The 114,176-nt window shown below is 35.2% G+C and overlaps 9 protein-coding genes, 1 long non-coding RNA gene and 3 pseudogenes across 17 annotated transcripts; 6 read left to right on the forward strand and 7 right to left on the reverse strand.

The window, feature by feature from the left end:
• Positions 1–2,725: 2,725 nt before the first annotated feature.
• Positions 2,726–8,442, forward strand: LOC143603509 (ubiquitin carboxyl-terminal hydrolase 26-like; annotated as a pseudogene). The gene is made up of 14 exons (XR_013148073.1): positions 2,726–2,776; positions 2,990–3,104; positions 4,321–4,920; positions 5,027–5,282; positions 5,350–6,044; positions 6,138–6,246; positions 6,336–6,517; positions 6,580–6,864; positions 6,955–7,162; positions 7,253–7,324; positions 7,391–7,621; positions 7,699–7,962; positions 8,028–8,169; positions 8,256–8,442. The product of XR_013148073.1 is annotated as a ubiquitin carboxyl-terminal hydrolase 26-like (transcript).
• A 641-nt stretch (positions 8,443–9,083) lies between these two features.
• On the reverse strand, positions 9,084–14,019 carry LOC143603517 (protein arginine N-methyltransferase 1.5-like). 5 transcript variants are annotated; one of them, XM_077080319.1, is made up of 23 exons: positions 13,888–14,019; positions 12,927–13,044; positions 12,726–12,835; positions 12,550–12,639; positions 12,397–12,471; positions 12,217–12,308; positions 12,037–12,112; positions 11,858–11,944; positions 11,711–11,771; positions 11,512–11,603; positions 11,375–11,410; positions 11,229–11,297; positions 11,066–11,134; positions 10,892–10,945; positions 10,729–10,803; positions 10,539–10,631; positions 10,351–10,454; positions 10,216–10,264; positions 10,044–10,130; positions 9,831–9,936; positions 9,650–9,737; positions 9,439–9,532; positions 9,086–9,356 (listed from the first exon to the last, which is right to left on the reverse strand). In XM_077080319.1, exons 1-23 carry the CDS (start codon positions 14,017–14,019, stop codon positions 9,273–9,275), a joined length of 1,941 nt encoding a protein of 646 aa, XP_076936434.1. In that variant the 3' UTR covers positions 9,086–9,272. The 5 variants fall into 5 exon arrangements, with proteins under 5 accessions (XP_076936425.1, XP_076936419.1, XP_076936413.1 ...); XM_077080316.1 differs by having other exon boundaries at positions 11,687–11,771; XM_077080310.1 differs by having other exon boundaries at positions 9,084–9,356; positions 10,892–11,134.
• Positions 14,020–18,437: 4,418 nt separating this feature from the next.
• Positions 18,438–28,955, reverse strand: LOC143603544 (TATA-binding protein-associated factor BTAF1-like). Its single transcript, XM_077080326.1, has 26 exons — positions 28,769–28,955; positions 28,261–28,355; positions 27,937–28,154; positions 27,809–27,863; positions 27,646–27,727; positions 27,249–27,544; positions 26,450–27,168; positions 26,237–26,369; positions 26,040–26,108; positions 25,746–25,957; positions 25,421–25,652; positions 25,168–25,338; positions 24,654–25,079; positions 24,121–24,549; positions 23,917–24,036; positions 22,805–23,811; positions 20,611–21,100; positions 20,469–20,537; positions 20,292–20,396; positions 19,984–20,214; positions 19,630–19,893; positions 19,504–19,553; positions 19,253–19,362; positions 19,094–19,176; positions 18,802–19,011; positions 18,438–18,720 (listed from the first exon to the last, which is right to left on the reverse strand). Exons 1-26 carry the CDS (start codon positions 28,821–28,823, stop codon positions 18,553–18,555), a joined length of 6,099 nt encoding a protein of 2,032 aa, XP_076936441.1. The 5' UTR covers positions 28,824–28,955; the 3' UTR covers positions 18,438–18,552.
• Positions 28,956–30,699: 1,744 nt separating this feature from the next.
• LOC143603553 (ATP-dependent DNA helicase Q-like 2) lies at positions 30,700–35,381 on the reverse strand (annotated as a pseudogene). Its single transcript, XR_013148082.1, has 20 exons — positions 35,314–35,381; positions 34,463–34,683; positions 34,227–34,373; positions 33,934–34,149; positions 33,757–33,861; positions 33,545–33,649; positions 33,340–33,462; positions 33,148–33,236; positions 33,021–33,057; positions 32,905–32,938; positions 32,787–32,839; positions 32,640–32,717; positions 32,443–32,508; positions 32,279–32,345; positions 32,142–32,195; positions 31,940–32,047; positions 31,720–31,784; positions 31,486–31,564; positions 31,172–31,378; positions 30,700–31,074 (listed from the first exon to the last, which is right to left on the reverse strand). The product of XR_013148082.1 is annotated as an ATP-dependent DNA helicase Q-like 2 (transcript).
• Positions 35,382–35,974: 593 nt separating this feature from the next.
• Positions 35,975–39,756, reverse strand: LOC143602680 (trihelix transcription factor GT-3b-like). 2 transcript variants are annotated; one of them, XM_077079723.1, is made up of 3 exons: positions 39,433–39,756; positions 36,832–37,424; positions 35,975–36,673 (listed from the first exon to the last, which is right to left on the reverse strand). In XM_077079723.1, the coding sequence occupies exons 1-2, from the start codon at positions 39,715–39,717 to the stop codon at positions 36,846–36,848; spliced, it is 864 nt and encodes a 287-aa protein (XP_076935838.1). In that variant the 5' UTR covers positions 39,718–39,756; the 3' UTR covers positions 35,975–36,673; positions 36,832–36,845. The 2 variants fall into 2 exon arrangements, with proteins under 2 accessions (XP_076935838.1, XP_076935832.1); XM_077079717.1 differs by lacking the exon at positions 35,975–36,673 and having other exon boundaries at positions 36,684–37,424.
• A 1,474-nt stretch (positions 39,757–41,230) lies between these two features.
• Positions 41,231–43,443, reverse strand: LOC143602694 (uncharacterized). The gene is made up of 2 exons (XR_013147894.1): positions 43,283–43,443; positions 41,231–41,540 (listed from the first exon to the last, which is right to left on the reverse strand). It is a non-coding gene; the product is annotated as an uncharacterized LOC143602694 (long non-coding RNA).
• A 1,883-nt stretch (positions 43,444–45,326) lies between these two features.
• LOC143603564 (putative disease resistance RPP13-like protein 1) lies at positions 45,327–49,562 on the forward strand (annotated as a pseudogene).
• A 2,803-nt stretch (positions 49,563–52,365) lies between these two features.
• LOC143602702 (BURP domain protein RD22-like) lies at positions 52,366–53,481 on the forward strand. The gene is made up of 3 exons (XM_077079734.1): positions 52,366–52,404; positions 52,506–52,611; positions 52,697–53,481. Exons 1-3 carry the CDS (start codon positions 52,366–52,368, stop codon positions 53,479–53,481), a joined length of 930 nt encoding a protein of 309 aa, XP_076935849.1.
• A 3,209-nt stretch (positions 53,482–56,690) lies between these two features.
• LOC143603574 (LRR receptor-like serine/threonine-protein kinase FEI 1) lies at positions 56,691–61,216 on the forward strand. The gene is made up of 15 exons (XM_077080346.1): positions 56,691–56,832; positions 57,732–57,878; positions 57,989–58,139; positions 58,223–58,358; positions 58,457–58,528; positions 58,640–58,711; positions 58,833–58,904; positions 59,102–59,173; positions 59,262–59,333; positions 59,552–59,634; positions 59,721–59,882; positions 59,962–60,294; positions 60,371–60,616; positions 60,705–60,838; positions 60,918–61,216. Exons 3-15 carry the CDS (start codon positions 58,043–58,045, stop codon positions 61,134–61,136), a joined length of 1,770 nt encoding a protein of 589 aa, XP_076936461.1. The 5' UTR covers positions 56,691–56,832; positions 57,732–57,878; positions 57,989–58,042; the 3' UTR covers positions 61,137–61,216.
• A 12,098-nt stretch (positions 61,217–73,314) lies between these two features.
• Positions 73,315–76,095, reverse strand: LOC143602712 (gamma-glutamylcyclotransferase 2-1-like). The gene is made up of 9 exons (XM_077079735.1): positions 75,939–76,095; positions 75,196–75,324; positions 75,029–75,105; positions 74,873–74,929; positions 74,647–74,703; positions 74,515–74,555; positions 74,361–74,432; positions 74,195–74,274; positions 73,315–73,720 (listed from the first exon to the last, which is right to left on the reverse strand). Exons 2-9 carry the CDS (start codon positions 75,302–75,304, stop codon positions 73,533–73,535), a joined length of 681 nt encoding a protein of 226 aa, XP_076935850.1. The 5' UTR covers positions 75,305–75,324; positions 75,939–76,095; the 3' UTR covers positions 73,315–73,532.
• Positions 76,096–84,517: 8,422 nt separating this feature from the next.
• LOC143604334 (protein KAKU4-like) lies at positions 84,518–86,931 on the forward strand. Its single transcript, XM_077080851.1, has 8 exons — positions 84,518–84,880; positions 85,565–85,617; positions 85,741–85,817; positions 85,906–85,988; positions 86,082–86,143; positions 86,241–86,358; positions 86,510–86,532; positions 86,719–86,931. Exons 1-8 carry the CDS (start codon positions 84,622–84,624, stop codon positions 86,929–86,931), a joined length of 888 nt encoding a protein of 295 aa, XP_076936966.1. The 5' UTR covers positions 84,518–84,621.
• A 247-nt stretch (positions 86,932–87,178) lies between these two features.
• Positions 87,179–91,790, reverse strand: LOC143603584 (protein ACTIVITY OF BC1 COMPLEX KINASE 1, chloroplastic-like). The gene is made up of 14 exons (XM_077080350.1): positions 91,449–91,790; positions 90,535–90,741; positions 90,362–90,451; positions 90,125–90,271; positions 89,858–90,022; positions 89,619–89,759; positions 89,351–89,530; positions 89,058–89,253; positions 88,832–88,959; positions 88,639–88,710; positions 88,424–88,536; positions 88,155–88,302; positions 87,955–88,024; positions 87,179–87,804 (listed from the first exon to the last, which is right to left on the reverse strand). Exons 1-14 carry the CDS (start codon positions 91,770–91,772, stop codon positions 87,740–87,742), a joined length of 2,046 nt encoding a protein of 681 aa, XP_076936465.1. The 5' UTR covers positions 91,773–91,790; the 3' UTR covers positions 87,179–87,739.
• Positions 91,791–99,320: 7,530 nt separating this feature from the next.
• On the forward strand, positions 99,321–110,207 carry LOC143604345 (uncharacterized). Its single transcript, XM_077080858.1, has 17 exons — positions 99,321–99,460; positions 99,528–99,648; positions 100,879–101,329; positions 101,471–101,694; positions 102,037–105,047; positions 105,099–105,348; positions 105,472–105,765; positions 105,848–106,131; positions 106,229–106,494; positions 106,566–107,682; positions 107,737–107,951; positions 108,072–108,127; positions 108,269–108,755; positions 108,891–109,076; positions 109,156–109,814; positions 109,896–110,040; positions 110,126–110,207. Exons 2-15 carry the CDS (start codon positions 99,598–99,600, stop codon positions 109,734–109,736), a joined length of 7,473 nt encoding a protein of 2,490 aa, XP_076936973.1. The 5' UTR covers positions 99,321–99,460; positions 99,528–99,597; the 3' UTR covers positions 109,737–109,814; positions 109,896–110,040; positions 110,126–110,207.
• Positions 110,208–114,176: the final 3,969 nt, after the last annotated feature.

A 114,176-nucleotide genomic window follows, 5' to 3' on the forward strand; every position in this document is an offset into this window, starting at 1 on the left:
CGGTTAATAAAAAAACCGGTTTATTAACCGGTTCTAACCGGTTCACAAACCGGTCGTAACCGGTTTGACCGGTTATGGTTTTCATGCACAAAAACCGGTTATTAACCGGTCCGGTTATTAACCGAACCGGTTTTTTTCCAGGACGAAAAAAACCGGTCCGGTTAATAACCGAACCGGTTTTTTTAAAAAAACCGATTTGTGCACCTCTAGTTTACTCGGTATTCTTGTTCGATTCCAAAGTATTAATATTGATTTATACACCTTTATAACAAATATATACTTTAAACACCATAAAACAAAAATTATTACGAATTTATGATATACTATTATACTTAACTACTATTTATAATTTTTGGATACAAATTTATCCATACAAATCATAATAATTAATTTTTCTTATCTCCCTGTTCCTTTGTCGTTTGTTTTCACCCACTTTTTTTCTAAAAAAAAAATAGATAGAAAACTAAAAATAATGAATATTTTATTTCTCCTAACTGTAATACAAATAGTTATCTAACTTAATTATTATTACACTAGGTTATTGACCTGTGGGCGTCACAACATCCACATGCTTTTAGCATCAACTGATATATATGCATTATGCTTTTCTTGTTGTTATTTGTTTAAAATTAATTTTTATGTAACATTATACATGTGTTAAATAATGATTGATGGTGTCACGAAACTTTTTAAGTCGTTTGGAGTATTTAGCTAATTAGTTTGGTGGTTTAAATTGAAGATATGCACCTGGTGGGTTGGTTGTTGTGTTTGTTAATTGAGCAAATTACCAAAATAGCTCATTTCATGAGAGAGAAAACAACAAATAACACGTGAGCTTTGAAATTCTCAAAATAGCCCTTCAAATCTCACGTACACGTTTGTGAGATTCCCTGTGACTTTTGGTGGACGAATCAGATTCTGCCAAGTGTGTTCCACTCCCACCTACCACGATATTTTTCATCCCAAATCTGTCGGAAACGTAACTTTTGACACCAAATATAACCTGAAAAAAACCAACTGTAACGTGATGTTTCAAGCTGTTTTTATCGGCAACGTGAGTTTTCAAATAAGATGGATTTGAAAGGTTTTTGAAATTCATCTCTTTAGATGAATTTCAAATGAATTTTGTTTTTTTAAAAAAAACCATCTTCTTCTTCGTCTTCATCACCATCACCTTCATCATTATTCCGGTCACCGTCACCGCCACCGGAGCTTTAACCAAAGTCCTCAACCTCCTCAACTCTTCACCTTAATCATCTTCGTCACCTTCATCACCTTCATCATTATTCATCATCTTCATCTTCCACCTTCTCCTAGATTTTTTCGTGATTCCCGTTCTCTAGTTTCGATTCCGTCCCAAACTCATCCATTTACACATAAACAACAATACCCAACTCCAAAACTATCTCCAATTACCCAAAAAAATGTAGTCTACATTATTGGATGAGCCTTTGAAATTCGTACCAAATTAATGTTATACGTTAAAAGATGGGCCATAAATATGTTTAACGTTAAAATGTATCCGGATTATATGTTTTACGTTAAAGTTTTCCAAAAATATGTTGCATGTCAATTATTGGTGGGCCTGATAAAATAAGGACCAATTTTATGTTATACGTTAAAAGATGTCCCAAATATATGTTCAACGTTAAAATATATCCGGATTATATGTTTTACGTTAAAGTTTCCCCTAAATATGTTGCATGTCAATTATTGGCGGGTCCGATAAAATAAGAACCAAATTTATGTTATACGGATTGTATGTTGAAATTCATTTGAAATTCATCTAAGGAGATGAATTTCAAAAAACCTTTCAAATCCATCTTATTTGAAAACTCACGTTGCCGATAAAAATAGCTTGAAACATCACGTTACAGTTGTTTTTTTTCAGGTTATATTTGGTGTCAAAAGTTACGTTTCCGACAGATTTGGGATGAAAAATATCGTAGTAGGTGGGAGTGGAACACACTTGGCAGAATCTGATTCGTCCACCAAAAGTCACGGGGAATCTCACAAACTCACGTGTACGTGAGATTTGAAGGGCTATTTTGGGAATTTCAAATCTCACGTGCTATTTGTTGTTTTCTCTCTCATGAGCTATTTTGATAATTTTCTCTTGTTAATTTAATCTTTGCTTTTTGATCCTTTTTGGTTACATAATTTTTTATGGCTTTTTGGTGAAATATTTTTTTTATATAGATGTTTGGTCATTTTTCCTTATGGTACGTGTATTACACACATTTTATTTCACTTACTCCTCTATATCTAGGCTTAGGTTTTCATTATTTGCATGTGTTATTCGACAAGACAACATTGTCTACGAATTGCAGGTTTGGTTTCATTAATACTTTTGAAGAAGTTGTCATGCTTACTACGATGCCTTGTTCAGTTTATGTGTGTTATACACTTACGCCATGCTATTTTCTTAAGTTTAGGTTCGAGAGTTCACAACTTATTTATGTTATCTTTGTCCCTAAGTGTATTTTTGATTGTTGTTGTTGGTTTTGTGTTGCAGTTTCTTGGTTTTAAATACATGTTTTGGTACCGTAACAAACGTGACCGATATAATTAGAATTCGTATTTACGGCAACACTTCAGCCGCGCCGGATAAAAACGTAGTTATTATTGATATTTGTTTGCAATGCAATGAAATGAAATGAAATGAAGGGTGGGTAGAGTACTATTTGTATGACCCAAAATTTCATCTCATATTTATTTTTATTTTTAATCATCACAAATTTCTCATCAAATCAAATCCCTAATTCAATCTGCACAGGTAATAATAATAATATTATTAATAATAATCCTTCAATCATCTGCTCTCTATATCTTCAATTTCACATCAATTTCATCACACAACAACAACAACAACAAATCGTTTTTTTTTTTGAGAACTAAAACCCTAATTTGTTCGTTTGTATCTATTAGAGTTTCGTTTTCCGTTAAATTCAACTGCTTGTTGCAGTAAGTGAAGTTTTTACGTTTGCAGGTTTGGATTGGAGCAAAGTGATTGATGAGAAAATGAGTAATCGGCCGAGTACGCGTAACAAAAACAAGCGGCAACGATCGGATAATAATGCTGAACTTATTAATGATCTGTACAGGTGATTTCACTTTCATTCAATCTCTTTTCATGCTTGCAGTGTGCTAATTGTTTCATTATTCAACCGCATTTTGTGCATTTTGTGTTTGTTCTCAATCTGACTAACCTAGGGTTTGATTTTGGGGAAAAAAATGGTACAAAATGATTATTATTATTATTATTATTATTATTATTATTATTATGTTTACTATTATTTATTGTGATATGTAGTTAACAATCACTGTTTTCTGTTGGTCTATAGACACAAAGTATAAGCTTTAAGCTTTTGATGTATGTTATCTAAAGAATATTAAATTTTATATAAAGAGTTCAATGCAAAACTGAGATAAGTTATTCTTGAAATGTAACAAGAATGTGCTGTTTTAAGTATTACTATGAAGTTTGACGGTTATTCTTGTTTTATTAACATCAAGGTTTGATTATTGAAGTGCATTTTCTGCATTTTTTGTTTGTTCTCAATCTGAAAACCTAGGGTTTCTTTTGTGATTATTATTATAATTATTGTTATTATTATTGTGACATATAGTTAACAATCACTGTTTTCTGTTGGAGTGCTGGTATCTAGACACAAAATATTAACTTTAAACTTTTGATGTCTGTTATATATTATAATTTTGGGAATTCTAGACTAGATGGATTTTATCTAAAGATTATTATTAATATTTTTTTTGAAGACTTTAATGCAGAACTGAGATAACTTATTCTACAAATGTAACGACAATTTGCTATTTGAAGTATTACTATGAAGTTTGGTGGTTATTCTTCTTTTCTTAACAAAGAGATTTTCTTTGCATTAAAGTTTGCACAATTTTTTTTTTTTTTTTTTTTGGTGTGTAAACTGGCCTACTATTCTGGAAAGTACCACTCACTGAGTCACTGTTATATGTAAAATCAACACAGAACTTAATTGAAGTTTGATTGTGTTTTGGAAAGAGCATTCCTTTCCTTTTAAGCTTCATTTGATAATTATAGTTGTTAACAATATGTGAAGTTTAAACATTTGTTGTCGGTTTTATAATTTTGGACCCTAGTAGTTTGGGAATTGTAAGCTTAGATGGATTTTATTTCAAGTATATCGATTTTTATTTAAAGAGTTTAATGTAAAACTGAGATAACTTGTTTTACAAATTTAAGTACTGCATTTTGCTATCTAAAGTGTTACTATGAAGTTTGGTGGTTATCTGATTTGTTATATGGTAAAACTTTTTTTTTGGTAGGAAAATTCACTTGTCTGGTGCAGTGTCAAAGGACGAAATAAAGCAGCTATATATGTATGAGAAGCCGGTTTGTTTTCCAGGCTGTAGAGTGAACACGAAAGATAACCCTAACTGTTTTTGTGGGCTGATTCCACCACCAAATGGTAACCGAAAATCTGGATTATGGCCAAAGACTACTGAAATTGTTTCCTCATTGGGTGCCGATCCTTCTAAGGATACCCGTGATACGCTCGAGACGCCAGCTGGATTAACAAATCTTGGAGCCACATGTTATGCAAACAGCATACTTCAGTTTTTATACATGAATAAGTCTTTCAGAGAAGGTGTATTGTCTGTTGAGCCAGAGGCTTTGGAACAACAGCCTGTTTTGGATAAAATTGCTCGGCTTTTTGCACAGCTTCATGCCAGTAATATGGCTTTTGTTGATTCGGCTCCTTTTATTGAAGCACTGGCTTTAGATAATGGTATTCAGCAAGATAGTCATGAGTTTCTTACATTGCTTTTTTCATTGCTTGAACAATGTTTGAGTTGCTCAGAAGTTTCTAAGGCCAGATCTGTTATTCAAGATCTCTTTCGTGGAGGTGTGTCACATGTGACCAAGTAAGTTACTTATAAGTTATAATATGATTTGTATTATTATGGACTATCACTTGATAAGCTAATGTGAATGATGATTTCTCTCTTTGTTACTTGTTCGGTGACTTAGGTGTTCAAAATGTGGGAACCAATCTGAAGCCTCATCAAATGTTGAAGATTTTTATGGACTGGAACTAAATGTAAAGGGTTTAAAAGGTTTGGATGAAAGTTTAGATGATTATCTTTCTGTTGAAGAGCTTCAAGGAGATAATCAGTATTTCTGTAGTTCATGTGCAACTCGTGTAAATGCTACACGTAGTATCAAGCTGCAGTCATTGCCACCTGTCCTTATTTTCCAGCTCAAATGTTGTGTTTTCCTTTCTAATGTAAGTTCAAAAACACTTCTGATTTTCTTATGTCGATGCTTTATTTACACTCGTATAATCTTCACAGACTACAACGAAGAAGAAGATAAGTTCTGCATTTTCTTTTCCTGGACAAGTGAATATGGCAAGATGGTTATCTGAAAAAAGTGGATCTGAAATGATATATGATCTATCAGCAGTTTTAATTCACAAGGGTGCTGCTGTTAACAGTGGCCATTATGTAGCTCATATTAAAGATCAAGATAGAGGTTTATGGTGGGAATTTGATGATGAACTTGTTTCTGAATTGGGGCAACACCCTTTCGGTGGTGGTTCTTCTAATACACCTAGTAAACCTGCACAATCTGGTTCGGTAGAATCTAAAAGTGTTGTAAATGGAAACCATACAGATGCTTCATCTTCTGAAATTAATACAAATGTACAAACATTCTCTTCAACCGATGCATATATGCTGATGTATTCTCTTAGGAATCAAACCAATGGTGATAGAAAATCTCAAATGGGATCTGGTGAACTGAAAGTAAATGGTGGTGCTTATCTTCCACCTCATCTTTTGAAGGAAGTTAGTGAGTTGAATAAGTCATATGTTGAATCTTGTCAACAATACAATGCCAAGAAAGACGCCAAGCTGGCACTCATCACCGAGAGACGACAGGAGGTTAGATCAGTTATAACTGAAGCGCCTGTTCAGTCACCTGCAGAGTCATTTAGGTGGATGTCAGTAGATTGGCTTCGTCAATGGGCAGATAACATCATTCCTACGTGAGCTTCAAGTCTTACTTACATTTTCTTTCTCATTGGTTTTATGTTAAAATGCTATATTTTCTCATATGTGATGATTTTATATTTGTGCAGTGAAATTGACAACAAACCAATTCAGTGTGTGCACGGGAAAGTGCCGGTTTCAAAGATTACCTCTATGAAACGGCTATCAACCAAGGCTTGGAATACAATATATTCCAAGGTACCTTATTATATATGTATAATAACTATTTGCTAAATTAATTTGTTTTGATAACTGACTGTACTTTTTATGAAATTGTGTAAATGAAGCATGGAGGTGGTCCAGCGTTGGGTGAAGATGACTGCTGCATTGAGTGCCTAATGGAAACAGCACGTGTTACTGTAAGTGCAGATAGCTACAGAGACGGAAGGACATCAATGAGAGAACTTGCTGAGTAAGCACTTGCTGGGAAATGTCCTGGTGGACAGTTGTACTATGTTTCCAAGTCATGGTATGTTTTTAGTTATCTGTTGCATTCTTAGAGCTACCACTCAAGTTTACATTAAATTGTAGGTTGGGTCAATGGGTACGGAGACGAAACATTGACTTACCATGTGAAGCTGATACTGGACCAACAGCATCAATCAGGTGTCCACATGGTTCACTTATGCCTGAACAAGCTCCAGGAGCCAAGCGGGCCCTAGTACCAGAGAATTTATGGCTTTTTATATATAAATCAGCCAATGAAGTAAAACCGGATGATATGATTGGCTGTTCTGTTTTTCCTTCTGACTCTGATGTATGTCCTCAATGCTGTGTTGAACTCACTGAAGTGACTTCCATGGAAGATACCCTCAGGTGGTTTATACTTTAAATTAAACAATAAACATTCCGTTAAACAGTTAGTGAATCAGTTTGACTTCATTGACTTTATCTGTCAACATGTAGGGACTTTAAGCTAAAACAGCGCCAATCTCATGAAAAATTAGCTCTTGGAAAAACCTTACCGCTTTTTTCTAATAACAAATACTACTTGTTACCTACTTCTTGGCTTTCAAAATGGTGGTCCCATGTTACAGCAGCTGGCAAGAATGCATCTTTTACTGAAGAACCACAAAACCTGAATACTGTCATTGAATCACTGAAATGTGAACAGGTTTTTTTTCTTGCTCTTAATATACTTTAGTAAAATATTGTTTTATAGCTGTTTGTGGTTAATTTTCATAAATGTTATAATCTAAAACAGCATTCAAGACTTCTTCATAGACCTCCTTGTCTTGTAAGGAAACGTGGTGTAATCCTCCAAAAGGCTCCCACTGTTAGTTCATATTTTTTTTTATATATTTTTCATTTTGTAGCGATTAAATTAATGATTTTTTTACAGGTAGACGAGTTGACAATTATTACCGAAAACGACTGGATATTATTCTGCAAAGACTGGAACGGTAACGGGGAAAAGGGCATACTAGCTATAATTGATTTAAGCAATTCCGCTGAAGATAGTATGTTGGGGACGTCTGAAGATATGCCAATCACAGAGGAAAATGTTATCAATCTTGATGATGCGAATGGTGAGGCTGAGTCACAGGGGCCCACAGTTAAAACATATCCAGAGGTATATTTAGTTTCTGAGACGAATAAAGAGTGCTTTGTATGATAATTTTCTCATGTGGTGTTTGTAAGTTATTACAGGTTTGTGAAGATTGCATTGGTGAAAGAGAAAGCTGTGAATTAGTGAGGAAACTAAACTACGGTAACGAGGCTATATGCATTTGCTTTGTTCGCGGGAAAGAACCACCAAAATATATTCTCGAAGGATCTGGAAACATGGAGCCGACTAATCGACGAATCTCTAAACGTTCTAGAAGGACATCTTATGGAAACTCGGTTAACTTGAATGTTTCTGGAACTACAACTCTATATGAACTCAAGATGATGATTTGGCAATCTTTCGGGGTATGTTTTTTATTTGCCAAATTTCTTTCTCCGAAATTAGGGTTAACAGAGTTGAGTTTTTGCAGATTGTTAAGGAAAACCAGATACTACACAAAGGTACCAAGATTGTTTATGGGGAGTCTGCTACTCTTGCTGATGAGTGTATATTCCCAGGAGATGTGTTATGGGTGACTGATACAGAGATCCATGAGAACCGTGACATTGCAGGTAATACATAATATGATAGTAGTGCGAGTATATGTTTTATTCGCTTATACGTTTGATTTTTTACTCTTTTGTTTTTGTTTTTCCAGAGGAGCTTTCTGATACAAAAATGGAGGTGCAGCAATCAGAGGGAGGTTTTACGGGAACACTTTTAACATCAAATATAGGGACACAGGCTGTGTCTCAAGGATGCTACAACTAAGCAGGATCTTTTGAAATGTTATATGCTTCAAGTATTATTGTATATCGGAAGAGAAACCGACAAATTTTGGTAAATGTTTAGACCTAACATCGCTTTATTGGCTTATCCTAATGAGATTTGTCATAGAAGTTAACAAACTCTTGTTTGCTCATTTGTTTCAGAAGGATGTGAATTGAGCGTCGGTTGTTTGAAGATATTCACTATGCCTGTTTGTGCACATTATTAAAAGTTTGTAAAATACCGAGTTTGGAAAAAAACTGTCTTTTTGGTTATTTTGGTACCTGTAGTGATCCATGTAACTGGCTTTATTTTGCTACAGAGCACTGCATATGATATACCTATTAGTGGCTGTGCCGTGGCAGTGGCATTGATCGGTTTTTCATGATTTCTGCATTGTGGTGATGGGTAACTAGTCAAAACGAGTAATTGTTTCGTGCAGGTTAAAATCGTGGGTTCTCCTATTAAGGTAAGCAAGTCAAGCTTGGCTCGTAGAGTCGTAGAACTGCATTAGGCTGAGAGCTTGAACCTTGAGCTCTAGCTTTAGAGCTTTGCTGGTGTAGATTTTTTTAGGTGTAAAACTAATATTTATTATAGTGTTAGGCTTACACGCATTGTTAAGTTCAGTATAATAATGTTTAGGCTCGAGCTTGTTCAAACATGACTTACACCCATGACCCATGTACCCTTTTGGAAAGTACACCATAATAGGATAGCATTGGACCAAATTGAAAACAGTTGTAAGTTCATAAAATGTGTTGCCCATGTCTAACAAAATTTCTTCCTTAAATCCACAACACGACCCAATGGAAAGTCAACCAAAACAACATTTTGTCCGATTCACAAACATTTTCCGTGCCTAAACATTTTACAATCATGGCATCCTGCACTTTGGTCAACATTACCATTACAAGCCAACCCAATATGATCTTCCATTGGAATTGTGTATAGGAGATGCAGTTGGAGATGTCACACACCATTCATACCAAACCTATATCACCATCAAAAGAATTCCAGTCAAATTTACAAAGTGACAAAATTGGGTGGTCAGGTGACGGGTCAAATAAATTTACCTTGGTATTGCCACAACACCGCCAAATGTGAAAATCCAAGAGAGATCCCGCCTTCACATACATTGGTGACCTTAGCGGGAAGAATATTGGAAACCTGCATTGTTAGCGTAAAAGCAATTATAATACCATACGTAACATAACCCTGAATCTAAAGTAAAATTTTTAAAAACAGAGCAAGTGCTAAAAAAGGAGATCGTTTATGAAAGCATACCAGCTAAACATATTTGGAGTTGCGGTTGTTGGTTCGATACCGAGATGTACATCTTTGTAAAGTACTGAATCAAAATAGCCAGCAAATCCTATACACAGTTTTTGTTAATAGATTATAAACTCCATGATTATGATCTTAGGTAACAAAATGAACAAGATTGCATAAACAAAATTCACTATACCATGAACAATACATGATCCGGTCTCAACGGGGATATCAAACCTAAGCTTCTTGTACCGTTGATTACTTTTATTGGGTGAGTTGTTTGGATGGGTAAAAGTAAAGACCTAGCAAAAATAACAGATACAAGTCGTTATTGTTTACTGAATAAAGTATACACTTACAAGTTTAGCCAAATAATCAAATGCTATGTAAAGCATGAAAGAACACTCACAGCTTGAGATGGAGACAGTTTGGCCAAACGGTGCAGCTTTACAACATATGCAGTTTCAAAGTGTAAAAGATCTTTGTGCAATTTAATCTGCAAATTAAATCATAAAATAAATAACACATTGTATTATTACACAAAACATAAAATATCACAAAAAATTAGAAAAGCAACTTACATCATTGTACAATTTTGATGTAGTCACGGGCTGCATAAAACTTGTATACCTGACACAAAACAATCAATAGAACAAAATCTATTGAAATCCAAATATAACTGATAAAATTTGAGAAAACAATTAAAATGTACATACGATTGTGGAATTGAAATCCCATCTGGCTTCAGAAACCGTTGAGCTCCATCAAGACACTCAGGTGACAGCTCATTGTCACCAAAAGAGCCAAGTAACTCACTGACCTAAATTCATATGCACAAAAACTGTAATCCATATAATCAAATAACTGATAAAGAACACAACAGTTTTATTGGCAACGTGCATACCAAAATGTCGGCTTTCTCTGGAGCTTCCCAGCAACGCATGTCGCAAGATATTATGGTCACAGTATTTTCCCAGCCCTCTAACTTAACCAAGCTCTATTACAAAAAAAAAAATAATACAAGTTCAGAGGCAAGTCTAGTTAAGAAAGCTAAAATAGCACCCGAGGAAAGATAAAGATTGAACTAAACTTACATGAAGTGTAACAACTGCATTTGGATTCTTTTCTACAGCAAAAACTCTTATCTTACGCCCAGTTTCTTCAGCAGCCTATTCACAAGTGATCAAAGTGAGTCAAACACTTTGAACGGGTCAGCCATCAACCCATTCATAAGTAAACGGGTCTAAACAAGCATACCTGTAATGATGCTCTAATGAGGGGTCCCCTCCCAGCCCCTACAACCATCAAAACCTGCAAAACACAAATAGGGTTACATAATGCACAAGTCTCTAAATGATAAGCAACTGTAAGAAAAATTAAGAAACAAAATATGACTTCCTGATAATGGAGAAAATAGTTAAGTAAGCTTACAGCGGTTGTGGTAGACGCTTTCTCATCAGGAATCCTATCCACTAATGCTTTACTGACTGCCCTTTGGTACTGCCAATCACAAGTGTCCATTTATAAGCATTAACAAAGACCTCATAAATTAAAATAAGAAATAGACATGCAAAACCAAGAGATTATGTGATACCTGGATGTATTTGACACTGTCCTTTTCAAATGTTTCATAAGTTTGTGCTTCAAGATTGTCCATGAGAGGCTGCAATCAAAAGAATAGTGAATAACTGCCAATAAAAGTATAAAACCAGAACACCAAAGTTGCACAAAGAACTTTACTTGCAAGGGAGATTGTAGATAATCCCTGTAACCAAGCTGCAAGATTAAACAGGGGCCAACTTTAATATATATGTGATAAAAATAAAACTGGAATTTGTACAACTGTTTAATAAAGAATGATATGCTGAAAATCTCACCTCAAAACGTTCTTGTTCAGTAAGGGGTTCCATGTTCTGATATAAATAAGCAACATAGTCCAAATACGACCTTATTTCATGTCTTTGAGCTTCTAATTAAATAACATTAAACAAAACCTTCATTATAAATTATTGTTTTTCTAATATCTTGATGGCACTAGGAAAAGAAAGTTACGCTGGGCATTATTATTAGTTTGACCAGAACCAGATGGAGAGGTCCCAACAGGAAGGTTGTGCACCGCCTTTCCAGAAAGCACTATCTGAAAATTGTTGAAGAAAAACTAATTAACCATGGAGTGTTTGAAAAAAACGGAAAAACACCATTTAAAAGAAAAGAAAAATATACCTGTATTGAATGGTAAAAGAAACTGCTCAACAGTTTCTGATGACGCTTGGAGAGACAAGGGTAGCCCCGTGCATTTGTTAAGAAAGACTAAAACAGTTGAAAAAGTGTTACTTTAAAATACAAAAAATCAACTTGGATCAGAGAAAAAAGATAAATAAAAAATGTTTAGAAGTTTATACATCAGTATGAACAATGGCTGCCTTGAGAGGCTCTCCAAACCAACGCCCAAGTGAGTTTACTGAAGGTAGTGAAGACCTACCAAATCAACGTCCAAGAAAATATAGTTATTAAAGTTTAGCAATAATATATTGATGCATTTTAAGAAAACAAAAGACATATATGAAAGCTTGGATACTCACAGAACATCAAGAGCAACTGAAAGCTGACTGTGATGTTCACATAATGCACGAAAAGAATTCCATAGTTCCCAAGAATCAGTATGCTCCACTACCTATATAGTCATAAATAAACATATATAAATTAGAACATTATAAGATAAATCATATCGTCGAAAATTAAAAGGTCACCCAGACACCCACCATGCCATCAGAAGTTCCATTCACGGAATCACCATCATCTTCATCAGACTTCACTAGAGGAATCCTAAGCCACAACTTAAAAGCAGAAACAAAGAATAAAAAAAAAAAAAAAAAAAAGAGAGATAAATAATGTGTAAAGGCAGTGACATATACCTGCATATTATTAAGGTCTTGTAATATATCATTCACACATCTTGCATAATTAGCACAGGAATTCCCCTTAGGTGTTGGAAGAAGACACGCCTGAAGTAAAACCACATACTTATTTAAAAGCTGTTAAATTGTTCAACAACCTAATAATGCAAGCAAAACCATTGCATGTTTTAAACCTGCAGAGACAGATGAGAAGCCCAAGCTATTTCTTGCTTCAAAGCAATTTCGGAATCCTCCCGAAGAACATCATCTTCTGAATCCAAGTCAATCCATGAGCTAATCTTGCCTGATAAGATGTAATAATCATTGCTATCGCTCCTAAAAATTCTTGAAAACTAGGTTTTTGATAAAAAATAAACTATGAGATAAGGTTATACCAACAACATGACTACTCCATTGTGCTGGGCTTAAAACCAAGTCTGATCCAGTAAAAGGAGGCACACTTGACTCTCTGTTAGCCTTATTAACCAAACTAGACCTGTATCCAGGTTCCATCTGAAACACAATATCAGGACTTAAGTTATTGGATTAATACATAACCTAGATTCAGTACCAACCAGATTTTGCACATTTATTAACTCATATATAATCAGTACTCCACGTATGCATAGTACGATTTGGGTTGGTTTTGGGCTAAGACCAAGCCAAAAACCAAAACTTCGGGTTTCGAATTTTCGAAAACCGTTCTTTTGTTTTTGTTTTTTTATTGGTTTTGTCATTTCGGCTTGAAAATTTTGGATCAAAAATATTTTTTTGGCCCAAAATAATGAATTTGAGCGTAAATCACTTTGTTAACTAATTCACTATTATACATTTGGTATAAAATAATCAAGTTACATATTTATTAAACTCATACAAACTACTTAACTCAGTTAAGAATTAGTTTTGCCATTTGAGCTTGAAATTAAAATTAATGAATTTGCGTCTAAATCGTTTTGTTAACTAATAACTAATTGATCATTACACATTTGAGACCAAATATTCGAGTTACCTATTTATTAATCTCTTATAAATTACTTGAAACAAAAAAAAAATCTACAAAATTTGGTTCAGTTCGGTTTCCACAAAAACATAAACCAAGCTGTCGGTTTTTGTTTAGGCTCTGTTTTTTCGGTTTGTGCACACTAAAGACATAAAAACCAACATGCAACATCAATTGGCATGAAATTCAATCAATGCACCCACAAATTCCCAAATATCTCTCTAAACATCAACCCTAATTCACCTTCAATTTAATAATTTCCATAAAATCACAAATCATTTCACAATGAAGATACACAAGCAACAAAAGCAGAAAATTCAAAACAGATAGACGAATTAATTAATAAAGTAACTAACCAAAGGAGCTACAACGAAGTCAAATCCGCCATTGATGTTATAGGAAAGCACATGCGGCATGTCATCGTTGAACTCCGTCTCCAGTCCACAGTATCTGGAGTCACTCTTATCGCCATTATCTCCCAACGGCATTGTTAGTTAGTTAGGGTTTTAGCAAATGAGAAATGAAGAAGAAGAAGAAGAAGAAGAAGATTGATTGGCTAGGGTTTGTTTGTTTGTTATTAGTTTGGATGAATTACAAAATGAGCTTCTTTTATAACTACTTTCACCTTTTGGTCCTTATAAGTTTTCCTGTTTTTTTATGAAAGACGTGGAGGAGAGAGAAACAATGGAAGTTTATCGGTGTGAACCCAATGGTATGGTTTGAGTAAACAAAATTGTAAATATTCTTTAAATAACCACTTGATTATTTTGCTTAAAAGATATTTTTTTTCCTCATAAACTATTAACCAGGTGCATCAAGTGTTATACAATAAGAATTAATAATTACACTGATGGAATTTAGCGGGGGTAGTGGAGTGGTGTGATGAGTTTTTTTTTGTTTTTATTATTTTATATAATAAGTAGTAAAACAAGATTAGATTAGATTAAATAAAAAATAAAACAAGATTAAATAAATGTTACAAAGATAAATAAATTAAAAAAACCGACAAAAAAAAAACATACGGCCCTTCCCAACCCCGCCTGTCGCATATCTCGCGTTTGCATTGAAGTATGATCGATTTAAAGCGTTCGTTAAGATTTTCGTGCGGTTGTAGGAGGAATGTTAAATCGGCGTTTTTTTTGTTTTCATTCGGATGGTTGATATACGTCTCCTCACGTTTCATTTTTAAAGCATAAGCTTCTTTCTTTCGCTTCTTCGCCTCGGCCATTTCCGCCAACTTAGCCGACTTGTATTCGGCGAAGTCTTCGGACACCACTTCCTTTCCGAATCTTGATGATTCCCCACTTTTCTTGCGATGCGGCCGTGTGGGTGTGTCTTCGTCGGGATCATCTCCGGGTTCCTCGTTCAAGTTCATGTTGCATGACAAATCGTCGGTAGACGTTGTGTAGTTCCCCGACTCGGAAGTCTTTGATCTTTTTGAAGAAGATCCTTTCTTCCTTGGAGCCGTCGGTCGGTCCGTCCATGTCGACCATGGGAATCGGTTCCCACTTCGGGTGGTGTCTCGCAACCTCCCACGCTTCCAAGTGGGTAAAGATCTATATATGAAAACCTTGACATAATCGCGCAAAGAGTCCTTTATGATAGTCGCCTCGCTCGCTCCGCTTTGTGAAGTTCGGGACTACAAAATATTTAGAAAAATATATATATCAAATTGTAAAAATAAAGTAATAAATTATTAAAAAATAAACTAATAAATTAAAAAAAATAGTTGCCAATTGGATAAAGCAAGCATTAAATTTTGACATTTTTCGATTCATCCCCACTTGGAAGTCATTTGATCCATGTTTCGTTTTGTTGACCCGGGAAGTTTCTCGAAATGTGCGATAATACGTCTCCATAACATTTCTTTTTTTGTTAGTTTAAGTGTTTTTTTTATTCAGAGCAGTGTAAATAAGACTTGGTCAAGGCGACCTCCTTTGCGGGCACCCAAGGCTTCTTCGCGCCAGTGACATCCTCCTTCCCGGGTACATCTTCATCCACAGTGTCCACTTCATCACGAAAAGCACTTGCAAATTGATGTATAGCATCGTTATCGTCTAGGGGATCGACGGGCATTTAAGACGGTTGAGATTGAAACATTTGAAAAGTATTATTTGGATAATTTTGTGTAGAAAAAGGTGAAAAAGATTGCGATTAGTTTTGGGACGGTTAAAAAGATTGGTTTGATACGGTTGAAAAGATTGCGATTGGTTTTAGGACGATTGAAAAGATTAGGTTGGGGAGTGTTGAAAAGGTTGTGGATAATAAGGTTATTGTGGGGAAGGTTATTGTTGGAATGGTTGGGTTGTGTCGGGTTCATCTTGTAACTGAAATCTCGTCGGCTCGCCTAGATTTTGTCGAACCTTTGGTCAGGTTTGGGTTTTCTTTGTACTCGGGCCACGTTTCCTAGAACCATCCATTGGTGTTATGTTAAAATGTTGTTTGTAGTAGAAGTTTTGAGTTGGATTTGAGTTTGTTTAGAAGATAGATTTGAGTTATTTATATAGGTTAAATAATTTTTTTTATTAACACCCCCCCCCCTTCAACGGTCATAAACTCCCCCCCCCCCAACGGTCATTTTCTTGAAATCCACCACGTGATGGCCATCACGGGAACCCTCTCATCACGCGTGATGAGAGGGGCGTCGGCGGTGTTCTCGCAGCCATTACGCGTGATGGTTCCTTCATCACGGACCACCCCCAGTGGCCTTAAGATGGTCATTTTGTTTGGTTTGTGTGTGTGAGAGAGAGAGAGAGGGGCAATATCACGTAACACGTTTTTTTATAACTGAAATCTCGTCGGCTCGCCTAGATTTTGTCGAACCTTTGGTCAGGTTTGGGTTTTCTTTGTACTCGGGCCACGTTTCCTAGAACCATCCATTGGTGTTATGTTAAAATGTTGTTTGTAGTAGAAGTTTTGAGTTGGATTTGAGTTTGTTTAGAAGATAGACTTGAGTTATTTATATAGGTTAAATAATTTTTTTTATTAACCCCCCCCCCCTTCAACGTTTATAAACTCCCCCCCCCCCAACGGTCATTTTCTTGAAATCCACCACGTGATGGCCATCACGGGAACCCTCTCATCACGCGTGATGAGAGGGGCGTCGGCGGTGTTCTCGCAGCCATTACGCGTGATGGTTCCTTCATCACGGACCACCCCCAGTGGCCTTAAGATGGTCATTTTGTTTGGTTTGTGTGTGTGAGAGAGAGAGAGAGGGGCAATATCACGTAACACGTTTTTTTATAAGAGAGTTTGTTTTGTTATTTTGGAAGCTTTGAATAAAGATACATGTGTATAATAACTTTTGTTACCATACACGGGAGTATAACGTACCGTTGGTTGTCCTACAAACATATACCAACAAACCATGCACCTATATACGAGCGTATAACGTTTGTGGACTTTGAGTTAGTGGCTCAACCTGTTTAATTAGACATGTTACGTGTTAACGTGTTCAATTAAATATGTCAGATATATCGACCGAACATTACTATTTATTAAATCAGTTAGATATGAGAATAAAAAGAAAAAATATATATTTTTTAATGTCAACAAATCCCATCCAAAGCGTTATAGCAAGTAAAAAGCACATACTAAGTGACGTTTTATATTAGGAAGGAAATGTAAGTTTTTTATATCAAAAAAAGTTAGCTTTCTGTCGTAAATTATATATTAAGAAATGTAAGGGTTTTTTTTTTTCAAATGCCATCAAAATTTTGTATATAATATTAGCATCAACACTACGAGCCCCACTCTCGTAATTGTAATTATAGAGTTTGCCACTTTGTTGTAATTTGATAGGTGTTAATGTATTTTGTTATAATTACTAACTAGTTATATACTATATACTAGTTTTTATCCCCCGTATTACGGAAGTTGTTTTATATTATTTATTTTTAATATTTATTTTTTTATTGTATGAAAGTTAATAATATAATTATTGTTTGATGATAAATTGTTTCACAAATAAATGAGATGTTATAACATGGTTTAAAAGCTATTCGGGTTTGATTAGACCAAGACCCGTTTATTTTTTACTATAAAATCAGGTTTTTAATTATAAATTATATATATCTTTTTTTAAATAAATCATATATTAATTTTTAGTATATCCTATTTTGTAGGATTTTCACGTCAATAATTTGGTGAGAATAATGTTTAATTTAATACGATGTTATAACTCGTTTAATGTATCTCTGGGTTTAGTAAGACTCATACCCGTGAATTCAGGTCAAATGCATGAGAAGCCTCCATTTAAAAATAAAGCAAATCTGATGACTCCAAAAAAGGGGGAGCGACTACATCGTGACACGTAGGATTTTTATGTTTTCGTTTATATATACTATAGATATAATGCAAACCTCCTTGTACTTGTGGTTTGTTATAATTTGACTCACAAATTATATACCTTATAGATTATACAATGCACCTGTGCTTTTATTTCTGTCTCTCTTTGTTATAATTTGACTCACAAGTCATATATATAGTTTATACAACGCACCTCTGTTATCAATGAAAAGATTTGAGTTCTGTAAGTCAGTTTATACCATAAATCCTATAAAATTCATTGTGTGAAGTTGCAAGAATATTAAGCATCACATGTTCTTCCTGGCACAAAACTCAATCAGAGCTAAAGAAACAAAAAGTTCGTGCAACAAGGCCATAACGTATAATGGCAAATACATAAAACGTATCTAACAAGAATCCGCTACAAAACATAAACATCAGTTAGTTATAGGGGGTATTTTTGCCCTTACTCGTAACAGAAGTTGACTCTTACAATATCATCAGCATCTGTTCCCTTCCTTCAGTTACTCCCTATTCCTTACTCTATACCAAACAAAATGCTAAATAAACGGGCCAAGGGCAAAAAAAAGAAATTCAAAGAGTGAAACAACTACCGAAAACTTTGTCAAAATCACAAGCTCTAGCTCAAAAAATGTATACTGTACAAAGGCTGCTGTGCTTTCGACATGTTCCAAAAACAAGCTCACGTATTTTAAAATTTTCCCATTTACGCTTCAACCATTCAACTTGGCTAAAAACTGACTCAGATTATATTCTTCATTGTACTGTGATTGATCCCAAAGCTCCTCCAACCCACCAAGAACGGCTTTTAGCCCTTTACCGCCACCTGGCACCTTTGTTAATCCATCAGTGTTTTCAGAGCTCTTTGAAGTGGATGCACCCTGGAAAACCATATATCATTGTGATATGGGTAAAATAGTCATTTGACTAAAAAAATGACAAGAGTATGTTTAAGTTTTTACCATTTTAGTGTCTGCTGGAGTAAATAGATCAAGTAACTGATCTGTGTTCATTGTTTTGAGACTGGCATTTTCTGCATTAATGACTGCATTAGCAACTGAAACTTTGAATTTTTGGAGGCTCATCACTTTTTCTTCCAAAGTTCCTCTCATTATGAGACGATGGACATTAACGACTTTCCGTTGACCCAACCTGTGTGCTCTGTCCATTGCCTGGAGTACAAAATGAAAAGGGTAAAAAGGTAATTTCACAAGAAACCTCCATACCACATGAAAGTTAGAGCATCATATGTACCTGAAGGTCACGCATTGGATTCCAATCATGCTCCATGAAAACTAGTGTATCAGCTGAGGTTAAATTCAAGCCCAGACCACCAACTGCCAAACACACAAAATTAAATGATAAACAATCATAGTGTTTAAGCAATATAATTATACAAAGATCACAACTTACCATGTGTTGTCAGGAGCAAAACATCAATAGTGGGGTCTGAATTGAAAGATTTAACAATGTCAAACCGCTTTTCAGGTTCAACTGAACCATCCAGCCGCAAGTATGTAACACTGTTTGCATGGTTCACAAATTATTAGGGTTCAAAAACCAATAAACGCAAAATATTAGCATAAAAGTTAGAACCTAAAAGTTATTTTTACCAAAGTATACAGATTATCATTGAAATAATACAAAATTTTGTAAAGACTCACTTTTTCATATGGACACGAAACAAGTCTTTCTCTATAATGTCCAGCAAGGCCTACAAAGTATATTAAATTTGCATTATGTAGTTTTAAAAAAAAGCACAATAGACTTCTACAAAACTATAAGCATACCTTATGTTGTGCAAATATCAAAACCCTATGCTGCCCAACACTAACAGAACCATCAGAACCAGGGCCCTCAACACCTATCCCACACTCTTCCAAAATTTCCTGAAGAGCAACCAACTTTGGAGAGTGATGAAGTTTATGTAGTTCTGAACTGATGTCAGAATTTGCTGCAAAAATATCGGGCAAAAGCCGGGGAAGTGAATCTTGAATTTTACCACCGAGAACAAGCAAAGGATGACTGCAGAGTTTTAGTAAAAACTGAAGGGCCTGCAATATTAATGGTGATATTTTTGATCATCAGGAGTTTTATTTTCAGAAATTGGAGAAAATAAATAACAAACCCGCCCTTCAAGTTACCTGGAAAACATGAGAAGATGTTTTGGATGCATCTTTTCCTTCACCTTCACCTGATTCTACTTCATTTGATTGCACCATATTTGAAATTTCATTTTTCACATGTGAGCCAGAAAATTGTTCATAAAGTTTTAACTGAACCGGACCCAAGTCACAGTATCTATCTTGTATTATTTTCTCTGGTAAATCTGTCAAAACTTCATCTTTCGTGCGACGTAGAAGAAAAGGCATGACCTAAATAAAATAAATTGTAAGATACAGAAAGAACAAAAAGTTTAATTTACTCTGAAAACATGAAAGAAAAAGAAAACCTGTTTGTGCAGTGCTTCCATGGCAAGTATACCGGCTTCAGCATCCTTTGCTGAACATTTAGAATCACGAGCCGCAACTAGTGGTTTCCCATAAGTTGCTTGAAACTAAAATAAGGAATAAAAAGTAAGTTACCATAACATATTTAGAATACATTAATATTAATATTTAAGACAGACCTGTCTCTCAGTTCCAAGAAATCCAGGCATCAAAAAGTCAAACAGAGACCATAATTCCAAGACGTTATTCTGCATAACCAAGTCTACAGTTAAACACAACATTCAATTAATACTCAAAAACACTTGAAATAATAAAAAGAACCTGAATCGGAGTTCCACTTAGTATGAGCCGATGCTGGGCCTTCAACTGTTTTACAGCACCTGTGATTTTAGATTTTGCATTCTTAATGATATGCCCTTCATCCAAAATACAATAGTTCCAAAACATCTGTCTCAAATGCTCAATATCTTTACGAATCACATCATAAGATGTTACAATAACATTATATTTGGGAAACTGTGAGCGGAGTGTAACACGTTCTTGTGAAGAACCAACATATTGCAATGTGATTATAACAGATGCATCAATGAACTTTTCTATCTCATATGCCCAATGTCCAACTAGAGTTGATGGGCAAATAATTAGTGATGGAGGATTTTCAATTGTATTTGAAGCCTGGCGCTCTACAATGTCAGATGCCACAATTGCTGATGCTTGTAGGGTTTTACCAAGGCCCATATCATCACATAAAATTCCGTGAAGGTTAAACCGTTTTAAAAAGGCTAACCAGTTTATACCCTCCTGCTGGTACCTATACACAAAAAAGATTCATTTGGGTAGAAAAGATATTTATGTATATTCACGCTATAAATGCATGAAATGGGGTGAAGGCAAAAGACGTATTAGTTCAAAGAAAAATTAAAGAGATAAAATCAATTTAACAAAACATATGATGATTTAACCGTTAACAAAGTACAACCACCAAGAAAATATAAGGATTCTCACCAAAAACTCTAACAAGCTTAGGGGCTGTTTGGCAATATCGTACTGAACCATTAAGAAGCCTGACTGATTGCCATTAAGGCCTGACAGATTAAGAGGTAGCTTCTGAATCGGTCAGCATGTTTCCAAAACTTACCCATTAAGAGACTCCATGAACCATTAGGAGGTGTCTTTTAAGTGAGCCAAACACACTCTACCTTTGACCGATTCAGGGGTAGCCTCTTAAGGGAATCATAAGAGGCTACCAAACAGCCCCTTGGTTGCATTTGAATTGACTTGTATTTATGTGCACAAATTAGGAATGTGCATGAAACCGGAAAAAAAAAACAATTGAAGTAATATATAAAACAAATAAGAAATGGAGGAGCACAAAAGTTTAAGACCAAATGTGTAACAATCAATTAATCATCAACTAACAAAAAAAAGGCCCAAAATTTTCAAGCCCAAACGGTAAAATCGAATAAACAGAAAACCGAACCCAATGTAAAACTGAAAAAACCAAAACGTTCTCAAAAACCAAAAAACCAAGTTTTCGATTTTTGGTTTGATTTGAGACCAAAACCAACACATGCAACCCCTAAAACAAGTATTGGTGTGATATTAAAGGTGTTAAGGTGGCAAACACAACCAGTTATACTGGAATGGCCAATTTGGATTGGACTTTTGGTAACAGAACAAAACAGATAGCTAAAATGAAATGAGACTTATTGGGTTAAACAGGGTAAAAACTCAAAATCTTATATTGTCCTCATCATGTTATTTAAAAGAAAACATCTTCTCTCTTTAATAATATAACTAGGATTTAGGACCCCGCGCTTCGCGACGGGACCGTTAAATCGAACAAAAAAACATAACTAAAAACGTTAAACCATAATACAACAAATTATCTATGTAGAACAAAAAAAAAACCCGGCACGTTACAGCTGCGAACCCATACAAATTCGGTTAGTATCAGCAGTACCAACATATATTAGTAAGCCAATAAAAATATTTTAAAGGCGAGGTATCAAATATTGAAACACGGATATAAAACCGTGCGACGATGGGATATTTTAAATCGTAAAATTTTTTTTGGTTATTATAAAGACGAACTATATCAAATATGAAAGCAAAGTTTTAAGAAAATCGTTTAACCGGCAAATAAAACATGTAAAGTCCACACTTGTCCAAGTTTTGTGTTTAAAAATATAGTTTGTTAGATATTTTAGTTAGTTGAAGAAAAAAATAAAATAAAGAAAATAGAAACCATTATTTTTATTTATGAATTATGTTTAATGATTTAGTAGTTATAATAATTAATAAAATATTAAAATATTAGATAGTAAAATGAATAGTAGATTTGTGAAGGGGATAAAATCCTTTATTTAATACATATAATTTTTGTATTAATATTTACTATTCATAACAAATGGTCAGTCAGCACAACCTGTTGGCCAGCTTGCTCCCATTTTTGCTATATCTAAATGTATAAACAAATCAACATAACTGAAAAGGTGTAATTTTGAATCATTACCTTCTAAGGGTCGCTTTCAACTCAGTTGGGACCTTATAATCATCAATATGTGAATTATCAACAAGTTGCTCCAAGAACTCTGCATCATCACTACTTTTGGACAGACTTTCAGTTAAACCAGGAGGAGGAGAAACCCCACGGGCCAGGGGCAAAAGAGGTACAAGTGCAGCAAAGCTATGAGTCACACTCCGTCTAACAGAATGATCACAATCACTCATACACCTCAAAAGTGGAACAACTAACAACCTTGCATATGGGACCAAATCAGTACCGAGCCCCTGAACCAGCAGACTCATTAACATCCCAGCTCCTTGTCTAGCATTGACAGATGTCATATCTCCCAACATTGGAATGACATTTTCAATTATGGGTCCCATAATGTTGACCGTCATTGACTTTGCCATTGCTGTTATACACCTTGAGGCAGCTAATCTAACAGCCACATGAGAATGGCGAACACAATTAAAAATGCAGGGAAGAAGTGTCATCAGTTGGGGCCTTAAAGTCTCGTCTAGTAAAGAACCAATAGAACGAACCACTTGTATGTTATTTATCAAAACTTGAGGGTCTTTAACAGAATCTGTAATTTGACTAATATGCCCTTCGTCTCCTGATGCCACTGGCTTTAGAACTTCAGTAAGGCAATCCCATAGCTTTGGAAGCTTTTCAAACAATGAATGACCGAATTTATGGCATAAATGTTTTAAAGTAAATTCTGATCCTCGTCTGCAAATAAAGCCCTCAACTTTTGATCTGTCTTCGTTACCAAGCATATGCACTTTAGGTTTAGTTTTATTAGTGGAATTGCTCCCAAATGGAAGGAGATCTTGTTCTTCAATAATCTCTATTGAGTTCAATACTCCAGCTTGAGGGGTCTCAGAAGGATCCATGCATATTAACCCACAAAGGTTTTTAATTAATTTGTCATTAGGACCCGGCTTACGATTCACACAATGATATATAAGCTCTGCAAGAGCCTCAGCTGTCATATCTTGCAGTACTTCCTCCTTTTAAATGAAGCATAAAGTTAAAAAGAAAGTTGCATGCATCTTGTAACTAAAATTGAGTGTGTATGTATGTAAATAGAGATGTGTGTGTGTGTGTAAGAATACCTGTTCTCTCTTGATTGAAGCCATTAAGGGTAATATTATTGGATTAAGCTTTGCAGGAAGCTCAGACATCCAAACGACTGCTGCAGCAACTAAGGCTGATACAGTAACATGCAAATTGCTCTGTAAATTTAAAAAATGTGAGAGAATACTTATAAGGATAATAAACCCTACAACCAAATAAAATGCAATACACATAGAACAAACCTGAACACATTTGAGGTACCCTGAAGTGGTTAAAAGTCTCTGCTTTATAGACTCTACTTCATCAAAACTGTTCCTACCAACCGAATCTTCACCAGCACCAGCATCATTACTTGGGAGTTGTAATTTTGATATAAATGTCATTGCATCATCAGGAGTCAAATTCTCCACATCCATGGGCATGTGCACGCCACATGATTCAAGAACATTAACGAGTTGAGAGGCCTCATTTCGCATCTTATCATAGGTTCTAGAAAGTTCAGAGTAAGGAAGACGGGAAATTTTTGTAGGAAATGCAGGATCTGTGCACGTTAGCAACTCCAACAACCAGTTCTTCAGGGTTTCATAGTTGCTAGACGTGAGTCCTTTGATTCCAGAAAGGCTTTTGTTTTTCATCTCTTTAAACCAAGAAATCAGAACCAATGAAGCCACCTAACGATAACAGTAACAGAAGTTTATAAAAAGATCCTGAAAGCGAACTCAACCCCCCCCCCCCCCCCCCCCCCCCGTTTTGACCCATATGGAAAAGAGCATACCTGTCTTTGAACTCCAGATAAAGATGTAATAGCTTTCCATAAGGGATCAAAAACATACTGATCAGAAACCTCATGCAACTTGGATGCTAAAATTCCCAATGCTGTTGAAGTAACTATTCGAGTATTTGTAACCGACATTTCACTATCTGCACCTACTATTAACTTAACAGAATTCATTGAAGAATCTCCATTTCTATCATGAGAAAAACTAGTTTCTGTAGAATCTGAGACCGCATTGGAATAAAGACCGTTTTCAAGCTTCGAAGCTCTCATTTTGGCTGCAGCTTTGAGTTGACTTTTTCGTGGTAGTGCAAGAGGCCAAAACATTTTTGAAGCATCCAATGGTGACCCGTACGGAGTAGTTACAAGCTCTATCCAAGATGCCATGTATGACTTGGCAGCAGCTTCTAAGTCTCCCACTGGACACTGCCATCAATTCAAACAAATGTTAACTATAATAACAGAAAAGTTACAGTTTTGAATTGAAATTATGCATCAATGTTGAATTAATCACCTCAAGAAGCAGCCTCCAGACCCTCTCGGAGCACTGTAAAATCTCTTGATTTGATTCAAGCAGTAAATTCTGAAACACAATTCCAAGGGTATCAACTAGTATAAATGAAGGCCAAAATGAGCTAGAAGATTCAGATACACTCCTTCTGTGTTCCGCTTCAAGCAGACGCTCCTGTGTATATAATGCAATATATTTAATTATTTATAAGCATTTTGAACAATATAACATGAACAAAATGAGATAATTAGGTTACCAGTGTGCGAATGGCTGAACAACGGACAGATGTAATACTATGTCTCATAAACGGCCACAATCTTGGAGCTAATGTTGGCAGCATATAGGGATTATCTTGAGAATTAACTGTGCGTGCAAGATCATCAGTGGAAACAATCTCATTCAGATCAAATCCTTGTTTTCCTTTGGCTGAAAACATTCTAGAAATCATCTCTTCCTGAGAATATATTTCGGCCAATAGATTCATCACACTGTAATGTAATAACACAAATGCTCTTTAGAACACTCAATTCAAAACAAAACCAGAATTCTTAAAAAGGTTAAAAAAAACATGCACTGCCTACCTGCTAGTGGATGGGCTTAAATCATCCAAATCAAGCAAGATATCCCATAGTAACATCACAATAGAATGCAACATTTCTCCACTAAGTGAAACAATGGCAGATGCAGTTGGAATCAAGGCCTCTGCGGCAACTGCTCTTACATCATCATCAGGATCTTCAAGGCCAGCTTTACAAGCAGGAAGAACTCGCCCAAGTAAATCAGGAAGCATCTCCTGTTTAAGATAATCATCGTACTAGCTTAGCAAAATCTAGAAAATAACATAACTTAACACAAGTCACAAACAAGTTATTTACCTGACGCACGGCAACCAAATATTTGATACCCAAAAGACTGCCATGGCGAATTTCCCATTCTGGTCTACGCTGGAATAATTAGCAAGAGAAATCAACAGCATAAACCAATAAGATATTATTACACAAAATAACCAACAAAACGTTTAAAATACGGCCACCCATTAAAATTATTAACAAGTCCCAAACATGATATTTACCTGCATTTTCAGCAGCACATTTAATGTCTCGTGAACTAGCAAATGAGACATGTACTTAAGCGCTGCTCCTAATGCCTGTGCACATGTTTCACGCACTGGTGCAACAACTTGATCAGACACGTAGTCCCCAAAACTGCAAACAGATTTTAATTGCTTTTAAAAAAATATTCATAGGAAAGGATTCTTCACAAAGTTAAGAGGTAACTTGTCTACCGATCTAATGAGAGCACACACAAGAACAGAATCCCACAATCCTGAAGAAGTTCTGAGTTTTTTACCAAAGAACTTCTAGCCCGCTTAATCAAATTGCCCAACGCACTATTTTGAGGAAGATCGTCGAGTATATCAACTTTCTCCACCAAACTTTTATTATCACAATTATTTGCTGCTTGTGACACGTCAGCAGCAGCTTCAGTAGGCAGATGACATACAATGTCCATAGATTGAGGCTCAACTTTAACAGAAGTTACAACTGCTTCACCATTTGCCTGTCTAACAGACTGGTCACTTTTGATATCCACAACCAATTTATTTGCATCAAAGGTGGCATCTGTGCTAGTGGATACCGCTATACGCATCGGGTCATATGATGCATCTTCAGATTTCAGTTTTTTAAGATCTGGCTCAGTTTCATCTGTCCCTATTTGCATATTCAAATCAATTTCCCGTTCTCTCTTCATATCATTTTTCATTTTATCATCTGCTTCGGTTAGCATTATGCTTTCAGAGGTGTTGTCTGACACTAGAACCCCAGCACAGCCACCTTGATGTGTCAAGATTTCCCTTAAAGCCATGACACTTCCATGCCGGACCTCCCAAATTGGATCAAAGATATCATGAATGAGTTGTTCAACAATATTATGAAAAGGCCAAGTTCCATCTTTTTCATGGTCCAAGGTGTCTTCATCAGGAATAGCAGCATCATGAAACAGCTGCATTGTTATATATTAATATAAAGTTCATAACTTGCTATAAATAATATAAACAAAAAGGAAACACTAAGTTTCATTACCGAATTAGCAGTTGGTAAATCTGAAGTCATGCCTTTGGGGGAAATTAATTCCTGAGTGTTTGTTTGGTCTTTGGAACTACTTTTAGCTTTACGTTTATCATAATTTCTTGTGCGAGCACTTTGCCCTCTTGATCTGTAACCAGGAATCACATTTACAACAAACTGCTGGACATTACGCCCCGGTCTTTGTAGGTGAAAATGAGATGGTACACTGCTTCCAGCAGGATTAGGTTTATCCACCACGAGATCTTCGTCTCCAATCACATCATCCGTAAACGGCTCACACATATCCAAACCTGCACACAATCAATCAGACATACGAGTTTAAAGCAATTCAATAAAGAAATTATTTCACGATGCAATTATAACCAGAGGTAATAACAAATTCACAACTCACCCAACCGCCGATTTAGGTTTTGCCTTTGTTTGGCTAGTCTTTCTTTCGAGTTTCTGCCAGAATCACTTGCAAGTTCATACTCCTAAAACAGAATAATCAATAATATCAAGATTAACTATATCAACAAGACTTTAAGTTAAAAGTTAAACAAAAAAAATAGTACCTGTCCTCCAGAAGCCAAAAGAGCCCCATGTCTCAACACTTTAGTGAGTTCAAAGCTGTGAATATAAAATGTCAGATCGATAGCTGAAACAGAGCAAAAAATGGGAGTTCGTAAGAGACCAAGAAAACCTCTGAAATGAAGTGCTTGCACTTATTTTGGGGGAAGATGTTGGCCAAAAAATAACCTCTTCAACAGAACAGTTTATGCAAGCCTCCTTCATCTTTGTCTCAACAAGATTAAAAAGATCAGTCATAGACGAATGCTTGAAACATCCAGCAATTGCTCCAATGGCATGAGCCGCTGCAATTCTGGTATCCCAGTTTTTGTTACGAAGATATCGTGATACCTGAAAAAGGTATTGAGAAATAATCAAATCAATTTGAACGCACAACCGCCATAATATGTCCCAAACTAAAAAAAATACTAAAATAAGTCAACACAGTAACGCATACCTTACGTAGCAAAGAGCTTAAATCCTGAGGATGTAATTTTGCAATCTCCCCTATCTGGCGAGCTGCAGTGAACCGTGTGGCTTGTGTCGAGCCAGCTTAACAACGGTCAGGAAATACAAGCAACCAACACGAACATGAAAAGCACACATTTTTCATTCTACCTTATTTCAAGCTAATATTACCCTAACTCTAACATAAGGTGACATTCACAAGTTCCAACCATAAATTATGTCAATCCACTGCATCAGATAGTTTCACCACTCTAAATCCATCTAAAACTATATATATTAATGATATTTCAACTAAACTCCCATATTGCATCATTTGGTCATACATGCATGGCACCTAATCCACTTTTTATAATCAATTCAAAGACAAATCGATTACGAAACCAAACTATAAACTTATTGCTAAAAAATCATCCATTTTCTCACAAAAAAAACATTTAGTATGATAATAATAACAACAACAACAAGCCTAGAAAAAAAATATTGCATTAAAAGGATACTCTCGAGTAAAGTGAGTAACCGTTGGAGACGAGAAGATTGCTGCTGTTGTGTCATATCTGTTATTAACTATACCAGTCACAACATTTCTCATTCTAATAATCCTTCACAATCCTGTCATATGATTTCATTCCTCTCACCAACACACAATCCTACACCAACCAAAAATTATATAATAAAAAAAACAAATCAACATCTAAACCTAAATAATAATAATAATAACACATTCCAATCGAATTACACTAACAATACACAACATTATTCAATAAGTATAAACAATTTTGTTATTATTATAACGATTGAATCGTTAGCAGTAATAATAATAATAACAGATAGAAATAAGAGTAATTGGACGTACCTTAGGGTTTTTTTCGTGAATGGAATTGAGAGACCTAATAATAATAATAATAATAATAAGTGTGAAGCATTCGATTCAATTGACGGTTATCAGCGTGATGCTGATGATAACTGAGATTTCACTTTATAACTTGTTACAGCCACCAACGACGTCGTTTTGGGACCCGGGATTGGATGTGACGGGTCGGGTTTTAGGAATGGACTTTTGGAACGAGTCTTGACGTTTTGATTGTAAAATATATATTGGTAGTTAAATGAATCTTATTGGTAGTTACTAAAACTAAATCTAGTACACATTGGTGGAACCATCTTAACGGATTTAAAACATTCTATGCATTTTTTACGCCGGATTAACGATTACGTTCGACTTTACTCGTTTTATTATTTGCTTAGTATTTAATTATATTTATTTGTTTTTATTATGTATTTAATACTGCAGTTTATATACAAAAGTAAATTACACATCCGATTTTGCAATAAGATCATATTTTAAGTTTGGTCATTTTTTTAGAATCACTATTATTCAGCTCTGACATGTTATATCCTTTTAAGTAACATTAAAAATTAATAAAGTGTTCTAAAATGATCTTATATATCTTTATCTTAAAAATGACAAAAAAAATGATGGGTGTTGTTAAACGTATTTCATTCCCTCTCTCTTGAGCTTTACATTAATATAATACGATTAACCATTTGTTATTTCCTTTTTGTCATTTTGCTATATTTTATTATTTTTATTATTAAAACACATTTTTAGGAGTTTTTTTGTTTATTGTTTTTATATATTAAATGATTTTTTATTTTTTTGGATAACAAAAAAAACTTGTTTCTTCTTATTTAAAATAAACATTTTTTATTATTTAATAATAAGTCTTTTTTTCCTCTAATTGCTTTATTTTTTGATGATGTTTTTTTTTTCAAATTGTGTTTATAGTTTGCATTTTTTTCAATACAAATTTAATATTAGTTAAAAAACACAAAAGAAATAGTGTATTTACGTAATAAACTACACAAATTTTATGAATTGATAACAAAATATATAATGTTATGTGATAATTAAAGTTTTAACATAGAAATAGTGTTACGGTGGAGTAATACGTCAAAAAAAATTATTAAATAAATTGAAAGTTCAGAGAAGAGGATATGACAAGTAAAAGAGGGGGTACGTTTAGCATAACAAAAAAAGATAATTATAATCCCCCAAACCCACCTAGTCTTGTTCTATTTCTTTGATCTCGCAACGCTGCCCACCGCCTACCAAATTCGTGCCAACAATGGTTAGTGGTAGTAGAGTGTTTTTCCTTGACAACCCGAAGCTCAGACAACCCCCAAAAAAAATGTGGTTATTCTTCTATGCCCTCGTACAACACATCAAAATCTCTGCCCTCTTTACAAATCAAAACTCTGACAACCCTTCCCTGCCATCACAAATCGCATCACTACCCTTCAGACGCAACTCGTCGATCTATCAAAATCCCCATTTGAACCGATTGATTGTATAGTGTTCCCAAGAATCTACTTTACATTCTTATAGCAAATCTAAATCCATTAGACATAAAATCAATCATCATGTCTACTTGTAACTAATTTCAACTCCCATGTGCATACTCTTTAGACAATCCATTAAAAACTGAGGTTTCTAAGCCAAAAACGTTTTGAGTCATTGTTTAAAAAGCTAAAGATCGGCCACAAAAATAAACTGATGATTGGTTTACTGGTTTAAAAACTCTTACCATATCATAAACCATCTTCAGTTATCATCTTCACTGCTATCATCAATGACAACCACCTTCTTATTTCTCCACTTCCTTGCATTTCTATTTACACTTTTTTCTTGTTCTTTATCTGCTGAATCATCACACAGTTCATCATCAGACTCATGCTTTCCAATTACTTCAAGAATCCTCTCTCCATATTTCTGTGTCTTTAATTTACCGATTATCTTCTCCAACTGCAAGTAACAAATGGGACCCGTTATCAAATCTTAATTCTTCCAATTTAATATATATGGTAAGATTAAATAGCTAAAAGGAAGCACACGATAGTACGTGTTCAGTTGATTCTGGTTTTTGAGAGCATAACATGCTGATCTGCTGAGCAGACAGAATAGAATGAGGGAATATTCCTCCATGTGTGGAAGAAAGTTCTTTCCTTAAATTATCAAGTTTCACTTCTAATCCCGAGTGTCTGCTGCGTTTGGATGATTTAGTAATATTTCTCTGTCCACTGGTAACCTCGAGTAATGTTCTTTTTCCCTGTGTGACATCATAATATAATAAACAATTTGGAAAAAGAAATGTTGATATATCCGTCCGAAGAACCATCCTTGGATAATAAAATAAAAGAAAACTAAGTGGCATACCATGTAAAACATGCTTCGCAAGCGGTCCCAGCATTACATAAGCATTAGTTGCATATGCGGTATGAGAAAATTCTTCTGTCTGCATGCAAAAGATTGTATAAGTAAAAGAGTATTATTTATATAAAGTTGCATTTTTATTTTTGGGAAATTATGATATGAGATCAAAGAAGGCAGGTATAATAGGTAACTTATTGGAAATGATATATATGATAATGTAGAGGTGGTTATCATTACCAACACTCGGTGGAGAATGAGCTGAATCACAAGATGCTCTAATTCATCCTTCTTCAGCTCAAACCCTTAACCACACATAAGAAGTAAAACATACTTTTATCAGAAACCGTTTGTTTCATAGGGTGGGCCAACCTCTGTTCTCGATGGGTCCGCTATGACAGCCTGTTCCATGGGGCCCACAAAAAGAAGAACGGAGAATTGGAGATTGGCGTAAACATACCTACTTCCTTGTTTTTAACTTTGAACTTGTCCACTAGTTGTAACATTGTGACTCTTTGATCCATTTCTTGGATTTCTTGCAGCAAAGTTACAAGAGCTCTAGCATGGCCTGCAATACAATCCAATCATTATACCGACAGGTGGCAGGATGGGCAATTTCCTTGATTCTACAAGTTACAGTAACATATAGTAAGGCAGCATACCAGATGCATCAATTTCTTTGACCTCACACGAAAAGGCACAATTATCACACATTCCTGCAACAGGGTAAAATAGAGTGTTATATAAAAATGAATATTTCAAATTTTCAATATGCATAAATTATAACAAAATAAAATACCATTGCAGTCTTGTAGCGGCTCAGCAAAATGTTTAAAGAAAGCACTTCGGAGACATTCTCTTTTAGACTGCACTTGTATAAACAGTAATTTGTAAGATAGCTTGAGAAATCGTTATGTACATTTGCAGGTTTTTGGGAAATAAGTATCAAATAAATAACAATACCTGACAATACCGCACCATGTCATACAGATTTTGCAGACCAGAATTCTCATAGAAGACCATGGAGCTCTATAACAGAGAGTGTGATTGCAAGGTATTATTTATATGAACAAACATATGAAAAACAATGACATCCAAGTATCAAACAATTAGGACTCATTAACCAGCCCATATTGCCAGCTGTGGTGCTGTACTCATACCTGTCTAGGCACATCAGCGGGCCTAAAGAACAGTAGACATTCAGAAGGAAGCCCGTCCCGCCCTGCTCGACCGCTTTCCTGAAATAAAAAAAAGTTACATCCAAGAAAATTGCATGCTAGGAATAAGCATTTTAGGAGGGTGCAAACCTGATAGTAAGTCTCCATCGATTTACCTATGCTGTGATGTATGACAAACCTGACTATAGCAAATTAACGTGTAAGATAAAATACATCACACAAACTAAATATACTGATGAATACTAACCATCTGGTTTATTAATTCCCATGCCAAACGCCACCTGTCATAAAATCATATCTAAATTGATTAACGGGCATTATAACTTTATAACATAGATTTAACAATAACTTTGTCAAACATACTGTCCCGACAATGACCTGCAACTTGCTATTGCTCCACCTGTTGTAAAATCATAAGTTTTTTATTTTATTATTTATATATATGGCATAAATAGATATTCAAATAAAGAAGGTCTGTAACTATATTTACCGCATATGAACTTTTTCACGGGCGTTTACATCCATATCTGCATGATAATAGTCTGCTGAAACTCCTCTCTCACGCAATTCTTTTGCAACCTATAGTTCTTGAGCATAAAAAAATATAATAAATATAATACATATGCATAATAAGATGAGTGTGGCAACAAATTTATTTAATTTATTTGAGCACGACACATGCCTGCTCACATTCCTTACGGGAGAAGCAATAAACAATTCCAGATTCATTGTTGGTATATGAACTTTGTATGAAGTCAGCAATGTCATCAATGACCACCTTTGCAACAGATGATTTCTCCCGAACCTGCCAGGTCAGCAATACAGTTCAGTCTCTCATGATTTATAAAAGACTGTTGAATAGCATGATCCATTAGTAATAGCATTACCATATAAAAGAGATTTGGTCTGTTCCCTGTGCTAACAAATTTTATGCATTTTGGAATGTTTAGCATCTCCATGAGATCTAACTGGACCTTTTTTGTAGCTGTTGCCTAAATAAAAAACAAAACATAATAATATCAAAATTAAACCTCATTTATTCCAAAGTAACTTCACATGGCAAAAACCCAAAACTATAAAGACGTGGAAGAATACATACAGTCAAAGCAATAACAGGAACGTTAGGAAATTGAGTCTTCAATATACCAAGATTCTTGTAGTCGGGACGGAAGTCATGGCCCCACTGACTACAACAATGTGCTTCCTGAAAATTACCAAACCTCTAATCATATTTAACCTCAATTTGGTTTCGAAACTATAAAAAAGTAGAACTTACATCAATTGAAATCAATGAAAGACAACCAGCATGATGGCACTTTTCAAGTTTTGACACAAATCTCTTGCTTTTGGAAACCTTTTCTGGTGTAACATATAATATTTTAAGGTCCCCTTCACCCTTTTCAAGAGCTTTGTAAACAAACTTTTCATTTTCTTTGTCGGTGGTCGAGGTTAACATAGATGCTGGGATCCCTAATGCAGTCAACCCCATGACCTAAAACATAAGTTTTTTAATATAATGTTGTTTCGAATAGTTATTTATTACTAAACGATATCAACAAAAAAAATTACCTGATCATGAATAAGTGAAAGCAAAGGACTGATGACAAGAGCAATTCCGTTATTTAAAACAGCTGGAAGTTGGTAGCAGAGACTCTTGCCACCACCCGCAGCCATTATCACAAGCACATCTCTTTTACTCATGATTGCATTTATAATCTGGCAAGCAAGTATCGCATACATTAACTCATAAAGTTGTAAATTTGTGTGGTTTAAAATTATTAGTGTGTGAAAATGATAAGCCCAACCTCTCGCTGATTTGCACGGTAAGTTGGGATGCCAAATATGTTAAACCTAATATCATCAGCTTCATTGTCCCATTCAAAAGACCCTGACCAGTTCTCTGTTTGAGGGGCTGCATTATCCTTTTCAGACTTTTCTGATCCTTGATAAGTTTCCAAAACTGCCTTGAGTTCTGACTGTTTCACGTATAACTTCTCTTGCTTATCAAGCAATCTCTTTATTTCATCTGGAACATATTATTTCCATCAGATTATGGCAACACTCACATATCTCAATTGAAAAACTCACCCAGACAGTGTCAAATTAGGGTATGAATCAAATTCAGATTTCAGACACACAGTTACACAAAAAACTAGGGGTGTAAACGAAACGAAACGAAACGAGCCGATCCCAAGCTCAACTACGCTCAAGCTCAGCTCATTTTGAACACTTTCTCTAAAGCTCGGGCTTGGCTTGTTGATCGTCTATTAATTATCTATATATATTTTTAATTATCTTTATATATTTTGAGAAAAACTTTAAACGAGCCTAAGCTCGGCTCGAGCTCGTGTAGGGCCCTTAAACGAGCCAAAGCTCAGCTGTGCAGTGTAAAATAAATACATAGAAGTCCAAAAGACGTAAAACTTCAAAACGCACAAGGTTCGAGCCTAAGCAAGCTTCCCATACAAGGCTAAAGCTCGGGCTCAATAACTAAGCGAGCTTCATTTGAGATTCATTCTATCAAGTGAATATAATCTAACAGTCCGTGTATGATTAAAATTTAAAATGCAGCATAACCATAAGTTCATATTAGTTGAATTCGAAATTGATCACACTCGCATATCAAATATTCTGGTATATTAGAAATAGAGATAACCTTGAACGTCTTGAAGCTCTAACTCAACGTTGGTTAGCTCCTCCAGAAGATCCTCCATTGATATTGATATTGATTTCAGACCACTTTGCTCCCAAACCCTAATACTCCCTAACCAACACCCGGAATTGTCATCGGGTTGACCCGGTTGGCAAGACGTAAAATGATTTGATTTTGTTAACGACCCACGAATAAAAAGTTCAGGTATCCGGGGGTAGCCCAATAATAAAAAGCGACCGAATACGTTTCCGATCGTAGATAGCGTTGGATAGCCAAGTTCATCATTTCTGTTTTGGGGAAAACCCGCTACCGTTGCAGTAAAACTCGGCTAAAATCATATTTGTACATTGCTCAACTGGTATTCAAATTGTAATTTACAATAAAATTGCTTTAAAATTTTATTTATTTATTTTTAAACTGTTTAAAATATGTAAATAACTAAACAATTTGATAATTAAACACACTAACTTTTTTTTTAAATCATAAAAATGCCTAAGCAGATTGAAGACTTTAAGTGTATTTTTAAAAATAAAATAAAACAGCATCCGTGGCACGGGCTTCAAACTTATGTCTTTTTAATTGCAACCCGTAAACAACACCTCATACTACGTTGTCTGAAACGATTAGTCGAGTGTTAAGGTATGAAACCGACCACACTAGCCAAATTGATTTGGTTCAACTGCTTTAATCATGCATATCACTCTTTAAAAGATAAGATGACCACTCCGATTTTTAAAATTAAATGGACCTAACAAACATAGAACAAGATCCAGCCAATAACTATGTTTTCTAAATATAACCAATGATAAGATTGTATATTTTCGTTTTATCTAGTTTCGTTTTGCTTTGTCAATCGAAACCAAGTTACCCACACATGTTCACAACATTGTTATAAAATGAAACTATTGTAAGATAAGAGACCTGTCTCACAACGGTTGTATGTACAACAAATGCGAGGTTTATCCTATCCTAGTAGATTAGTCTTTTGGGTTGAGTTATCTTGGTTGGGCTATCACAAACAATCATCAAGACCAACCAAACATGTCAATGGTTTCATGCCAGTGGATTTGCTTTACCGGTTTTAACTAAACAGATCGACCCACCAACCCGTTTAAGTGTTTAACTCGTCTAGATAAATGGGTTAACATGTGGTGTTCAAGTTACACGATTTTAAGTGTCTAAATTATGGTTGACATATTTACACGAATAAATATGAGTCATGTTTGGGTTTAACGATTCAAGTTCAACTTGTCAACCCGTCACGATTGACACCTCTTCCAAAAACCATATCTTACTAAAAAAAATAGGCTTCAAATCCAAAAGTAGCACCTTGTCTAACTCAGAAAACTCAGGTGTATAAAAACTATTAAATATATCACTAAACAGGACAAAGCCAGTTAGCATAAACAAGATTCTATATCAGGTAAGCATAAGGTTTCTAATCTTCAGCTTCTCATGTATATTCTTAACTTCTTCTACTAGCATATTTGTACAATATACTGCCATGAAGAACAACACCACCTGTAAAGATCAAATCATTGATCGTTCACGAGTTTGTTGAGCAGCAACGTCAAAAGTTCATCTCTTCTCTCGGCCCGACTCTCCTCTCTGATCTTTCTTTCTTCTTCTTTTTCCCTCCACGCCTGCTCGGTCCTCATCCTCTCCATTTCCATTCTCTCCATCGACTGACGCCATTCTTGGTCAAACATTTGTCTTTCGTAAGCATGTTTCTCCATCAACTGTCTCCATTGCATGTCAATCATCTGCTGCTGCTGAAAGAACTCATGCAAAATCTCTTGAACTGAATCATTATCTGATTTCATAGGTTTTGGAGTTGCAGGTTTGTCAAGATTTGATGTCTGTGGACGTTTTCCCCTATCGGGTTTCTTTCTTGTTTGCAGCTCTTGGTATTCATCTTCATCTTCTGAGATTTCTTCAAGTGATTGATAAGAATCGGGCCTTGCAACCCGCTTCTTTGACTTTGACTGGCTGGAACCGGCTTCAGGGTCAAACGGTGTTGGTGGTGCGTCTGTTGCTCTCTCGGTGAACAAAGCATGTAGTTCGTTAAAGAACGGGAATGAACGGGCGTTATCGCGGTCAGATGTCTCCTTTCCCTAATCACACATTAAAAATTCGGTTAAATAACTGTATATTCATCCAGATTATTAATATCATCAATGTATACTTAATCTATGTTTATAAGCACCGGATTGGCTCATTATCATTTTGATTCCTGAAGTTGGAATGATAAATTAGAGTCCTAACAATCTAAAATCACAGCCAACAAATAATATCAGAGATTTAGTGCAAAATCACACAATGGATAAGAACCATGTGCATTATATTAACAAGCAATTAAGCAGTAAGTACACAATAAATTTCAAAGACGAGAGCAAAATCACAAAATAGATAAGAACCCTGAATCAAATTAAGCAGCAAAACACACTGAACCAAAAACGATTAAACAATAAACCGAAAATCGGTTACAGTTTTTTTGTATACCCTTAACCTAAACCAATCTTAACTGAAAGTCCGAAACCAATCGATTTTGGTTAGGGCTAAAAACCGAACCGGAATTAATCGAAAACCAATTTAACCGAAAACTGGTTATGGTTTTTTTGTGTAGTCCCTCGATTTCCGTTAGGGCTAAAAACCAAACCAAACAAACCGAAACTAATCAAAAACCAAATTAAACCGAAAACTGGTTATAACTTTTTTGTGTACCCTTGGTTTCGGTTAGGGCTAAAAACCAAACCAAACCGAAATTAACTGAAAACTGAATTAACCAAACCCTGATTAAACCGAAAATCCGTTCCGGTTTTTTTATTGTACCCGTGGTTTTGGTTTCAGCTTCGTTAGGGCTAAAATCCAAACCAAACCGAACCATGCACACTTGACACCGTTGTCACAGAATGAATTTCATAGATTTGGGGCAAAACCACACAATGAATAAGCTCCCTACATCAAATTAACATGCAATTAAGCACTAAACACACAATCAATTTATGATCTTTAAGGCAAAATCACACAATATGTAACAACCCTACATCAAATCACCAACCAGTTAAGCAATAAACACAAAACAAATCTAACAGATTCAGCGCACAATCACACAGTAAAGTAATAACCAAAAACCCTAAAAATCAAACCATCAACCTGTAAGCACACAACAAAATGAAAAAGCCATTAACCTTAACCGAAAATCGGTTATGTTTATTTTGTGTACCCTCGGTTTCGGTTAGGGCTAAAACCGAACAGAAATTAAACAAAAGCCGAATTAACCAAATACCAATTAGCCGAAAATGAACTAAACCAAAAATCGGTTACGGATTTTTTTGTGTACCTTCAGTTTCAGTAAGGGCTAAAATACTGAGCCGAACCAAAACTAACCAAAGACCGAATTAAACCAAAAATCGGTTACAGGTTTTTTGGGTACCCTTGGTTTCGATTGTGGTTAGGGCTAAAAACCGAACCCAACCTAATGGCGCACACCCCTAAAGCACAGAACGAACTTCAGAGATTTGACGCAAAATCACACAATGTATAAGCTCCCTACATCAAATTAACAAGCAATTAAGCAGTAAACACACAACAAATTTCAGAGCTTTGGTGCAAAATCACACAATAGATAACAACCCCACATCAAATCACCAACCAGTGAACCAACTTAACAGTAAACACAAAAAAAAGCCCTCACAGATTCAATGCAAAATCACAGAACGAGTAATAACCAAAACCCATTATACATTGAAAACCAAATTAAAACAAAACTCGGTTACAACTACTTTGTGCGCCATTGGTTTTGGTTTCAGTTAGAGCTAAAACCGAACAGAAATTAACCAAAAATCTGTTACAGTTTTTTTGTGTACCCTCGATTTCGATTTGTTTCGGGCGAAAAACCGAACCGAACGGTGCACACCCCTTTTAGACCTTGGGGCAAAATAACACAATGTATAAGAACCCTATCTCAGATCACCAACCAATTGATCAGTAAACACACAATAAACCTCACAGATTCAATGCAAAATCACACAATGAGTAAAGTAATAACCAAAAACCCTAACAATCAAACCATCAACCAGTAAACACTTAACACACATCAACTCGAAGCAAAATGAGGACCTTATAACGCGTAACAAGGTTCTTCCACTTGCATTTACACTGCTCGGGTGTCCTCCGGTAGCCTAACTCCTTCATCCTCACACTCACCACTTCCCACAAACCCTTATTCCTCTTCGCCACCGTGAACTCTCTCTCTAACTCACCTCGTATCCCTATCAGATCAACTGTCTCCTTGTGGCTCCACGTCAGCATCTGCTCGTCTCGTCTAGAAAACTCACCCGTCTCTCCAACACCACCACCACCAATCAACGGCTGCGGTTGTTGCGGTGGAGGGATGCTCATCATTATGTGCTGCAGTCGAGTTAGGGCTTCATTATTATTATTATTATTATTATTATTATTATTATTATTCATGTCACCACCACCACCACCGCTGCTGTTGCTTCTGAACATGATGATGATGATGATATGTGGCGGACAAAGTCAACAAAGTGCTTTTGTTGGTTTGACTGGAGGTGGGAAAAGGTTTATCATGTTTCAAACACCGGTCAGAGTTTAAGAATTTATTAATCTACTTTTACAAAATTTATTGCATAATAAAGGTGAACTTTTACCCTGCTAAAACTCCTAGTATGCCAGCTTAAACCACTGATGAGGAACAATAGGCTTTATAACTTCTATTTACTCATTTATTACTAGAGACGCGTAAAATGATGCCGTCAAACTCAAACGTGAGAATAAGCATGTATACGTTGATAAATAGTTGTACTTTTATTTCTTTGTTTATTATTAGAGACGTATAAAATGGTGTAGTCAAGCTCAGGCGTGAGAATAAACATTGACAATGAGTTGAACCATTTATAGTAGTAGAATGGTAGTAGTTGTATATGTGGTTATTAAATGATAACGTTGACATTGTTCATTCCTTGTTTAGTATGGTTATAGTGTTGTTGTTGTTATTATTATTATTATTGTATATGAATAATAATCAATCATATCACTTGGTCTAGGACTCCATCGTTATAGTGTATCGCAAACCGCAGTCATACCATATCATGCCTTTGATGATACGTTGGCTAGGCACTTAGATGAATCATGTTACACACGAGGTCGTGAGGTCTGTCGTTTCAAATATACTTGTATATCTTTATTTTCAACTATTATTAAAGGGTTCGTAAACACATGTATATTGACCGGATATGTAATACATAGATAGATAGTTGTATGTGTTCAAAGTAAATACAAAAACATTAGTTCAGCTAAGATAAGCTGTTTTGGTCGATTCGACAAACACAACCAGAACATATACTATGTGTTTTACCATTTTTTGAAACTGTAATTAGTGATTTAGATAGTTATTTATCTTGCTAAAATCTATAACTGTAATTAGCAAGAGCCACTCATGATTATCTTGCTAAAATCTATAACTGGGCCAAACTTGAACGAGCTCGAGCCTAAACTCAAACCTAGAACAAAGTTCAATTAATATACGAGTTTTGGAACGAGCTTCACACACCAAGCTTGATTAGGCTCATGAGCCCAAGTGAGTCAATTTTTTTAATATCTAAAAACTAAATATATAGATCAAAAGGAAGTAAATACCTAATAAAGAATAAGCGAGTCGAATCCTAGCTTGTAAAATTACTCACTAGCCAAGGTAAGAGCTTTAGACATAGAACTTGAAACAAACCCAGGCAAGCTCCACTCATCTTTGTCTAGTTTACACATGTAAAACCGACACAAAATTCAGTTCTAAGCATATACGAGTGAAGGCCACCAAAGCAAAGCACAAAACGTTTACGATAAGTGACACGAAAGCAGCATGAAAGGTGTATTTTAACCAAATTTCAGTCCACCATAGTCGTGGAACAAGACATGAAGTATAAAAACTAAAAGCCAATGCCAATAAAAGCCGAAGAACTACAATATTCAACAACACAAACTTTTTTCAGCGCGTTTCACACTTTTGACACCCATCACTCGTTCTTGTAAATGAGTACTAGGTTCCTATAAACAGAAGACACAAATTTTATCCTATAAAATGGATCAATCATAACTTCATGTTTTGCAAATCCAGAAACCGATCATTCAGAGTTGCTTGGAGGCTTCTCCTTTGGATGCTTGGAGCCGTAATGATCATTTAGCTGGTTTTGATTCGCTAATTGCACCTGAATACCACAACTCACTGAGTTATACCGAGCCAAGAACTCAAAACACATTAATAATCTAAATATGCAGGCAGATAAATCAACAACTTTTGACATGGACCCACAGCCTCGTGATTGGCGAGTAAATAAATAGAAATGGTCACAATTTGGTAACTAAGTGTGCGTCTATCACTTATTGAACAGATAATTGTCATGTTTCTACTTCAGCAGATATAATTTTGTGTATACATGAATTGTCCTAGTTTCAAGCTCCATTAAAATGAATACACTATACTCCTTACATACACAAAAGATACAATGGCCGATTTGACAATTAGCTTAAAAGTGATAAGTTATTAGTAAACAGAAGAAACTTTAAATTTGAACCAACATCAATGCTATTAATATCTATAATATAATGTTTAGAAAAAAAAATATTGAGTTGAAGCTCTGTCAAAATAGCATCTTTTCTATATCTTTCCTAGATAAGAATCTAAGGGGGTGTTTGTTTCGTTAGCATTCAACAGAACTGGAATGTAAATTTCAATCCTAACATGTTTGGTTCGCATAATTTGCTGGAACTGGAATATCAATTCAACAGATAACATGTTTGGTTGGAGAATGAAATGAATTTCTTAAATTCGTTTAAATAAATAAATTCAACCATCTCAGAGAACTTAAGACCAGAAACCAACACATCTTGTTGTAATATTGCTTACGTGTTAAACATAGTTGATGGCGTTAAGTTAAATGAAAGGAAGGATACATAAAAGATAGACGTACATGTATAGAGAAAATTGCTTCTGAATCGTTATCCTTGAGTTAATGCCTGGAAATGGCAAAGATTGAAACGGGTGAACGTGTGTGATGACGAGGATACATAGGAAGATAGAGGTGTATAGAGTTTGCTTGTGAATTCTCATCCCTTTAACTTAATGAAGACGTTGGTATGATACCATCTCGATCATTTATAACCAGCCTTATCATCCATCATCCTCGTCATCACAGACTTTCACACATTCAAGTTTTTGCCAGTTCCAGGCATTAACCTAACGTCTTCATTAAGTTAAAAGGATGAATAACACTGGAACTGGCAAAAACTTACATTCTTGTGTTATTCATCCATTTAACTTAATGTAGACGTTGGATTAATGCCTGGAACTGGCAAAAACTTGAATGTGTGAAAGTCTATGATGACGAGGATGATGGATGATAAGGCTGGTTATAAATGATCGAGATGGTATCATACCAACGTCTTCATTAAGTTAAAGGGATGAGAATTCACAAGCAAACTCTATACACCTCTATCTTCCTATGTATCCTCGTCATCACACACGTTCACCCGTTTCAATCTTTGCCATTTCCAGGCATTAACTCAAGGATAACGATTCAGAAGCAATTTTCTCTATACATGTACGTCTATCTTTTATGTATCCTTCTTTTCTTTTAACTTAGCGCCATCAACTGTGTTTAACACGTAAGCAATATTACAACAAGATGTGTTGGTTCAGTGACAAGGTTAAACAATGGCACATCAGTTGAAAGTGTTAAAACTAGATAGATTCAGACGTCTTGTGACAGTCTGAAATTAATGATGATTCAGCAAAAGGTTGTTTCAATAACACAAAGTCAAGAGTCAAATCAAAGTAATATGATTGTTTTCCTTCCAGTTATTATCGAAATGAATTAAAGATGAAAACTCAAATCTTATTATGTAAGTAACCTAAAAAAAGCCCTAGATGAGATGGGTTAGGGTTAATTACTTTGCAGATAGGACAGCTGAGTTTGAGAGCAACAGCACGGTGTTCCAATTGAGAGCCTTTCGATTTCTGATTCTTCTCTGCGTTCTTCCGCTGCGCCTCGATCTTCTGTTTTCCTCTCTCTCTCTCTCTCTCTCTCTCTAGAATGCTGTTTTGCAATTTGGGTATTATTGTTTGTTTGTTTGTTTTGGGGGTTGTATCTGGCACGGGCCAATAAAAAACCGAATAATTGAAAAAATTCAACTTAAGATGGTTAATTTTTTAGTTTTTCGAAAAACCGATTTTTAGGTTTAGGTTCGGTTATCCATTTTAAAAAAACAGAGCTGAACCGAATAATTAAACCTATGTTTTATACATGCTTTTTTAAGATGTTATGATCGAAAACAAAACATCAAAAGAATATACCATTGACGGTGATGTAGATTATGAAGATGATGAAGATTGGGTCTAAACTTTGAAGATAAATAAGATAATGAATGAAAGATTCGGGTCAAACTATTTTTGTTTTTTTTATTAAGAACTTTATTGAATTTTAATTATACTACTCAAACAACTTTGTATTTGTTTGGTTTCACATAACACATGCTTATTTTTGTATTTTATATTCAATATATATGAGATAATTTATTTTTTTGATTTTTTTTTTGTGATATCTACTCACAATAAAAAAACCGAAAATAACCGAATAAACGTTAACCGATCTGTTGGTATTCTAAAATAACCGAGAGCTTCGGTTTAGGTTTGGGTTTCACCTAATAATCGAACGGTGCTCACCCCTAGTATCTATATTGTATAACAGAAATAGCACCTCAACTTAGTTGAGTTTTCTGATTGCAGTAATCTTATATCATTTTTGTTCGTACGTAAGATAATTGCTGTGACGTAGGGGTGTGCACAGTTTTCGGTTAATCGATTTGATTTATTAGGTTTAATTTTTTGGTTTTAGATTCATTTAATAGCCAAAATCAAATTTGGCCTATAATTTATACTTAGAGATGGATGAAATGGATATATGAATACATGAAATGATTGTATATATTTATGAGCATGACAACACATGCGTCTTGAGTACTTATGGTCTATTTGTACGTAGCCAAGAGTGGTACCCACGAATCGAGGGTGCCTCAATGCTTCACGCCCCACATGGCCACATGTGCATGCCAATATGCCACCTCACCATGGATGATGTAAGGATGGACGCGTTCAGGGTCGGCCTTAGAGGGTGACATGGTAGTCGACTGCCACATACTTGACACCCCGCTAGGTCCAATTTTGATTTTTTTTTTTTAAATATGTGTGTTTTTATAAAAAATAATATGTATAATCAATATTTCAACACAGTTACATTACCACTAACTTGGTCTAGTGGCAAATGAGTATGACATATAAATAAATAAAAGGTTGTGGATTCTAGTCTTATTTGAGACACTTTTACATTTACTTTTATACAAAACCTTTTTGCATAACTCAAATAATCGAAGTTTTATATAATTTACTATAAAACGATTACAATAAAGTGGCAGGCAAACGGGCAACAAGCTGCGCCGCAACCCCCTTAAAATTAAATTGTTTAAATCAACAAAAATGTTCCTTTTACTTAAGGACCAAAAAGAATTTCGCCTTTGACCCCAAAAAACTTCGTCTTCTCAGAGTCGGCCCTGGTTGCGTTGTTGATAGTTTTACGGATAGAGATGACTTGTTTTTGCAAATTATGTTTTTCAACCGCAAGTCGATCTAACACGAATAGTTCAAACTTCAACGAACTATAAATAAATTCAATTCATTAATGATTCTGTTTGCTAATCAAACCATGGATTTGTAAAAGACTCCAGCTTTGTTTACATTTTACACAAGTTTGAATGGGCCAATATTAATCCTCAATGGGCCAGATTACATAATGTGTTTAGTGGGCCTGGCCCATTTCACTTAAAAAGTGTGAGTACTGACTAATTGACTATACTGCTAGTGCTGTATGGCTGTATACTATGTTCTAACTTCTAAGTTCTAACCACAATATGAAAACAAAATGCCAAAAAGTCATGTGGGATACAGCTGTGTCTATTAGTCTATGAAGACTTGTGCTTCTGCAAAAAATTATATCATATTCTTATCCTTACATAGAAATGAATTATTAAGCTGATAAACTAGAAACTTACTAATATTTTGCTACATCAAAATATATTCATCCTACCTTAGAGATCAAAACTCCAAAACAGTAACAAAACTTTCTTTCCCAATGGCTGTTGCTGAAATCTTTATAGGTGCATTCATCACTGTGCTGTTTGAGAAACTAGCATCTGCTGACTTGATCAGACTTGCTCAATCTGCAGGAATCTATGCAGAACTCAACAAATGGAACAACACCTTGTCCCAGATCCAAGCTGTCATTCTTGATGCAGGCCAGAAGCATATTACACAGACAGCTGTTCAACTCTGGCTGAACAAACTCCAGCATTTAGCTTATGAAATAGATGATGTTCTTGATGATTTGACCACTGAATCTATCAGGCAACAGTTGAAAGAAGAATCTAGTGCCAACACCAACACAAGAACTAGTAAGGTAATGAGGATTATTCCAAGTTCTTGTACTAGTTTTACTCCTCATGCCTCAAAGTATGGTAGTAAGATGAGTTATAAGCTCCATGAGATTACAACCAAGTTGAATGCACTTGTTGTGGAGAAAAATATATTGGGTTTGGTTAATAATGTGGAAAGGTTAAATAGGATAAGTAGACGGTTAGAGGAAACTTCGCTTGTTGATTTATCGAGATTTGTGGGTCGCGATGAGGATAAAAAAGCATTGCTCGAGAAGTTGTGGGGAACGAATCGTGCGATGAAGATGTTAGCATTGTTTCGATTGTTGGCTTGGGTGGGATAGGTAAAACCACTCTAGCTCAAGTATTGTACAATGATAAGAAAGTGAAGAAACACTTTAAACTCATGTCATGGGTTTGTGTTTCTGATGAGTTTGATGTATTTAACATTAGCAAGGCTATTTTCAAAGATGTCGGTGGGGAGGACATAAAATTTGAAACTCTTAACCATCTTCAAGTAGCTCTTACGGAAAAGCTTTTAAATAAGAGGTTTTTACTTGTTCTCGATGATGTATGGAATGAAAACTACAACGAGTGGGAACTCCTCCAACGCCCTTTTGTTGTAGGGGCACGTGGGAGTAAGATTATTTTGACAACACGGAAGACCATGGTTGCATCCATGATGGACTCTTTTCAAGCTTACCCTCTCGATCTTTTGTCACATGAAGAAGCTCTATGTTTGTTTGCCCAACATGCTCTAGGTAAACAAAACTTTGATTCACGTCCGACACTTAAATCACATGGTGAAGGTATTGTGAAGAAATGTGGTGGATTGCCTTTGGCTTTGATAACTCTAGGGAGGGTGCTGAGAACCAAGTCAAATGATGAAGAATGGGAGGAGTTGTTGAATAGTGAGATATGGAATTTACATAATGAAAGTAAAATTCTTCCGGCTCTAAGGCTAAGCTACTACGACCTCCCACCACATCTTAAGCAAATGTTTGCGTATTGTTGCTTATTCCCAAAAGATTACTTGTTTGAAAAGGATGAACTAGTCATGCTTTGGATGGCAGAAGGGTTTTTGTACGAATCTAATGGCAGCAAGTCAATGGAGAGTTTAGGTCGGGAGTGTTTTGAAGAGCTTGAGTCAAGGTCGTTTTTTCAGAAATCGACCAATGATAAATTTGGATATACAATGCATGAGCTGATAAATGACTTGGCCACGAGCGTTGCGAGAGAGTTCTTTCTTACGTTGGGTGATAAAATGGACCTCTATGGCATGAAAGAATCTTTGGAGAAGTTCTACCACCTCTCATTTATTCGTGAATCATACGGAATATACAAAAGTTTCAAGACATTACATAGAGCTAGACGTTTGAGAACTTTCTTAGCTATGTCTGTTTCAAGGTTGAATTCATGGCAAAGATTATACTTATCGAACAAGGTTCTTATAGAGCTACTTCCCAAACTACAGTTCTTGAGGGGGCTAAGCCTTGCTAATTATAATGTTATAGTGGTGCCACGCTCCATTTGTAGCCTTAAGCATATGCGATACCTCAACTTTTCCAACACTGACATCATATGTTTACCCGAACAAATCGGTGACCTTTATAATTTGCAAAGCTTGTTGGTTTCTGGTTGTCCTCATTTATATAGCTTGCCGAAGAGTACCATAAAGTTAATAAACCTTCGACATCTTGGCATTAGTGATACTCCAATGTTGCACAAGATGCCGTTAGGAATTGCTGGGTTGACGGTCTACAAACTCTATCCAAAGTCATTATTGGAAGTGAAGATGAGTTTAAAATATCTGATCTTAAGTGTCTATTGCATCTTCAAGGTCAACTTTCCATACAGGAGTTGCACAAAGTGATAAACGCAACACAAGCGAGGGAAGCAAGCTTACAACAAAAAAAGGGTCTTCGCAATTTGGAGATGAAATGGTGTGATGTATTTGATGGCTCTCAAGATGAAACAACCGAATATGAAGTATTCGAAGGGTTAAGGCCTTCTGAGAAGTTGACAAGCCTTAAGATTTTTCACTACTGAGGAACAAAATTTCCTAGTTGGGTTGGGGATGCGTCACTTGTTTACTTAACCCAACTTACATTACATGGGTGTCGTAGTTGTATACGTCTACCAGCACTTGGGCATCTACCGTCACTTCAAAAGTTGTTTGTTCAAAGCATGAAATCATTGAAAAGATTGGACTCAGAGTTACTTGGACCTCCCGATTCTTACCATTCTATTGCATTTCCGTCACTTGAAGTTTTGGAATTTAAAGATATGGACAGTTGGGAGGAATGGACAACTACTGGTGGCGACAAAGATAATACCGTTGAATGTTTTCCATGTCTTCATGAAATTGTCCAAAACTTGATGTAGTGGCAATTGAGTTAATACCATCACTTCGGGTTTTACATATACAAGGATGTTCAGTAGCGGTGTTAAGAAGCATTGTCAGTGTGGCCCCATCAATAGTTAGAATGACGATTTGGGACAATAAAGGACTTGTTAAGCTACATAGAGAAGGCTTAGAGCATCTTCGAGCAGTTGAACATTTACGCATCTTACAGTGCAATGAACTCGCTTACTTGTGGAAATCAGAAGCAGAGGCATGCAAGATTCTCGTGAGTTTACAGAAGTTGGAAGTAAGCAAGTGCGTAAACCTGATTTCATTGGGAGAGGAGAAGGTGACACATGAGATTGGCATGAAGTCTTTAAGAGAAGTGGAAATTAATAACTGTCCGAGATTAGAGAGTTTCTACTGTCCAAATAGCATCGAGAAGCTGAAAATATACCGTTGTGATTCCATTACATCCTTGACCTTCCAAACGATGAACAACTGTCCATCAACTTTGAAGATTCTTAACATTGAGGATTGTCATAATCTGGAAGTGAATTGGCTTCATAGCGACTTCCTGTCATCACTTGAATCTCTAGTTATTTTCAAAATGCCAAATGCGATGTTGTTTCATGAAGAATGCCTAATTCAATTCATCTCACCACATTGATAATTTCAGGTTGCGATAAGATTAAAACCATTCCAGGTAAAGGTTTTGGCTTTCTTCCATTTCTTTGCCTAAGATCTCTCGTGATCGCTAATTGCAAGAATCTGAAGTCATTTCAACACGAGCATTTGCAAAGTCTAACATCGTTGGAAGAAATGAGGATAAGTAATTGTCCAAAGATGGACCACACCTTTCCTTGCGGTTCGTGGCCTCCTAATTTAAGTACATTATTTATTGGCGGCTTAAAAAAGCCCGTTTCAGAATGGGGGCAGCAAAACTTCCCAGCCTCACTTGTCACGCTAATCTTATATGGCAAAAATTCAGGAGTGGTTTCCTTTGCAAAAGCGAAAGATACAAGAAATAGCAAGAATGCTACTTCATCTCTTTTTCTTCCGCCATCTCTAACTTATCTGTATATCCGTGATTTTACAGACTTGGAATCACTTTCAACGGGCATGCAACACCTCACTTGCCTTGAAGAACTTGTTATTGTGTCATGCCCGAAGCTTAGAGATCTTCCAGTGACACTACTCCCTTCACTTTCACGTTTGTCGGTAGATTCTTCATCCCCGGAACTAAGAAAAAAGTGTCATAACAGAAATGGGAAGTACCGGCGCATCATCTCCCAAATCCCGGACCATCAGTTATATTGATCGCGTGTATGTCTAATGTCTTCTCCTTGCTCCCATATTTTATGAAGAAATCTTCATTATTTATGTTTACAACAGTTAGTTAGCCATGAAAAGACAAGTACTACAGTTTGTTATGTTCTGTAGTAATAAATATTCAGTAATATGGTTTGTTGAGCCTTAAGCTATCTTTAATTAGTAGCATAATTTTGCTTGTTTTTTATTAGCTAGGATGCTAAAAGCTGTAATATTGGTTACATTATATTGCTGGTATGCTTGCTGATATCTGGTCCATAAATCTGGAAATGACACTTATGAAATATCATTTGGACATTTTAGCCTATAATACACTTGATTTTCCTTTCTTATTTTTGTTGAATTAATATGCATTTCAACTTGAAGATTATTCTTTCAACTGCACTGCCATCGTGAATTTAGGCGATTTTTATTCCATTCAACTAATCAACTCTCATTATTTCTAGTTTTGACATGGCTTTGTTTTTAAGCATATGTTAAATTTAATATCCCAAAAGTTTTGATCTGTTTAATTTTTCTTTACAGGTCAACAGAAATTGGTCTAATAGTTTCCCAGAAAGATTTTTCTTGGGAGGGCATGGCCAAAGTGGTAAGAATATCTAACTAATAAACCTTAAAAAGGGTCGGAACGGGTTCTGGTTAAGACCGACGGGTTTTGAAAATGGTTATTTTGGTTCAAGTCGGGGCGGGTTAGGGCCAGAACGTGAAAATAAAAAAAAAATGATTAATTTGATTCAGATCAGGGCGAGTTTCGAGCTAAATGGATACAGGTAGAAAAGGGTTGATTCAATTTGATATGGAATTTATCAAATTATATAGGATCAATATATATACGATATCATTATTAACCACGGATGATCCAGATTATTCATTTTCTTCACGACTAGACTTATTTATGGGCTTGACATTTTACAAATCGAAAAACTTTCAGATTTTGGGATAACGAAGAGTGAAGACGGCGTTGGTGACCCAGGGAAACCCATTGCCGAAGGCCCACTATGGTAAAACCCCTCGTTACGCACGACATTTGTCACGAACGAGACTCGAGCCAGCGACCACCAAGCACTACTGCTCCTTTGGTCATTGGGCCTAGTGTATAATATGACCCTTTTAGCCAAGTTGAGTGCACTATATACATCTTTTACAACTCATGCTAATATAACACCAATCGGACAGATTAAGAGTACTAACGTGTTATAAAATATACAGGCATGTGTAATCTTTGAGAAATGATGGATTTATTCCAAGTCTTTTGAATTTTAGTAGCATATTTTTATCTAACAAGCGTGCAAAAAGATGTCAACAGTGTTAATCGACCACTGTTCTCATCATTGACAACCACTAACCGTCTCTGAGTAGAACCCGAATATCGTCTCCAATGAAAACATCTATAGAAATTAAATATCATGGAGTTTTCTTGAAGGGCCTATGAGTTATAGAATATTATTTCATATATGTAAATAAGTAACCTTGTATATTAAATAATAAATTCCAATTAAAGTGGGAGGAGCCAATGTATCTGAGGAAAACTTGTTCAGATAAGTTATTTAAACTATTTTCAAAACTCTGATACATGTTTGTAAAACCATTTCGATTGTGATTGATCATGTATTTGCATGACGCATATGATGTGCATCCAAGGTTATATATATTATATAATGATCATTATACTTTCCCGAAGGGACATGCACTTTATACAACATCATACGTGCGTAAGGTCTGTATGTGCGAATATATAATGTTGACCAAACTTTAACGTGAAGCGGGCAGGTTATAATTATGGCATGACATGCAATGAGCTCATACTTGATCAATAAAATTGTTTTAGTACAGTTTTATTAAATGTCGGTTTATGTGACTCACCAGCTTTGTGATGACGTATTTTTACCCGAGCATGTATTACAGGTTGATAAATAAGGGCATGGAGATTAGCTGCTATGCGTTGGAAATGTTTAGATGTTTTATCCGATTACCATTACATTTTCTAGCAAATGTAATAGTTAGACATGTAACAAATATTTTAGTTTTTAAATAAGATTACAGTTCTGCTGTAAGTCTGTGTCTACTGGTCACTGTACAACCCGGGATGGTGTGACAAAAAGACACAATGTTGAGTAAAACACAATGACGAAAATAAACAAAAATCACAATGTTATATAAAAAAACCCAATAGATCGCAAAATATAACACAATATTGAATCTTGAGTAATATAGCATAATATTAATAAGAAAACACAATGTCAACGAAAAAAAAGACGCAATTAGACGAAAATAAACAAAAAATACAATGATTTTTTTCTTCAACATCACATCTTTTTTTTAGAACGAGGAAAAATGGTGGAAACATTTTTGTTTTTTTTTTATTTTTTTCGATTTTATTAAATTTTGAGTTATGATTTTTTAGGAGGTTTTTTTTCCCTTTTATCCTTCTCATTTTTATCCCCCACTTTATTGAATAACCTAACCCATAGTTTTAATTACCATTATATGTGCATTTTATAATTCTTAAGTGTAATTTATGATTAGAATTTTGGTTAATTTTGATGACCCAACTCGAAAATATTCATCAAGTTGATATGACTAATCACATGATAATTGTGGTTCATATACAAACAAAGTAATGATGGTTACTTGAAGTTCACTGTTTCACACAAAAACAAAAACTCAAGTAAAAAGCAAGCAAAACTCGCAGCATTTCATGTGAAATGCCCGGGTTGTTACATCATGTGTCAAAGAATGCCTTTTCATGTGTCAAAAAAGCCTTTTACCAGGCGAGAACCCTATAAATAACTCAGAAAAGCATCGTCTTCTTTCATAACTTGGCTTTTCATTTTTATTTTGTTACCAACAACGTATACTTTTCGGGTTCAGTCACAATGAAGTTCCATCCTCTTCAAGTTTTAGCACTTCTTTTTGTAAGAATAACATCTATAATTATTCGCGTTTCACGACTTTTAAAAATATTCAAATGTTTACTAATTCTCATATATATATATCATGTTACATTTGGGTTTAGCTTGTACTTGCTGCAGGTCATGCAACTGTAGATCCAGAAATTTACTTCAAATCTGTGTTACCAAACACTCCAATTCCAAAAACAATCAAACATTCTCTATCAAATGGTTAGTAATAACACAACTCTATGTATACTATTATTATTATTATTATTCAAGTAACTGATATATGCATTCAATTATGACAAACTAGACATCTCCATCAACACAAACCACAAGGGAAACATTTCATATGTTTTTGGCAACACGAAAAATGTATTCCCGAATTACAAATACCATTGCGCTGCAACACCGGAACAGATGATGGACAAGAAAACAACTGCACTTTTCTTCTTGGAAAATGATCTGCATGCTGGCAAAATAGTCAACCTGCAAATCAGTAAAGACGCAACCGCAACACCTCCATTTATACCTCGTGAAATTGCGGATTCAATGCCCATTGCATCGAACAAGCTGCAAGATATCTACAAAGAGTTCAAAGTTAATCCTGACTCGTTAGAAGCAAAACTAGTGAATGAAACGGTCAAGGAGTGCGAGAAGGCTTCGAACCAAGGAGAAGATGAGTATTGTGCAACTTCGTTGGAGGCAGTGGCGGATTTTGTTGTGTCAAAGTTAGGGAAAAGAGTTAAGGCGTTTGAAACACAAGTTGATGGTAACGAGAGGGCATCGTTACAAGGGTACAAAGTTGAAGAGGTTAAACGTTTGAACGGAGATGATGGCGTTGTCTGCCACCAAGAATATTATGGCTACGCGGTCTATTATTGTCATAAGACGCCTAAAATCAGTGCGTATATGGTGTCTTTGGTCGGAGAAAACAAAGACAATGTAAAGGCGAAAGCAACATTAGTCTGCCATGAAGATACATCCTCATGGAATCCGAAACATTTAGCATTCCTGGTGCTTAATGTAAAACCAGGAACTACTACTGCTGTTTGTCATTTTCTTGTTGAAAATGTGATAGCTTGGGTTCCCTACTAGTTGTATTGTATAACTTATAATGACTATTGACTAATAAATCCAAATATATCCTACAAATTCTGTTTTTAGACTGCAAGTCGATCCAACACGGCCACTGTACTATCACATTTGTTGGATTTTAAGGCGGGTTTAGACACTAAAATCCATTGAGGAATTAATTGCTTGAATGAATATTTTCATTGATCTCTTCCCAATATACATCAATATTACAATTTTTAATATTCTAATAATAGAAGCAGAGTTATGAAACTAACTAAAGATAGCTTAAAAAACTACATGACTGCTAACGGGCTCAACAAACCACATTGCTGCATATTTATAACTGCAGAAACTAACATTAGCATTTGTCTTTTCATGTCTAACAAACTGTTGTAAACATTAATAATGGAGATATCATCAAGTTCAGGGAGAAAACATACATGCAATCAATATAACCGATGGTCAGGGATTTGGGATATGTTGCGCCGGTACTTCCCATTTCTGTTAAGACACTTTTTTCTTAGTTCCGGGGATGAAGAATCCACCGACAAACGTGAAAGTGAAGGGAGTAGCGTCACTGGCAGATCTCTAAGCTTCGGGCATGACACAATAACAAGTTCTTCAAGGCAAGTGAGGTGTTGCAGGCCTTTTGAAAGTGACTCCAAGTTCGTAAAATCATGGATATACAAACAAGTTAAAGATGGCGGAAGAAAAGACGATGAAGTAGTATTGTTGCTATTTATCCTATCTTTCACCTTTACCTGTAATGGTTTTAATATTATCACAACCAGAAATTATCAACGTGGTGAGATTAACTAGGCGTTCTTCATGAAACAAACTCACATTTATCATTTTAAAAATAACTAGAGATTCAAGTGATGACAGGTTGTTGTTATGCAGCCTATTCCTTTCCAGATTATGACAATTCTCAACGTTAAGAATCTTCATAGTAGATGGAAGGTCACCAAGTGTTTTGGAAGGTCAAAGATGTAATGGAATCACAGCGGGATATTTTCAACTTCTCGATACTCTTTGGACAGTAGAAACTCTCTAGTCTTGGACAATTGGTAATTCCAGTTCTTGGTAAACATGTACAACTACGAACAATTTTTGAAGTGACGGTAGATGACCAAGGCTTAGCACCCTCAAGAACTGTAGTTTGGGTAGTAGTTCTATAAGAACCTTGCTCGATAAGTATAATCTTTGCGACGTATTCAACCTTATAACAAACATAGCTAAGAAAGTTCTCAAGCGTCTAGCTCTATGTCATGTCTTAAACTTTTCAAGTTCTCAAGCTTGAAAAGAGTCCATCATGGATGCAACCATGGTCTTCCGTGTTGTCACAATAATTCTACTCCCACGTGCCACGATCAAAGCGCGTTGGAGGAGTTCCCACTCGTTATAGTTTTCATTCCAGACATCGTTGAGAACGAGTAGAAACCTTTTATTCAAAAGCTTTTCTGTAAGGGCTACTTGAAGCTGGTTAAGAGTTTCAAATTTTGTGTACGCCCCACCAACATCTTTAAAAATAGCCTTGCTAATATTAAATACATCAAACTCATCAGAAACGCAAAGTGGTTTTACCTATCCCACCCAAGCCAACAATCGACACGATGCTGACATCTTCATCGCTCGATTCGTTGCCCAGCAACTTCTCGAGCAATGCTTTTTTATCCCCATCACGACCCACAAATCTCGATAAATCAACAAGCGAAGTTTCCTCTAACCGTCTACTTATCCTATTTGATTGTTCCACATTATTAACCAAACCCAATATATTTTTCTCCACAACAAGTGCATTCAACTTGGTTGTAATCTCATGGAGCTTAGAACTCATCTTACTACCATACTTTAAGGCATGAGGAGTAAAACTAGTACAAGAACTTGGAATAATCCTCATTACCTTACTAGTTCTTGTGCTGGTGTTGGCACTAGATTCTTCTTTCAACTGTTGCCTGATAGATTCAGTAGTCAAATCATCAAGAACATCATCTATTTCATAAGCCAAATGCTGGAGCTTGTGCAGCCAGAGTTGAACAGATTTCAGCAACAGCCATTGGGATTTAGCTACTTTTTAGGGGGTTTGATTTCTATTATAGGAACCCAAATATTCACGCAGAGTAAATAGATTAGATCCATTATTTGTATGGATGAGAATATGCTATACTTTGCATAAGCACAAGTCTTCATACACAGCTGTATCCCACATGGACTTACTGTAACATAAGTCAAGATTTTAATTATATGGCATTTATGTTTTTGTTTTCATCCAGTGGTTAGTAAACAGATATGTAGTCGGTAGACTAGAGGCGAGTAAGTTTTGGACTTGACGAACCGGTTCCACCTCTATCCGGTCTAAATCCGGACTGGATCCGGTCAAAACTAGAAAAAAAATCAGGTAAACCCGGTCAAAACCCCGATCGTACCAGAACCAGTTCCTACATGGTTCTGGTTCTTGACTTTGTTGACCAAACCTGGAATCGATTTTTAACCGGATCTGGTTCCTGAAAAAAACCGATTTGCTCTATTGTATATCGTAGATGCTCTTTGAGTTGGATGGGCCATGGACCATACGCATTGAGTAATTTGGCCGATCGAGTATATTGGCCCACTCAAACTTTGTTGGTTCAGCCACAATAGACATAGTAGTCGGTCCAACTCCCTCCAAGAAATGCATATATCGGTTAACCAGTTATTGGTTATAACCGATACAATTAGTAACCGGTTTTTGAGCTTGAAAACACTAACATGTCGAACCGGTTTCAGTCATTAACCTAACTAGTTAACATATGCCGGCTGAAATAACCGGTTTTATTATAACAATATATAAAAGAAAAATAATAAAATACAAAAACGTATAACAAATTCACCTTATTAAACTAGAATAGCAAATTAATAACAACCATAGATATATGAAAAACATAAGCAACAAATTGAACATTCGCCTTCGCCTTCGCCTTCACCTTTTTGTATTGACAAATTAACCGAATAAATTGAACCGAATGACCAAAAACCAATTAGTTAATAAACTGGATTAACCAATAACTTTGGCTTCTGTCTCAGTTGAAACAAATAACCAAACGTAACCGTGTATACCCGGCGAGAGTAAAAGTACATTACATTACATCTAGTCGTCAGTCTATAGGCCGTGGAACTAGCGTCGGTCGCAAGTACGGACACACAATAATAATAATAATAATAATAATAATAATAATAATAATAATATCTTTCTCTCTTTCATCATCATCATCATCATCATCATCTTCACACATTCATTCTATTCGACTCTCTTTCTTTCTTCAATCGCACAAATCCAGATTCTTCTTCAATTAATTACTACTTTTGCTAATCAATCGCAGATCCAACACACAGGTTAACTTAATGCTTTATTTCCGATCTGTTTCAACTGCTGCGTTTCTTCTAATTTTATCACACTTGCACTTCACTTGCTTAGCTTAACTTAATACCTAATTAAATTAAATTATATTCTATAACTGATCAGTTATTAGGCATATGCGAATCATCTTAGTTTGTTGCTGTAATGTGAATGTTTGGTTTGGGGATTTTTACAATAAATGATGTTTATTAGTTATTATATTATTATTAGGAGTGTGAAACTTAATAGGTGATATGTGATTATGTAGTTGACTGAACAGTGTAGTCTATTATTCCTCACTGATCTAAGTAACTGCTTTTGGAAATACTCGACTTATAAGGAAAATTACAGAATGAACTGAAAAGTGTTTATGAATATGAAGTGGAGCCACATTGCTTGATCTAGTGGTCTGTTCACTGACTTTCCAGTTTTCAAAAATATTTATGATTATATCGGGACTATGTGTTCGACGTATTTCAAGGTTTTCCAGGTTTTTATGGATGATGTTTGTTATGTTATTAGGAGTGTGGAACCTTAAACGGTGCTGTATGATTAGGTAGTCTTTGTGGAGTCAATGGAAAAGCACACTGTGATTATTATAATGAATTGAAATTGTTTTTGAACATGAAATGGAGCCACATTGACTCATTGCTTGTTCTATTTGTCTATTCGCTTAAGTTTTAGTTAGAAAAATGTATATGATTTTTCTGGATCATGTGTGTAAGCTATTGTAGTGTGTTTGTGTAGAAGTTATATGTTTGGCATGTTCAGGTGTGTCATGTTTCTAATTTTGTCCAAATCATAGATGTCTTTTGACTGCATGAATGTGTATAAGTGTGTTTATTAATATCAAACTTATGTATAATATACTTACGGTTTACATTATGTTCTGCAGGTGCTTACATCCAATAGTCCTTGCCCAAAGTTACTTGCATTGGCCTGGACTAACTTAAATATCATATAAACCAATTCATTTTGTACCTACTGGATTTCTGTGGCATTTTGTTTCTTATGCTTCAGTAGCCTTATTTTTCTACAAGATGTAAGTGCTATCCTTAATCGTTCTTCGTTTTCAATCTTAGTATCTGTTTTTACTCCTTTTTAGTTATTTTTTTCTTGTTACAATTGTTTAAATTTTTTATATTCTTGCAGGCTGACAGCTGTCAGTTATTATCATGAGTTGTAGGATGCTTGATCAGCACAGCAATGGGCATTCTCTTTACAGTATTTCAAGGGCCATTGCTGCTCTCCTTTCTATTGCTTTGCTGTCTGGTGAACAAACTTCAAGGTCTTACTAGTGACGGTATGTCAGTTGAAGCAAATAACGAGCAATAAATATCTAGTTTTTTTTATATGAAATATAATATTATTTGTTTTATTTTTCAGGGGAAGCTCTTGTTAATTTCCGAACAAATATTATTAGTTCAGATGGCCTTCTTCGTCAATGGAGGCCAGAGGATCCAGATCCATGTGGATGGAAAGGGGTAACATGTGATTTCAAAACCAAAAGAGTTGTATATTTGTAAGATTTTAAAGCCTTAAACTTTATCATTGATGCGTTAGTTACTCTTTATGAAATCATTGTAATTTCTTTGGTCTTTTTTCTATATAATTTTGCAGGAATCTTTCAAATCACAAACTGAGTGGACCCATATCACCAGATATTGGAAAGCTAGATCGTTTAAGATTTTTGTACGTGATTTTGAGACTCTGTCTTGCTATATCTCAATACTCTTTTGTGCATGATACTTACAAACACAGTATGCAACTAATTAACGATGCTATATATATAATCTGATGTAGAGATCTTCATTACAACAACTTTTATGGAGCAATTCCTCCAGAATTAGCAAACTGTACAGAGCTGCAAGGATTGTAAGTACAGTAGTTTTAGTTGCATGATGTCTAAGTTTCTTCAAATATTTGTGAGTTTAGTTTTTTCGAGATATTGATGATGTTCTTTATTTATTGTAATAATAATAAATTTTTTTGACAGGTTTCTGCAGAAAAATTATTTAAGTGGAGTTATTCCTACTGAATTAGGAAATTTTTCAAAGCTTCAAACATTGTAAGTTATTTGATTATTTTCTGTAATTTAATCAAGATACTTCTTAACTTCCTTTTTATAATGTTATCATCCTTATTATTCACATGCTTGTATTTTATTTAGAGTTGACATTTCATGCTAGTGTTGAAATTTGGTCAATGGATAATTTGTTCCTAGAATTAATTGAGATTTTGTTTCTGTATGTTGCACTGTTGCAGGGATATCTCTAGTAACTCTCTTAGTGGAAGTATACCAGCATCAGTTGGGAATTTGAGAAGCCTTTCAATTTTGTAAGGCTTCCCATGTGAGTTTTTTTTAAACATTTTTATATTTTATTATTGAATCTTTTATTTACTTCCGTTCTTTGTACTTGTGAAGCAACGTCTCTAACAATTTTCTGACTGGACCAATCCCATCTAATAGTGCTCTTGATCAATTTGGAACCGACTCGTGAGTTCTGATTTCTGAATTCTCATTTCGTGCGTATATAATATTACATTTAAGATTAAAAAATCACATGTAGTTATTATTATCTAGCATTTAATGCTCACTTGTACAGAAATCATTAACTATTGAATATTCTATAACTTTTTCAAACAATAATTTGGTTCGACTTTACTATGATTTATTGAAGTACACCAGATTGTAATTTTCGGTTGCTTGCTCAGTTTTCTTGGAAACCGTGGCTTGTGTGGGACCCATATAAATCAGTCGTGCAAAAATGATGGAGGTCCAGCTGGTTCACCTAAAGGTCTGCTATAACCTTTTACAGTATATTGTAGTCTAATTGCTTTCTTTTCTTGTATTATTAGATTAATAAATATGTGATAATAACAGGAGGCCAGAGTGCGAAGAAGAATTCTGGACGGTTGCTTATTAGTGCTTCTGCTACTGTTGGTGCATTGCTTCTGGTTGCACTCATGTGTTTCTGGGGTTGCTTTCTTTACAAGAAACTTGGTAAAAATAAAGTCAAAGGTCTTGCAATGGATGTGAGTGGAGGTGAGTTTTTCAAAACACTTCTGCACGTATATCATAATATTATTTTCAAAGATCTAATACTGAATTGTTATTGGTTTAGGTGCATCGATTGTTATGTTTCATGGAGACTTACCGTATTCTTCAAAAGATATCATAACAAAGTTGGAAACTTTGAACGAAGAACACGTGATTGGTGCTGGTGGTTTTGGAACAGTGTACAAACTATCAATGGATGATGGAAATGTATTTGCTTTAAAAAGAATCGTGAAATTAAACGAGGGTTTTGATCGGTTCTTTGAACGCGAGCTTGAAATTCTTGGAAGCATTAAGCACAGATATTTAGTAAACCTAAGAGGATATTGCAATTCTCCAACATCAAAATTGTTAATCTATGATTACTTATCGGGTGGCAGTCTAGATGAAGCTCTTCATGGTAATGTAATCAAATCGTCAAATTGGTCTATAATATGATTATAATTAATAAATATTTAACTTAACTATCTTTGCAGAAAAAGCCGAGCATTTAGATTGGGATGCTCGACTTAACATAATAATGGGAGCTGCAAAAGGGTTGGCATATTTGCATCATGATTGTTCACCTAGAATCATACACCGGGACATAAAATCAAGTAATATTTTACTTGATGGAAATTTTGAGGCTCGGGTTTCAGACTTTGGACTTGCAAAGTTGTTAAAAGATGAGGATTCTCACATTACAACCATTGTTGCTGGAACTTTTGGATACCTGGCGCCAGGTATGATAATAAGTTTGGTTGCATGTTACATAGATTATCATTCAGAAACAATATTTTTAAGTTTTGTACGTTGTAACATTTATTGCAGAGTATATGCTGAGTGGTAGAGCAACCGAGAAGACGGATATTTATAGTTTTGGAGTACTTGTGCTCGAATTGATAAGTGGAAAAAGGCCTACTGATGCTTCGTTTATCGAGAAAGGTTTTAATATTGTTGGCTGGGTATGTTTATATTTGCTTATTTTTACAAACATGTAGCTTATATCGTTTTTTCTTACATTAACTCTGTTTTTCTTTTCAGTTAAATTATTTAATAACAGAAGGTAGGCAACGTGAGATAATTGATGTGAACTGTGAGGGAGTTGAGTCAGAAACCCTAAATGCTCTGCTTTCGGTTGCGATTCAATGTGTATCTTCAACACCAGAAGACCGGCCCACAATGCACCGGGTTGTTCAAACACTTGAATCAGAGGTCATGACACCATGCCCGAGTGATTTCTATGATTCCAGTGATGATTAGCATGTTATTATGATGGAGAATCTTGGCAAGATCAAGGTTAAACGCTTGAAATATTCTTTGAGCAGATGGACAGTAAGGAATTAAAATTCTTGCCTTGTGTATTTCTTGTGCCTCTTCTTCCACAGGTGTTTGCTTTGCAGTATTTATGCTCGATTTTCTCGCCTATGTGATTATTATATTTTTTGGCTTGTCATATTTAAAACGGGTCGTTCTTGTTTCTTTTCATCTTGATACGAGCAGATGTATATTGATGTTAGTTTTAACTTATTTTATGTCGTGTCCACGTCTTTTTCTGTATTATATTTATTCTTGTTCTTATAGACATTGAGAATATTTTTTTGGTCTCCTTATAATATTCCAAGTTAGTGTGATTATCTATATTGGCATTTTAAAATTGCGGTCAGAACAATTAAATTGATAATTGATGATGATACATTATTATGTTAGTATATTGAGTTCTCCATCCGTATAGTCATATATTTGTTGTGGCACTATTATTTATCATACGCATGTATAGTAGTTTAGCTGTTCAACATGGTTGGATGTCGGTGGATTTACAGGATTAAGTGCACCCCTGATGGTATCTTTAGTAGATATAAGACCCTACTTTTGGCTGGGATACTAGACAGGTTAGACGTCAACAATGCATTTTTGCGTGGAGACTTGTCTAGACCACTTCATGTTTGTCTTCTCAAGAAGTCTCTTTATGTGCTCAAGGAAAACATATCTTTATGACTATCATCATGTCTCGTATAATTCATCAATGATGTGGTCTCTAGATGTTTGGTGCCCTAGAGCCTTGTTCTTTAAGATGTCTATAACTCTTAGGCCATATGGGTTTAAGCCATGCAAAATCTTAAACTTCTTATTTGTTTATTGTCGTGACTCGGTTACTAGTTATGTATTGGTTTATGTGACGATCTTTTTGGCACCCGCTCTCAAGTTTTGTGGTGATAAAGCCACCTTTACTAATGTTACTTTGCATCTTTATCCGAAGAGGTACTTAATAAGAGGTGCACCCATGGAAGACCCGCTAACATGCTGCACAATTGGTGCTCGCAAATTCGCAATGTCTTGATTCATCCCGTCTTAGATCACTTATGTAGTTAGTAAGGTTTCACAGTTTATTCAGCTCCCTACTTATCGTCATTGGATTGTAATTTAGCGTGTTCTTCGATATCTTGAAAGATGACGACTCATGAACTCACTATTCGTAGGTTCACTTGCCTTAGAGCATCCCCAATAGGGGATTCTTGGAAGTTCGTACATCCCACGTAAAGATTCTTATCTACTACACCATTGGGGTGGCTAAATTTTTAGAGGTTTTTGGACGCCATGTTCTTCCACAATAATCTACTAAAAAATAGTTTATACGGGAAAAGATAGGATAGGTGGGCTACGAGTTGGGTTTTTATTTAAAAAAGAAATGTATTCTTCGTTTTGAGTAATACACACTTAGTAATAATATAGTTATAAAATATAAAAGTACTTTATTAAATATAAGCAGTTGATATTATAAACTAAATAATTAATTCATTTTTTTAATTAAATATTACAATACCTAAATCTTACACTACTAAAATACAGTAATTGACTATTTAATTTAAAATCTAAAATAATTAATTTATTTTAATTTATGATATTTACTGTTTATAATTTATAAAGTATTTTTTTATTTGATAGTACTATTGTACATATATATAAATATAAAATTTTATAATATCTACATATTTTTAACAAAGAATTACTTTTTATATATAAATAAAACCCAACCCATGGCCCATCCCATATTCCCTTTTTCATGCATAAACACGTTCTTGTGTTCGTGTGGAAGAATATGTCATCCACAAACTTTCAAAAACCTTGCCACCACAATGGTGTAGGTTGCAAGAATCTCCATATAATCTCCTTTAACGGAAGAAATAGAAGCTCAAGAAGGAATACCAAAACCTAGTTCACTCGCTGAGTCTCTTTGCATCCATGGCTAAATGGTTAAAGCGCCCAACCGGGCAAATTCGTAGGTTTGATTCCTGCTGAATGCACTTTTTACGTTCAGTTCAATCGCTGCTCACAGAATTGATACATATAGCTCGCCCTTATAGCTTATGGGGCACTTCACTCGCTCAACACTCGTTCAAAACATCCACTCTTTCTTCACTCGCTAGGGAAAGATAAAGGATAGATGACTGAAAATCCCGCTTAGAGATTGCAAAAATTACCCATCTTTTCTTTTATCTCGGGGGAAATACGATCGGGAGGGGCTAATTCAAAACCCTCTGGTAAAATAAGAACAACCCCTACATTCAAAGCCCCTTTTTTTTAAGAATTCTCAAGAATGCCCTATTGGAGGTGCTCTTATTGGTGATGGTCTCAGTCTTCATGCCTATGTAGACGCTAATTAGGTTGGATGTCCAAATGATCGTTGATCTACCGCATTGCACAATTTTTTCTTGGACTTAATCTTAGTTATAGTTTCAAAAGACAACACACAATTGCCAAATCTAGCATTGAGGCAAAGTATGTGACTCTTGCTCACATTACACTCAATCACTAGATATTGTTGAAACTAACCAAGTTTCATATTACACTACCTATTCTACCCACCTTGTGGTGTGACTACCTGTGCCACATACCTAGCGGATAATCCAGTCTTTCACTAGCATTAAGCGTACCATACATCTAGATATACACACTTCATGCGATACATGATGATAGCTTAATGACGTCATGTTTGTTACGTTTGCACATATTAGCCGATTATATCTCACCTGATATAACTATTGTCACACCCCGACCAAAGGCGACGGAACATGTCGGGGTGCAACGGATTGCTCAAGAACACAAGACACTATTAAAGTGATAATATTTAATCAACTCATTAATTTCATTCAATCACCAAAGTAACACATTGTTCATACAAATAAACACCAAAATATAAGAAATAAATATTGTTCATTCTTCAAATAACCTAGCGGTATCAAAATAGAATGACATCTTCAAATTCCAACTCAAGTAATAATCAAACCTGTAACAATGCATAAAATAATATTTGTCAACACGTATGTTGGTGAGCAATTTCATAGTTTGAGTATATATAATATTAGCGAAATCCACAAACGTATATGAGACCATAAAAAAGCATCAATCTGGTATATAAAACATATGTAAATGAGGATCCTTTCTAATCGGTAACAACCGACATACTTGGATAATGAGGCCCTATTCTACTAGCACAAGGCTAAGTAGTTAGGGGAGCGTATGATCATACTTATTGAGGCTCAACATCAACATAAAATAAACAATCGTGCACGTAAAGCATATGAGACATATAACACACAATAGAGCAAGTATTCTAAGTATCATACACCCTAAAGTTTGTGGTTTGAGAAATGAGTATAATAAATCATTCTTATTTTGAATAATTATGCATGTTACCCCCAAAATATAAAAGTGAAAACGGGGGGATGAAATGTACTCACGTTAACTAAGTAACTTGAAAGATTGATTCGTGAATAATTGGAGATCGGGTTAACAAGCAAGACCTAGATTAAACGGGTTTTAAGTTAGTATGTAGTCTTGGAAGGGTTTAAAGTAAAATATGATAAGTAAAGTAAATAAATGAAATTTATGGTTTAAAAATGTAAATATTTGGGAAATTAAAGACATGTTCTAAAAAGTAAGTTTACTCAAAACCGGGTCTTGGTATTTCATTCATAAATATTACTCAACCTATGTTAAGTAACTTATCTGGGTTATAATGCACTATTGCAAGACCCTTGGTTATATAAATACCAAAACAAGGTTTTAATCGAGTGTTCGGATTTGTCAATTTGAGTCTAGATAATTAACTAAACTCAAAGTCAACTTTCCAAAGTGATAAATGTTATGAGATAACTTAATAAAAATCAAAAGACTAAACCAAGCATATAGTTCTATTGTAAAGAACCTTACCGTCCGTTAAACGAGTATTTGGTTTCACCGGTCCAAACTTGTTATAAGATCAAGTTGGATTCCGACACACCAAGTATGTTGATAAAATAACTTAAAATTAGTTTAAAGTACATTTTTGAAGAAAAGATGAGTTTCGGTGGCCAAAAACACACTTGTGTGTTTTAAGCAAGTGAACTCGGTTTAGTTCGGTTTTGGTTCGGTCCTTGACTCGGAATGACACCGAGGATGGTTGCCACACACCCAAATAACATAGAACTATTAAAATGATTTTAAAAGTTATAATATTCAAATCTTACATAAACATGTTTATTTAACTATTTCAAACTAAACTAGTAAACAAAACTAGTAAACAAGAGTTCGGTCTTGGTTCGGTTCTAAACTCAGGATAAAACCGAGGCTAGTGACTTCATATCCAATACCATGGTGTAAGATTAAATATATAATTATATATATTTATATATGACCATTATAATCATTTATATTATAATAGATCAAAATATTCACTATACCTTATTATATATTAGTTTGGTAATTGTTGATGGGCCATATTACCTATAACTAACTAATAAAGGGTTTCCCTTTGAGTGTATATAAAGAGAGATAAATATTAACATCATAACCTAATCACACACACATAACAATATTGTGTGCCTCCTCTCTCCTAAACCGGGTTCCTCTCAAGAACCCTAACACCATCCTTAACTATACATCCTAAAGGGGAACTCGACCAAGCTGACAACCTTGTCGTCTACATCCTTCTCTGTTGTGGTTACTACTCTCTCTGTTGTAACAGGTTCATAGGTTTATTTTTTATTCATGTTATTTATTACTTACATGAAGAACTGATCAACATGTGGCATCAGGGTGATGTTGATTAATCAGTTATTCATGTTTTCTCTAAATCTGGAATTGAATCAGAAGACATGGACTAAAACTTGATAAACCCTAATTTTTTCGGTTTCTTTTTCATGTTCTATTACGAAAACAATATATGAAACTGTTTAAAATCGCTAAAATTCATATTTAGTAAACCCTAATATTTTTGAAATCTGTTAAATTCATGTTTAAAGATTTCGATTCCAGGTTTTTTGTATGTTTAATTGTTAAAATTTTCGATGATGTTCTTCGTGTTCATAATTATTATCGAAATTTATACATATGTTGGTTCAAAATCTAGATTAAAATTTGTTAATGATTATTTAGGGATATATTTATTCAAATCTTGGATAACTTAGAAGTTTAATATTTTTTAAAAAGATTTGAATTCCCCTAAAATAGGAAACAAATATAATTGTTAATCATTAAAAAGATTTGAACCAAATCTTATCATTATTAATTTAGTTTGAAAATATCATGGGTTAAGGGCTTAAACCAGTTTACGGGTTCACAGGTTATTTAAAAATCATGTATTATGGGCTTAAAATAACTTATGTGTTCTAGGAGTTTATGAGTTTCTAAAATGGTTTGGGGTCATAACCCATAAACCCGAAAACTCACTAATACCGAAATCAACATTTTTTCTAAAAACTCCATAAAATCATGTAAACACCCAAATACTGAAAAACCTGCTAAAAGCCGGAAACTGGCAATTCTCGGGAACCCAAAATTTCCGAGGACTAATTCCGAAAAATAAGGTTTTACCGGAAACTTAAAAATTCTTACTCTAAACATTTTTCTGCTATTAACTAATTAAATGTTTTGTAAACCTTAAATATTATAAAATTTTACAAAACATAAAGGCTTAACTTGAATGAACTTTTGATGTAACACTTCTGCCCAAAGGTGATGAGTTACATTTACTATATCATTCAAGTTTAACTGAAAGCTTTTGTTAGTTTTTTGCCTAACATGATAAAAATGTCTCACTTCAGCTCAAAGGTGATGTGTTACATTTTATCAAGCAAAACTAGCATGTGCATAACTAAAATAATTGTATCACTTCTGCCCAAAGGTGATGGGATACAAGTGTTTTGCACACATATTTAAATAAATTTTAATTCTGCCCAAAGGTGATTTATTTTTTGTTTAAGTAAAACTTTTAATTATAGTCTATTAGTTTGATGTTAATAATAGACATATCACATCTTTAATAAAATATAATGATTCTCACATTAACGATCCTTCATTAAGCTAATGATCATAAATTTAATATGTATTATTTAATATCCCATAACATTACTCGCTATATATTCTTCTATAAATAACTATCTCATCTAAATCATCCACTCTAATATTAAAGCATAATATAAGTTTTACATCATAAAGAGTTTCAATAATATTTAGCTCTTCTTAGTTTTAGTTATCCCTTAAGACATGATATGACTATTCTACTGCTCTTTATAATAACAATCATTCCATTGAAAACTTGAGCATAACAAATTGAATGAGTCAATCATATTGTCTCTTACGATAATGATAATCAAGAAGTTATATAAATAAATGCTATCACTATAGTTATTCTAGATTTAGTTTTTCCTAAGACTAATCAAAATAATTCCTAAGATTCATACACTCCTTAAAAGTTCTAACTATAAGGTTAAATGACATTACTGAATACATCATAATGTACAATACCATGGCCATAAAGTTAAGGGTTCACACATGGAAATAAGTACACTTTTCTAATGCATTACATACTAAAAGTTTCTATTATTACAATTTGTTGCCTTAAGTATCAACGATAACACTCATAAGTACAAAAGAAAAACGAGTATGTTGATTAGTAACACATGTAAAAGAAAAGAATATGGCAATGGAACATAAGATGTTATTCAACTCACTACCATTAAAACCTTAAAGAGGATAATTCTAAGGTTCATAGACAAAATACAAGTATTACTTTCAGCTTTAAGTTCTCTAAGGAGAAGTCTCGTTGTAAAAATATGTCATTATATTAGGCATAAGTAACAAGGCTATTCATAATTCAAAAGAACATCTGGCTAAAGCAGTAGTCGTATATTAATGATATTTAAGTCTGCTAATCCTAATATTCCAATTAACATGATAGGTTGAATCTAGTTCTATAAGTTTTTTTTACTGATATCAACAAATAACTAACATAAATGTTGGTGACAAAATTTAAATGTTAAGGCTATTATAGCCATGAAAAACTGTCTTCTAATTACGTTTTATGATACCTTAAATATTCTGGAGATCCATCAGAATTTAGTATCAATACTTAATCTACATTATGACAGTTGTGAGGTTTGCATAGCCAACATAAAGTTACTCTTACCTTAAACTCTCATATTATTTGTTATCAATATCTTGATTGAAACATTTATTAAATAGAATTAGATGATACTACATATTTTCACAACTTTTGTTATCATGCAAATAAGAATTTAACAAAAGACAAATTAGACTTATAAAATTCATCCATTAAAACCAAATTTCATGAGAGAACATGACATGGTTGATGAGGGTGAATTTCATCTAATCTCATTCTTAGTGATTTTAATCATGTGTTGATGCCCTAAACATTATTTGGCTTAAGGAATAAGTATGGGTCCACTATAAGCTATATTTTACTGACATTCATGGAACTTATTCAAAATGGAATATTCAGACATAATTCTTTTATCATTTAAAAAGCTATTTACTTGTATCTAATCTGACTTCTATGGTCCATGGTTTTTACAAAAATCCATTCATATATACCTAATATGATTTCTTCTAATATGTCCCTAAGTTTATTATGACATCTGGACGTTAATGAAATCAAATCAAGTCTAACATATATATGACATATTCCCACATCACATACATCATTGAAACTCTTTATGTAGTTTTTCTAGAGACATTAAAGATTAGTGGGAGCATTAAGTGTCTTGATCATAATCTGTAAGATTTGCAAGAGGTGGGGAGTGAACACTTGATATTATCTCAATTACACCTCTTGTACAAAACATTGCCTCATCACAACACTATTCCATCAAAACTTATCTCTTTAGAATTTATTCCTACTCTTACAAAAGTTTCATTGTTTCTTAAATGTGGAAATACTCTAATTCCTTACTAAAAGAATCCTCACAAGAGAAACTATGCCGACTTACATCATTAACTTGTTTCTCTATTAGAATCTATTCGTCTTTAAATATTGACCCTAAGCATGCTAATTTCCTAAACGTTTCTAAGGTCAGTGGGAGCAGTAAAAGTCCTTATAATGACTTGTTAGAAGTACAAGATGCGGGGGGAAGAGAGTCATTTAACTTTACTCCAAATTTAACTCCAATTACACCTCTTGTATACCATACTGCACCAACTCTTACACACTTAGAATCCTAAAAATGATAGCAACCTAACCAAGAGCTAATCCATAAAACCGAGACTTTCAAAATTACCCAATAATCAACTCAGGAGGCCATCTAGGTTTTAAAACCTACTAACATTGATGATTATGTAACCTCCCTAACTAAAGTTAAAATGGATGTTGGAAAGCTTACTGATCAGACCTCTTCTAATTAAACCATTAATATCAATCATTATTCTAAATGGAATAAAGCTATTATTAGCAAAATTGACTCCATAAGTCATAATAACATTTGAGAGTTTGTTGAAACACATAAGGGTGTTCATAACTAAACTAAATCCTAACACAAATGTTAAGACACTAAGATGCATGATTGATTATTAAAAGTTATATTAAAGAGGGAATAAATCATCAAAGAATCTTATTACCTATATTACAAAATATTTCTTTGAGGATCGTTATTGTTCAAGTAGCTTAAAATAGTTTAGAGCTACATTAGATGAACATTAAAACAACTTTCCATAACAATTTGCTTACACATTTGTATGTTCATAAAACAACCTAAAAGTTATAAACTGAAGGTCAAAGAACATTTAGACTATAAGTCAATAAAGTCCGTATATGGGTTATGCAACATCATAATATGATGAAACCTAAATACAATTATGTTAATCAAGAACCAAGTGGATTAATGTACCTACCTTAAAATGAGTGGGAGCGGCTAAATCAAACTTGTCCTTATATAGATTACATTCTTTTGACAAGTATATGATACATAAATCAAAACATTGTTCATACATACTTTGATATGATAGATCTTAGAGATATCCCTTACATGATAGATATCATAACAATTTGAGATAATTTAAAAAAAAAGTGAGAACTCAAACCGGTTGATTACTCTAAACTTTGTTATATTCAAAGATAACATAATGTAATTTTCGGGATATATTGTTATGTCAGCAGATAAATCTATTCCACGGAGGAGTCATAATAAACTGATAACAACAATCTAAGTTATAATGATATAATATGTTGATCAATCACAACGCAATTAGCGATAAATGTTGTTGAAATTTATCAGTGGACTCATAAGTTTATTAACTCCATATAATATATATATATATTGAAGAAATACTGTGATAAAGTCAGCTACCATGTTTTCTCAAACAGTAACAGTTCGAGAGGTGCTGCATTAAATTTCGATATGAAACTAATTATTTGTTTATGAACAAATTGAGGAATCTAAATTTTCGTATCGAATACATTCATGATATGCTTAAGTATCCGATAACTAAAAGTCTCACCCATAAATATTATGAAAGCGCTTATGACGGGTTATTGATGACTATGCGCAATTGCATATCATACTATGAATGATTAACTATTAAAATTCCTCATCTGTTTTGATTTTGTACGTCTCTTAATATGTTCTGCATGCATAATGACATATCAATCAATCAATCAATCATGCCCAGTAAAATCCCACCGACAGCAAAGCTATAAGTAGGGTCTGGGGAGGGTGGGATGTAGGCACACCGTACCTCTATCCAAAGGAATAAAGAGGTGACTTCCAGAGAGACCATCGGCTCTAAGTACATGTGTATGAAGCAAAATAAAGGAAATCAAAGTTTAACAGTTATATAAAAATTACTACTAAATATAATAATATTAATAATAAGATCACAGTTTAACAGCTATATAAAAGCTAATAATAATTATAATAATAATAATAATATATGTAAGGGAAATACCATTATGGTATGTGACCTAAATAAGTTAAGTCTAAGCCCTAAGGTATTCAATTCTCTTTAAAAATCCTTAACTTTAATTCTACTTCTCCACAAATTCCTATCCTCAACCATGTCCTCGGAGAGGTTTAGGTCTATCAAATCAATGCATAATGACATATAGACGAATTAATATACAAATCAAACGTTATGAATGGCTTACTTGAAAATTTTGATCATAACTACTTAGATTTTAAATAAGGACTGTAGTATGATTAATGGGGGTCTTGAGCTGATGTTCAATGACTGTATTTCTCTGCTCCAGTTTAAGTTTAAAGCTAAAATGAGTGTTAACTCCTTATCAGGCTTATCTAATACTCATAATAAATGATTACTCGGCCAAGTGGGAGAATGTAAGATTAAATATATAATTATATATATTTATATATGGCCATTATAATCATTTATTTATATTATAATAGATCAAAATATTAACCATACCTTATTATATATTAGTTTGGTAATTGTTGATGAGCCATATTACCTATAACTAACTAATAAAGGGTTTCCCCTTAGGTGTATATAAAGAGAGATAAATATTAACATCATAACCTAATCACACACACATAACAATATTGTGTGCTTCCTGTCTCCTAAACCGGGTTCCTCTCAAGAACCCTAACACCATCCTTAACTATACATCCTAAAGGGGAACTCGACCAAGCTGACAACCATGTCGTCTACATCCTTCTCTGTTGCGCTTACTACTCTCTCTGCTGTAACAGGTTCATAGGTTTATTTTTTATTCATGTTATTTATTACTTACATAAAGAATTGATCAATACATGGAACTCTTTAAACTTGAATTAGAAACTAAACTACTTACAATATAAACAAGACTAGTAAAGCATTAAAGGAAAATAATATAATCAATGACTATAATGAGTCCTCCATGAAGCCTTGCCTTGTAGCATATCACCTCAACCGACCATGGCCGGAGAAGATGAAAGCCGAAGGAAACAAGGGGTGCATATTATATATATGTTGTACCACAAGATTCAATTAGTAAGTAACAAAACAAAATTTAAGAAAATTTGTTGCTTGATTATTAAGAATCTTGAAGAAAGAATACTTTGATTTGAGAGAGAGTTTGGAGAAGATGAACAACCAAAGTGGTGTATGGAACCTTGCTTTTATAATGGTAAGAGTATGGTTTATTCATATGGAAAAATTGCATGTGATTGGTTAAAATGGTCAAACAAGCTTTTGATTATTGACAATAATAGTCCCTAAAGTTTGTTTTAAGTCATTTTTCATCATAAAGAGGTGTTTTAGCGTATCGAAAAGGATGTCTTCTTGACCCGACATTTGTGAAACATAACCGAATATAAAATCCAATATTTTATTAATAACGACGAGTCCAAAAGATCAAAACAGGCCGGGTTTTTGATACAAATACAAATGCAAGTTAAACCGAAAAAATGACAAATGTTACAACTATGATTTATTTATCCAAATTCAAACTTTATTAAACGGTATTCATGTTTTTTGTATGATCTATTATCCTGTAACCATGGTTACTGAATATCATTAGCTTATTAGTTATTAATCTAATTTCTAAAGCATGCCTGATGCAACAAGAGTACCAAGTTGCATAGAAAGAATTTTAAAATCACACCAGATGAGCATTATAATGCTATAATTTATGGCATGTTAGAAAATTAGGACCTGTTAGTTAGCAACATGCAAATCTTGTGATTGATGTTACGGGTTTTCTCGGGTAACTTTTTTTTCAACGCCCTTTTATTTTAAATTTTGTCACTCATGAGATTTGATCCCTCACCACTCGAAAAAGCAAAGTCTTATCCAATACTTTGACACCGTTAGGCCAAAGGCCCTTGGGTACCTAGCCCTGATTCGTATGGAGTTCATGTCCTAACCAAAGAATCAAAAGTCGAATTCGAACTTAACTTGGTCCACAAATATCTTGGTGAGTTGGTGCCTTGATAATATGGCCATAACCTACTTGGAGTATATGATACCATCATAACAATGAGGTGGTCCTAAATACTAGTAGTACAGGTCTAAGCATAAGGTACCCTGTAAGCTATAGCTCTACATTAAGGGGCCACAATGGTCCATGAACTTAAAGCCTATGGTGCTTATGAGGTGGTCCATGGCTCATTGTTATCCACTTCTCTCAAACCATTTCACACCAACCAATTAAAGACTACACATTCAAGCATTTATAACAACTTATAAACATGTAAATGGAAATATGATCATTCAATTCTATGGCCTTCATAATAAGAAAGTACTCAAACTAACATAAGTAACGAACCCAATTCAAAGGGCCGATCGGTTAACAGACTAAAAACGGAAGTAATTAAGCGCGGTGTGTCATGTTATTGCCAGATATATCAATAGGGTTAAGTAAACCAAGTTATTGCTCGTGCTCTCGCGTTATTTGGTGTCCAAGGCAATTGCTTCAGGAAGGTGAAGCAGTTTATGAGGTGACATCGGGGACTTAGGCTTAAGAGAAGGCCCGGTTAATCTGTTGCTGCTGTTTTCTTTCCAGGCTCCCAGATCCATGATTCCAAGTACTTTTCTGACTTCATTTGCCAACTCTATGACCATGTCATCTTCATGACCTGTTTAACAGAAGTAAAAAACGGTTTTAATTTTTTTTTGTTATTCACGCAATGGTTGTTAAACGATAAGATGCCAAAAAGAAGACGTTCCAATTTTCTCGGGGGCATTTTGGAATAAAATTTGTGGGGACAAAGCATGCCGGTAGGACGATGAAAAGATTTAATATGCTTGAAGTGACGTGCATGATAAACGAAAGAGATTGTAATAGAATCTTTTCTTGTTTGTTAAAGATGCCCATCAAGAACGATAACACAAAAAGCTAGTGGAGCAAAAGCAAATAGATAACAAGGGACAAAAAGGTAATTTTAGATGGGATATATGCCCAAAACTCGACGTCCCTATCACGGAACCAATGAATTTTTGCAGGACAAACAGAAGTTAAAATGGCCAGAATATGGTATCCACATAATGGGCATGAATAAAGTTGAAAAATACTTGAAATGACCACAGTGGAAATGTAAGTAGTAACGCACCAATATCAAACATCGCTTTCTCCAGCACGAAAATGTAGTCTCGGTTGTTTCCACACGGGCCAAAAGCAGTAGCAATTTGTCTGAAAATGTAAATTAATTTGAAACTGGCCAATAATCACAGATTTAAAAACAGATGAATATTACAGAATAGTAATTAGTATGTTACCTTGCCATTTCTTCCAATGGTGCAGGCCCGAGGTAGTACTTGTTTGATTCCTTGTCTGGAGTGGAAGTGAAACTGTAACAAGTAACACATTTTATTATACAAAACTTTAGATATGCAGATTTACATGGAATTGAAATAAGCTGTAACAACTTACACTATGACTTCTGATAAAGTAGGCTCGTCGGTCTCCCCTTCCTAAATCAAGAATTAACAAAAATGTAGACTTTTAGTTGTGTGATTAAATGAAAAGACAAAATGCATATATGGAACTTGGAAGTATGTTAACCTTGAAAAAGTCAACAGTGGTCTTCTTATCGTACTCGCATTCTCTGTTCTCTAAATACTGAAATGAATTTGAAAAAAATAGATAAGTCAAGATTAATCTGATAAATGTAATATGTTTTGTTTCTGTTAGTTTAAACTTTAAACCTCTTTGGATCTATAAATTAATTGTTTTTACGAAAACAATATTATGGTGAATTATTGATTTAACTTCCAAAAACAATATTTACCTTCATAGCCAATCTTTCCTTCTCTTCACCTCCTCTAACACAATACACAGCTCCCCACTGAAAAATACAAGACATTTCAAGTTAAAAAAAAATAAATATAATATTATTAATTAATAAGAAATGGATAACAGTATGATCTGAATTGTCGGTACTTACGCAGATGGCTCCTTCCTTATATTCAAGTGTGCAGGTCCTTGCAGGATGCTCGGGCGTACCTCTGTGATCAATGCATGCTGTGACATACAAATTATATGATCATTAAACAAGATCAACAGAGATGCATAAAAAGGTAAAAAGTTAAAACATTTTGCACAAATATTTACCAAGATCAAACACGCGGTGGTAATCCTTGATGTACCCTATGATTTTCTCATCATACTCAAACCCTGGGTTCCACACCAATGAGCCATATCCAAACACCCAGAAAACCATGATTTTCTACTCTTCACAAACTACAAATTGTTAAAACAGTTTAAACATTAGTCACATAATTATAAATTTATCATATATGTGCTGCTCTGCTTTGTCAAGAACAAATTAATCAGCAAAGCAAAAGAAGTTTATTTTAAATAAAATACCACTATATAGTTAAAAATTTCATTGAATTTTTATTTTTTTACTTCAAATTTGACTCTTTTTTTTGTCAAATGTATCAAAATTGGTATAGATTTTGTTACCATCTATACAAATGAATAATAATAATATAAAGTAGCAAAAACCAAATTAGACCTTTTAGGGTTTATCACAAAACTAGGCCAAATCATGAATCGTTTCTGATTTTACTTTTGTGTTCATAATAAGTTTATAATAATAAAATACACACACACACACAAGTGACTGGAACCATATTCATAATTGACTTCAATAATAATAATAATAATAATAATAATATAATATAGAATCCAAAATAGCTAAGAGTACCAATCAGATCAACCAAATCCAATTATAATTTCTAAATTCTCAAATATCAGTTATTTTGTCAACATTTATACATATACCTAAATATATGTATAGCAACAGAAATTATAAAAATAAGAAGACATGAATTGATTGATTGAATGCTTACGTAATAGGAAGAAGCAAATTAGAGTAATGTGGAGCGGTTAAACAATCTGACAAGCTGATCGTCAGACGATTTGCAGAAGAGAAGATATATGATTGAACGGAAAGCTAGGGTTTTGGTGGAATATTCCGGCGAGTATGTTAATATTATTATTAATAATGCCGGGTGAATGAATGAATGAATGATGCGATGATAAATTGTAAGGAAGAGGCCTATTTATAGAAGGAGCATTTACCAGCCATTTGATGAAAGTAACTGATATCATCATCATCATCATCATCATAATCATGGATATGACATGTATGTATGGATGATGTATGTATGAAGTAAAAGAAGCATGCATGAGGCATGATTCTTTTTTTTTTTAATTTCTTACCTTTTTAAATATCTACATAATAAAAGGTGGTATGACAATTTTAATTATTAAATAATTTATATACATATATATATACACACATATTTTTAGCTATTTTAATATTTAACGTTAAAGAAAACATTTGACGGTTTTAGGTGTTATTCATTTATGTGAAAAATGAATAAACATCGTATAAGTTAAAAGTATTGTATGAGAAATTTGCTATTGATCGGTGGCAATTTTGTCCGTGTGTGAAAATGTAGTTTGTAAGTGAGCATCAACGATCACTAGGTGCTAGCTAGCAACAACTGGGTTGTTAACAGAAACTAGATTGTCAGTGGTAGTTAAGTTACCAGTAATAAAGTTGTGTTAGGTATTTTTTGATAAGGCCATGGGGTATACTCTAACCCCTACAAAGGTTAAAATGACATGGCACTTTAAAGATGGATTAAACCACTCCCAACTTATGTTAAGTGTGTTAAAAAGGCCTATGGGTTATGCTTTTAACGGGTTAAAAGGAACAATGTGCATTTACTATGTATTAATTACTAATTAATTTTTTATTTTAGTTATGTATTAATAGGAGAGAGATTGAGTTAAATGGGTTAAACCATTTCCTTTGAATGACATGGAGTGAAGAGAAAAAACAAGTGATGTGGAGCTTATGTGAACTTAAGATAAGTTAGAGTATACCTCATGGCCTAATGTAATTGTTAACTAAAATTATAACTGTCTATTTTAAATGTCTAATTTAACCAATCAAGTGAAACGTTGATTGCTTATATCTATTCAAGGAAGGTATATGGTCCAATTTTGTTATGTTGTTTTCATCACTAATTGCATATATATACTTGTTCTTGTGTTTCTTTTTATTAATTATCTAATTAAACTTTAGAAGTATCTTTGAAATACTCGTTCAATGATTTTGCCTATACATAGTAAACGAAGAACACACAGACATTTAAAAAAAAACAAAATTAATTGGCTGGGTTACATGACAAACCCCGGAAGTAAAAGTACACTTGTAAAATATGTGTTATCTAATATTTCATACTCGTTTTTCATGTGTTACTTATGCATCCGACTACCAAAAAAAAACATAATAAACTTTAATAATCAGTTTTATAAATACTAATATTAGTTCGGTACACGGCTTTTAAGTTGATACCGTAAACGTACACCAGTAGGCAGGTTCAGTTTGTACAAAATAATAAGTTGAAAAAGGATATACATAGATGATGATGCATCATGATGTGTGAACCATAGATGCATAGACTAGGTAGGTTCAATGAACCTGGACACTCATGCGTTTAGTCTTTTTTAAACCGCGCATCTTTCATTGATTACATTGTACGTTTAATTTGTAAATAGGAATGGTAACAACTTCATGATTCAAAACAGAATAATAATAATAATAATAATAATAATAATAATAATAATAATAGTAATAATAATAATACATCTTGTTCCACAATAAAAAGAGAATAATTCTGTTCCATAATAAAAGAGAATAAATAAACAAAAACTATTAATTAAACTTAGTTAAAAAATATATTATGTTATACATTTAAAAATATTAAACAAACTAATTATTATTATTTTTTAAAGAACGATAGATCAAAAAAAGAAGTATAATTGGGGTTGGGAATTCAAGTTCCACATGTGATAAAAAATAGAATGTTTCAGGTAATGTTAAGGGTTTTCTAATTAATCTCTGGCGGATTTTCTTTTAAGGGTGGAATGAAAATGATCGAGTGAGTGAGCAGAGTAGCCTGTCGATGATCCAAATGGTTGTTAGAAAAAACAATCGGGCCATATAAAAACGTGTAAAACTTATATTTTTATATTCAAAACTATTTATTAAACAACATTATTATTTTTTAAAACTTATACAGTATAATTTTTACTTTTATAGTAATTAATGGCATGAAAAACTAAAAACCTTTACCTATAAAAAGATATGTTTTAGGGGATAATTCTCAAAATAGTCCAAAACAGGAGAGAGAAAACCAAAATAGTCCATTTGAAGAGAGAGATTCCCAAAATAGTCCATACAAATTTATTTTCAACGTGACATTGGTAATCGTGACGTGAGATTTGTTAACCACTCACAGTGTGACACGTGTAAAGGTACGTGAAAGTTGCTCCCAAATCTGTCTGCGCCGATAGTTTTCTGGCAAAAATCTTTTTCTCATAAATTCATCTCCTCCGACGCATTTCAGGTGAATTTCATCTTTTTTTGCATAAAAAGAAGAGTTGTCAGAAAAGATGAATTTTGTTACAAATTATTTAAATTCGAGGGTTTTTAGATAAAAGTTATCTTTTTTTTTGCATAAAAAGAATAGTTATTTAAAAAACTTTTTTGAAAATCATATCCACCACCATTCACCACCACCACCCACCGCCCGCCGCCATCATCAACAACCACCACTCACCGCCATCATCCACCACTACCACCCACCGCCATCATCAACCACCACCACCACCCACCGCCATCATCCACCACCCACCACATTCTTAACACTTGCCATATTTTTAAAACTATAAAAATCATCCGAGGAGATTAAATCTGTTGAGAAATTATCGTTTTTTTTTTTAACTTTTTTGAAAATCATCTCACAAGACTAAATTCATTGGAAAAATATCGTTTTTTTTTTTGCAACTTTTTTGAAATTTCTCGTATGAGACGAAATTCACTTGAAATGCGTCGGAGGAGATGCATTTATGAGAAAAAGATTTTGGCCAGAAAACTATCGGTGCAGACAGATTTGGGAGCAACTTTCACGTACCTTTACACGTGTCACACTGTGAGTGGTTAACAAATCTCACATCACGATTACCAATGTCACATTGAAGATAAGTTTGTATGGACTATTTTAGGAATCTCTCTCTCAAATGAACTATTTTGGTTTTCTCTCTCCTGTTTTGGACTATTTTGAGAATTATCCCTATGTTTTATGCACCCATAGATTCATTGAACCTAGACAAAGTATCGTTTATCTGTTTGTTAAATATTGAAAGTGGTTATTGACTATATCCTTTTCTTTTCAAACCCCAAACTCCCAAAGTCAAATTACCATATTGTGCTTATTCTACTTTATTAGATGTTAAGTTGAACAGAATTATTAAAGTATAGCTTTTCGACATTTATTTCAAATATAAAGAAATACATAGAAAAAGTAAAATTCGTATCCTTAGGCCTTGAGGTAGACTCTAACTATTCTAACTCCATATAAGCTTCATATCACTCATTTTTTCTCTTTCACTTCATGTCATCCAAAGGAAATGGTTTAACTCATTTAACTCCATCTCTCTTCTATTAATATTTAATATAAAATCAAACATTTAGTTTAATTACCAAAATAAATAATAACTAAACAATTAGTAATTAATACATATTTAATGCATATTGTTCATTTTAACCCGTTAGAAATATAATCCATGGGTCGTTTTAACACACTTAACACAAGTGGGGAGTGGTTTAATCCATCTTTAAAGTGTCATGTCATGTTAACTCAAGTAAATGTTAGAGTATACTCCATGGCCTTATTTATCGGAGTTAAAGTGGTCATTTTGGGACAGATAAGAACAATCAATTTGTGCATAAAATTGGAATAATTGGATTCTAAAAAAAGATAACATCTTTAGTTGGAGAGTCCAAATGGAGAGGATCGCAACACTTATGGCTTTGGCTAAAAGAAGCATACAGGTCCCCCAGTTGCGTCGAGTTTTTTGGAAATTTTGAATCAGTTATCCACTTGTTCTTTGGTGGATTAGGTATGGCAATTCATCGTGGTTTGGTGTAGACTGTCACGATTCTATGCTTTCACGTCAATGACGTCATAAAATACTACATGTTTAACAAATAGAAGCGATAATCAACATAAAGTGGTCCAATCCATTGTTTATAACTTTATATCACTAGCTGGAGCATCTAGAAAACGAGAAAGAACAAAGTGTTTAATAAAATAAACAACCCGTAAACAAAATAGTGGATCAAATTAAACTTTGAGCTTCTTATGGGTTACGTATATATTACAGAAGATTATAGCAAGCTTGGAACAATGGAGCAAGTTTGATGTTGCGATATAGTTGTTTTTTATGTTAGGTTGGTTGTTAGTGTCGGTTTGATTAGTTGGTGTTTGTTTATTATTGTTTTATGTGGAGTTTAAGTTGTCTAGCCTCCTGCTAGTTCCTCTTCTTATTTAATAAAACATTGCCATTAAAAATGATATGATTTACTCTAATATTAAAAAATAACTAATAAAAGTATTTATTACTCATCACACAAACAAAATTAATATAAAATTTGATTAAAATTAATATAGCATGAAAACAAAACAAATTAAATTAGTAGAACAAAAAACACTTCATGAAAAATGAAAAGCTAGAAATGAAAAACTTCATAAGGGCAAAGAGGTCAAGATCAAAGATACAGTGGGTGACCTTAAAACCTTAAGCTTTCTTTGGTTAAAATATAGATCTAAATATCAGGTCGAGGAATGAGACAATTTGTGCAAGTCTATATATTTTTTTTTGTCTGTTGTTCCTCATGTCTATGTGGAGGGGCCAACCTATGGTTTGCTTCTTAGTTTGTTTTAATGAAATTCTTCTTAAAAAAGAACAAAACAACCAAACGAATGTACTACTGGAAAGGAGTGAAGTAACAAGTGTTGAGAAAATTAGTTTTCTTGTGTTTTTTTTTTTTAATTTATTTTATCATTTAGAGCTAAAATAAGTATCATTTATTGGATTCACAACAAACCAAATATTGTCCAATACAAAACTAGAATTAGTGTTTAAATTATTAAAGCTACAAAAACAAGAATGAAAATGAGTGGTATGTAAGAAGATTAGGATATCGCTCATAGGTTGCTAAAGACGTTGCTACCGACATTGTTACTACACCAAGGTTAACACCGACATCGCTACCACCCTAGACTGCTACCACTTAGAAGCAATTCTTCGCAATTCTATCGTTCATGTGTTGCAACCAACCTGAGTAGATACTACCACAGTACGCAACTACTGTTGATGCACTTAAACATAAGGGGGGATCGATTGCAACCATAATTTTAAACTGATGAATTAGCATTTTAGACATTTAATACTCGATGAAAAGAAATTTACCGATTATGCTATATAACTTGGGAAAATTCCCAAAATAAACGTTTATGAAAATATTTTTCAGGTTTTAGGTGTCATTTGCAAGAAATTCCCAAAAAATGTATTATAATTTAGTCGTGACGAGTAGTTTGTATAACCAATTAAAACTTGACACGTATCTTTAAGCTACCTGTAATGAGCAGATTTACTTACCATTTACTCGTCACGACTAAATAATTTTTATGTCTCGTAATCAACGCCCACGGAGTAATTTATAAGTTCTTTAGTCGCGACAGTGGCGGATCTAGAAGATTTTTTCAGGGGTAACCTAATTTTTTGTAACCTATGGCTAGGGATGAGCTCGGTATCATACGGATATATACTAATCCATACTGATCCCGATTTTCTAATAAACTTGGTACCGGAACTGAAAAAGTTCGGTTCATTCAGTACCGATTCGGTACTGGTACCCTAGGCAAAAGTTCGGCAAAATACTGGTAACGATCCCAATTCCCCGGTCCCAGTTTTCTTAAAAACTTGGGTACCCTTACCGTTACCGAAATGTTTGTTTCGGTACCGATACCATTTTCACATCCCTACCTGTGGCCCCTGACGGAGCCAAAACATCATAACTGGAGAGTCCGGGTTAACTTTTATTGTTGTATTCACGATCATATAATGACTATTATCGTTTAATAATCAGCATGTTAAAAACACTATAATCTCAACTTCTTTTGAAATTATCTTAATATCATATTGATATTTAAATACACACACACATGAACTTATATATAATATATCAACATATAATTGATGACCAAGATAAGAATCAAATAAACTAATAAAGATTGTTCTAAACTTCATGTTTCAGCTAATAATCAAACCCATGAATCTTTTCTGATCAACATAGCCTTTGTCAAACGAACAGACCCAAAAGCCGCAGCCGGTAAAACACCGACTCACAATCGCATGTCAGAAACATCAACACAACAGACAATCACCATCACCAAGGATTCCGAATCAGAACCCGACAACGATAGACGACGGCGAACCCGCCACCACACCAATGTTGCATACGGTTCCCAAATGAAACTCGGGCTTCCAAAGACGGTTGTATAGCCGTCGGCAATGTATACCAACGGTAGATCGGAAAACATTGACTACCGACAATCATCAACCACAACAGACAATCACCACCACCACTCCACCGCAACCTAGTGCTCTGAATCGAAACTGCACAACGATAGATGAAGGCCAACCCCGCCTACGGTTCCCAAAAGGAACCCGGCAACCATAAATCCGGCCACTGGACCACCGCAACACCACACCATCGCTACCTACGATCCCCAAATAGTCGATATAATTAACTAAACTTATCTAGTAATCAATCGATCGATCGGTGAATCAATACAACCAACACCCAACACTGACGGTTAATCCGACCACCGGACCACTAAACCACCACTGACGCTAAACCACCAACACCCAACCGCCACCAAGAGTTCCCAATCGGAGGAACCCGGCAACGACGGACGGTCGACCCACGGGTCACTGCCACCAACACACGACCGCCGCCTAGGGTTATGAAACTGAACCCGGCAACAGCAGTGATGGCTGCCATAATCGTGTGGTGGAGGCAGGGTGAATCGAAGAGGCGACAGTTTTATTGAATATGAAAAAACGTGTGTGAGAGATACAAATGACACGTAGCACTATTGAAGACATTTGTCAATAAACCAATTAGGCAAGATGACGTCAGTAGTGTACCACCATTGGAAGCCCAAGTTACGAATCTTGAAGCACAACTTTGCTTGTAAATGTAAATATATAAATTATTATTTAAATGATTTGATGCCGTTCAAAAAAAAATAATAATAATTCACTGAAAAAAACCTCTTCATAAAGAAATAATAAATTTAGCCTTTGAACAATATTAATATTAAAATATTAGTTTCTCATAATTTAGACTCGTAACAGTAAGAAAATATTATTCAAAAATTAAAAAAAAAAAACTAACGCTTATTCTGAAATTAATAAACTAAACAAACTTATAAAGTAAATAAAATTTAACCACAGTTTTTAAGAAGTTTGTTAAAAAGAAAGAAACAAGTGGTTTAAATCTTATAACTTTCTGTCTCTCAGTATCTAAAAAGACCCATATCATTCTTATATATTGAAATGGGTCAGGACTTAGTTGTTTAAAATGGTCCAGTAATCATATATTAGTATTAGGTTATCTTCCTCACTCACTCACTTTATTCTTCCTGCTATTAACATTTAACAGAGCCTTTGGTGACGAGAAAAAATTAAAATCCAGCAAGTCCAGTTTCACTTTTTTTCATCTCAGTACTCTCCACGGGTAACCTAATATTTCCTCTGGGGTATCCTAATACATTAAAAACAATTTGTTCTCTAATTCTGTACTTAGCCATGAAAGTTGAGGGGTAACCCATACACACCCTGGATACACCATAGATCCGCCCTGAGTCGCGACAAGTAGATTGTAAGGTTAAACTGGTCGCGACGACTTAACTACTAATAAACTACTCGTGTGGGGGAATGTAAACCAGGTAAACTAGTCGTCGCGACTAAATGACTTATGAATTACACGTGGGCGTTGATTACGAGACATGAAACTTATTTAGTTGTGACGAGCAAATGATTAGTGAATCTGCTCGTTACGGTTAGTTTAAGGGCATGTGACAAGTTTTAACTGGTTCTACAAACTACTCATGTGTAATCATAAACCACTCGTCACAACTAGTTTATAATACCTATTTTGAGAATTTGTGGCAAATGACACCTAAAACCTGAAAAATGTTTTCATAAACGCTTATTTTAGGAATTTTCCCTACAAAAAACTGAAGTTTACAGTTCTTGTCTGTGATTGGAGTGAGATTGTTGACCAACCAAAGGATACCATGTTGATCATTTTAGTACTATTGTATTAACTTGTCAATCATTAAATATCGTTTAGAGATTTCTAGAGATAGGAGATTTCTAGAGATAGGTGACGCGGGAGTTCGGTTGTATATGTATGTATATATATACAACATACAATATCTTGAGGGACTACAAATGTAACTTACCACCAGCAACTATATAAACCACCATTTCATCATATCATCAACCGCCACAATAATATTATTAATAACTGTCTAACTCCAATTCATTTCAATTTCTCTTCACATTTCACATCTTTTCAATCAATTTCAACTTCCCGCCATGGATTCCGGTACTCAGGCAGACGTAGACGGCGGATCCGGCGGCAAAATACTGAAACGGCGACGAATTGCCGCCAGAAAGACTCAATATAACCGTCCTACTCCGCAACATGTAAATGTAAACCCTAATTGGCGTAATGCAATTGCTGTTTCGGGTAAGTATGTTGCCGGCGGTGCGGGTAAACTTATTTCGTCGCTTTGGAACCCGAAAACTTGGGGCGAGTGCTCGGCTTCTTCTTCCGAGACTGAGTCTGATTCAGGTATTGGAATTTGGTTTAATATTAGGGTTTGGTTAGTGTAGAAACTGCCATGTTAATAAAATGTGGTTTAAATTATTAAATCTTTGTGTCATTTGGATTATAGTTTTGGTAAATGCGAGTATTATGATTGTGCTTTAATCATGCGTGTTGCGGTGGGAACTTGGTCAGTATCGGTTTGGTTACCGTTGAAAAAATTGTTTTGTGACCAAAGTTGAAAGTAGAAAGTGTTGGGGTTAAAAGTAAAATAGTTTTTTGTAACCAGATCGTAAAAACGGTCAGAGTTGAAAGGCTAAAAGTTTGTAGTCAAAGTTGAAAGGCTAAAAATTTTGTACAGTTTGTGTAAGTGTAATAGTTTTGTGGCCAAAGTTGAAAAGCTAAAAGTCTTGTGGCAAATGCAAAGTTATATGGGAACCAGAGAAACGTTAATTGTGTGCACTGTTGGTGGTCAATTCTTGTTGAACAAGAAGAAAAATACAAAATTGATAGGTTGACTTGGCACAAATGAAGTCAAATGTTTGACTATTTCTCAAAGAAATCTTACTTTGATGATATATCCATTGAAATAACAGACAAATGTTTAAATTGTTGTAATGTAAAAAACAAGCCTCACTATTTGTTGGTTGGCTGGTTCTGTCTTCTAGTTTATTTTGGATTTGAAATATTTTATATTATCTGTTTTCACAGAAGGTGGTATAGAAGAAGATAATGAACATGATGATGGTGCTGAGCTTAAGCAGGTAATTGCATAGGTTATTAACGATTTTTAATAAAAAAAGACAATTACTTGGGTGACATCCACATACATTAATCCATAGTTTTTTTTATCTAAAAATGTATTATATATCTTTTTGTTACACCAGAATAAATGCAGTTCGTCGGGGAAGAGTGAGATTTTATATATAGTTGAACAATTACTTATGCTCGATCGCTTTTCAAGGTAACAATCTTTTGCCATCACATTTTGCAGTTCTTTATATTTCATATTTTTTGTTACTTATGAATATGTTTTACAAATCTTTTAACAGGGAAGAGTGTGATAGAATAATAAAGATCGTCAATTCGCGACTTGCAGATTATTCCATGAGAGAGGGAGCGGATGCTGGATCAAGTAAGATTTTGATCATTAACGTCTCTAATTTGACTGTTGAGTTATTTCTTGAATATGTGTTGTGGATAATGTTTTTTGTTTAATCATAAACAGATAATCCAAATATTAGCAGCAAAGTGATCATGGAAGCAAGAAAATTGATTAAAGAAAACCCGGTAAGACACTTGTTTGTTTATATATTATATATTTATTTTTAATTTTAATATTCACTGAATTTCTTATCCATCTTTTGAGCACATTTTGATGTCACAGAGGAATTATTTTTCTGGTGGATCATGGAATATTCAGAATGAAGTGCAACGGTTGCATTCCAAGGCCATAGAGTATATTAAACCAAAAAAACTATTCGCTTTACGAGCACCAAAACCCGGTAATGACACTGTGAACATGGCTTCAAAAGGTTGGTCTATCGTCTCATGTTTATAAGTGATTTCAATTATTAGTCACATACTCACATTTATATTTTCTTAATCAACAGCTTGGCATGCGTTTTTAATTTCATGTTTTTTTTGTCGCTTCAGATACGAGAACCACTCTAGATAATGTACCAACCCCAACTTTGTCAGAGAACCACTCTAGATAATGTACCAACCCCAACTTTGTCATCCCTTCCGATAATCAAGGCGAGACATCAGGTAACCTCAATGGCCACAAAACACCACTATAATTTTTTACATACATTAATTATTTGTAAAATATATTAATTATTTTCATTTTTGTTGTGCTTCAGAGTGCAGAGAAAAAAGAGCTTAAAGATGATAAAACGGGTGATGATGTGAATCGTGTCAAAGGGAATAGTGAATGTGCGGAAGTGGCTGATGTCATTCTTGCTTCTGAGGGCAGTTCCAATGACCCCACTTCTACTAACGAGACCGATAGCCCAAGTGTAAAACGAGCAGCAAGAATATACAACGCTAAAAGAGGCAGGCCCCGAGGCAAATGATTATATGAATAAAGTTTAACCTGACAGATCCAAATCTTGCTACAAATTTAGGGTGTATTGATTAGCAAATCGAGTGTAAGCTTTAGAGTTTACATTCTTGTGTTGACAGATAATCTACTAGTTTGCTGGTTTTATCTTATATGTATTTGAACTAATAATCTACTATCTGGTGATATGTATATAATATATATATATATTAGTAGCATACCGTGAAGAGGAGTTGTATGTAATGTAATGTAACTTTACTGTGGTAGCTTATTTCGTCTTTAATGACAATAAAAATGGTGTAGACGAAAACTCCTCGATTTTGGCAAAATTGAGAAGAGGCGTTTTATATGTGGCGGGAAAGCCAAAGTAAATTTCCCAGGATATGATGATGTGGATCGCGTGCACAAATGTCATTATTGAATAAGAGAAAACGCACAACCACAGCACCATTTGTGCATCGTCAAGTTTCAGATTCAACGCCCATTATATCAAAAACACTGCTAAATATATCTATATGTTACATCTCTTTCAATCATTTTTTGTGCCTTAAAGTCCTTCAAAATACATTATATGCCCCTAAAAACCAATATCGTTGTGTTATACACATAATAATATATATCACCCTAACAACTCATGAAATATGTTTAGCCAATTATCTGGTGGAGTAATTCTATACAGCTGTAAGTATTATTTCCTTTTTCTTATCATTTATCAACAACATATGTGGGGATCTTTCTATGGCTTATCTGGAAATTGTAAGGGGAATAAATAAATAAATAAAAAATGTGTAGATGGAAAATAGGCGTGTCAAAAACCTGAATCATTTATCAGATAAGACAGATGCGCTCCAGGAAAGCATAAAATCTCGGGCAGCTGAAGGTAAATCTGCAGGCAGATTAAAACGTTCATTAACTAAGACTATATTATTCTGATTATTCAATATTCCAAAAATTATATTTCTTGTTTTATGAAAGTATGAAACTAACTTAGGTAAGAAACAAAGAATGTAAGATGGCATAAGTTAATAAATCATACCTCTGACTACTTCCAATGCAACTGAGGGTATGTCTATTTGGTCTTCAACAAGCCTATACACGTCAACAAGCTACAAAATACATAGGCCATGTAAGTTGGAAGCGACATAGGAATCCAAGATAACGTGAAGTGGATATTTTGACCCACTGCCCGGCCCGCCCATTTTCCCACTCCTACATAAACCGTCATATTCTACATACCTCTTCAACATGAAGCTTAGAGTCTTCTGTTAATGCAAGAAGAAGTTGTCTACGTATTCCTTCATCAACCAGAAAAAGTCGAGCTCCGTCTTTAATGGTGTCTGTTAGATCCAATTTCTTTTCAACCTTCAACTCTCTGGAGCTTTCTCTGATCATAAGTCCAAATGTTATACTTTAGATTCATAATTAATTTGTTTGTTTTCATTTTAGGGGGGGGAGGGATAAAAGAGATATATATTCTCACACGTTTGTATAATTTAAATACGCACATGTTATTTCCTTGAAGTGCAGGATTACTGCTCATCTTTGACACATTCTCCTTTGCCAGCACAATTAAGTTTTCAAGTCGCTTCCATTGAAAAACACCATCTTTGAAAAGAACCTAACATATAAATGAAATCCGCTTAAAGTAAGAAAAAATGAGATGCGTGACTTTCAAGAATTTAAGATTTAAAGAAACTGTGTAAAATAGAAAATAAATGACCTGTATGAGGCGTTCTCGAAGAGCAGGGTTTGGGTCTGTCAAAAGGCGCTTAGCAACATATGGATATGCAACCTGGTAAAGTGTTTTGTTATTAATATGTACTGTGATAAAAACTATTTTACAGAAAATGAATAATCACTTTCATAACATTCCTCAAAAGGATACATTATGTGACATTTAAGAGCAGTTTTACCTCGAGAAATTTAAAATCTGGTTTCAGTGTAAAACAAATGCCTTCTTGAGTCAGTAACGAACGAATGACTAAAGAGAATCTTTCAGGGATCCGAATAGGGTACTGGTAAACAAGTTGATTAAATTTTCCTGCATCAAAATGAATTTCATCAAAGATTGTTAATTACATGATATACACTAACTGAGTGGCCAGTTATACATATATATAATTAAAATACAAAGTTTACCAGTAACACTTCTAAAATTAAAATCAGCTAAGCCTTTTCCAGCCGAATTCTGCCAAATTGCTTCCAATGCTGGAATTATGGGTGAGACATCCGTTCCTTTCGCAAGGAATCCAAGTCTTGTGAAATCATTTGCCATTTCAGCATAATCTTCATTTACGGCATGCACAACAGCATCAATCAAAATCTGTTTGTTTTGCTGAACACAGACAGAAAACAACATATTTGTTTTAAAATGGCAATCATGGCAACATTAGATTCATATAGCAGTAAAAATAGTGCAGTGTAAACATTACTTGACTTAGCTGAGCAACATTCCCAAAGTCCACATAAGCAATACGCCCATCACGCATGGCAAAGATATTTCCAGGGTGAGGATCACCATGAAACAATCCAAATTCTAGCAACTGTCTCAAAGCAGCACTAACACCGACAGTCAAAAATCCATTTACATCTATACCAGCCTCCTTAATGGCCTGAGATAAATGAAAAAAGAAATCAATAGCATGAAGCGTGATCTAATGGTTCATACTTTCTGAAAAACTTATATGCGTATCATATTACCTGTGGATCAGTGCACCGGATTCCATCAATCCATTCCATAACCAGAACACGTGAACCAGACAGCTGTCTGTAGGCCCTGGGAATTTTAACGGTCGGATCACCCTTGAAGTTTTCGAGAAAATCTTCAATGTTGCGAGCTTCCTGATTATTACAAAATAAAAGAACTCAAGTTATTAAGTAATTAATACTGTCTCGTTTATACCTCTTCCAGAAATGAAATACTATTATCTGAATAGTACCAATGTGTAATCAAGCTCCTCCAAAAGCTTCTCACCAAATTCATCAACAATAAGCTCTGCATTGCAACCCAGCTTTTGTAGACTGATTCCATTTAAAAATGAAGCAAGTGTTCTAAAAAGGAAAAGATCCCTGTATATTATAGGCTCTATTTCAGGCCTTTGAACCTGCAAAAACAACAGTTATGCTCCATTTATAGTAAGTTGCAATTCCAACCACAATTATAAACAGAAACAAAACACAGAGTGAGATTCATTAGCCTGTCTAACCTTAATAGCAACATCCTCTCCTGATGCACGTAGAGTAGCCCTGTAAACTTGGCCTAAACTTGCAGCAGCTATAGTCTCTGATGAAATTTTGCTGAAAATAGCTTCTAGAGGTTGCCCTAATTCCTCTTCTATGATGCTGAAAGCAACCTAAATCATCATTAACCACTCACATATTAAAGAATGTATAAACCAATAAGTAAAAATGTTTCTTGCATATATCATATATCAGATCATAACCTGATTGGGAAAAGGAGGAACATCATCTTGAAGAATGCAAAGTTCATTCATATAATCTTCCCTAATAATATCAGGTCTGTTTGCAAGAACCTGTGGAAATTTGCAATAGTGTAAATAAATCAAAACTAACTTGCTAAAACAATCCAACGAAAGGTTAGAATTGAAAAACTAACCTGGCCAGCTTTAATGAAGGAAGGCCCCAAATCACATAACAAGTTCCTGAGCTGGCGAGCACGAAACGGAACAACTTCTTCATCCCTACCAACTAAGTAATCATACACCAATCTAGTCCAGTAAAACCCTAACTTCCACACAATCTCAACTCCTCTACCAACCAGTGACAGAATTGCACCTTGTGATTCCAACACCTTACTCTTAACCTACAACACTCAAAACACACAATTCATATTTCATTCAAGTATAATCCAAAACTATGTGATTATAATTTTAGGGCTGGGAATGTAGGATCCGACCGATGTTAACCTACTAAACACACAAATAACAAGAGTAATTATTATTACTCATAGTTTTGAATTAGAGCAATTACACTAAGAAAATGAATAATAGTTACTCTAGTAGTAATAATTAGGGGTGCAAACAAGCCAAGATGCCCATGAGCTACTCGAGCTCGGATCGATAAAAAGCTCGAAGCGAGCCGAGCTTTTTCAAACTTGAGCCGCGTATCGGAACCTTGTTTATGCTTGCCGAGCCTTAACGAGCCACGTGAATTTCTTTAATTTTACCTATTTTGGACTTCTATGTATTAATTTCATACTGCACAACCAAGGTTGAGCCGAGTTTTAGCTCGTTTAACATACCACACGAGCTCGAGCCGAACTTAGGCTTGTTTAAGGTTTTTCTCAAAACATATAAAAATAATTACAAACATACATAACTTAATTAACATATATTAAACGATCCGCGCCTGATCTCAAACTCGGCTCAGTGTTAACACAATTACTCAAGTTATCTATACGCTTCTCACATTACGAGCCGTTTGTAACTGTATTTGAATTTGATCCTATCACACAATCCATAATAATTTGTCTAATTAGTTAAAAACAGAAAGTGATTACAGTTAACTCACAGTCTCAGGAGTATACTTGCGAAACGGAATACAAACACCGCGTTCGATATCCAACTGCTCCAACGCACTGCTACTAGTTGACGGCTTCGACGTCACCTGCAACTCCTCTCCACTCCGATTACCTCCGGTGACGTCACCACGTGTACGACCTGTCGAAGCGGTAGCTACGGCCTTCGTAACTTTCAAGACCTTCTTCTGTACCGGTCTTCGATTATTACTAATAATAACAGGAAAACAGGTGGTTCTGTAGCAACTGGAGCTGACGAACGGTGTGTGTAGATGTAGATGATAGCTAGCGGTGGTCATATTATTATTATTATTCATATGGAGCCCTAGGAATGAATATGAATTGGATGGGGAATAATAGAGTTAATAGCCATTTTCGTCCCTGTGGTTTGCTACTTTCGCCACTTCAGTCCAAAATTTGTATTTTTGTCAATTTAGTCCTCATAGTTTTAAATATTAGCCAATTACGTCCTATCCGTCTAACGGCATCCAGCTATGCCGTTAGTTCAAGGGTATTTTTGTCTTTCTCCTTTTTATTTTGAGTTATTGGTCATTTTCGTCCCTGTGGTTTGATACTTTTGCCAATTCAGTCCAAAGTTTGAAATTTTGTCAATTTAAGTCAGTTTTTTTTCTATAACCCTAGAGAGCATTATCCAAGCCCAAAACAAGTCTGCATTTACTCTGTCGACAACAGTAATCATACCCCCTCCTCTCGTATTTAGTTTCTAGACGGTTCCTAAACTCTCCCCCATGGTGGAATTCAATGGTAAAGTGGTCAAAGCAATTCTGTGAAACCGAATTGTACGGAAAAAACTAAAAATCGTTTCTTTGATGAATGCATAATATTTAGGGTTTAGAGATTAACATATCATAACGAAAATCTAGGTCGTAATCAACTATTATACATTAATCAACAAAACAATTTTTAGTTTTTTCTGTATAATTCGGTTTCAGGGAATTACCTTGACCACTTTACCATTGAATTCCACCATGGAGAAGATTTTAGGAAATGTCTAGAAACTAAATATAAGGGGAGGGGGGGTATGATTACTGTTGTCAACAGAGTAAACGCATACCATTATTTGAGGTTGCTCGATGGTTTTGGGCTTGAATTATGCTCTTCAGGGTTATAAACAAAAAACATAAAAAATAAAAAAAACTGAATTAAACTGAACATTAAATTGACAAATTTTTAAACTTTGGACTGAATTGGCAAAGATATCAAACCACAGGGACTAAAATGACCATTAACTCAAAATTAAAAGGAGAAAGACAAAAATACCCTTAAACTAACGGCATAGCTGGATGCCGTTAGACGGATGGGACGTAATTGGCTAATATTTAAAACTATGAGGACTAAATTGACAAAATTAAAAATTTTGGACTGAAGTGGCGAAAGTAGTAAACCACAGGGACGAAAATGGCCATTAACTCGGGAATAATATTATTATGAGATGAGATGAGATGAGATGAGATGATCATTTGGGGGTTTAATTGTTTGAAGGTTGAAGAGAGAGTATGTGGTTGGAGTTTGATGGCAAGTCTGGAGGACTAACTGGCCACGTGTAAGGATGAGAATGGTTGGAAAGTCTGGATAAGGGTCCAACTACACTTTTTGATCCATTAAATGTGTCTTGGGTGATAACGATTAACTAAGGGCCGACTAAGACCACGTGTGATGGGGAGGCGTTTTGGCCCATAACGTCAAGAACACCGGGGGGTCCCCCGGGTGTTTTAGGGTTCTTTTTACGCGTTATGTGTAAAACGCTGGAAAGGGAATAAAAAAATAATATTTAATTCAAACAGTCATATGACCGTTACAAAATAACGAAAAAGAAAAAAAATATCTATATATTAAACACCTTCATCCCCAATCAAAACTCATCAAATTTATAAAATCTCTCTTTCTACTCTATACTTTTTCACACCAACTTTCCTATAAAATGGATTCTACATCTTCTATATATAATCCGTTTTTCGGGCCCGGCCAACAAGCCGAAGACGCGGCGGCGGAAGAGGCGGTTACGAGTGCGATTGTGCTCGCGACAACTTATATGAATTCTGTTACGAGTGCGATTAGCTCTCCGCCACCCTCCCGTTTCAAAAAGAGCATATATCGAGCGAGATCGTACCGAAGCCAACAATCGGTTGATGGCGGATTACTTATGCGACTCGCCGAGATACAAGAACCCAAAGACCTTTAGGCTTCGTTTTCGGATGTCTAAAAATTTATTTATGCGCATCACCAATGATTTGGAGCGTGAGCTTGATTACTTTAAGCAAAAGTCAGACGATCGAGGGACGCTAGGATTCACGGCTATTCAGAAGGTTACGTCAGTCGTACGCGTGCTCGCCTACAGAAACATGGCCGACATCAACAACGAGTATTTAAAGATGGCCGATAAACTCGAGACACCTTGAAGTATTTTTGTTACGGTACGTTTCGTTTTTTTAAATAATTATATCAGTTATTTACTTTAATCAATTATTTTATAAAAGTTGTGTAACATATAGGAATATTGAAACTATATGGACCACATTATCTGAAGAGAGCCCAACTGAAACGATCTACAACGTCTTTACAAGGCACATACAAGGGTGCATGGTTTACCCGGCATGATACGGAGTGTAGATTGCATGCATTAGGAATTGGCTAATTGTCCAACTGCATAGCGAGGTCAATACACACAAGGTGACCAAAAGGGACCAACGGTCGGCCTTCAAGCGATTGCTTCATACGACCTTTGGATTTGGTTGGCATTCTTTGGTGTTCCCTGTTTCAACAATGACATAACCGTCTAAGAGCAGTCTCCTGTGACGGAGTGTTACATATCTGGTACCGTTCTTGTCGCTTCGTTTTGGGCTAAGGATAACTTCTACCATCATGGGTAATATCTGGGTGATGGAATATATCCAGGGTATGCGATAATCGTTAAAACATTCAGAGACCCGATGGATGAAAAAAGACAGTATTTTAAGAAAGTGCAAGAGTCTGCGAGAAAGGATATCGAGAGGTGTTTAGGTGTTCTTCAACAACGATGACATTTTGTTAAAAATCATTGTCGTCTATGGTCTTTAAATAGAATGGAATGTGCTATGTATGAGTGCATTATAATTCATAACATGATCATCGAGGACGAGGGAAGAGCAATATTTTCAACTTTCATACCAGACCCGGATCCACCACGAACTCCAGCAAGTATGGAGCAAAGACTCGAAAACTCGAAATTGTGGAAGGTTTGGTCTTCAAACAAAAGAAAAGGAAAGAAACCAAGGGTGTGGTTTTATATCAGCTCGATATTTATATGTGCATGTGTATTACTTGACACGTAATAAAGGTTTTTGGAAGCCACGTTGCAAATATTGTGATGAATACTCTTTCATCACTTATTAGTTATTTTTAGACTTATCCTTGAGTTATAAGTGTCATAAACCGTCGATGTCATCTTGATATTTGTCAGACTCCAAAATCTCGCCTATCCTACTTATTGCTCTCTGAGTTGCAGAAAGAAACCTATTGGTGATAGAATTTAGTAAGAACTATAAGGAGGTTGTGATATATTAAAAGGTGGTAGTTGGTGGTTTGTGACCGGTTAACGTCCAGTGTGGTTATATTCAATAGTAAAGAAGGTAGTAGGATAGTATGGGACTTTAGTATGGAGATATTCGGGTAATAAACAAGAATCTCGTATATTCAAGTCACCGACATCAAAAGGTAAAATACCCACCGGAACACATGCAGATTTTATTATTATTATTATTGCATATGTCATCACTTGGGTACTTACAAGATATTAGTACGGTTAAGTGTATTGTAGGTATCGGTTATTAATATATAATATTGGTTGATTATAGGAGATAAAAAGATATTGACAAGGGGTTCACCTAAGAGGTTCTTTAGACGTCCAGGTGAGTTCATACGACTCTCCGTATATTTTATATAATTTGGTCATAAGTTTATTTGGATGATAGAACTTGTGTAAACATGATTTTATTTGCATGAGTAATGATAAGTGATCTTATGATAATATATTGGAGAGTATAATTATTGCCACGGGTGTAACGTGGTGGGGGTTAAATCACGATCACGTGATAAATATTGCCACTGGTGAAATGTGGTGGGAGTTAAATCGCCATAGTGTGATAATTTTTGCCACAGGTACAATGTGGTGGGGGAAATAAATCACCATTATGTGATAAGAGTAAAAATCACATCTTAAATAATAAATTGCCATGAAAAGAATATGGTGGTGGATTGTTGGTTAAATTGTGATGTGAAAAAAAACATTATTATATTTCGATAAATGAACTCACTTAGCTTTGCTAATGTTATCGTAAATAACGTTTTTCAGGTAAATCACCGGTGCATGAATAGAAAAGTATGGCCGAGCCTCGGTATGTTGAAAGATCGAACACTGTGTTTATAACCCATGTTTGGATGTATAAATTATGGGTTAGTTGAATAAGTTTGATGGTGTAACTTACTCAACGTATCTGTTTTATATATAATGTGAATTTTGAATATAGTTGTTTTGTCACATTATTCATTATAACGCTTCCGTTGTTTTGAAAAATCTGGGACCGGTTTGGAATATATTATTAAAATAATAATATAAAAAGACATTTCAAAATAGGGTGTTACATGGTTCCACATGATAAGGGTCAAATAACTACTAACACGACGGTATAAGCTCAGCTCAACAAGTCCGGAGACGGAAACCTGCAAAATAGAACATCGTGAGCTCGTTACGGGAAGGTCAATAGGGGGGGGGGGGTGGGGGTTCTTCCCGTAACCACCCTCCGGCGTGAGAACAAGTACCGTTGTTAAAGAGAGAAAGTACTTAAAAGTAATTGATGTAATCTGTGAAGTGTGAATCCTTACCTTATGGTGATGAAGAGGGTATTTATAGCCGGTGGTTGGGGGGAATATTATTGGTACAACTGTCCTCTTCTAGAATATACTCTTTGTAACAAACTGGACCCGTGTCCGCGTATAATAGGACGAGATAATTGGCCATGTGCACGGTTATAACAATATTACCAGCTGTCTTTTCTTAATTAACCTTTTCTATTTCAGCAACGGATTCTAACCACTCATCATCAATGATATCTGATTCGGGACCAATTCTTTCATCACAGCCACAATCCTCAAAATCTTCCACATAACCTTCATCCATGTGTTGGTATGAACCAGACATCGAATCACTCTCATCACTTTGTGACTTATCCGTTGATCCTAAACAAACAACGCGAATCGAATGAACAACCTCTTGCTCGAATGGAAAAAAATGCAGACGCAATCAAAACATAAATAATGGAATAACTTGAAATCGTTACTAAAAGGGGGAAAACTTACCTTATCTTTGAGATGATTGAAAGATACAAAACGATTAGAAGAGCCGACAGTAGACACGAAATAGGTTAATTTCCTTTGAAAGGATATCATAATTTGATCTGTATAACTAAAATTTAAAATAAAATGAAAAAGTCCAACTCACCCGCCAAGTAATCACCACGTCATATGCCACATCATCAAAATGTAATGGAGTTAATTGTTTTATCTAACTGGGATTAAGGGTGACGAACCCAACCCAAATGGGTTGTTTTGGGTCAAGATGAATAAACTTTAAAAGTTAAATGGGTCAGAATGGATCAAAAAAATTCGACAAGGAGGTCAGGATAGGCTGAAAATATACAAGTAAGTTTCATTTACAGGTTAAAACAAAATATCCAAGTTATCTAAAATTTATCTAATTCAAAATATCCAAACTATCACGTGTGAAACAAAACTCATCTGCAACAAAAAAAACGACCAAAACGAAACAAAAATCCCAAACCGACAAAAACGAAACAAAAAAAATGAAACTGAACCGAAATAGGAAAACGACCAAAACGAAACAAAAAAAAACGATATGAAACCGAAAATTCGACCAAAACGAAAGAAAAAAAGCGAAATGCAACGGAAAAGCTGACCAAGACTAAATAAAAACACCGAATCGACCAAAACGAAACAAAAAAACCGAAACGAAACTGAATCGAAATAGCAAAACGACCAAAATGAAACAAAAAAACGATACGAAATACAAAAACGACCAAAACGAAACAAAACTGAACCAAAATGAAACTGAAAAACGACCAAAACGATACAAAAAAACTGAGATATGAAACCGAAAAACTGACCAAAACGAAACAAAAAAAAAGTGAAGTGCAATCGAAAAACTTACCAAAACAAAACAAAAAAGCTAAACGTAGCCGACCAAAACAAAACAAAATGAATTAAAACAAAACAAAAACAAACGAAATGAACCGAAAAAACTAACTAAAACGAAACAACACTGAAACCGAAAAAATCGACCGAAATAAAAAATATTAACCGAACCTAAACTGAAATGGAAAAAAAAACCGACCAAAACAAAACAAAGTGAGTGAAAAGACCGAAACCTAAGAGCAAAACCGAAATTTCTCGGTTTTTTTTAATGAGCCAGGATGACGGGAAAAACATTTTAGTTGTTTTACATTTTTTAGTTTTTTATTTATATTTTGAGTTATTATTTTTTTTTAATATTTTGAAGGGTTTTTGAAACCCTTTGTATTTTAACTTTTACATGGGTCATGACGGATTAACTTAACCCATTTTGACGTTTATCCATCCTAACATTTGTTTAAAATATCCATCTGAACCTATACCCATCCTGACCCAAATTCATCCTGACCAATTCTCCCAATCCATCCCAACCCACACAAATTGTCACCTCTAAATGAGATTGTTATTGGTAACAAAACTAATAGTTGAGATTGTCACCGGTCAAATTATTAGTTGAGATTATTATTGACCAATAGTTGATAGCTGAGATTATTAATATCTAATTTTCCTACTATTTATTATATTTGTATATATTATATAACAAATTGTTATTTTAGGGCATCTCATAATACCACACCAGTATTAGATATTTCAGATTTAAAGTTATGTCGTGAAAAACTTAGAATCCACTTCAATTCTACTATAGTTTAGTTATTATTATTTTTTATTCTTAAAATTATAATTATTATTGTTTTTAGAATGATCAAGGAATAGAAGTTCGACTATAACCATGATAAAATATGTCCATATACACCGGCGAACGCAACCAAATCTGATAATCCAAGCCCACCATTTCTGTTTTAGGAAATACCGTCACCCGAAGATCCACTGCGATAAAACCGAAGATATGATAGGATCCAAACTTGAAAGTTGAAACCATGCAATATCCGACATAAACCTTCACTTTCTCTTCGATAGAGTTTGTCGCTTCCCTTTATGGGTGCAAACGAGCCGAGCTAAGCCCGAGCTCGACTTGTTTAACTTACACAAAGCTCGAGCTCAGCTCGAGCTTGGCTCGTGAGTAGATTATAAAGTTCGAACTCAGCTCGTTTACTATTATACATTAGTTTTTATATGATTATAATTATTTTATATACTTTTTCTATTATAATTTTATGTATAAAAAATATATTATTTTTATATATTTTCAAAACAATATATATATTAATTATAATTATTAAATATATATTATAAAATATTATATAAATGACATGTTCATTTAGGCTCTCGAGCCGGTTCTAACTCAATAAGCAAAGCTCAGGCTCAATTATTAAAAAGGCATACTTTTAAGCCCGAGCTCAAACTTAAGGTTGATTAACTTATTTACCATTATATTATTATTATTATTATTAACTGTAATTAATAATTTTATGAACATAGGTTTGACATGAAACTAACTTCCAACCGAATCGTAATCTTGAAAGATACCCTAAACACCCACCTCACCTCACCTCACCTCACCTCACCTCACCTCACCTGCATATTATTATTATTATTATTATTTACCCCAAATCAAACGTATCAAAACATCTCTTGTTGCATTTCAGATCTAACAGACCTAAAAACGCTTTTTTTTTCTCAATTTCTTTCTTTCAATTCAACCCACAAGATCCATCCAAATCCCTCATCCAGCTCGTTGCAGGTTAGATCCATCTATTCCTCTTATTATTGTTATTATTACGATCTATTAATCCTTCCAATTGCTGCAGGTGTTTGATGATCTATTGTGGGTTGATATTCATATCATGATCCGCCTTTAATCCATATTCATTCCCTTCCATGGATAAGAATAAAAACCGAACCGATCTGCTCGCTGCGGGCCGTAAAAAGGTTACCTTTTTTTTTTTTTTTGCTGATTATGCGTTGCTAATTGAATGGAAAATGATTGTGTTGTTAGTTTATGATTTGGGTTTTTATCAATTTTTGACATTGTTCAAAAGGGGAGATTATAGAACCCTAAAACCTAATTACATAAAGCTTAATTAATCTTATGAGGTTTTGATTAGTTTAGGTTAAAAGTAATAATTTTTATTTGTTAGTTAGATGTAGCTGTAAGAAACCAAAGATTTTACCATTTTATGATTTGATTCTAATTCTGCAACTAGCAATAGTTATATATATATATTGAAAAACCTACGTATCGTCAATCCCTTATTTGTATTCTCCAAATAGTATTCTGTCACATTTGTGTTTGCATATTATGGTAATACCCTAGAAGCATTAAGATATGAAAACCTTGTTAGCAAGGTTTAATTATCAGAAAGACAAACCTACTGGCTACTTCCCTTCATTCACTAATTCCACTAACAATTTATTGAGATGTCAGTTATATAAGTTTTGTGTCTCATATTGGCTTAAAAATGTAACTGGTAGATTCGCTTTGTTTTCGTCATGCAAACTAGAGATATGCCCTTAGAGATATGCCTTGTTGGAAATTGGAATTAACTGAATTAGTATGATTATTATTCTTGAAAGCTTTCTTTGCCTGTGATTAATGTAATCACACTGAAATCAAAATATACAAATCGATTCGTTGTGCATTGCTGTATTTCAATTTTTAGACAACGAAATTATTATTTTATTTCATTGGAATAGTTGTCGATCCTAGTGTTGCTGCCTAATTGACTTTGAAAACCAGCTCTATACCACAAACACATTTAATTTGTGTCTAATATCACATCATTCTGTTGGCTATTATTTGATTGAATCATCAGTTGGAGAATAGAGAGTTGAGAGTTTGTTCCTATCTAGTTATTCACAATAAGCGAACTGCCAAGTTGACGAATCATAAAGAATAGCCTGGTCTTTTTGGCAACCTTTATTTGATAGCTTATGCTATATTATAACAAGCAAAATAAATTGAAGGGCATCTTACATTCTTACTTATGGTACCAGAACGTAAAGCGCAAACTCATACAGTATATTGAATTGTGTTAATTGGTTTTGCTATAATGACATAGCATGAAAGAGATATAAGTTTTATTCAGAAAGATTTCTTGCACTGATTTCTGCAGTACACTGTAGATACGGTGAAATTGACATTGTTTGTTTTTTTATCAGCTTCAACAATATCGGCAGAAGAAGGATGGTAAAGGCAGTAAATCCTCGGGTAAGGCCAATAAACCTGATCCTGATGTGATTACTGATGAATCATCTTCAGTTGCTAAACCAATAAAGGGAAAGAAACAATCTCCAGTGCCTGCTCAAGATTCAGCTACAGAGTCTGTTGATTCATCTAATGCTGACATGGCGACTCCTGATCTCTCATCCACATCAGATTTACCATCAGAAATTTCTGAGACTGATGTGTCAATTAATACTTCAGTTTCAGATGAAAACCTTCAAAGTTCTAATCTTAATGATGCAATGCCAACTGATTTATCTTTAAAATCAATTGACATTGAAGGAAAACCTGAAAGTGATCATGTGTCTACGGAACCTGTTGATAATTTTGCTGGTAAATCAGGTGACGTGGAAGCTGCATGTGGGGAAGATCAGGTACCAGATGTAGGTTGTGCCTGTATTCTCTTGTTCTCAATTACCATTTCTTACAAATATACATGCTTTAACTATTTAAATGAAAATGGGTCCCCAAAATTTTAAAGCTATTCGTTTCTATGGTTTGTAATTGAGCCTTATTGTTGTTTGGTAGGAGCTACGCAGGAACTTGATCATTCACCTTCAGTACCAGATAATACAGTCAGTTCTATACATGTTGAAAAGGATGATAGAGATCAAGTTAAATCAGGGGAACTTGAAGAAGACACGAAGATGGAACATGCAAACAGTGCTGCTGAACAAACTAGTGAACATGGGCCTCAATCTTCTGGTCCTGGATATACAATTCAGCCAAAGGAAGATGACGTGGCATATAATGTATATATGTGTGAACCCTCGGGTGGGCAAAAGTAAAAGTGCACTAATTTTGACGTTATTTTACTAATCTCGTGAAAATAACGTTAAAAGTGGCGGAAGGTTAATCAGGCATCATGTGGTGGCGTTGATAGCCGAAAGACAAGGGCACATGCACCAATCAGCCGGTGTCCCTGATGATTGAGTGCTATGTGCCTTATGTCCAAGGCTTGATGCAAAACTACTATCGAGCCGGGGGTCTCACCGGAAGCAGCCTCTCTATCCCTATGGGATAGAGGTAAGGCTGTCTACATCTTACCCTCCTCAGACCCTACCATAGCATTGCTATTGGTGGGATATACTGAGTACGATGATGATGATGATGATGATGAAGATGACGTGGCAGGATTTCATGATGACGGAGGTGTAAAGTTGCCTCATAGATCAGGTGATTCTGAGTTCATTCCAGCTAGCCTCACTCAGCTTGCAAAGGCGTTAAAACTTCTAAGTGAAGATGAACTTAAGTTTGTGTTAGCGGCAAGAGAGGCAGTTAATGATGGTGGTATGAAGCCTGACCCTGCTGAGTTACCTGAAAGACTTAAAGAGCAGTTATATATCAATAATTTTGAAAAAGAGTTGACTTATTTGCAATTTCGTGAAGAGTGGGATGCACGGAAGAAAATTGAGTCTGAGAAATCATCTCTTGCTACTTCCCTTCGTGATGTTGAAGGGAAAAACAAAGTTTTCTCTGAAGAGCTTGCTGCATGTCAATCTGAACTGGACCGTGTTAGAGGTGAAATGGAGAAGCTTCAGATTGAACTTAAAAGGTCTGAAGATGAGTTGTCAAATGTGTCATCTGAATTGGTTGACAGCAGGAATTTGTTATCAGAATTGCAGCTGAAGCAAGAAAACCTGAGTGTGAATGTTTTTTTGTTGACTGAGGAAAAACATTCACTGGAGAAGGAGAAAGAAGATTTGAATATGGAGAATGAGAAGTTTAAGAAAGAATTAATGGAGTGCAAATCTTTACTTGAATTATCACAAGCTGAAAATGTCAACTTTAAAGAAAGTCTTGCTAAACTGGAAGAAGAAAAAGAAAAATATGTTTCTGAATATGAGCACTTTGTGAATGAGAATAAGAAGTTTTCCATGGAGTCGATTGAATCTCAAGATTTGGTTGAAAGTTTACGTTCAGAAATCGCTAAATTAAATGAGAATCTTGAGTTGGTAACAAAGGAGGAAACAAGACTCAGAGAAGAAGTGAACCGGTTGATCGTTGAAAAGGAGCAGGCTTTGGCAGAATTAACAAACTGCCAATCTTTACTGGAATTATCACAAGCAGAGACTGTCAATTTAAATGAGCAATTTGCCCACAGTAGTATGAAAGTTTCTATGGAGTTATCAGAATCCCAGCATTTGGTGGAAGGGTTACAAGAAAAAATTGCTAAATTAAGTGAAAGTCTTGATTTGGTGACAAAAGAGAAAACAAGACTAGAAGAAGAAGAAGTCAATCACTTGACCGTTGAAAAGGAAGAGAAAGAGGGCTTTGCGAAGGAGACTAAGAAATTTTCTCTGGAGTTGTTGGAATCTCAAGAACTGGTGGAAAGTTTACGTTCAGAAATTTCTAAACTTAATGATAATCTTGAGTTGGTAACGAAGGAGGAAACACGACTTGGAGAAGAAGTCAAACAGTTGACCACTGAAAAGGAGGAGGCTTTTACAGAGCTAACAAACTGCAGATCTTTACTGGAATTATCACATGCGGAGACTGCCAATTTAAATGAGCAGTTTGCCCAAAGTAGTAAGAAAGTTTCTTTGGAGTTATCAGAATCACAGCTCTTGGTGGAAGGGTTACAAGAAAAGATTGCTAAATTAAGTGAAAGTCTTGATTTGGTGTCAAAAGAGAAAACAAAACTTGAAGAAGTCAATCATTTGGCTGTTGAAAAGGAAGAAAAAGAGGGCTTTGTGAAGGAGACTAAAAAATTTTCTCTCGAGTTGTTGGAATCTAAAGAACTGGTGGAAAGTTTACGTTCAGAAATTGCTAAACTAAATGAGAATCTTGAGTTGGTAGCAAAGGAGGAAACAAGACTTGGAGAAGAAGTCAAACAGTTGACCATTGAAAAGGAGGCGGCTTTGACAGAACTAACAAACTGCAGATCTCTACTGGAATCATCACATGCGGAGACTGCTAGTTTGAATGAGCAGTTTGCTCAAAGTAGTAAGGAAGTTCCGTTGGAATTCTCAGAATCACAGCAGTTGGTGGAAAGGTTACACGCAGAAATTGCTAAATCAAGTGCGAATCTTGATTTGGTAACAAAGGAGAAAAGCAGACTTGTAGAAGAAGTAAATCGTTTGACTGTTGAAGTGGAAGAGAAAGACAAGAAATTTTCTTTGGAGTTGTCGGAATCTCAAGATTTGGTGGAAGGCTTACGTTCAGAAATTGCTAAACTGAAGGAGAATCTTGAGTCGGTAACAAAGGAGGAAACAAGACTTGGGGAAGAAGTCAAGCAGTTGACCGTTGAAAAGGAGGAGGCTTTAACAGAATTAACAAACTGCAGATCCATGTTGGAATTATCTCATGCGGAGAATGCCAATTTAAATGAGCAATTTGCTCTCAGTAGTAAGGAAGTTGCTTTGGAATATGTAGAATCACAACACTTGGTGGAAAGTTTACATGCAGAAATTGCTAAGTCATGTGAGAATCTTGATTTGGTAACAAAAGAGAAAACCAGACTTGGAGACGAAGTCAACTGTTTGGCTGTTGAAAAGGAAGAGAAAGAGGACGTTGTGAAGGAGATCAAGAAGTTATCTATGGAGTTGTTGGAATCTAAAGAATTGGTAGAGAGTTTACGTTCAGAAATTGCCAAATTAAATGAGAATGCTGAGTTGGCAACAAAGGAGGAAACAAGACTTCGAGAAGAGATGAACCAGTTGACTGTTGAAAAGGAGGAGGCTTTGACCGAATTAACAAACTTCAGATATTTACTGGAATTATCACATGCAGAGAATGCCAAATTAAATGAGCAATTTGTCCACAGTAGTAAGGAAGTTTCTTTGGAATTGTCAGAATCACGGCAGTTAGTGGAAAGGTTACAGGCAGAAATTGCTAAGTTAAGTGAGAATCTTGATTTGGTAACAAAAGAGAAAATCAGAGTTGGAGAAGAAGTCAACCGTTTGACTGTTGAAAAGGAGGAGGCTTTGGCAGAATTAAGTAACTGCAAAACCTTAATAAATGATCTCCAGGTGGAATATGAGGAAACTTTTCTACAAAAAGCGATCTTGGATGAATATGTGAAGCAATACGTGTTCACTGTTGAAGTCAAAAAGGGTGAACTTGTAATTTTATGTGAAAACTTGAGGCAGGAAGTGATCACTTCCTGAACAAAGAGCTCTGAGCTTACAGAAAAGTTATTCAACACTGAATCAAGAATCCAAGAATTGCTGGAACAAGTGGATGAATTGCAACAGCAGGCAGATCATATGACTGAGACGAACAAGGATTTAGAAAGTACAAATGAGCTGGCGTCCTATGTGATACACAAGGTTTTTGATAATCTTCAGAAACTTGTAGAAGATTCGGGCCAGTCTACAGAACAAAGTGAAGATGATACTGCACGTGAGCAGCTGGATCATCTTGAAATCAGCAATTATGATGTCTTTATAGAAAGACAAATAATGGTACTTCGTGAACGGGCACAACTTGAATTCAAGAACAGAGCATACAACTTGGAGTTATTGAGAAGGATGAAAGATATGTAGGCGTTAAATAAAAGGTGCATTAATCCTGATGATATTTTCAAGTTCTTTGAAGATATTCAGAGTTCGGTTACGCTAAACAACATCGAGATCAAACCGGATGAACCACTGTCTTCCCTCGAGTCTATTACTCATTTTCTGATCAACAATTTGAAGTTTAATGAAACAAAAGTGATCGATTTGCAGAATGAAATCGACCACTTAACATCCTCAATCGTTTCACATGAAATTCAAAGTCACGTTTTGAAAGAAAGTTTGATTACTGCAATGGAGCAGATTGTTAATCTTCAATCTGATACTCAATCAAAGGAAACTGAATTTGGTCAATCTGAGCAACGTGTATCTGCTTTTAAGGGAAAAACTTCACATTGCTGTTACAAAAGGAAAAGGTTTAATTCAACAACGTGAAAGTTTAAAACAGAATCTTGCAGCCACTTCCAGCGAGCTGGAGAAATGCTTGCATGAGTTACAGTTAAAAGACGCCACACTTCAAGAAACCGAAGCAAAACTTAGAACATATTCTGAAGCTGGTGAGAGAATGGAAGCTCTTGAATCCGAGCTTTCTTACATTCGAAATTCAGCTACTGCATTGAGAGAATCTTTTCTTCTTAAAGATTCTGTTCTTCAGAGAATCGAAGAAACTCTTGAAGATTTGGATCTTCCGGAAGATTTCCATGACCGAGATATCATTGACAAAATTGATTGGTTAGCAAAATCAATTTCTCAGTCTCAACTCTTTTCCTGCATCAAATCAACCTGGTACAATTGAAAGAACACGCTCGTATCCTGAATCCGGTTCAAGGGATTTGGATGGTTGGAGGGAAGTTCTAGAACCTTCTTCAGGTCTTGATGATGAATTGAGAAGAAATTATGAGGAACTTCAAAATAAGTTTTACGGGTTGGCTGAGCATAATGAGATGCTAGAACAATCATTAATGGAGAGAAATAATCTTGTGCAGAGGTGGGAAGAAGTTTTAGATAAGATAAATATCCCCTCACAGTTTAGATCACTGGAGCCAGAAGATAGAATCGAGTGGTTAAGAGTTGCTCTTTTGGAGACAAATGACCGTTGTTCCCTTCTTCAGCAAGATATTAGTGAACTGGAACAGACCCGTGAATCATTGCTGCTGATCTTGAAGAAAGTCAAAGGAGATTAGTGGACATTGAGTCCACTCTAAAGGCTGTCACTGATGAACGAGAACAGCTCTCTGCTAGTTTGGAAGCTCAAGGTCGTAATTATAATGAAATTTCTGAGAAAGCTACATTATACAAAACCGAGAATGAAAAACTTAAAATTGAAGTTGATACGTTGCATTCAAAATTGGATGAAAAACGTGTGGATGAGGAGCAAATACATCATATTCATGGTGAAATAAGGCGGTTGCGGGGTTTAGTTAAGGAGATGCTTCAAGTTTCAGAAATAGAAGATCTTGATTCAAATACAAGTGATATTCAGTGTCTGGAAGGGTTACTGAAGAAGCTAGCAGACAAACACATCACTCAGTATGAAGAAAGAAGCCTTGACCAGTCAAACATGCACGAAGAGTTGGAAAGAAAGCTGGAGGCCGTTGAAGGTGATCTAGTGCAAGTGAAGGATGAAAGAGAGAGACTTGTGGAGAAAAGTCAAACTTTGACTGATGAAATTGAAGCGTTGGAGGTCAAGAATCAAGAATTAAAGAATTTGCTTTTGCAAGAAGAGCAGAACACTGCTGCAGTTAAAGAGGAGTTGGAAAGAAAGTTGGAGGCAGTTGAAGGTGATTTAGAGCAAGCGAAAGATGAAAGAGAGAGACTTGTAGAAAAAATTCAAACTTTGACCAGTGAAGTTGAAGCATTAGAGTTAAAGAATCAAGAATTGAAGAATTTACTTGTTCAGGAAGAGCAGAAGACTGCTACAGTTAAAGAGAAGTTAAATGTTGCAGTTAGAAAAGGGAAATCTTTGGTTCAAGTAAGAGACAGTATGAAGCAAACCATCAATGAATTGACCTCTCAGGTTGAGCGTTTGAATGGCGAAATTAAAGCTCGGGAAAATACAATTTTGGAGTTCCAACAAAAGATGCAGGATTTATTTGTTTCACAAGAATTGGTGGAAAATAAAGATTCTGAAATTCAATTCCTGAAAAACCGTCTATATGAATCCGAAAACGAGCTGGTTGATAAAAGAAAGACGATGAGCATGATTTTAGGTGCTTTAGCTGAAATTGAACTTGGAGTTGACTCGAGAACTAATGACCCATTTGAGAAAATGAAACAAAATGAGTAAGTAATTCAAGATTTACAAGCTGCAACAACATCTGCTGAACAAGATTTAAGAAAATCCAAAAGAGCTGCTGAATTACTTCTTGCTGAGCTGAATGAAGTACAAGAAAGAAATGAAGATCTTCTAGAAGAAATTTCAGAATTGTCAAGGCAAAGGGATTCAGCAGAAGCTTCTAAACGTGAATCTCAAACACGCTTTGAACAGTTATCTGCTCTTCATTCGGAGGAAAGAAGTAGCCAGTTTTCTGAACTTGTAAATTTGAAATCTGGTTTAGAACAGTGAACTCCTGGATTAAGCAAAATCTCCAATCTGCTTAACAATGTCTTGCCTAAAGACTTAGATTATCTTTATAATCTTGAAGCTGGTGTTAAATCATTACTTGAATCAGGTGATGCTTCTAATGTTGGTGGTCAAACCCTAAAAACTTCCAGGTCAGAGTCCAAGGTAAGCAATCAGTTGCACTTCTTAGTCTTATAACTTCAGATTGCATCTGTTCCTTTTCTTTTTAAGTTAATTTTGCAACTCATGCTATACGGTTTCTCCTTTATACTTCTAATTAGATGCGCTTTTCATGTCAATGTGCAGTTCAAATCGTTCTTAGACAGCAAGACAGAAGAGCTACACAGTGACAGCACCATCATTGATTTATGGAGGTTTGTTGGGTCCCACATGCAAGATTTACTAACTAATATCAATTCTCTTGAAGAAAAGCTGCAGAACCATTCAAAATCTTTACGTGAAGAAGCTATCCTTTTATGTGAGAAAGTACCAACTCTTTTTAAAGAAATCACTTCTCATAAACGCTCCCTGGAATCTGCAAACGAAGAGATTGCTTGGTTAGAATCCACAGGGAAACAAAAAGAAACTGAAATTTTGATGCTACGTAAATACATTTCAATTTTGTATGAAGCTTGCAAGAATTCAGTTTTGGAAATTGAGAAAAGCAAAGGTCAAATGGTTGCAGATGATTCGTTTGTTGAAGATATTATAGGTGGGGAAACTGTTTCCGTCTCTGAAGAAGATGTCACGAGTATTGTAAACAGATTATTGTCGGCTGTGAAGGATATTCACAGTTCTCAGACTGAAAATGTGGAAGTTGAATTGAAGGAAATGAAGGCTACCATTTCCAATTTACAAAAAGAACTTACAGAAAAAGATGTTCAGAAAGATAGAATCTCCGTGGAACTTGTGAGCCAGATTAAGTGAGCCGAAGCGACTGCTATGAGCCACTTGCAAGAACTTGAATCTGCAAAAGCTCATGTAGATGATTTGAAGGATCAGTGTAACGTGTTGGAACAAAGGGTCAAAGAGCTCGAAGGTCAAGAATCTGTATTGGTTGACTTACAAGAAAAAGTCAAGTCACTTACAGAAGCAATGACAGCAAAGGAACAAGGTCTTGATCTTGATTCTGCATTGTTTTAGTTATATAATTTATGATTATTATTTAACAAAATTTTATTTGTTGATTGCAGAAAATGAAGCATTGTTGCAGGCTCTTGATGAAGAGGAGGCTCAAATGGAAGACTTGACAAACAAGATCACTGAATTGGAACAAGTTGTTAAGCAAAAGAATCTTGATTTGGAAAGTGCTGAGTCAGCACGTGGAAAAGCTTTGAAGAAGCTTTCAGTAACCGTGAGCAAATTTGATGAACTTCATTTATCAGAAACCCTAGTTTCTGAAGTTGATAAGCTTCAATCTCAGCTTCAAGAACGTGACTCAGAAATCTCGTTCTTGAGGGATGAAATTACACGTATCACCAGCGAATCCTTGCAAACACTTAAAACTGATGAACGAGGTTTGACCGAGTTCCAAGACATTTTGACTTGGTTAGATTCAATGGCTTCTGGAGTAGAAACACGTGATGTGAATCTTGATGACAACAAAAACGACCAAGTTCAAGAATATAAAGAAATACTCAAGAAGCAAATCACAAATATAATCTCAGAATTAAAAGATACACGCCAGGTGGCACAAATCAAAGATGTTCAATTGCACGCAGAGAGAAGCAAAGTTGAGGAGTTGACGCGTTCGTTAAGGGAAAAGGAAACTTGATTAAGTTTTCATGAAAATGAAGGTTCTTCTACACAACAAACATCTGTGACCTCTGAAATTGTTGAAGTTGAACCTCTGGTAAGTGATTTTTTAACTAAGTTACAAAGTCTTCCAGGTTCATGAATAAAAGCAATTTTTATTTTTCATAATTCTGTGCAGTTAAATAAATGGCCATCACAAGGGACCTCTGTGGCACCTCAAGTTCGAAGCTTGCGTAAAGTAAATAACGATCAACTTGCCATTTCTATAGATGACGTGGATTCAGATGATAGAGATAAGCTAGACGATGACGATGATGATAAAGGTATTAGTCGTATTTTGCTTAAAATATAATTGTGTTCTCTCTTTTTGGTTTGAGGGTATAACAGTCATTTATTCTGTTCATCCAGCTCATGGTTTCAAGTCTCTTACTACATCAAAACTTGTCCCAAGATTCACAAGGCCTGTTACAGATTTTGTTGATGGCTTATGGTATCTTCTCTCCCTCTAAAAGTTATATACATAGACACTCGTCCACGCATATGTGTGTGATATTTGAAACATGTTATCTTTCAGGGTTTCATGTGATAGGACATTGATGCGACAGCCTGCTCTTCGACTAAGTCTTATTCTATATTGGGCTTTGATACATGCACTTCTTGCAGTTTTTGTAGTTTGAGAAGCAGCTGATCTGGTTAGATTCTTCTTTTAGTTTTGTGCTTCATGGTAAATAGAAAATATATATGTTTGGCTGATTTTAAGTTTTAAATTTATCTGACATTTTGTTTTACTTGCAGGTTCTCATTTACTAATAGATACGATGTTCTTTAAAAACCGTAGATTGGTTCGTCTTCGATGCGTTTATATCTTACATAGCTACAGCGGTACGAGTGGTTGTGATTTCTCCATCTTTTATCAGAAAATCACAAATCTTGTTCAGTGAATTTTAAAACCTCACCAATAAATCGGGCTAGCTCTGCAGATTGCTTCAAAGTCAAGATTTCTAATTCATATAGTATGAAGATGAGTTTGGCCCTTGAAAATGTTTTGAAAGTTTTTTATTTTGTTGAGGACAGGTAAAAGTGCATATATATGTGTGTAGTTCTGTTATACCCCATGTTCTTGGGTTTACTTGTTATAAGATGGTTGCAAAGATTGTTTTGAGCGGTGAAACTTGGAGTTTTGATATGTTTGTTTTATTTTAGCAAGATACAGTTTTTAATGCGTAAGATACAAGTGACGCATGCAACACATTTTTTATTAATGTATGGGTGTTTGTAACACTTTTGATATGATTTTTTTTTATTTGAAAGTGTGTCACTATGCTAACACATGATCAATAGGAAAAGGAACTACTTTTGATACTGACTTGATGTGTGACAAAGATATCAATTAAAAAACATGGAAAAGCTCAGCCATTGGATTCCAACTATATTGACAAAGGATTCTTTTTATTTTTTATTTAACATTACTATACTAACACATCCAGCTGTCCTGTTACATCATATTTCTACTAGTATTTCAAAAACACTCATTTTCTCTCTATTCTTACAAACATTCTTACAAATCTTACATTTCAATATCATCTCCGCTTTTACATTTATTTTGTTTTCACAATAAAATCCTTCTTTAGTTGGTACATTTATCATACATTTTTTTTAATCAATTTTCTTATTGGCTCCTTTTAATACATTTAATAAATTTATTTATTATAAAACTAATAAACGACAAACACAAGGATTACGTCTTTGGATTTCGGCCATGAACAAAAGGATCATCAACTCCATCACACCCATCCAAATGCGGCCCACAACTTAAAAACGGGGGCTATGTGGATTGTCGGTTAGGTCCCAGCAGAGCCCAGTTGGACCCGCAAGACTCACCTTGAAAAGGGACGTCTGCGCAGAAACCAACTGGATCCGCAGGACCAACCATGCTCAGAGACGTGACGTCCTTACGCGCAGTACGCAAGCTGTTCCCGCAGGAAATGCCTCCCAATGGTGAAGGACTCCGCCTGTTCCCGCAGCTTCGGATACAAGCCATCAGGGAAGGCCACCCGCGCAGCAAGGCTACACGCACAAGGCACTTAGCTCTCAATCACTCAGTGTCACCTGAAGGAATGAGCAAAGCCGAGAGCAATCCCGCACAAGGGCGGGAGGGGGAATACTCCCGCCCAAATAAGCCAGTCCGTACGATACGGGAAGATCTTCTGTACTGTACCTGACGAGGTATGGGCAAAAGATCTGACTAAAGATACGACAGCTTATTGACAACAGTATGGCGAGCAGCATGCTCCTGTACTGTATGTCACTATTAGCCGCTGCCTACTCACCAACTACTGCCATACCACGTGCATAGCCGGCAGTTGGTGGAAAAGGAATGGTACACAGCAGGCCTGGTCACTATCAGCCGCTGCCTACCCACCAACTACCAGCAGGGCACGTGCGTTGGCCACTGTTGGTTGAACAGGAATACTATTCAGCCGGCCACACCTCCTTGGAAACCTACCTTCGGCTATAAATATCCCAAATGGTATGATCATCTTATCACAACATATCTCATCATATTATCATCATATTATACCTGATATCTGCTCTAGCAATCTCTTAATATACATTTATATTTAAAGAGCAATCTAGTCTGATTCTCACGCCGGAGGGTGGTCACAAGGAGGAACCCCCCCCCCCTTCTCAGTGACAAGCTCACGGTGTCTGTTTTGCAGGTTATCAGAAGAACCATCTTTACCGGGTCTAACCCCTCGTGGGAAACATCTATCTAACCCCCAGGTTACCCGTAATCTGCCCGGGGTCAGGTTAGTGTTTCTTCATTGGCGCCATCCGTGCATAAAGCTAGAACATTTTTCTCCAGTTTTTTTCAAACTTCTGGAAAGATGGTTAAAGAAACTCCGGTAACCACAACCCCAGCTACTGGGGGGAATACCGGCTACACAGTCTTTACAAACACTACCCCGGTTACCCAAGCTGGGGCAAGTGCAGTAAATAATCGCTCACTGGGATTCACCGATACCCAGTTAGAGAAACGAACAAGGCTCCCCCGCCAAACACTCGATGAAGTTAAGGCATGGGCGGAGGCACGTCAGAAGGAATTCCAAGCTGAGTTGGACGAACGCTTGCGTTCCGTCCAACAGGCTGACGAATTCGAAGAATACCTAGACGATGACTCGGAGGAATCCGACTCCGACGCGAACCCTCGCCATAGGGCAAAAGGGAAGCGTAAGGAAACGGACTCCCAACCGAGAAGGCATTTTGGAGAAGCCTTCAAACCAAAAAACACAGGTGGAAGTCCACGTGACTTCTCCAAAACATTCAGACCAAACGTTGCAAATGCGGGAACGTCCAAATTTGCAAGGGACATTGCGGAAGCAATCGCCCCAAAAAGTGCCAAACAAATGTCCAGCATAGGCACATATGATGGTATATCTGACCCAGATGATCATTTGAACAGATTCATAGCGGGGGCAACCGTCAGTAGTTGGACGGAACCTACGTGGTGTTACATGTTCCAAATGACGCTTGTTGGGGCTGCTAGAGCGTGGTTCGATCGTCTACCGGTCAACCACATCTATGACTGGGCAGACTTCCAACAGAAGTTTAGCCAACACTTCAGCCAGCAAAGAAAGTATACCGAGGAGCAATGGACAATCCTCAAATGCATTCGAGAGGAGGATGAATCTTTGCTAGACTTCATCACTCGCTTCAACTCGAAGAAGCTAAGTCTGGGTAGCATTAGCGAAGATCTTGTTCGCGCTGCTTTCATCCAGGGCGCGAACGACCCAGAGCTCATCCGCACCTTAACGGGTAAAGATGGCATGCCATCCACATGGGATGCCATCATGACTGCAGCAAAACGCTTTGCGGAAACGGAGAAGCAACTGGGTAGAGATCTCCCTCAGAGCACAAACCTCTACACCCAGAAAACAAGGGAAGACAACGTCCTTACCGCCCGATTAAACAAAAAGCGAAAGCTAGGCATTTGGCAGTCAAGGGTAAACTTTGACACCTCATCCGGCTTGCAACATCGGCTAGGCGGAAGGGATAACGTACGGTCGAACCAGAACTCCAGATGGACGCCGCTCACCAAAAGCGTCACCGAGATATTCGCCACTGAGGAGCTCCCATGGCCAAAGCCTCCAATAATCCGACATCGTCACAATGCTGACCGGAGCAAATACTGTGACTTTCACAGGACAAAAGGCCACAACACCGAAGAATGCATAGACGTAAAGGACATGGTCGAAGCATTTGTCAGAGATGGGACGCTCGCGCACCTCGTGGCGCAATGAACGCTGAGCAGGCTGATGCGTGTAGAACCCCAGCTGGGGAAAAAACGAATAAAAATTCCGGCTTCAATGTGGAGACTACATGCTGCGTAAAGAACGAGATCCCGAACCAGGTGCGTATCGGCTCGATGGCACTCCCATCCCAGCAACATGGAAGGGAG

The sequence above is a fragment of the Bidens hawaiensis genome, unplaced genomic scaffold (genome assembly GCF_021521415.1).
Source record: "Bidens hawaiensis isolate Kalapana, Puna unplaced genomic scaffold, B.hawaiensis_p1.1 tig00001961_1, whole genome shotgun sequence".
In the NCBI taxonomy this organism is placed as follows: domain Eukaryota; kingdom Viridiplantae; phylum Streptophyta; class Magnoliopsida; order Asterales; family Asteraceae; genus Bidens; species Bidens hawaiensis.

What these genes read in the sequence shown, in the direction of transcription:
- LOC143603517 (XM_077080298.1), bottom strand. Translation starts at nt 14,019, where the DNA reads ATGCCGTTGGGAGATAATGGCGATAAGAGTGACTCCAGATACTGTGGA. An exon ending in TCATTAGAGCATCATTACAG is followed by an intron (nt 10,804 to 10,891) that starts GTATGCTTGTTT and finishes ACTTGTGAATAG; the next exon opens with GCTGCTGAAGAAACTGGGCG. An exon ending in CATCAAAATTGTACAATGAT is followed by an intron (nt 10,131 to 10,215) that starts GTAAGTTGCTTT and finishes TTTAATTTGCAG; the next exon opens with ATTAAATTGCACAAAGATCT.
- LOC143603544 (XM_077080326.1), bottom strand. Translation starts at nt 28,823, where the DNA reads ATGACACAACAGCAGCAATCTTCTCGTCTCCAACGGTTACTCACTTTA. An exon ending in TAAGCTCTTTGCTACGTAAG is followed by an intron (nt 28,155 to 28,260) that starts GTATGCGTTACT and finishes TACCTTTTTCAG; the next exon opens with GTATCACGATATCTTCGTAA. An exon ending in ATCCAATGCGTGACCTTCAG is followed by an intron (nt 19,012 to 19,093) that starts GTACATATGATG and finishes TTTGTACTCCAG; the next exon opens with GCAATGGACAGAGCACACAG.
- LOC143602680 (XM_077079723.1), bottom strand. Translation starts at nt 39,717, where the DNA reads ATGATGAGCATCCCTCCACCGCAACAACCGCAGCCGTTGATTGGTGGT. An exon ending in ACCTTGTTACGCGTTATAAG is followed by an intron (nt 37,425 to 39,432) that starts GTCCTCATTTTG and finishes ATGTGTGATTAG; the next exon opens with GGAAAGGAGACATCTGACCG.
- LOC143602702 (XM_077079734.1), top strand. Translation starts at nt 52,366, where the DNA reads ATGAAGTTCCATCCTCTTCAAGTTTTAGCACTTCTTTTT. An exon ending in AAGTTTTAGCACTTCTTTTT is followed by an intron (nt 52,405 to 52,505) that starts GTAAGAATAACA and finishes ATTTGGGTTTAG; the next exon opens with CTTGTACTTGCTGCAGGTCA. An exon ending in CAAACATTCTCTATCAAATG is followed by an intron (nt 52,612 to 52,696) that starts GTTAGTAATAAC and finishes ATGACAAACTAG; the next exon opens with ACATCTCCATCAACACAAAC.
- LOC143603574 (XM_077080346.1), top strand. Translation starts at nt 58,043, where the DNA reads ATGGGCATTCTCTTTACAGTATTTCAAGGGCCATTGCTGCTCTCCTTT. An exon ending in ACCAAAAGAGTTGTATATTT is followed by an intron (nt 58,359 to 58,456) that starts GTAAGATTTTAA and finishes ATAATTTTGCAG; the next exon opens with GAATCTTTCAAATCACAAAC. An exon ending in TTTTGGATACCTGGCGCCAG is followed by an intron (nt 60,617 to 60,704) that starts GTATGATAATAA and finishes CATTTATTGCAG; the next exon opens with AGTATATGCTGAGTGGTAGA.
- LOC143602712 (XM_077079735.1), bottom strand. Translation starts at nt 75,304, where the DNA reads ATGGTTTTCTGGGTGTTTGGATATGGCTCATTGGTGTGGAACCCAGGG. An exon ending in CCACCGCGTGTTTGATCTTG is followed by an intron (nt 75,106 to 75,195) that starts GTAAATATTTGT and finishes TGTATGTCACAG; the next exon opens with CATGCATTGATCACAGAGGT. An exon ending in CCACTGTTGACTTTTTCAAG is followed by an intron (nt 74,556 to 74,646) that starts GTTAACATACTT and finishes TTCTTGATTTAG; the next exon opens with GAAGGGGAGACCGACGAGCC.
- LOC143604334 (XM_077080851.1), top strand. Translation starts at nt 84,622, where the DNA reads ATGGATTCCGGTACTCAGGCAGACGTAGACGGCGGATCCGGCGGCAAA. An exon ending in ATGCTCGATCGCTTTTCAAG is followed by an intron (nt 85,818 to 85,905) that starts GTAACAATCTTT and finishes ATCTTTTAACAG; the next exon opens with GGAAGAGTGTGATAGAATAA. An exon ending in GGGAGCGGATGCTGGATCAA is followed by an intron (nt 85,989 to 86,081) that starts GTAAGATTTTGA and finishes AATCATAAACAG; the next exon opens with ATAATCCAAATATTAGCAGC.
- LOC143603584 (XM_077080350.1), bottom strand. Translation starts at nt 91,772, where the DNA reads ATGAATAATAATAATAATATGACCACCGCTAGCTATCATCTACATCTA. An exon ending in TTCCTCCTTTTCCCAATCAG is followed by an intron (nt 90,272 to 90,361) that starts GTTATGATCTGA and finishes ATGATGATTTAG; the next exon opens with GTTGCTTTCAGCATCATAGA. An exon ending in TGCATTGGAAGTAGTCAGAG is followed by an intron (nt 87,805 to 87,954) that starts GTATGATTTATT and finishes ATCTGCCTGCAG; the next exon opens with ATTTACCTTCAGCTGCCCGA.
- LOC143604345 (XM_077080858.1), top strand. Translation starts at nt 99,598, where the DNA reads ATGGATAAGAATAAAAACCGAACCGATCTGCTCGCTGCGGGCCGTAAA. An exon ending in AGATCAGGTACCAGATGTAG is followed by an intron (nt 101,330 to 101,470) that starts GTTGTGCCTGTA and finishes GTTGTTTGGTAG; the next exon opens with GAGCTACGCAGGAACTTGAT. An exon ending in CTTCCAGGTCAGAGTCCAAG is followed by an intron (nt 108,128 to 108,268) that starts GTAAGCAATCAG and finishes GTCAATGTGCAG; the next exon opens with TTCAAATCGTTCTTAGACAG.